General features: G+C 40.6%; 1 protein-coding gene and 1 pseudogene across 1 annotated transcript; both read right to left on the reverse strand.

The window, feature by feature from the left end:
- Positions 1–20926: 20926 nt before the first annotated feature.
- LOC137498494 (piggyBac transposable element-derived protein 3-like) lies at positions 20927–21716 on the reverse strand (annotated as a pseudogene).
- Positions 21717–32627: 10911 nt separating this feature from the next.
- Positions 32628–104930, reverse strand: LOC136863728 (peptidoglycan recognition protein). Its single transcript, XM_067140084.2, has 5 exons — positions 104644–104930; positions 95324–95463; positions 81241–81448; positions 35627–35745; positions 32628–33012 (listed from the first exon to the last, which is right to left on the reverse strand). Exons 1-5 carry the CDS (start codon positions 104928–104930, stop codon positions 32828–32830), a joined length of 939 nt encoding a protein of 312 aa, XP_066996185.2. The 3' UTR covers positions 32628–32827.
- Positions 104931–144179: the final 39249 nt, after the last annotated feature.

The following is a 144179-nucleotide window of genomic DNA, read 5'->3' on the forward strand; positions in this document are numbered from 1 at the left end:
ACAATAACGAGATCAAAACCACAGCTTCACAAGAGTGATGATGATGATGCTTGCTGTTTTAAGGGGCCTAACATCGAAGGTCATCGACCCCTTCACAAGAGTACTTTCAGCTAACAACTTATGAACAAATGCACGTATTCCTCATGAATATGATCGGAAACCTACGAACTTGGCACAGCTCATTTTATAAAAAAGTACGACTATAATCAGCCCTGTCACTGAATACCATCTTACTGAAACAGGCGTCAAAGACTTGATAGTTCATTATTCACTTAGTTTTCAAGGCAAGGAGTGGCATTGTAACTGATTTCTCACTAAAGCGGTTGTAGTTCAATACGCGCAGGGTTTTTGAAATAACGATCATGTTCTCGTTCCATGTAAAACGTGAAGTCTCGAGGCTACTATCATGAAATGAACAATGATATAAAAATACAGGTTTTGCTTTGTTTTCTTTAAAGACAAGGGCGTTAAATGTTATGTTGTAAAATAATGTTATTGAGTTTACGTCCCAGTAACTACATTTACGGTTTTCGAAGAAGCTGAGGTGCCGGAATTTCGTCCCTCAAGTGTTCTTTAACGTGCCAGTCAATCTATCGACTCGATATTGGTGTACCTGAGCACCATCTGAGTCGGAATCGAACCCGAAGACTTAGGCTCAGAAAGCTAGTCTTCTACCATCTGAGCTACTCAGCCCGGCCCAATAACATGACTCGAGTGATCCTGAAAAATCTCCAGTGGAAAAGAAAGTCAGGATAACGTCTGCAAGTGCCCGGATTTGAACCTTGGATGTCGAAGCAGTACAGCTTTACAATCTATTGTTCATACCGTCCGATTTAAGATAGAGAAAGAAGAATTAGGCAGTCATGTTGTTTTTTTGTTTTGTTTTGTTTTGAATGAGTTTTTGAAAAACCTGCTGTAGTTTTCCATGTTGTAGTGCTCTATTCGCATAACTCTTGAAAATTACAAAGAAGTGTTCTTACTATAAATATTAGATAGATTTCAAATGGTTTGTGTAGATTTGCGAAGAGGGCAGTGCTGGCTGGGATCTGCAGGTGACCTGTGCTGCCACCTCTCAACAACTATATCTACTGTTTGCTCTGGTCGATGTTCAGCAGAGCTGCCAATACACAGTTTGTCATCAGCGATGAATGAAATATTATTATCCGCAATTATATGGTGACTTTGTTAAGAGAATCAACGTTAAACTGTTCTTAAGAAGAAAACAACACATTAGGAATGAATATTGCTTAGCTAGGTACACTAGTTCGAACTTACTCGTCATTTCTCTTTCGAGTGTCATGTTTCTAAGAGTGGGTAAAAAGTGCGCTGAAAATTGAATTGCTGGTCGGTAGATGCAGAGTGGGTCTCGGTACCTACAGTTCAATGGTCTCGGCACATAAGTGGCCACGGCTAGTCAGTGGTCCAACGACTATGCACTCTGACCGGGCAACCGATCAGAGAAGGGGTGGCCACGCCTCTGCCGTGGCTCTACGCCTCTGCATTCGGGAGACGGGAAGGGCTGGACCTCACGGCTGGCCCCAGTCTCGTGCACTAAGGCGAATGCCGGGACAGTTCCTAGTATAGGCCACGGCCGCCAAACCCGTCAACTTCTCCGAGTATCTCTTTCACCGTAACAAATCTCCCGGCCTGAGAGACGGCGTCACTGTCTAAGAGGCCTACTTCCCCCTTCAGGGGAGGAATGAAAACATGTCAGTAGTAGTAGTTGATTTGCTGTATTCCACCCTCATAGAGGCTTTGAAATCCAACTCGGTTTAATTCAGGGATGGAACAAAATAAACCTGTGCAAATAAGTTTTCTTCACTGTCCTCGAGGGTGTGAATTTATGAAAAGTTGTCAGAGTTTTACCCGTTCTTATGTAATGTTTTCCGTGGAGGATCCTGTGTACTGCATTTCAGCAATTCGGTACTGTTCAATCGAGACTTCTAGAATTGAATCTAATTACCAATTAATACGTTTAATTACAGATATTCAACCCTTGGAAAAGAAAAGGCAAACATAGTACTTGAATTAGTAAGTATGCACTGTACAGTAAGTAATCTGAGTGTCCTGTTTTGTACCACTAATATAAAATCATTAAATTTCAAACGAAGAAAGTTTTAAAAAATTCTCTCATTCCTGTTTTATAAGTTTGAGATTATACACTGACTGACAGAGCAAATGCAACACCAAGAAGGAGTGGTCAGAACTTTATGCCAATTGCAGGGTAGACTGACGTCACTGAGGTATGCTCATGATGTGAAATGCGCCGCTGTGCTGCGCACGTAGCGAACGATAAATGGGACACGGCGTTGGCGAATGGCCCACTTCGTACCGTGATTTCTCAGCCGACAGTCATTGTAGAACGTGTTGTCGTGTGCCACAGGACACGTGTATAGCTAAGAATGCCAGGCCGCCGTCAACGGAGGCATTTCCAGCAGACAGACGACTTTACGAGGGGTATGGTGATCGGGCTGAGAAGGGCAGGTTGGTCGCTTCGTCAAATCGCAGCCGATACCCATAGGGATGTGTCCACGGTGCAGCGCCTGTGGCGAAGATGGTTGGCGCAGGGACATGTGGCACGTGCGAGGGGTCCAGGCGCAGCCCGAGTGACGTCAGCACGCGAGGATCGGCGCATCCGCCGCCAAGCGGTGGCAGCCCCGCACGCCACGTCAACCGCCATTCTTCAGCATGTGCAAGACACCCTGGCTGTTCCAATATCGACCAGAACAATTTCCCGTCGATTGGTTGAAGGAGGCCTGCACTCCCGGCGTCCGCTCAGAAGACTACCATTGACTCCACAGCATAGACGTGCACGCCTGGCATGGTGCCGGGCTAGAGCGACTTGGATGAGGGAATGGCGGAACGTCGTGTTCTCCGATGGGTCACGCTTCTGTTCTGTCAGTGATAGTCACCGCAGACGAGTGTGACGTCGGCGTGGAGAAAGGTCAAATCCGGCAGTAACTGTGGAGCGCCCTACCGCTAGACAACGCGGCATCATGGTTTGGGGCGCTATTGCGTATGATTCCACGTCACCTCTAGTGCGTATTCAAGGCACGTTAAATGCCCACCGCTACGTGCAGCATGTGCTGCGGCCGGTGGCACTCCCGTACCTTCAGGGGCTGCCCAATGCTCTGTTTCAGCAGGATAATGCCCGCCCACACACTGCTCGCATCTCCCAACAGGCTCTACGAGGTGTACAGATGCTTCCGTGGCCAGCGTACTCTCCGGATCTCTCACCAATCGAACACGTGTGGGATCTCATTGGACGCCGTTTGCAAACTCTGCCCCAGCCTCGTACGGACGACCAACTGTGGCAAATGGTTAACAGAGAATGGAGAACCATCCCTCAGGACACCATCCGCACTCTTATTGACTCTGTACCTCGACGTGTTTCTGCGTGCATCGCCGCTCGCGGTGGTACTACATCCTACTGAGTCGATGCCGTGCGCATTGTGTAACCTGCATATCGGTTTGAAATAAACATCAATTATTCGTCCGTGCCGTCTCTGTTTTTTCCCCAACTTTCATCCCTTTCGAACCACTCCTCCTTGGTGTTGCATTTGCTCTGTCAGTCAGTGTATATTATGTTCTCATTTTCTTTCTCTTGTCGGCAGTAGTTTAACATATCTCTAACGCTGCAGGTTTATCGAAGCTGTGTTGGGAAAGGGAAGGTAGCGACCCTGGTCTTAATTAAGGTACAGATGCGGCATTTGCCTGGTGTAAAAAAGGAGAACATTTTAGGGCTGCTGACGTCAGGGGTCGAACCCATAGTCTTCCGGATGCAAGCTTACACCCATACGACCGGGAGAGTGCTGCCAACTCACTCGGTTGTTCTGGATTTTTTCGCTTGCCGCATACGGCATCCTTCAAATTCGGTTTTATCCGTACCATTCCTGAGGAATCACTTCTCCGACTGTCTTCATCTACGACCTGTGATTCGACAAATACCTGTGTGCTGTTTTATTTCGAATTGTCTGGCTCCTGGGCGGAACGGTCAGCGTAGTGCTCTTCGGTTCAAAAGGCACTGGGTTCGATTCTCAGCCGGGTTTGTGATTTTAACCTTAAATAGTTGATTATCCTGGATCGGGGACTGCGTGTTTGTACTGTCCCAACATTCCTGAAAATCAGACACAAAAAATAGCACTAGCCTTTATCACACACACACGGCAGACGCCGCCCACCCTCGTCTGGCGGTTTGTCTCACAACGGCTGCACGAAATTATAAATTATTATGATTTCGAATTTGCGGATTACAGTTGCTTTCGGCAGTAATTTCGGCTGTATCTGGCCAAACAGCACTGCTACTTCAAACCTAGGGCAGTATACACTGCCATAACTAGCATACCGGGCCGATGATCAGATACGTCCAGCCTATAGCCTCTAGCAATGAATCAAATACAAGTTCAACAACTTTAGTTGTAACTGATTTTAAGATGCTTGGACACATTGATCCTTAGCCCCATGTTCTTAGTGTGCGAGAAGACTTCGATAACCTATGGCTTACGTAGTGTCTGTACTGATGTGTGTATTTGGAAGACCGGGCGAGTTAGCCGTGCGGTTAGGGGCGCTCAGTTTAATCTCGCATCCGGGAGATAGTGGGTTGGAATCACACTGTCGGCAGCCCTGAGGATGGTTTTCCGTAGTTTCCCATTTTCACACCAGGCAAATGCTGGGTCTGTACCTTAATTAAGGCCATGGCCGCTTCCTTCCTATTCCTAGGCCTTTCCTGTCCCATCTTCACCGTAAGAAATATCTGTGTCGGTACGACGCAAAGCAAATAGCAAAAAAAAAATGTATTTGGAACGAAGCGGTCATGGCCTATTTCTTAGGTGCTATTTCTCATTTGTCTGGTGCTGAATTGGAAAACCACATCTAGGGCAGTCAGGTGTAAGATAATAACCCATTTCTCTACTTAGTTATCTTACCTCACTGAATGAGCGGTCAGTGCCTTGGCCTTCAGCCGAGTTCTATTCCCGGCCGAGTCGAGCGATTTTAATATTAAGCGGTTAGTGTATCTATTCTCGGTAACTAATAATAATAAAAAATAATTACAATATGTATTATTATCATCATCATCATCACTTTACCTGGGGCTTAGTCTTCCCATCCCTTAAACCAGACATAGATTCGGGAATTAAGCCGTGTTCAGCTGGGTAGGAAGCTACAACCCCAACCCATACAGTATACGGCATGGTACAACACAGAGATACTCTTTTCTCCATTACGCTCACATAAGGCTTTGAGATTTGTATGACCAGCGCTGGATTCAAGATATCAGAAGCCTAAATGGAGAAAAATATTATTTAAAGTTAATGTTAAACTTATTTATATCGAGCGAGTTGGCTGTGCGGTCTACTGTGTGGCGTTTACATTGATTTCTGGGGATGGTGGGTTCAATCCCCAATATCAGCAGCCTTTACGATGGTTTTCCGTTGTGTCCCATTTTCATACCTTAATTAAGGTCATGGCCGCTCACTTCCCAGCCCTTTCTTTCCCTCCCATCCCTTTCCTTCCCATCATCGCAAGAATCCTGTTTAAGTTGGTGCGATGTTAAACCCACTAACCAAACGAATTTCTTTATACACAATATAGCCTAATTATTGGAAATATTGTGCGAGGACACAGCAGTAGGTATGCAGGATAGCGAAAGAAAATATTATAATACACGTTTATATGCTGATGGATTATTCTAATAGAAAATACTAAAAATAATGTACAAAAGCCTATCGACATATTAGGTCGGCTCCACGGCATGGGGGTATAGTGATCCTACCTCCAACCCAGAGGCCCCGGGTTCGATTTCCAGTCAGATAATTTACTTTTACCTGGATCTGAGGGTTGGTTCGAGGTCCACTCAGCCTACGTGAGAACAATTGAGGAACTATCTGACGGTGATATATTGATCACGGTCTAGAAATCCGAGAATAATTGCTGACAGGATTCGTAACCCTGATCACGCACCACCTCGTAATCTGCAGGCCTCCAGGCTAAGCAGTGGTTAGCTGAGCAGCGGTCATTTAGTAGGCCTAACCCCATGAATGCTCTAGTGCCTTTGGGAGGTGATGGTGGGAGTGGGGTCTATCCACATCTTAAATTTCATTGGACATAGATCTAAACTCTAATGTAACAGAGGTATCAGACTTTGAGTAGAACAACTACAACAACGGTGACAAATATACTCAGAGACATAAGAACTATTTTTAAATTTTGACCGTTCCAACTTAGACGTATACCCTCAGTCCGGGTTGGACAGTGTCATGGTTCCTTTTATGTCCACAATTAATATTTAATTTAACATACTGTTCAACTCAAAGATCCCTTCAGAAAATATTTCTGTACAGAGAGTTCTGAAATATGCGTGATAAAGGATAAAGAAGTTACGACCAAGCTACAGAAATGAGATTTCTGCGGTGACCCAAAGGTAAGGTAAGGGTTATTCTGCCCGAAGGCAGGTCCGAACCTCCGCAGAGGTGTTCCTGAGCCGGAGTTTACGTGCGGTAGGGTGGCCAGTTCCTTTCCGCCGCTCCATTCCCTTACCCCCCCAACACCAACAGCGCTTGGCAACCCATCCAACTCCTGACCACGCCCAATGTTGCTTAACTTCGGAGATCTCACGGGATCCGGTGTTTCAACACGGCTACGGCCGTTGGCTTGTGACCCAAAGGATATGCCAAAATGGAGAGTATCCAAAAGGAACAAATTAAGAGATAATTTAATATGATTTCATTAAATAAATGGATAGAGCCTACTCTAGCACAAACACGCGTTGAAAGGACATCATCAAACAAGTAACAGGAATTCCAGACTTGGTTTTAAATAATAAACATAAAGGGAATAGCCCCATAGGTCAATGTTTCAAAGGTTGAAATTGAGCCAGAAACAAGTGGAAAGATCTAAACCTTGAAGTGAGGAAAACAAATTAGCCTCCCTATTTTATAGATGCCTGGTGTAGATAAAAGCATCAAATACACACTCGTAAAATGTGAAAAAGACCAAAATGAATATCAAAACTGCGCATATAAAGAAAAAGCCTGACAAAAAGCGAAATATAGCACAAACACTGGGCCGAAGCCTTCATTCACGCAGTGTGGCAAGAAGTATTGGGATACTCGGTGTCCCCAACCAATATACCAGGTTCGTATTTCTCACTAGCCATCCAGGAAAGTTCAGTGGAGCGGACCAGATATCATATTACCATCATGTCTTCTCTCCGAAGGCATCAATTACCATTTCATAATATCGTCGACTAAAACTTACAACCATTACATCTCGCAGACAATCTCCTGTTGCGTACTGCAAATAGGCCTACTCAAGTAAATCATATGCTGAGGTACGCTAACAGGATTCCTTAAATTCATCTTATATGGTTACGTTACCAGCAACACTCCCATCGTTCTGAGAAACAAAATGGTAGTAGGGCCACACTTAACCAGAAACTCAAGCACATGAACATTCACCCTAATACAACTCGTCACTGTCGGCAGCCCTGAAGATGGTTTTCCGTGGTTTCCCACTTTCACACCAGGCAAATGCTGGGGCTGTACCTTAATTAAGGCCACGGCCGCTTCCTTCCCACTCCTAGCCCTTTCCTGTCCCATCGTCGCCGTAAGACCTATCTGTGTCAGCGCGACGTAAAGCAAATAGCAAATACAACTCGTAATATGCCAGGAGGGGCATGAACATAACTATGCTATACCATAAAGGTAAAGCTTATAGAATATCAAGAGAGAAGAGGAGATACAAGTAAATATAGACAAACGGGAAGTTAAAATAAATTCATTTTCTTTCTTCTAGCATCAATGGAACATTAAACAAATCAAACACAATATCCTAAGACGCCATATACAAGGTTAAGCCAGCTTGCGTACATGGAAAATGAGTAATCAGCTAATGTAAGAAATGCTGATTTACTCCCAAGAAGTATCAGATATTACCTCGAAAAAGAGGCGAGAAACTTAGTTGTACGTATACAATACACCAGGGTAAATTAGCATATTTGTTGGAAACAAAACGATCCTGTAACTTCTGGCCATTTTTCCTCCTGTTCATCATCTCATAGTATCTCCCAGAAACAAAATACATAAGTCAAAAATTTTAAAGGAAATCACATCATTAAGTTCCTGTGACCTACCAGTTAATTCACTAAATACTTCAGACCTTCTATTTACACATAACAGTGATTTTGATATCTTTTAGCTACCGATTTATCCTGCATGAGACCACGGTTTCCACCACCTGTTAAAACCAATCATTTCTCCCCTGTTGCGTAAGGTTTACCACTTTAAGTAATAAGGAATGACATTTAGCATGAAACGAAGGTTGCTTTTTCATCACTGTTACCTGATGCAAGTTTTTCGAATCACATTTCTGTTTTGTTTAATTTTTAATGCATTCATTTAAAAAGTCAATTGACTAATCAGAATGATCCGGATGTCTTGTTTCAAGAAGTTTATCAGACTTTATACATTCGATCGAGAGAACGTCGAAGCATATAACACTGAGCTTGCACAAATCCATTCTATACAATAGTCATCACAATACTTATTTCATAATATCTTATTTGCTGGAATAATTCGAGACACAGCAGAACTGGAAAATACACATCTGAACTGGTTATCAATGCACCAAGTTTATCTTCATCCGTATTATGATGATCCATCATATACAAAAAGTATGTGCTTATTGTGTTTAAATTTACAGCCTTACACTGTTTAATAACTAATGAAAGCTGTCGACATTAACCACGCGAATTTATAAGTTTTACCCAGAACAATATAGCAATTTCATGTGGATTTTCCTAGCATGATGCAGCCTTTGTAAAGTAGGGTGGGTTGCATCTCCCGTCTATGAGAAACTGCGTGTTTGTAAAGCGAAGGATAGTGTTTTGTGTCATGTGTGAGTTGCAGGAATTTTGGGAATAGCACAAACACCCAGTCTACGAATCAAGGGAATTAACAGTTTTACGATTAAAATTCTTGGACCCGGTTGGGAATTGGACCCGGGACACAAGGACTGGAGACCAAGATGCTGACCACTCAGCCATGGAGTCAGACCACTAACAACATTCGAACGAATGTATAACCAATGCGCTTCTACTGGAACTCTGCATTTTATCTTCAAGAATTCAAAGAGGGATTTCATATTTGTGCGAGACTAGTAGTGCCATGTTCATTTACTATCAATATTTTGTAAATGATCTTATGACGTCAAAAGTGTCAAACAATAATTATATTAGTTAATTTCATCCTTTATTTTCAGCGTTATTTGTTGTATAAACTATTTATTAGATATTTCAGTCTTTTTTATTTGCTCAGTTACTAGTTTACCTATCCTTAACAGAACATTTTGAGGTGTGAGTGAGTTAAGGTTTACCATCGCAAATGCATATTCGAATCTTCGGAGTCGACCCGAGATTTATTCAATTTTGTAACTATATTAAGTTTGTTTTGAATTTATATTTATATACTAGCAAGATACCCGTGATTAACTACGGTTTTAAATTGAAAGTTACTTTTCAAAATTCCACATTTTGGAGAGTCTACTGTCGGCTGAGCCTGTAAAATACACCCGAAGTTCGTACTTCAAACGGTTTTGGGGGAATGATTCTTAACGTTCTTATCTAACACACATTTGAACCCTGTACAGAAGAAATGTAATATTTTAAACCCTATCTTATTTAACATCTAGGATGTAAAAGCGATCAACCTGTGAAATTTTGATGTTGTACGTCGAACAACGATGGAGGAATGAATGATTTTTAGGCGATGAATGTTATCAAATTATTTTTTAACATCTAGAACATAAAACGACCAGCCTTCATGTAAAATGTTAAGTTCGTGCCTGAAACGGTTTCGGAAGAATGGATATTGTGTTTTTGAGAATCAACCACCATCTAAACACCTTGGGGGAGAAATAGTTACACCTAGGACATAAACGAAGATCCTTCTCGTAAAATTAAAAATTTGTACGTCAAACGGTTTTGGAGGGATGAAAAATTTCGTTTTCAGAATCAACCGCTTTTAAAACCTTAGCGGTGTCTTTGTACGTTGAACGGTTTCAGAGGAAGGAATGGATGTATTTGTTTTCGGATATTAACCCCCATTTAACTCTCCGAGGGGTTAAATTTGTTTCATTCCTGCTGTTATTTAACACCTAGGATACGATTTGAAATTTTAACTTCGTAATTTCAGAGAAGTTAATACTTTTGTCACTATTCAACGCCCGCTAGTGAAAACCCCTTAGGGATGTATTGTTTGAAGACCACTTCTTATTTAAAATCTATGACACAGAATTTAGTGCGTGTAGAGGGCAACACCGGTCTCTGATAAAAATCGAGATGAAACCTCATTTTTATTTACGCCTATTACATGTATTAAGCTTGTGGAAAGTGATTTGTAATTTGAGAGGTTTAAATATTAGACATTCAACATCCGCAGATTACGTAGTAACCAATAATGGTATACATTCTGAAAGAAATTTTCTTCCAGTTGTGTATCAAGTTCAAGATTATTTTAGTTAAACCCCAGAGTTTTTCAAATAACTTTTTTTAGCAATAAAGAAACGGAGTCGGAAATTCGGTCGAGTACCTTGGCTATTGTGGAGACTTAGTTTTACAACTTCAACAACTTCTACATGATCCCAATTTTTATACGTGAAATATGTTGAATTATATCATATTTGACACCTGCGATATCCAAAGTTCTTGTAAAAATTCACACTTCAAACGGTTTGGAGGGATGAATAATAATTTTGTCGTCACCCTCCAGCCTCAGAGAAATAAATGTATTTGTCATCGGATATTTCCCCCAGTCAAACCACCTTAGGGGTGTATTGTTTTAAGGCCACCTTTTTATTTAAAATCTGTTATAAACAATCATCATGTAGAATTTCAGCCTTGTAAGTCGAATATTTTCGAAGATACGGGTATTTTTTTCAGGCTTTTCCCTCCCGGTCAAAAGAGCTTAAGGGTGTATTATTTTAAGACCACTTTTTATTTAACATCTAAGATAACGGTTTGAGAGAAATGATATATATGTCGTCAGCTATCCCCACCCCCAGTCAAGCACCCTTAAGGGTGTACTGATTTAAGACCACTTATTATCTAAAATCCATTACATAGGTACAGGAGCAAACATCATCTGAAATTTCAATTTCATATGTCAATTGATTTCAGAGATATTAATATTTATGTTTTTAGGCCTCATCATCTCCGTCAAAACCCCTTAGGGGTGTATTTATAGACCACATTTTATTTAAAATCTACGACATATAGGAACGACCGTCATGTGAAATTTCAAACTCGTATGCCAAATGGTTTGAGAGAAATGAATAATTATGTCATCAGAAGTCAACCCCTAGTCAACCCCCCTCCCCTTATGGGGGAAATTGTTTTAAGAACACTTTCATTCCAAAACTAAGACGTGTAGGGTAACCAGCATGTGAAATTTAAAGCACATATGCCAAACGGCTGGAGAGAAATGAATGTTTATGTCGTCAGCTGCCCCCAGCCCCTCCCCCGGTCAAAACCCCATAGGCGTGTATTATTTTAAGACCACGTTTTATTCAAAATCTAAGACATACAAGGGGGAACCATCGTGTTAAATTTCAACCTCGTACGTCTAACGGTTTCAGAGAAAGGAATATTTTGGATTTTGGGTATTAACCCCCATTTATCCCTTAAAGGCTGTTTTTTTCTAAACTTGCCTAATTTAACACATAGTATATAAAGAAGCAATCATTGAGTGCAATTTAAACTTTGTCTGCCCAACGGTTTCGGAGGAATGAATATTTTGGTTTTTAGAATTTTACTCCGTTTCATCCCCTTAGGGGTGGAATTTCTTTCAAACCCTTCCTTAGTGGGTGCCTATTGCCCTTTATATATTGTACCAGTCAAAATGGTACCTTATGGGAACAAAAGGATATTGGGTTTAATTTTCATTCTTTTATTCATACATACGCACGGACGAGTTAACAGCTGATAGCCAGGCCGTCCCGTTGAGGTAAGTAAGCCGGAACTGGGTCAAGCGGTGAAGGACACATGGGCTACGTCACAGCGGTATGCTAACGCCATGCGAGAAAACTGGAGAAGGGGGTGTCTGAATTCTAGAATGATCCGTATTCTCGTAATGGGAACAAATCACAGTTAAGCGGCAATCTCGACCAATAGCAACTCTAATCGGGAGAATACGTCACTTAACTAGACGTGTCGAGAGGTGTAATGTTAAGACGAATAGAAGGAACGAACATTCTTCTTTTTCCTATGAGATCGGTTAGCAGGTTGGGAAGGAGAGCGAGATGGTTCAATGAGATGATGGCGGCCTTGAAGATGGATTCCGTTGTTGATTTTTGTTATTGGCTTTACGTCGCACCGACACAGATAGGTCTTATGGCGACGATGGGATAGGAAAGGCTTAGGAGTTGGAAGGAAGCGGCCGTGGCCTTAATTAAGGTACAGCCCCAGCATTTGCCTGGTGTGAAAATGGGAAACCACGGAAAACCATTTTCAGGGCTGCCGATAGTGGGATTCGAACCTACTATCTCCCGGATGCAAGCTCACAGCCGCGCGCCTCTACGCGCACGGCCAACTCGCCCGGTCCCGTTGTTGATGAAATGTTGGGCGATGTCCGGAGTCGGTAGATGAAGGCGAACGAGGTGGGTAGCTCCTGTAACGTTGAAAATCCGAGTTGCTTTGCGAACTGGTGTTCCTGTCTGGCGGAGGTCTTGAAGTATGGCGGTGGATCAGGGGAATAGTCCGGGAGGTGATCTAAAATATTGCTGAGGGTGTCTTCCATGCGATGGAGGCATTTGCAGATTTGTGCACCAGTGGCGAGAAGATGGTCACGTTCGGTGGATGTGTTGAAATCAAGAAGGATGTCGTTTGATGGTACGGAACCTTCATAAAGCCTTGTGGCGCAGTATACTCCAGACTTGCGGAGTTCAGATAGGATGGTGTCTTCAGTTATGGATTGTTGGACGTGCAGGACAACACAGGTGTACATGTTGGGAGGCCGACTTCCGCCGACTTCCGACTTGGTGTCTGGCCTATATGCTTTGTTGGGTCGGCTGGGTGCGATGGTAGAGTTGCGGCGTCACCCCGCCGAATCAAAAATAATGAGATAGGGGTGTACACAGTTCACTGTTGAGACAGACGGCGAAAAGCGTGTGTTGTATGTGCACAATCTTACTACTACTACTACTAAACGTTTTCATTCCTCCCCTGAAGGGGGTGGCGGACCTCTTAGACGGTGACGCCGTCTCTCAGGCCGGGAGATTTGTTACGGTGAAGGAGATGTGCGGAGAAGGTGAGGGGGTAGGCGGCCGTGGCCTATACTACGAACTGTCCCGGCATTCGCCTTAGTGCAGGAGAATGGAAAACCACGGAAAACCATTCTCAGGAGAGCCGACGGGTGGGACCAGGCGTGAAGTGCGGCACTGTGCCCCAGGCCCGTCTCCCGAATGCAGAGGCGTAGAGCCACGGTAGAGCCGTGGCCAACTTTCCTCTGCTCGGTTGGCCGGTCAGAGTACAGGGCATATGGGACAACAACCTACTCTGCATCTACCGACCGCACAATCTTGTCTTATGGACTTTGTCTGTAAATGTCTTATGAGTTTGTATTCCAACTGCGAGTTAGAATGTCATTCTCGATTTCTTGTGGATTACTTCGGTCTGAAGTAAACTTGGGGAACATTCGAGTCGTCGAGAGGAAATTGTTATTTCACAAGCGAACGTTTGAATCCGTCGAATACGAAGTGGATCAACAGAGAAGATTATCACAATGCGTAAGTCAGCTAGATACCACTCCAACCACCTTATGGCGAGAGTTATGCGAGTGAAGGATATTGAATAAAGATGTTAAATGCAACTAATACTAGCTAGGAGTCATACGTATTGGATACTATTCCAAGGAGCCAGTGAATGTACATCTTTGGGTCAAGAAATAGACAAGTTAAGTATAATAGTGCACAACTTAGTGGTGTAAATAAAAATGGATTAAATTTCTTATTTTAATCTTAATTTCAGCGTAACTACGAGAGCAAGATCATCAGTCATGGAGGGGCGAGGGAGGATCTTCGCAAGAATTTCGTGGAATTATCGCCACAATTTCGTAGGGTGTGACTTCGTGGACATTATGTACGTCTAAGCTGTAATTATGTGAGCCAGCACAATGAATTTCTACTATCCAACTTAATCGAGAAATGTCTACACGTCTACACATCCCAGCTGAATCTGTCTGCATCGAGAAATATGAGTACCAATTAAATATTATTTTCTTTTCTATAGATTTTCGTGAGATTGTATTCTAGATTAATTATGTCTTTGCTATTAGATAAATTTGATTTTTTATTTGATCTTGGCGTTGGTTAATTGGAGCATGGGTGTTACTAGTTCATTAGTCGAGTCTGTGTGTAAATTACGATCTTCTAAAGATTATCACTGGAATAATGAGGCCCTGATAATAATAATAATAATAATAATAATAATAATAATAATGAAATAAAAACTTAATACTTTCAGAAGCCAACATTAAAGCAATGACTTAAATTAGGATATTGATTGTAGTTGAGACGTATCCTAACCATTTAAATCAGATCGTAACATTTATTTCATTCCTTGGCAGCCACATGATATTTATTTCTTCGGAATAGTTTCTCATGAGATAGGGAATTATAATCAGAAAATAAATGTGGACTGAAGTAGGACGGGATAATTAAACATAAGTTGTTGAGAGTTAAATTTGGTTGTATGGTGATTGTTGAAATGCCATAGATGCCCAATTCGACTGGAATGATATGGTATGGATTCATACGGCGAATGTGGGGCATGAGTGGGCTAATTGAAAAGGTGGATTGAATTATAACCATGTGGTGACTACTAGGGTACACGTTGCTCATGTATCATAGTAGTAAATTAACTTAAATGATCTCAACAATTAAAGACTTGTATGCTGTGGATAAGTATTGGTTTCGTGCGATTGAGCGTATGTTATCTTAATTTATCCCTAATTGTACGTGATGGTGGCGGAGTGATTTATGCCTGATACGTGATTTTTCGTCTCATTATTTGTTTTCAACCATTTACTAGAAGTTGCGTGTGTCGTCATTGTAGGGCTATCTAAATAATCTGAGGGCTTATAATCGAAAAATAAAAAGACAATAATAATAATAATAATAATAATAATAATAATAGTAATAATAATAATAAACCTAGATAGCGATAAATTAATTCCGTAATGAAACCCTTATCTGATATGATGGTGTGAATGTCATGTGTTTGAAATCTTGTGACATCAGTTTGTGTTTATTCATATTTGGATTTTAGGAACTCTGTGCGAATTCACTTAGCGAGATATTCTGATCATGTTGAACCCAGGACTATGATTGTTGATGGATTATGCTCTAATATTTTCAAAAAATGGTTTAATACAGTAAAATTAATTTTGTTTGATGATAATAATTTCGTGTGGCTATTTCTAGCTGAGTGCAGCCCTTGTAAGGGAGACCCTCCGATGAGGGTGGGCGGCATCTGCCACGTGTAGGTAACTGCGTGTTATTGTGGTGGGGGATAGTGTTATGTGTTGTGTAAGAGTTGCAGGGATGTTGGGGACAGCACAAACGCCCAGCCCCCGGGCCATTGGAATTAAGCAATCTCCGACCCTGCCGGGAATCGAACCCGGGACCCTCTAAACCGACGGCCAGTACGCTGACCATTCAGCCAACGAGTCGGACTTGTTTGATGATGAACTAGATTGAAAACAATAGAGCGAGGTCTCGGAAAGAGGGAATAAACCAAAGAATCTGATAAGAATAGTAATTGATAAAAATGTAGTAAATAATGGAAAATGTATTGTTAAAAATTTGAGCTATAGGAATATAATATTCGCAGTTCCAGTTGACTTATTGATGTAACTGAGAGAATAATGTCTCGTACATAAAAACGAAAAATGATACAATTAATATTAAAGAATGAGTGTAGGGTTAAAATGCGACATAATGTGACGATAGGAGAAAACGTTGCCTATAATTAGTTGTGAAGTAAAATGATAACTTATGACATAAAAGGAACTTAACTGAGAAACTTAAAATACAGCATAAAACGAACAAATCATTGCAGACTTAACTTGAATCTTTGTGTATAAAATGTACAGTAATGTAGGCAAAACTTAGGACATAGAAATAAAAAATAATAATCTAATTTCTTAAAGGATGTAATAATAAAAATAATAATGCGGTAGATATGTTGAACTCTACATGGTTAATGTGCTACCGAGTAAGTAGGATGCACAAATTCTCAGAGAACAAAAGGTTTCAATTGAAACAAAAGGAGTTTTATGGAAATGTAACATTGTTAATTGAGAGAGGGTGAGAATTTTCACTAATGTTGAAATTTATGATTGATTTACAGTCATTATGATTCGCCTTCGTTGCCTGGAAGAAGAGTATACTGATAAAAATTCCATTATTTTGTTAATCTATATGTATAAAATAAGAGTTTTGTCTGTACATTGCTCAGAATTTGAAACGAATTGCATTTCTGTTTAAGTGTTACAACACAACAGTATAACAACCAACTCTACCTTGGTGTCTCCAAAACTTCCCAATCGGTAGTAGTTTGGCAACACTGGACCTTACAAGAAAACTACGGAAATGAATTACTTACCACCATGTCCAAAGAAGAAAAAGCATGAAAAACGGACACTCGGTGCCAGAGGCTACGTGAATCAAAATCTAAGAGAATATACTGACTATAAAGGAAAGACAGATTTAAAAAATTAAACCAACTTTAATGGATCTAGATTTCAAATCTCAAGGAACAGTAATAACTTTCGGACTTAAAATACGATTATTAAAGGAAATGAAGAAAATTATCATCACACTAAAAGAAAAGATAATATAACTTGGGTCGACCCTTGAAAATATAAGAATAAACCATTGTATCACAATCCTTGAAAACCAAAATAATCAATCAATTTAAATAGTTGAGCAGTAGTGGAAAAATTAACGGTAAGTTGGCTCTTGTTTCTCGACACTTCTAGTATAACAGAAGAGGCAAGTTTTAGGCGAAATAGAACCTAACCACCAACAAATTAAATCATAGGAAAGGAAGACGTATTTCAATTTTAGGATTAGTAAATTGGAGTACAGTACGAGCCCACACACCGGATCAAAGATACAATCGACAGCCATCAGCTGTTTGATCAACACAGGGAATCCATATTTGTTTACAACAGTTCCCATAGAAACGAACCACGTGTCACGATTAAAACATGGCTACCAAACATTATCAGATAGACATCGACCAAACAACTCCAACTTGCGGATTTTCATCTGTGATCCACCGAATAACGCTTAACTAAAAGTTACAAGAAGGTTTTGAAATGAAAATTTACAAACACATAAGAAATCTGAGTCCCGATTTTAAGAAAAATTACATCTTATTAACGCCAGAGTAAGGGCTACCGCGTGATAAAGGGAATTCCTCTTGATAACCGTAGTTTAAAACATACTCGCAATTCGAATCTTTTAACTTGTTCAGTCCAAATCAAAAAATCTTGAGCATTGTGGAGATGCCTCGGTGGGAAAGGGTATTCATGCAGATTTCATCATGCAGGGTAATTACAATTTCTCCGAAGTAAATATGAGTTGATAAACAAACCACAAATCCAACTAGAATGTGTGGCCGGTTGGCCACAGTCTTAACCGGGGTCGAAAATCCGCCACATCTCGCCCGTCTTTCTTCTTATTGATAAGGGTTCTTTTAATAACCAAGTATCTGGGACCAGCTTCCAAGACCTTTGGTTCACGATCTCAAACAACAACTGGAAAAACAAAACAACCACGCACATATTGTCGTACTCGATCGTTAATTGGCCGAGCGACGTTGTACTATTACGCGGCGCTCACAGATGGCAGTAGAATGCAGTTCAGATGGAACACTCAGTCAGATAATCACCGCGCCACGCATACGCCATATAAGTCGTGTCCGCCTTTGCTGGCAGGACCTAGTGTTTACAGTGGACTATGTCTTCTGGTATAGGCTAGAGCAATTTTGTTACTTTCATAGATCTGTCTCTGTCTTATCCTTGGCTTTGACAATATGAAAGTGACTGAGGTATGAGCGACGCTAGTAATGCCAATCCTTGTGCAGCCAGTCCCTGCTATGAATGGTGTGAAAATGTTGCTCATAGGGTCGGTTGGTGTATGCATTTCAGTGGGCTTGGCAGACTGATATGTAATAGCAACTCTGGCTCGGTGAGGAAAGCAACGGGAAACTACCTCACTCCTCATTTCCCTAGTACGCCTCTTCAGTGATGCCTAGGCCATCTATGACAGCTGATGGCAGAGCTGTTAAGGATCCCACCAGCGGCAACGCTGACGGACTGAACATACATACATAAGTCGTGTCCACAGTAACAAGGAAATGCCCTTTTTACTTTTCCCGTAATGTCTGTCTGTCTGTCTGTCTGTCTGTCTGTCTGTCTGTCTGTCTGTCTGTCTGTCTGTCTGTCTGTCTGTCTGTACACGCAACACGAGAAAACGGCTGAAGAGAATTTAATGAACGGTATGTAAAGTTGGGGGATAAGCCACTACAATCTAGGCTATACATTGTTTTGTTCAATCTGAGTGAAATGGTAGTTTAGGGGAAGGTCTAAATTTTAATTCTCAAATATTTATATGATTAGTTGTCCTATCGATAAATACTACATAACTTAAGTTATATAGAATTAAATTTTCGATCATTTATGTCTTATACATTTTTACCGTACCGGCTATGAAAACACATATTCATGAATTTGTATTTGTGTTGCTAAATCCATATCAACGCCGAGCCACGAGAAAATAGGTAAACATAATTTAATGAAAATCTGTATACAGAATCGGGGAATAAGAAACTACAGTCTAAACTGTACACAATTTTATTCACCCTGGATGAAATTGTAGTTTAGGGGAAGGCGCCTAACATTAATTTTTAAATACCTATGTTATTGGTCCTATCGAAAAAAACAAATAACAAAATTTATAGAGAATACAATATTTCGGATCATTTATGTTTTATTCAGTTTTACCGTACCGACTATGAGAAGACTGGTATTTCAGAGTCGGAAGAAAACTACACGTGAACGCCTACAATATGGAAAGCGCATAACATTGATTAACAATAACATTACATTGACCATTGTTTGTTGCGATGTTCTTTGTCTCCGATGCTGCCACTCTTCTCCGATGGATGGGATTACTGCTGCGTACCGAGTATAACAGCCTGACTGAATATTGACGGGAAATAGCTGGGGAGTTAGAAAACATTCTTCTTTAACATGCCATTCCTCTGGTTCATACATTTTCTGATACTGCTGATACGTAACACACTGGTTCATCATAGTGTTTCAGGTATTCGATCCCTACTCCCACGCGCTGTTTTAATTAGCAGTATGCACACTTAAGGTAGAGGCTCACTTAGTAGTATTAGTAGTAGCAGAATGACCTGGTCTAGAATTACAATTTTGGCCTATTTCAAATTATACCACCACAATTCACTAAATAACTCAAAATTCAACCCTGAAAAGAGCCTTTTCTTAAGAAAATCTTCTTCCTCTTCACTTTTATTAAATTCTACATTCATTTCATTCCAAATTAGCAGTGAAAACGGGGTCTCTCTTCTGGCTTGGAGGAAAAAATTTTCTTCCAAGTCAGATAGATTTTTCCCCCACCAGTGTAGTGAATTGAGATTTTACGACTCATCGGGTACTCCTAGGAAACAGATTAGTAAAAGGGCATAGCCTCTTCAGTCCCAGGAGACAAAAATTTGGATTTTGACAGTGATATTCACTAGAGTGGATAATAGGGAATCAGAGATGTTGACAAAAATTTCAGAAAAAATATTCTACTGATAGGGTGTCCAAAATTGATGGTGCACATATGTACACCTCAGGTTTTTATTACATATATTTAACAAAATTATATATATACATTATTAATGTTGAAAAGTATGGTACATTTACACCCAGATTAAATCACAAAATTACATAAATGCCTTAAACTAAAAATAGAAGGTATAAATCTGACTTGAGAACTTTATGTAATAATAAGCAAGATGTTCCTCAAAAATCATGACGTCAGTGTCCAAACCAAGCTATAACTCTAAAAATACTTGAAAAATTCAAGAATACTGTACATATTACATTGTAATTACATGCTCAATCATTACTTTACATGGTATTTCATGAATCAGTTGTTCTTGAGGACACACAAGTACATATTGCATTTTACACGCATGGTTCTTGATTTGGACTTGCATCCTGGGAACCTACACACAGATGGAAAGCTTTCATTTGATTACTTGGGAAAATGCCCGTACATATCATATCTGACCTCCGGAATAGGCTTTGATATCACTTTACGGTATTTAGAGGCTGGGTCTTGTTCTTCCTGTTCCCTTTGTGCATCATCCTCAATGCCAACAGTGTGCAGTCCTCTTGGTGAGTGTCTGACTGACTGTGAAATTGGTTCAGATCTAATAAGGGCATTAGCTGCATGGAGACGGTATTGTAGGAGGCTCATTTGTTTTCTCTTAGGGATATCTGATTTCCAGCAGGCCCTTCTGTACATTAACCAGCCGTTGACAAGGGCAAGGTCTACAAAATGGTTGAAGACTCGTACTGTCCATCTTTTTATTCGTACAGTACATCTATAGTATGCCAACAATCTGTTTGGATTATAACTCCTTGTTACTGCTGGCTGTGGTACCTCTATTTTCTTTTTTTTCTGTTTGGACCAACGCATGCATGTGGCCTGTGGCTCACTTCCAACACAAGTTGACAAAAAAGTAACACATTTGTTGTCTTTCCATTTCAGAACACAAACTTTTCCATATTCCCTAACTTTCTCATCCCACTCCCCTCTTTGCAACTGTTTGTCATCTTTCAGCTTACTAACCACAGGCCCAATTCTGTTTTTCAAGACAGTTCCTGTTTGATGAATGCCATTACGCATCAAGAATGCACACTTCATGCTGGTAAAGAAACGCTCAGTGTAAATTACATGATGTCCATCCTTTGGCTCTGTCACACTTAACAGTTTCACAATACTGCCACCCAAACCAAGCTCTTTCAAGTCATTTTCAAAAACAGTTCCTCTCCCCTGATATATACAAAAGTCTAATGTTAATCCATCTCTAGCTGCCAAGATAAAATTTTAAGTCCAAGTGGGTTAGGTTTTGAGAAGACGAACTGACGAAAACTACACCTTCCTGAAAAGGGTATCATCTGTTCATCAATCGACAGGTGTGCAGACCTTGGCAACGTCAGACCCTTATCCCTAACAATATTTATCATTGGCCTGATTTTCCACAGTTTATCAGACAGGTCATGCTCAGCTAGGTTGTCTGTGAAATGCAGGTAAATCCTGAGTTCAAAATACCTCTCTCGAGGCATACATTCAGAAATTAAAGGCACTTTCAATTCCCTGCTCCAGTATAGTTCCGCCTGTGGTAGCTTCAGATTACCCATCAAAATCTGAATCCCTGTAAACTGTAGTAATTCTACAGCTGTGGTCTGAACAGAGCGCAAGTCACGTTTCTGCACTGAGTACAGGTTTGTTTGCTCAGCCAACAATTCCCAAAAAGCAGTTGGCAGATATTCATGAAAGGCCTCTTGTACTCCTTTAGGACCATTTTCATGGACCTCCAGTTCCTCTTCAAATTCAGGCCCCTTTCTCTCCATTCTACAAAGCATTCCAAATTAGTATGAATTAACATAAATTTATGAAACGTAAATTAGGCCTACACTAATTTTGTATTTACAAGTACATGCAAATGCTTTACATAATGGGAAGAGAAGTTCCTTCATATAGAAAATATAGAATATTTTGAACATATCTTGTTGTTTTCCACTTCATCAAACGGGTGTTTACTTGCAGTGGTGTAGTAGCAGCTGTCAAATGTACATTATCTTCATTTTCTGATTCAGATCCTGTGGATTAGTTTTCTGTAAATACTGTCTCAAGTAACTCATCTGTGTCCGACAGTTCGGCATCACTGTTATTCAGTAAATCTACTAATGCATCTGTAGTAAGGATGCCTGTAAATGTAAAACACTGGTTAATGATGCAGAAAACATAGGAAAAAATCATAACCTCAAACAGGGAGAATATTGTTGTAGGGACCTGAGGTGCACAAATGTACACCTCATTTTAACCGGATAAAAACATACCGAAATATTAATTACAACACATTAAATACTATGTGTTTTCAATCATTAAATGTAACTGAACGTATTCCAATAGTTATTTCATTTATATGCCGTTAAATATAATATTTACCGGTACTTACTTACCTTGCTGTGCTCTCTAGCAGCCATCTTGGTCAAATGTAAAATTCCATGTGGTCTGGCTCACAGCTGAACAGGTATATAGTGCATCTAGTGGTTTTATTTGGAACTAATAAGGTAAACATACGTGTGGCACATGGCACAAACATAAAAATCTAACCTCAATGTGTCGAAATAAAATAAAAATTGAAGGTGTACATATGTACACTTCTGGACTCAAGAGGATAGGGTGTTCACAGATCACGACTGTCTGCTGCTTGATCATTCCAGCTCTGGAAGTTTGGACTGTTCGATCGGCAGCGTAGTACTGTTCGTTAAAAGTGATAAAATGTGTGGTTTTTCATTTGATCGATTATTTCCTATGAAAGCATTGCTTTTAATCGCGCCATACCTACTGACGTCGTCGTAATGACCTATGTTCATTTCAGTTGAGAAAACCAGTAAGACAGTCTTTCTGAGGATGTAAAAAGGCAAGTGGAGAGTGAGTGTCTGCCATTATAATGAAAACTCTCCAACCTGAGTGTGACTGATGGTAGGCAAGCGGGCCTACCATTACAATGAAAATTCCCTAACCCAGTCTTCGTATGAGAAAACAGAGCTCAATAGCTGCAGTCGCTTAAGTGCGGACCGAGCTCGATAGCTGCAATCGCTTAAGTGCGGCCAGTACCCAGTATTCGTGGGATAGGTGGTTCGAACCCCACTGTCGGCAGCCCTGAAGATGGTTTTCCGTGGTTTCCCATTTTCACACCAGACAAATACTGGGGCTGTACCTTAATTAAGGCCACGGCCGCTTCCTTCCCAGTCCTAGCTCTTTCCTGTCCCATCGTCGCCATAAGACCTATCTGTGTCGGTGCGTCGTAAAGCCAATAGAAAAAGAAGCAAATGAGAAAAGACGTTTGGTGACTTCCCCGTCGCAATTCTAGGGTAACGTTAAGAGCTATGCAATTTAATACAATCTTGCTCACAATGTGTACACTACCTAACCTAGAATTCTGTATAAAATGTAGAATTCCGTAGCGAAGCACGGGTACATCAGCTAGTGTTTGTATAAATCCTAAGGAAGTTCAATAAGTTTAAGCACTTGTAAATATTTTTCTTCTTCTTCACATTCAAGGAAAGATTTCAAAATTTAGTTCACGAAATGATGCCCAAAAATTTTCTTTGTGTTCAATAAATCTCCATTTTCTTTATTTTTGTGTAATTTCTTCTGCTAGCCAACGCCTATCCTGCCACCAATGACCTGCGAATAACATTTTTATTAAAATGTCCTGATATAGCAATTTCGGCTCTACGAACGTTCCACCCTTGGAACTCTCGTGCAGCCGGCTGAGCGAACCCGAAAAAGGGGACAAGATATATATATACACCAATTTTCACGTCTATAACATATTCAATTTTAGAGATAAAAGCGTCCTCATAAAAATAATTCATCTCATTATTCATTTGTTTTCAAATCCCCCTCTCAAGTGTATTTTCAAAAAACGCAGAAATACGTGTTTCTTACTTTTAAAGAAATTTCCAAATACCAATTTCACGTCTATAAAATCTTCAGTTTTTGAGATATAAGTATTCTCATAAAAAATAATTCAACTCCTTTTTCAGTGTTTTCACCCACCTCAACCCACCCCTAATTGGATTTTCCGAAAACAAAAAATAAGTGTTTCTTTCTTTTCAAAGGAGATTCCTAATATCAGTTTCACGTCTCTAAACTGTCAAGTTTTGAGATATAGATATACACATTTTAAAATGTCACCACCCCCCCCCCCTTTTCACCTCCTTAGCGACGGTATATCTAAAAATCCTCTCTTAGTGAGTACCTACTGTACACTATAATATAAATGTATCCCCAAAATTTAATTTCCTCATGTTCAGTAGTTTTGGCTCGGCGATGATGAATCTCTCAGTTAGTTAATCAGTCAGTCAGTCAGTCAGTCAGTCAGGACATGTTATTTTACATTTATCTTCCTGGCGCCCAACTGCTAATTTTATACTTTTTATGTCACAATTTAATTTCACTAAAAATACTAATTTAGCTTTCATCAGGTACTTCCCGGAGAGATGGTATTACCTTCACGTTCATTTACTGTCGAAATTGCATCATCCTCTTGAAGGTTACAAGGAGAACAAGAAAATTCCTATACGGAAAGTTATAACGAATACAGATACCTCACGGGGGGCCATACGCCATTATTATATTACAGTGCTAAAAAAACTGCTCGTAGTACGACTTCACATTGTATCTGTTACTGTACCTCAAACATGTTTACAGTATGCAGCTAGATAAGATTCGATAATTGTCTGATAGGAGGTATTTGATAGGAGGTATTTGTCGTGTCGATCAGTATAACAATATCACTTGTAAGGTTGGTGCTATATAGACAGCACGTATAGGACTAAGGTAAACATGGTAAGAGTATCCATTTTTGCCACTGACCGCATTCGAATTGTGACATTGCTGCAAAAAGGATTGCGGCAGGTGGATGTAGCTGCTCGTGTTGGAGTGAGTCAGGGTCTGCAAAAGAGTTAAGGGAGACACAAACGGTTGCTGATTGACAATGGACAGGATGGCCAGATTATAAATCTGAAAACCTGGGACACATTTTTTTCGGCGTGTCATTTATTTAAGTATATTTCTCTTTGCACACTCATCCCCACACGACATACCAAATTATTACAATTACACATCAACAATTACAACACCTCAAGTATATTTTTCAGAATTTTAGATATGAAGGGGTCGGGGCAAAAGAATGCCAAGCAACATTTTCTTTATTTTAAGGGAGAGCAGTTAGAAAGTTTGTTCAAATCGTGAAATCGTACCATTCACGGGAATGATGTAATAATAGCTTTGAGAGGTTCAGTAATATTCATTGTATGTGATTTTCAGGCATAATTTCTTTTGGGCTGCTATTTGTAGGGTCAAAAGTCAATACTTTTAATATCGTGTCACAGAATACTGTGGCTTGGCATTTTATTGCCCCAGTGGGAGTGACACTTATCTTAGGAATATTATTTTATGATAATGAAACAATGTCTGATATTTCAACTATTTTAATCAGAAATGAAAACTAACACCAATCTTCAGTTACAATAACATTTCCACCAATGATATTTAAATTGGTAGCAGAGAAAATCGGGGTGAACTGGCAACTGAAAAGAAATTTAAATAAATCAACATAAATCCGTCACGGAAATAGGTCTGTTTGTATCTTTTCACTACGATGTTCTTTTCAAAAATATGGAATTTAAGAAATTAGAACTGCACTTGCATAACATTAAAACTAACAGATCCGCTGTTCCTTTCCTACACTTCTTCAACTTCATTAGTGTCTGCAGAGTCGGGAATCAAGCTGAGATAAAACTGGTGATGAACATGTGAGACATAGTCCAGGAGTTTCAACACATCTTGCAGTTTGTTTTTATTTACTTTTCGCAGTTTCAAGCTGAACGTTGTGGTGTTGCCCCTTTTTTGAACGTTACAGTCTTCAAAATCCGTATTCACTCTTGTGTTTAGTTTGATAAACCATGAATTACTTGCTTCAAATTTGAAACAAATTACGTCTGAATTTAAATTCCATGCCACTTACACATGTTTTTTACTGGTGTTCAGGAGTCCAACTTTTAGTGCCGCCATGTCATAAATGTCGTCTTGTTTCACGTCTGTTACACTGAACTTCTTTCTCCCACATTCTTGAATGATACGTTTCCAGCTCGGCAGGGTCGTACACATGCGGTTGATTTCATTGGTACTTCTCAATTTTGTCAAAGCCCTATCTGATGGCAAGAATGTGTGGTCAGATGTTAAAAACCAATGTTCGATCTCATTAAATCGCTTAGTATGAATTAAATAAGACCAGAGTGCCATTATATTCCAGTTTATATTCTGGCCACCGCAGTTATCAGAAAAAAAGGCACAAACTTTTTAGCAGGATATCCTAAACAGTGCAAAACACCAAGTCTTAGTACGAGAAATACCCATGTTGTATCCTCTGTTATGAAACTAATAACGATTAACAAGAGTGCTGAAAAATTATGCACTATTTTTTTGTTAACTCGTATGAACCTCTGGTCAAAAGAGACAATTTAAACCTTTCTCGAGAAAAATGATGACTGACAGCAACAGATTTAAAATTGGAACAATATAGTGCCAAGCCACACAATGCATATTTGCGAATGTTGGTCAACAAAGGCCTTAAAATAAACCTAGTAAACTTTGATTTGAAAAAGCCACTTGCTATAGATCCAAGAGTGTGTTATAACGGTTCCTAGAACATAACCTAATGACTTAATAAGTTACATAATCCCAGCAACAATGGCGGAAACTTTTGATATGGCCAAAATAATGCCAAGCAACACTTACCTCACTTCCACTTTCAGAGGAAATTTTACATGCTATGTGAGGAAGATAGTCAGGGTCTACATCAGGTTCACTGGGATATTCTTCAGAATCACTGGATAACACAGGCTTCCTCCTACAATCCATGGTAATCTGGGTCTCCTGGTTGCTTGACACTGTTTTGCTACAAGTGTCTCTAAGAACTGTTGGGGGCAACAAGATGAAAGTCACATGCAGTGCCACCTGAATGCGTTTCTATGCAAGTTTCCAGTATTTACTGATGGCTTATCATAATCGTCAACCGATGGCACCGACAGCTCAGTTTTGCCAAAAATGTTGCTTGGCACTCTTTTGCCCCGACCCCTTCATATGCTTCAGGAGCTTCTGGTTTCTTGTGAGATAGTCGTATATTTCTGGACGTGTCCAACTGAAATGTGTTAGTAATTAGTACAGTCTTCAGGGTTTCTACATTAAGGCGGCGCTTTTTCCGGGCCATTGCATGTTCGTAAGACTCAAGATGCGCTCAGGAGGTACAGTTGTCTCAGGAACGTCCAATACTATGTAGACTAACTCTAACATTGTGGAAATATTTTCAATCTTAACATTTTCTTTTAGGCATTTTCACTTGAAGTTTAAAACAAAATAACAAATCTCACTAGTAACTGGACGAAAATTTGAAATCAGAAGTGGTAATCAGCATCCGGCGAAAACAGACAAAGGAGCAAACAAACGAAATCTCGAAGTCGACGATCGAGTATCTCTGATTAACAATTGAATCTTGAGTTGTACATGATGAAGAGTTGCTATTTAAAAATGCATAATTCTAGTTTCGTAAGATTTTTTCTGGCTAACCATTCGTAAATACCGGATCGTTTTGACTGTCGAGAAATTTCCTCGTGGCAGCGGGGCAATTTTCAAAAACCGGGCATCTGTTTACCCTGAAAATGAACAGGACGCCCACGCAAAACAACTAGCAGGGACGATCGGTATTAATTGCTTTGAGCACGTCGCAGGCCCACTGCTACTGCCACTTCATTACGTCAGGGTCTTCGGTGGTTGAGCGGAGTGAATTCTTGATGGCCGAAATTGAACCGTTACTTCAGTCACAGTTTGAAAAATAACGGTTATAAATAACCATCAATTAAATTTGTTGTAAATAATATGACGAACGCTTGTTACATGTGATAATGAACAAGACTGAATACTGTTATAAATTCATTTTAGTAAATTTATCTCTATTGAATTTCTTTGTAGTAGTAACGACTTGACTTGGATGGAATGCAACTTATAAATATCCGTATTTTATTATGATGCTTATTATTATTACCTATTATTATTAGTAGTACTATTATTGAACAATGAATACTACCTGCATATCTTAATGACCAAACAAATCTAAATCTGAAGATACCACAAATGTTTTAACAAAAAACTGGAAAATTGGGTGTTTTAGTCTGGAGTAATCAAGAGAACATAGAAATTATTTTCTTTTACAATTGATATAACAACGCAGTGGTAATGTAGTACATGGATAACCTTTCTTATTTTTGTTGGAACATTTGTGTTAGTTCCAGCTCAAATCCTATGCATATGAGTTTATATTTGAAGTTTGCTCTTTTACTATGAGATCGGTTATGAATGAGGAGTGTGTTAAACATTTTCTCATTTGGTGGTTGTAGGCAATGAATGATAAGATGGACAAAATACCTTTCATAAACCCACTGTTAGAAGTCACGACGAGGAGAGACAGTTGCATTTTTAAGAGTTTGAACTTTTCGTTACGAAAAGTAACAGTAACACGTTATTTTTAAGGCATATTCATTAAAAATTGTATCAGTTAGAATTACGTAATCGTATCAAAATAAATGCTACGTTATTTTTCAGCCGTCCCTACATTTGAATGTGTCAGATTATACTGTACGAAAGCGGCTGCACGACGGAGGACAGATTTTAAGGAGCCTTGTGCCAAATTCTCCTCCTGAACTGCACTATACGGCAACTTCCGTGAAGTAGGCAACAACCATTGCCCATGGCATAAAGATAGTGTAGGTGAACGCTCCTTTCTGGTGAGGTCATACAACAGGAACATTAGAGTCTAGAGACGATCCGGTGAGATATAGAATGAGCCCTTCATCCTGGAGTGCCATCAGCAGCAATGGAATTCTGTTCTTAGGGTGTGGAACATAATTGGTCGACGTACGCCTCTAATTGCTAACCAGAGTAACAGACTGGTCTGGTATAGAGAGGCAATATCCTCCAACCTGTGGTACAGGATTTGCTGCACTAAGGACAACGGCTTTACACTAGTGGATGATAATACTCGTGCCCATCGAGGCAGAGTGATGAATCAGTTCCTTCAGACTCATGGCATTCAGCGAACGGTGTGGCCGGCATGTTCTGTGCGCATGTACTGTCTTGAATGTGCGTAGCGTAAAATGAAGAGAGCGATAATTACCCCCTGTCCTAATCCCCCTGCTAATAATAATAATAATAATAATAATAATAATAATAATAATAATAATAATAATAATAATAATAATAATAATAATAATAATAATAATCATAATAATAATAATAATAATAATAATAATAATAATAATAATAATTGTACCGGGCGGTACACCTCCGCTCCGCTAATTCAAACTTTGCGCCAGTTGAAACTCCTCTACTGGAGGAAGCCTGAACTCTAACAACCATGTTAATTCTAAAGTTTATCAGAAGATGTCGCTATCTGTAAATTTTGAAGAGTTCTGAACTATGTCTTTTTCGATTTATTTTTGTTTTCTCTGTAGTGAGAAGTGTGAACATTCTCTTCTAGATGGCACTACTGAAGAAATACAACGGTGCACCCTAGTGCGAAGTGAAAAAACTTTTTTTTTTTTGAAGAATTTTAGTATGCATAAGTTTGTTCTTTGTTAAATTTCTTTCAGTCGTGGTTTAGGTTGGCTGTATAACCCTTCTCTTTCCGCCAGTTTTGAATTCGACCAATGAGTAATTTTTGTAATTAATTTTCCACCAATCCTAGATGTCTTCTTCAGTTTTGACTTGTAATGTTTTGGCCGTCCAATAAAATGCTTGTGGGCGGGTGTTATCATTCATGAAAGGTCTCGAATGTTCCACGAGGGTATATAAACTGCTGATTTTCGGGTCTCTGCGCCACATCAGTAACATCTATCATTGTGTAAATTATGTAGCAGGGGGCGGGAAGCGCCTCTTTCGTCGGGCAGCGGTTCATCAATAAGGTAATAGCCTTTTAATAACTTATTTTCTTGCCAGCTCAGCACTTTAACTCTCGGGGCAGGTTCGATACCTTTTATCATGTAACTTCCTCTAAAATGTAATAGACTCTTGGTATAAATTCTATCTCTTTAAACTACAAATTGGCATAGAGAGTGCCTAACCCTCGCGAGCTCCCTTTCATATTGTTTTTGAGGTGACTACGTTTTCTCGACCATTTTTCTTCGTTTCGTAATGTAATAAGTTTTCGTATCGTATCACCTCTTTAGTATGGGATTAGCCCTTGCATATGCGGCCTAGTGCCAAATAGGTTTTAAATAAAATGTATTAGGAGTGCAAGGACGCCTCCTCTCAAGTTGGTATTTTGGAGGCCATGTAATTGTCTTGTTTCTTTATTGAGTAGGCCTCAGTAGGTTGGGTATTTTTACCCCTGTTTTCATGTGCTGGGAGGTCAGCTTGAAGGTGGAGTTTGGTGTGGCCTTTGATAGGCTTGAACTTTAAGAGCGGGTTGCTCTTTCTTAACATTTTGATTTCTGTGTGCCTCGAGCAGGCTTTACTGAGTAATAGGGAGCAAGAGCTCCTGGGCATGATTGGGGTTTTCTGCCCCGTTGTCAAACCTGGTATCTGGCTAAAGTTGGGCTAATTGCTCAAGAATTATGTGTCTGGCTCTCGGAGCCCAGATCCTGTAACATTGTAATTGTACATTCTCGATTTGTTGCTAGGCTACTGAGTACCTGTTATATTTGTTATTTCTTGATCTTAAAAAGAAAATATAACCTTGTTAAATTTTAAATTAACTTTAATTTCGTATATTGAGACCTATTCATCCCAGCACCTTCTTTCACCTCTGCTAATCCACCAAACCACGGTAATAATAATAATAATAATAATAATAATAATAATAATAATAATAATAATAATAATAATAATAATAATAATAATAATAATGGCATATGGCATTCGGAGAGGCCTAGAGCAGATCTCTCTAGCTGACGTCCCATAGGCGACCTGCGCATCAGTGAGGATGGGGTCCTACCTAAAATATATTCTAATGTTGAGGACGGTGCAAATACCCAGCCCCCGATCCAGAAGAATTAACCATTGAAAGTTAAAATCATGCACTCGGCCTGAAATCTAACTCGGGACTCTTGGACAAAAGGCCAGTATGATAACCATTTAGCCATGCAGCCGGACAATCCTCCTGCTAACATTCATCAACTGACAGACGCTGTCATCCAAGAGTAGGATAATCTGGCCTAAAACAAGTTGGATTATTTGGTGCTGAGTATTCCTCGTCGTTTCCAAATACGCCTCAAGGCCCGAGGTGGTCAAACACGGTATTGATATAACACACAACGAAACACAAGTTTGTGTCCAAAATCCCACATCACCAACTTTGTGCTTTTGTTGCTTTTTAATACCTGACTGCATGAAGTTGTTTTTCCTTTCGCCACTGAACGATTACCTCATAAGGAACACCTGGGACGCGGCAGTTCGTGGCCAATGACACGACACCCTACAAGGTAACAACATCATGAGCAGCTCACATATAACTTGCCGACCTCTCCTCTGCACGTCAGTCGATAACATCCGGTAATGATTGGTAAACGTGACAACTTAAGGTTATTTGATCGCGAGCAGATAATTGGGACTCGGAGGTGTGGTGCCAGTGTCTCTACAATAGCCCTTCTTGTTGGCTGTTCCCGTACCACAATATCGAGGGTGTACCAAGAGTGGGGAAATCGAGGACAGACATCGATCAGACGATAGAACAGCGGTCGATGACGAGTGACTGTTCAGCGAGGCAAGCTTCGGAGTCACGACTGATTTCACAGCAACGACGCTCCACAGTGGAACATTCGGCTCTCCAGTACAGCAGCAAACTGGTGCGTCTGTTTCCACAATAACCGTGTGACGTTCCTTGCGTCGACTCGAGTTCGGGAGTCGTAGACTGACCCATCGTCGTCGCAAACAACGCAACACGTGGGCCAATGAATGGCATAAGTGGACCTTGAACGCATGTAAGATGATTGTCTAGAGAGAAGAATCCCGTTTCCTGCTACACCGTGCTGATGGTAGAGTCCGCATCTGACGTAAACAGTATGAGGTGGCCACCCTTGCTCTTACCGTGGGCGTCCGGGAGTGACGGTGGCATGGTCTGGGGAGCATTGTGTTAGTATGCCCTAGGGCCATAGGTCATCGAATCACATAGTTTCAGTGGAGAGGACAATAGAAACCCGTTTTCCTGGTGACACAAATGCAGATTGTCGGCTGTTTTTCCCGATAACAATGTCACTATTCCAACAGGATAGTGCACCGTGTCACTGCAGACTGGTTGGAGAAATATGACAACGAATTCTCCGTTCTTCCACGGTCCCGAAATTGCACGTACTGTAACCCCATCGAACACATCTGGGATATGCTAGAAAACTCTGTGAGGGCTGATCCTACGTCTCCACAAAGTGTGCGTCAACCACACGAGATGCTGCACCTGGCATGGCTTGGATTGGACATGGACTACGTGCGTCACCTTGTGGAAACTGTACCCCTACGTTTGCAAGGCGTGATCGCAGCGAAAGGAGACCAAACCGCTATTAGATAGCTGTTCCTAATAAAGTGATCGCTCAGTGTGTATACCCTTCGTAATACATAGTGTACGTGCGTAAACATAGCAAATTAAAAGGTACACAAAACAAAAATATGCAAAACTGGTTTGAGCACTCTACTATGAAGCAGCCCTTATTCATTTATTTAGTTTTTTCACCAGAAAATAAACTAACAATTTAAGACCAATGTTTCGCAATAATTCCTTTTCCGTATAGATCAGACCACATCCATACAGGTTAAGAAGAAGGTTCATACTCGTACTAACCATTACATATTAAAAAATAAGTGGAGAAGGTGCTCAGTAAGTAATTCATGTGATATTGTGTTATAGTTCTTCAACCCATTCTGGCCAAGTCTGAATTTCCTGGTACAAAGCTAAACCTGGACTCTTGGTTGCTATTAGTTGGCGATGCCCAAGTAGCTTGAAATCTTCAGATAGTTCGCCGAGTTCTACTCCACACTTCAATAAATTCTTCAATGCATCCAGTTGAATGCGTGATGGAATCTCATCTGAAACATGTATAGATAAATCTTGTCATACCATGATATCAAAATTATGTGCAAACATAGGCAAAATACGTGCCTGAGCGCTAGCAATTATTTTAGTCAGTGCATCCAAAACTGTGTACACCATGTATCGTAAAGTGCTACGGCACATGAACTCTCTCGCTCTCTCTCTCCCTCTCTCTTTCTCTCTCACTTGCTCACTCTCTAGCAATGTTGTCCAGGAAGTTATATGCCAAACACTTCCAGCGTACATCTACCTTTCAATCTGGCATTAGATTATTGAAGGGGTATTTCTATCATAGAATTACCACAATAATGTCAGAATTCCAGCATAACCTTGTAACTATTGAGTTCTTTGTATTAAATAATTTGCTTTCCGTCTATATGTTGAGAGTTTGAGAACTAATGTGTGTTTCGTGATTATGATAATTACAGTCAATGCAAAGACTCCAGTAGAGGAATTTATTCATTCTTGTATATTCCCGTACACAAAAAGGGATTGCCTAACAATTCTCCGTCCCCGAGTACAAGTGATACAGATAGGTAGGAGCACAATATCATAAAAATGTCTTGACTTGTTAATATACGGATATTTATCCACACTTCCCCGATATAAAGGTACATTTCCGTCCTTTGATACTAGTGTAAACGGTAATACTCACTACAAACTTCCCTAACCGCTCCTTGCCACTTTCCCAACACAATGAAACTACGCAAGCTTATGGCAAAGTGTGTATTGGATAAATGAACTGTATCTTAAAAATTAAGATAAGAAGGCTTTTTTGTGCGTGTGTGTGTTTTCAGAAGACCATAGCTCGGGACGAGGTACACTAGATTTGACGCTCATATCACAGTACGAGAATTATCTCGGTTTTGTGTCAAGTTGTGTAACTTTTACCAGTTCATGTTCAAATATTGTACAGTCAATCAAAAAAAGAATGAACTCATAGCACTGAATGTTCCTCGCATTAACTATTTTATCAGACATAATTTTAATTATTCTTTCTTTCTTTCTTTCTTTCTTTCTTAAACCATTTACCTTTCAGGGTTGGTTTTTCCCTCGGGCTTAGCGAGGTATCCAAACTCTACCGCCTCAAGTGCAGTGTCCTGGAACGCGAGCCTTTGAGTCGAGGGATACAACTGGGAAGGAGGACCAGTACCTCGCCCACGTGGGCCTCACCTGTTATGTTGAACGGGGGCCTTATGAGAGGAATGGGAAGATCAGAAGGTATATACAAGGAGAAGGGACGGATGCGGCCGTTGCCGCAAGTTAGGTACCATTCCGGCATTTGCCTGGAAGAGAAGTGGGAAAACACGGAAAACCACTTCGGGGAGGCTGAGGTGGGAATCGAAACCCCTCTACTCAGCTGAACTCCCAAGGATGAGTGGACCCCGTTCCAGCTCTCACACCACTTTTCAAATCTCGTGGCAAAGCCGGCAATCGAACCCGGGCCTCCGGGGGTGGCAGCTAATAACACCACAGAGGCGGACAATTTTAATTATTCCCAAAATATAATTCACCTGCCATGTACATACCTACAACACACATTAGATCTAGGCCCCCTGTAGGCTCATTTGTTTCTGAGAAAAGTGTACCTGCGAGGAACTTATAATGTCATGAACTCACTCCTTTTTTCTGAGACTGTACATTATTTCAGTTTTTAAAATTACTTACTATTTACTGATTAGAAGCGTTTTAACCTTAGCAGATATGCATCTCCATCGACAACCACCAATAAGAATCTGGCGAGCCGAACTTGTCCTCGGACACTCCCGGGACTAAAAGCCATACGTGATTTCATTTCATTACCAATAAGAACAAATTTGCCAAGAATTACACAGGTTGGTAAGCAACATATTTCAAACTCCTCGGATTTGATGAGATTAACACGCCACGTCCAGAAATATACCACTGATTTAGGCTTACTGCCACTCCAGAATACGAAGTCTCAGTTCTAAATATTTCAACCTCCTGTCTGGGAATCCAGCGTACGTCAGTTCCTTGAGCGCCTCGGCTAGGCATCCAACTTCACACGTGCATACATCTTAGATTTTGACACCATAGACATTACTCCAAATACTCTACAAATTTTGCAAACTGATTTTAATATGTTTTAAGAAATACTGAGGGTAAACTGCTCAAAGCAATCCAACTGTTGTTGCTAAATGGCATGTACATACTGTACATCTGGCAAGTTATTAAAAATCAGTGGCTTCCAGAGTGTACAGTTTGATATCAGTGAACTGATGCAGCAATACAAATGAGTATCATGTACTCTCTTGTCTGGTTTACGATTGCGTAGGGAGAATTGCATGAATAGCAGGGAGTAGTAACATATCGTACCCCAAATATCTGTGCAAACCTCACTGTAAAATCGTCGTGCGAATAAGGGAATACTTCATACTCGTTGGCATTATATGTCAAAACTGCACGAATTTCTGGTAGTCCTCATAATAAAGAAAATGCAATGAAATTAATGCTTAAACTTTCTAATTGTTCTGCGAAAATTTTCTCAAAATATTCGCAAGCTAATATGAAAAGCAGTAGTGTTCGGGAACATGGTTTTTCAGGTTCTTTTTTTTTCAGCATGCCTATTTCCAGATTCAAATGACTTACCTGAAAATTCTCCAATCAGTGCTATCCCCAATCCCTTTTTGTTAAAACCCTTTGTGTGGGCTCCAACTTTATGCCACCCTCGACCTTCATACACGTTACCATCACCGCCCACCACAAACCTGAAATGGGAAAAATGCCATCACTCTGTTATTTGCTGAAAAGGGCTACGTGATTATTTGAATATTTTACATAAGATCAACTCTGTAAGGAAAGACCACTTAATTATGCTTCGTTCCAAATTCTATTATTTTGAAAATTAATTCTAGGAGCAATGAAAGGTAAAAACGTTTTATTTGAGTTTGTGGTCAAGAATTTGTTAGATCATCCGAGAGTATCATACAAATCATATACAATGATTTTAGCCTCAGATATTTCTGTAACTACCGTGTTCTTGCCTATCTCAGTAGTGCAGTCATTTATTCGTTGTCCTTCCGTTCCCAAAAATAGCGGAATTGAACGCGGTTGAAGTCACCTGCCTCTGGTAGTGTAGAAAATTCCTAAGGGGTAAAATTCTGACACCCTGGCGTCTCTCAAAATCCAGGTGAGGCTAGACTAAATCCACGCTACATTTATTTAGACAGTAACTGAAATATAAACTTATTGTAGCTTTACTCCACTGTGAGGAGAAGGCTTATTACATACTCTAAACATCGTGTAACTCTAATGGTATAGATTGTAAATTGTAAAGTGGATCCCTTTACTGGTAACGTCAAGAAACTTTAGCCTTTTTACTGTGGTTTGGAGGCAGGCTTCTTTAACGTGAGTACTTCTACAATATGTATTGCTAATTTCAAGTATTTTTATTTGCAGTGTTATTGGCAATGAATTCACGGACTACAGCGAAATTAGACATAACATGTTGCGGAATTACACGGACCACTGCAGATTTGGCCGAAATATTACAATTAAGTGAATTAATTGAAAAATTAAATTATAGTATTGTCTTAAAGTACAAAAAAAGTATCTTGAGTGTCAGCTCTTCCAGTGCATAAAATATATAATCTTGATAACCAATCTCAAAATGCGCCATACTCCCAACTATGCCTGTCGAGCTTATAATATTAAAGGGACGTTAAACAAATAGCATATGGAGTAAGTTGGCTACGCGGTTTCTGTCACGTAGCTTTGAGCTTGCATTCCGGAAATGGTGGTTTCGAACCTCACTGTGGGCAGCACTGAAGATGGCTTTCCGTGGTTTCACGTTTTCACAGCAGACGAACTCTGAGACTGTACATTCATTACGGCCATGGTGGCTATCTTCACAGTCCATTCCTTTTCCTATGACATCGCCACCATAAAATCTGTCTGTGTCAGTGCGAAGTAAAAGAGATGGCAAAAAAATGCATTACTAATGTATTTTTATTCATTATTGATTCATAATGTCCGCCTCTGTGGTGTAGTGGTTAGCGTGATTAGCTGCCACCCCCGGAGGTCCAGGTTCGATTTCCAGCTCTGCCACGAAATTTGAAAAGTGGTGCGAGGGCTGGAACGGGGTCCACTCAGCCTCGGGAGGTCAACTGAGTAGAGGTGGGTTCGATTCCCACCTCAGCCATCCTGGAAGTGGTTTTCCGTGGTTTCCCACTTCTCCTCCAGGCAAATGCCGGGATGGTACCTAACTTAAGGCCACGGCCGATTCCTTCCCTCTTCCTTGTCTATCCCTTCCAATCTTCCCCATCCCCCGCAAGGCCCCTGTTCAGCATAGCAGGTGAGGCCGCCTGGGGGAGGTATTGGTCATTCTCCCCAGTTGTATCCCCCGACCAAGGGTCTGAAGCTCCAGGACACTGCCCTCGAGGCGGTAGAGTTGGGATCCCTCAATGAGTCCGAGGGAAAAACCGAACTTGGAGGGTAAACAGATGATGATGATGATGATGATGATGATGATGATGATGATGATTGATTCATAAAAAATTGTTCTTACTCTCTTCAGAAAAGATGCGTTATTAACTGATGTGAACTGCAGTTTTGTTATGTACTATATGCTGAAGTTGTTTGATTACTTGAATCTGAATTTTCTTTTCTCATTTCGTATAGTTTTGAGAAATAGTGCTCGTAAGATTCAATATCCTAAACCGCACTACTCAAAGTGGATAATACAAAACCATGAGGAGATACTATTTCATTTGCATATTAAGTAATGGTTGGTACTAGGCAAATTATTTTAGTTACTGGCCAGCAGCATTGCTTTTAAGGGGAATGTGGGGCACTGCTGAATTTTCTGTCTTTGTTAATTTTAACCTGATTTACATCAAATGTAGTGGGACAGGTTAAAATCGTCTAAATTAAGAAAAAATTAAAATGTTTAAACCTGAGCATTTACTTTCGGAATAATGGCCTTTTATTCTAAAAGTGGTCTTCTTTTCAAAATTTTCTAATTTCAGTTGTTTATTTTCTGCTTTTAAACTTAACTGCTAAGTTTAGGAAAATAAATTATCCGTAGTATTATATTTTTATTAATTAAAACTTACATTTTAACAGCATTTGTGTTAATAAGTGACACTGCATCTCAAACATAGTTGATTCTTTCCATGCGTTGATTCAAGGTATTTCTGAGAAATGTGTAACTAGTATAAGAATGGATAATATAAATTATGAATAACGTGCATGTGCACGTTTGTGCTAACTTTGGAGCTAATCATGTTGTAGATGCCTGGAGCATTTTGTTTTCTAGAACGAATTACTTTTGATAAAAAAAACAAAGCTGGAGTGGACCTGCCCAACCAAAGGGTCGCGAAGCTGTGATTAAAATTCCTGCATAGGAGCTTTACAAATGACCGAAAATATAAACGAAAGGGGTAACAACATGTGCCCCAGAGTTTGTTGTGTCAACCGGTACCAAAATCATATTTTTGATATGGTACCAGGAAAGCCTAGGTCCTGGTCCATAGTTATCAAAAGAAATATTGTTCCAGCATATAAGATCATCCGACGTACGAACATCTAAGTAAAAGAATGTTCCAGTATGTACCCGACTCCACGAGTGCGCTAGGCGGAGTCAAGTGACGTCACCTGTCGTTTAAAGCTCACCTCCACTAGAGATATTTCTCGAAAATATCTTTCTTTTCGCAAGTTTTCAACGCCTGTACCAATTTTAATGTAACAAACGCTAAATAGTAGCGGACGTCATGAAAATTAACCTCTATAAATTCCAAATTAATCCATCCTATGGTTGCTGAGTTACAATGATTTAAAATCTAACAGAAATTACGCACTCACGGTCACATGACCGAGAGAAACTACCCCTCCCAGCGCCAGCTATATATGCCACTGGGTCAAGGCTAACAAGTAGTTGTGTGTTGAGTTGAGTTCAGTTCATTGCAAGCAGTCCAGTCTAGCAGTGCAGTATGTGTATAAGGGAGAGGGGAGACTGGCCCTCACATAGTATGTTCGTGCAGTCTCGAAAACAGTACTTTTCATCGTGTTTCGCGGAGACGAAATTACGGGCTAGTAAATCGCCATCGTACTTGAGAAAAAAAAGACGTCGCACCGTAAGTAGTCTATTGTGCCGCGACTATGATATAACTTACAGACATTTCAAAGTATAACACGTACGAAATCAGTGAAGTTCGAAGTTATATATTGGACATTCACAACATGACGTGTGGACTTAATTAATTGCACACAATATTAAATTACCAACAGAAACTGTCGTGTACAGTAACTTTAACTATTCTAGAACTTATTTTCTAACATAGCACATCCTTGGAATATGTCTTTTTAATTATGTGCCATATTAGGACATGACGTGTTACAGTGATAAACTTAGTGAAAGTTAAGAACTTTTTCTAAAATAAGATAGTCCAATCAACATTAGAGAATCAGTGTTATCTATCAGGACAACGATTCAAAGACTGTGGTTAGAGACGGTCATGAGAAATATTACGTGTTTGCACTGTGTTGGACGTTCTCAGTGACAGTTTAAAATAGTGGGTTTTTTGCAACAAGGACTGTGATCACTCATTGGACGCCCTAAAATTAACATAGTATCTGTAAATACTACTTGCATGTTCCGTGTGTTAAGATCATTTCCACGAGCAGCAGAAATCTTCAGAAAATTCTACAAGATCCAACTACCTTCAACATCATTTCATCTGTGACGTCAACGTGGTTTCTTCGTGGAACTTCAAGTTCGAGTCATCATCCGCACTCGCGGAATGTTCCAGATTCTCATCAGTATTCGTAAGCCAAGTTTTTTAATAAGTGAGTAGTCACAAACTGACTTTCTTTCTTTTTCCTTTCTTACCAATCGTGAACAGTGGTTTACCCAGTGCTGCGTGTGACGATACTTCGTAGTTTTCCACCATTACTCAAAATTCATCTTTTAATGATAAATCTATTTTCAAAATCTATTTCACATAAGAAAGACTCTAGGAGTTTCAAGTGTTCTATGTTTCAAGGCTCACAAACTGAGAAACTCTCAACAGAAGTTCAAATTCTTATTTTCAATTATAAGTGTGTTCATGTCATGTCATAATACTTAGAAAGACTTTAGGTGAAAAACTGACTCTTTATGTTTTCGCAAAAGACTATTGGATCTGTGAGATTTATTTATTTTCACAAATTGCATTCAAGAAGATTTACGTTAACCCTTTTGATTTCAACAAATTATTTGCATTCTATATCGACATTGCAGGGTGGTGAATTGATTAACATTATTAATAAATTGTTTGAAAAAGGGTATAACCATCTATTATTCGCCCTGCGAGTCTATCCTGCCCTGTACCGGCTACAAAAACCAACTTCCACTACCTGAGATCCTTCTAGTAGTATAATGCAGGGAGTCGGCGGCCTCCTCCTCCTCCCGCGGGAAATTTGAATTCTGGCGGGAAATTTGAATTTTGGCGGGAGATTTGAATTTTGGCGCGAGATTTGAATTTGTAAACAAAGCCACGTGCTTTTTGACAGCTGTCATCGACAACAACGCATCGCTAACGTCACTGCTGCCATCTTGACGGGCCTAAACCTCAGTAGTGCCAACTTAACCTAACTAGCGCGAGGTAAACAAATCCACGTGTTTTTTGACAGCCACGTGCTTTTTGACAGAGAACAACGCATCGCTAACCTCAGTACTGCCATCTTGACGGGCCTAAACCTTAGTGGTACCAACTTAACCTAACTAGCCTGTGGTAAACAAAGCCACGTGCTTTTTGACAGCCACGTGCTTTTTGACAGCTGTCAACCGCCATCTTTAATCACCGTGCTGCCCTCTTTAGCTACTTACCTTTGAAATGTGGTGGCGGTAAATTCCACGTGCTTTACAAACCTATATGCTTTTCTGACAGCTGTCATCCGCCATCTTTAATCCAGAGAGAACAGTGCTGCCCTCTATGCGGAGGCGGCAAATTCCACGTGCTCTTGTTTGGAAGCAAATCAACATGCTTTTTTTGACAGCTGTCAACCGCCATCTTTAATCACCGTGCTGCCCTCTTTAGCTACTTACCTTTGAAATGTGGTGGCGGTAAATTCCACGTGCTTTACAAACCTATATGCTTTTCTGACAGCTGTCATCCACCATCTTTAATCCAGAGAGAACAGTGCTGCCCTCTATGTGTTGGCGGCAAATTCCACGTGCTCTTGTTTGGAAGCAAATCAACATGCTTTTTTGACAGCTGTCAACCGCCATCTTTAATCACCGTGCCGCCCTCTTTAACTACTTACCTTTGAAATGTGGTGGTGGTAAATTGTACGCGCTCTTGTTTGGAAACAAACCAGCAATTTCGTTAGCTGTCATCCGCCATCTTTAATGAACAGAGCACCGTGCTGCCCTCATGTGGGGCAATTTCGTTAGCTGTCATCCGCTCGCATACCCGCAGTGACGCATGTTTAGACTTGAACACACACATACTACTGTTCAAAACTTATTACAACTTGAACTGCATACTAGTGTTCGATGTTGTTGAACACTGCATTGTATAACTAGAATCGAGCACTGTTTAGAAAAAAAACAAAATATCTTCTCAACTTACTTACTAACTGCCCTTCTTCCTCTATCTAGCTACATCTCTATCGAACGTGCATTGCAAAAGCAAGAGTATTGGAAGTTTAGACTTGAACACATACTACCGTTTATAGTTCGATGTTGTTGAACACTGCATTGCAATCAAACACTGTTTAGAAAAAGAAAAAGAATTCTCTTCTCAACATGAGCTAGACAATAACATACTTACGAATCTGCTCATCACCTTCTTTCTTGCTTTTCTTCTTTGAGTAATAAACAAAAACTCTATCTTGCAAATAAGGAGCGGGTGGAAGGTAATACCTAACCTAAAATAAAAGAATATGCCAATTCTACATTATTTATTTACATCTTGTATGTACAAGTTTTATCTCGAATCGCTTTACCCTAGTGATGTTTGCGTACTTCTCGATGCAATTCTTGTATGTACAAGTTTAAACTTGCCGTACTACGCTCTCAGCGTACCTCTCCCTACAATATGTACAGTGAATTGTGATGTAAGACAGCGTAACGTAAGTACACACCTCTAGCATAATGTTTACACACACACACATCTGCTTTATGTAAAGTAGTACCTATCAATACTACTATGCCCCCAGGCTAGAGTGTTGGTAGAATTTGGAATGACAAACCGTTTACAATCATCGCTATTAAGGGCTACCTTACTAATTAAATGAGTGTACAACTGGTGCTTCTTGCTTCTAATGACAGACATTTGCTTATGCAAAGCAGGTGGATTACTTTTAATGCAATTGTTATAGTTTTCAAAACTTACCTGATTCTGAACGACATTCTTTTTAACCCCCTTCAATCTCTTTATTTGTAATTCATTTAAGAGTTTTATGCAATATGACTTGGATTTAGTACCTACAAATGAATCGATAATATTCCCAGCACATTCATCTTTCATTTTACCTAGAACCTTTTTGTTCACTAGCGGTAGATGATATTGATTATTTGCAGGATAGTTACTTGTATCAAACCTACCCAAGTCTGGCTTTATATCATTGTAATAGTCATCAGTTTTGATTTGATAAATAAACGAATCGGTATCTGTGTAGAGCAATTGCGCATTATGCGCGTACTTCTTCATCATATAATCGTAATGGAATTCATACATGAGTGTTTTAGCCAATTCAAGTAATGCAAAGCCGACGTAGGTAGGTTTGTCATACTTAACCTTAACACGATTCATCTGTATAATAACTAAATTCTCATGTATGATGGTGCAGCTGTGGAAATTTGGTTTACTTATTAAATAGTTAGCACCATACCTTTTCTTAATATTCTCTCAGTTTGTAATCAATTTTACATCAACGCGTTTGTCAATATTTTCCATAGTCTTACCAAACACACTGTTATTCATGAGCTTGTAGAAATCTTTTTCAAACTCGTTAAGCGCATTCATTCTTAAATTATTGTTCAGATCGATATATGGCTTTAGCCACGGTGACTGATTAAATTCTAGTACGCGGTGAATTTTGGATAACTTCAAACCATGCTGCAAACACTGTTTTAAATTTCGGTAATGAATGATATACTTAGATTTATCGCATAAATTAGCAATGAGCATTTTCGTCGTTGATGCGATGTACGGGGGCTTCATATTTTCAGGGCAGAACGGTAAGTCATTATGAGAAGTGTGTAACTCTTTAGGATACTGTAAGTCAACTTCGAGGAAATAGCCTTTATCAGCTTCATCGCCTAGGGCGTGCAGCTGTAAAGCATCAATTTCGCACTGCGTTAGCCAGCGGAAACCACTCACCGGTAGATGCAGACTCATCTCCCACCCATACTGATTATTAGCATCGAGATAAACGATATACTGAGATTCCTGACTAGAATCGAAACTCGGCATGTGCTTATTATTTGCCTTGGAATACCGCCCGCTGCACTGACTTAGACCACCTCGAATAGATGATTTTATAAAGTGCACCATATCAATATCAGTTAGCAGTTCCAAATTCACCTGCGTGTATTTTAACATCGCGTCCCAACTTAACCCAGGCGCAGTAAAATACTGACATGGGTCAAGGCTGTAGGTTTTCTTGCAAACAAAGCGAAAATTTTCAAAAACATCAGCTAACAAAAGTACATCTGTCTTTAAATATAAATCGGAATATTCACCCAGCGTTTGAATGTGGAACTGCTCCCAGATATGTTGTGTATGTAAATAGTCATCATCACTAATATCTGCTGAATTCAGCGAGCTGTAAAAGGATTATTTCGATGGTAAGGCACGTTCTTCGAGGCGTTCTAAGCAGTCGAGATATTCATAACAAAAAACACCCTTACGCCGAAGTAAATGAAACTGCGCTTCTTTGGGAAAAACGCTTCGAATTTCCGTAAATTGTTCAGGCTGTAAATGACTAGAAAGTTTATCGAGGCTACTCGCCATAAAGCGAAACGAGTCAAGGAATCTCAGTTTTATAGAATGCTCAGCATCTACTTTTACAGACTTTGCAAACTCAATGTACCGCTCTTTATTCTGAAGGATTATATCTACTTTTTCATCTGAAGCTCCAAATTGTGAAATGATGAAATGAGAGTCGTAACCAGATAAGTTATGAAAAATTACAGTGATAAATTTAGGAACTCTATACTTAAGATTACAGCTATAATGAGCGGCACATCTGTAGAAACCAGTTAAATGATCATGATCAATAACTTTAGGGTCATTTTCGGAAAATCCCCCATCACAAATGCTACACTTTGTAGCACGTTCATGATCATTTAACTGAATTTCGGTGAGTGGCTTCATAGGAATATTACTATTTAGAATATGACCAAGACGAACTGCATCACTTTCAAGTCTTTCTAAAAATACTTTAGCAGCATCATGTCCTCGATACAGCTCTAACTTGTTAAGCGTACTATCGTAACTACACTTGATGTAATACGCGAAGCTATACGGGACATGCATGTGCGTAGTATTAGTGAAAGAGTTGTCAGGATTAGGTGAGCATGTGTTGCATGGCGTGAGGATGGCTTCAAAGTCTGCATAAATCACGAACGGTACCCACATCTGCTTGTGAAAATTTGTAAATTTTAAAACATTATTGCCTGTAGTAGGTATCTCTGTACGTACATGATTGCAGTCATTCTTGGAATGCTTCGTTAACTGATCTTCAGCTCTAAAATACTGCAAGCATCCATCACATAGCCACTTTTTACACCTTTCTTTGGATAACTGACTACCAACAAGTCTACTCAGATTTTTAATCCAGCAAAAGTGGTTATTTTCACTGTTTTCTATATAGAGTAAGTTAACATGAGTACTCTTCTTATGACATGTATAATACAGAGGACCTACTACAGACTTTTTCTCTACACCATACACATTAATGCTAATGCTATTTAGTTCCTCAAAGCGCTTAATATCTTTTAACTGCACAGGAAATTCTATACTATCGAAATTTAGTTGCGTTGAATAGTGTGGATACGATGATGTTCTCTTAGCTACGTCGATTTCGCAGGATTTAAATCCGACATCACCGCCCATGCAAAACATGCTTCATCATTGTTTTGGATGTTTACAACAGCTTCTTTTCGCTGAATCCATGTCGGCAGCTCGATGTACGATGAACCTCGCATGGGATTGTACTTATTGATGTTAACTTCTAGATACATTATTTCAACTAAAGCCCACCCTGATTCCTTTTCCTGAAATTCCTCGCTCTTAGTTGAAATAATGTTAGAGACATCCCTAAGTACATCACCAAAATTAGTCGACTGACTTATGACAAAATTCTTCGTATTAAATGATTTAATGTCCGTTATTTCGGATTCATCCGTGCTTTTAATGTACAAGGCGAAAAGTTCAAAATTAACTTTAAATAAATTATGATTGGACAAAGATTTAGCAAGAAGCTGTTGTACATCCGGTTGAACGCAATTTAAAAAGTTTGAAGTGCTCTGAAACTTTTGACTAGTGCGAATTCTGTAACTAGCAATCCTACTTTTAAATGCTGTATTAATTTCCTCGATGTTTGCGTTACTACCACTTCTACATGCATTATTTTTATGTGCATTACTCCGTAAGTGTCCCTGAAAATGCGAAGATGGTACATCGGTGTTACAGTACTCGCAGTGAATAGTTTGAAGTTCATTTTTCCTAGGTTTTTTACTACTAGTACTTTCTACAGCTACATCAGTAGCTGCACGCTTTTTCCCTACTACTACCTGAGGGCAAGTAGATATTTGATGTACCTCTACTAAGTGAGCCTCGTATCGCTCTACGTTAGCGAAATACACACTACAAACTTTACATAAAGCAGATGTTATGCTAGGGTGTTTTGATTTCATATGGCGCATGAAGTTATCTCGCCTTGTAAACGTTACATTACATTCCTCGCAGCAGGGGAACATCTGAAAAGAGAACGACCGATAGAGATTAGGCGAAAGTTACGATGTTCGGAAGAAACCAAGTTTCAACGTATAGAGGTCGGACATGGCTGTGAGTTTGAAATTATAAGATTAACCTCTTCTATAGCATGAGGATTGAAGAGAACGACTATTTATGAATAGACTAAAGTTACGATGTTTTAGAAGAAACCAAGTTTCAGCCTGTTGAGGTCAGACATAGCTATGTGTGTGTTTGAAATTATAAAATTAACCTAGCCTATAGCATGAGGATTGAAGAGAACGACTATTTATCAATAGACTAAAGTTACGATGTTCGGAAGAAACCAAGTTTCAATGCATAGAGGTCGGACATTGCTGTGAGTTTGAAATTATAAGATTAACCTCGTCTATAGCATGAGGATTGAAGAGAACAACTATTTATGATTAGCTTAAAGTTAAGATGTTCGGAAGAAACCAAGTTTCAACGTATAGAGGTCGGACATTGCTGTGAGTTTGAAATTATAAGATTAACCTCTTCTATGACATGCAGATTAAAGAACATAACTATTTATCAATAGACTAAAGTTACGATGTTCGGAAGAAACCAAGTTTCAATGTATAGAGGTCAGACATAGCTATGTGTGTGTTTGAAATTATAAGATTAACCTCATCTATGGCATGAGGATTGAAGAGAACAACTATTTATGATTAGCTTAAAGTTACGATGTTCGGAAGAAACCAAGTTTCGGCCTGTTGAGAACAGACATAGCTATGTGTGTGTTTGAAATCATAAGATTAACCTCTTCTATGACATGCAGATTAAAGAAAATAACTATTTATCAATAGACTAAAGTTACGATGTTTTAGAATAAACCAAGTTTCAGCCTGTTGAGGACAGACATAGCTATGTGTGCGTGTTTGAAATTATAAGATTAACCTCGTCTATAGCATGAGGATTGAGGAGAACAACTATTTATGATTAGCTTAAAGTTACCATGTTTTAGAAGAAACCAAGTTTCAGCCTGTTGAGAACAGACATAGCTATGTGTGTGTTTGAAATTATAAAATTAACCTCGTCTATATTATGAGGATTGAAGAGAACGACTATTTATCAATAGTCTAAAGTTACGATGTTTTAGAAGAAACCAAGTTTCAGCCTGTTGAGGACAGACATAGCTATGTGTGCGTGTTTGAAATTATAAGATTAACCTCGTCTATAGCATGAGGATTGAAGAGAACAACTATTTATAATTAGCTTAAAGTTACGATGTTTTAGAAGAAACCAAGTTTCAGCCTGTTGAGGACAGACATAGCTATGTGCGCGTGTTTGAAATTATAAGATTAACCTCGTCTATAGCATGAGGATTCAAGAGAACAACTATTTATGATTAGCTTAAAGTTACGATGTTCGGAAGAAACCAAGTTTCGGCCTGTTGAGGACAGACATAGCTATGTGTGTGTTTGAAATTATAAAATTAACCTCGTCTATAGTATGAGGATTGAAGAGAACGACTATTTATCAATAGTCTAAAGTTACGATGTTTTAGAAGAAACCAAGTTTCAGCCTGTTGAGGACAGACATAGCTATGTGTGCGTGTTTGAAATTATAAGATTAACCTCGTCTATAGCATGAGGATTGAAGAGAACAACTATTTATAATTAGCTTAAAGTTACGATGTTTTAGAAGAAACCAAGTTTCAGCCTGTTGAGGACAGACATAGCTATGTGTGCGTGTTTGAAATTATAAGATTAACCTCGTCTATAGCATGAGGATTCAAGAGAACAACTATTTATGATTAGCTTAAAGTTACGATGTTCGGAAGAAACCAAGTTTCGGCCTGTTGAGGACAGACATAGGTATGTGTGTGTTTGAAATTATAAAATTAACCTCGTCTATAGTATGAGGATTGAAGAGAACGACTATTTATCAATAGTCTAAAGTTACGATGTTTTAGAAGAAACCAAGTTTCAGCCTGTTGAGGTCAGACATAGCTATGTGTGTGTGTGTGTGTGTGTGTGTGTTTGAAATTATAAAATTAACCTCGTCTATAGCATGAGGATTGAAGAGAACGACTATTTATCAAGAGACTAAAGTTACGATGTTTTAGAAGAAACCAAGTTTCAGCCTGTTGAGGACAGACATAGCTATGTGTGCGTGTTTGAAATTATAAGATTAACCTCGTCTATAGCATGAGGATTGAAGAGAACGACTATTTATCAATAGACTAAAGTTACGATGTTTTAGAAGAAACCAAGTTTCAGCCTGTTGAGGACAGACATAGCTATGTGTGCGTGTTTGAAATTATAAGATTAACCTCGTCTATAGCATGAGGATTGAAGAGAACAACTATTTATGATTAGCTTAAAGTTACGATGTTTTAGAAGAAACCAAGTTTCAGCCTGTTGAGGACAGACATAGCTATGTGTGCGTGTTTGAAATTATAAGATTAACCTCGTCTATAGCATGAGGATTGAAGAGAACAACTATTTATGATTAGCTTAAAGTTACGATGTTCGGAAGAAACCAAGTTTCAACGAATAGAGGTCAGACATACCTTAAAATCTTCGCACTGCAGACTGTTACTCGGATGAATAAAATGCGTACTTTCAAGCCTGTAACTCGAATGATAATATTCTGGTCGTACCTAAAAGAAAAGAACAAACATATATGAATGTAGTGTAGGGTACATCAGTTAGCCTAGCTATCTTTACAACTCAAAGTTCGAAAACATACCTTAAAAATGCACGTGCTGCAGACTGTTACTCGGATAAATAAAATGCGTACGTTCAAGCCTGAAACTCGAATGATAATATTCTGGTCGAATCTAAAAAAGAAAAGAACAAATATATATGAATGTAGTGTAGGGTACATCAGTTAACCTAGCTATCTTTACAACTCAAAGTTCGAAAACATACCTTAAAAATGCATGTGCTGCAGACTGTTACTCGGATGAATAAAATGCGTACTTTCAAGCCTGTAACTCGAACGGTACCTAAAAAAGAAAAGAACAAACATATATGAATGTCGATGTCTATTACCTAGCGTAGAAGTTGCTTTGCAAACAGTAACTAACAGTTCTAGCTTACCTTAAGATAAAGGCTGAAGAATAATATTCACAGCAGACAGTACTTAGACGGGAGATGTGTACGTAATAAACGCATACAGAGAACTGTGAGCGCTTCACGCAGACTGCAGCGAGTCAATATGCTGCTTGTTACCAAGCGGATGTGAAAATCGCTGACAACTGCAGTACAGTCGGAACGAAGTGTTTATGCAACAAGAGCTCTCCTGAGGGTCTTACACTGAGTCCCGCAGGCTGACATATTTAAACCGGAATCGAACCTGCTGTTGATGCCGAGGTGTCAGAATTTAAGAGTTCCGCAGCGGATCGAGCCTTGGAAAGTTAGCGCGCGATCCTCGACTTCTGGACTTAAACGGGAGGGTACTAAGCTACATCCGCGGTATTCCTTACCTGTAGGCACTTAAAGGTATTTAGCTATATCATGTAATTACACGTTATGACGATCGCGCAGGCCCCTCGCCTAGCATTTGCTATTTATTACGGCTTCCAACAGTAGGAGTTCGAACCCGCTATCTTCCGAAGTAGCGAGAATGATTGAAGAGTGTTGAGGGTGATTCATTTGTCGGATGGAGGCGTTAAGCTGTATGCAGGCTTCTTCGGTAGGAGTAGGCTATGTACCGGTACCGGGACATCTAGTTATAAAACCCGCTACAACAAATTTATCGCGTATACTGCGATTTAAAATCCTAGTCAGGAAGGGTAACCGGTCGTAAAACTATGCTGTATAATCTAAGAGGCGGGGTGTGCATTAAGTAAGGGCTGTTGATGGGGACGTTAAACCTTGTGCAGACTCCTTCGAAAATGATTTTGAGTACAAGACGTTGATGGTGATTCATCCGTCGGATGGAGGCAATAAGCCTTGTGCAGGCTTCTTCGGTAGGAGTAGGCTATGTGCCGGTACCGGTACATCTAGTTATAAAACCCGCTACAACAAATTTATCGCGTATACTGTGATTTAAAATCCTAGTCAGGAAGGGTAACCGGTCGTAAAACTATGGTGTATGATCTAAGAGGCGGGGTGTGCAAAAAAGCTAGCATTAAGTAAGGGCTGTTGATAGGGGGCGTTAAACCTTGTGCAGACTCCTTCGAAAATGATTTTGAGTACAAGACGTTGATGGTGATTCATCTGTCGGATGGAGACAATAAGCCTTGTGCAGGCTTCTTCGGTAGGAGTAGGCTATGTGTCGGTACCAGGATATCTAGTTATAAAACCCGCTATAACAAATTTATCGCGTATACTGCGATTTAAAATCCTAGTCAGGAAGGGTAACCGGTCGTAAAACTATGGTGTATGATCTAAGAGGCGGGGTGTGCAAAAAAGCCAGCATTAAGTAAGGGCTGTTGATAGGGGGCGTTAAACCTTGTGCAGACTCCTTCGAAAATGATTTTGAGTACAAGACGTTGATGGTGATTCATCTGTCGGATGGAGGCAATACGCCTTGTGCAGGCTTCTTCGGTAGGAGTAGGCTATGTGCCGCTACCGGGACATCTAGTTATAAAACCCGCTACAACAAATTTATCGCGCATACTGCGATTTAAAATCCTAGTCAGGAAGGGTAACCGGTCGTAAAACTATGGTGTATGATCTAAGAGGCTGGTGTGTAAAAAAGCCAGCATTAAGTAAGGGCTGTTGATAGGGGTGTTAAACCTTGTGCAGACTCCTTCGAAAATGATTTTGAGTACAAGACGTTGAGGGTGATTCATTTGTCGGATGGAGGCAATAAGCTGTGTGCAGGCTTCTTCGGTAGGAGTAGGCTATGTGCCGGTACCGGGACATCTAGTTATAAAACCCGCTACAACAAATTTATCGCGTATACTGCGATTTAAAATCCTAGTCAGGAAGGGTAACCGGTCGTAAAACTATGGTGTATGATCTAAGAGGCGGGTGTGCAAAAAAAGCTAGCGTTAAGTAAGGGCTGTTGATAGAGGGGTGTTAAAACTTGTACAGGCTCCTTCAACAGGAGTAGCCTACATGCCAGCGCCGTGCAGGCTCTTTCGATAGGAGGGGGCTATATGCTGGTACTGTGTGTTTTAACCTCTCCGTACAATCATGATAATTTATGTTAGGAGCTTACACGGGCTACGTGAGTTACCAGTCGCTCATCAGCATGCAGTGTCTTCGTTCAAGGTTACTACAGCCGGAAGCCGAGTGTACAATTTCAGCCAACACATGCATTCCATACCTCGCTCTGAATGACTGCGCCGATACAACTTCAAAGATAGTGTTCTATGCAGTAGAACAAAAAATGTAACCCATAACCCGTTCCTAAAGCTTAAAACTGTAAATGTTTGAAGCTCCTGTTTTTACAGCTAGATGTGGTTCCTAACGTAGCAGGGCCGGGATTAAAAATATGTTTTAAAGCCGAGTGCCTCCTCCTGACGCATGAGTTTATATCGCAAGAATTCGTTTTACGACCGGTTGCCCTTCCTGACGCGAGATTTTAAATCACAAGAATCCGTTTTACAACAGGATGCCCTTCTAGGATTTTAAAAAGCAGTATCTAGCCTCTTACATCATACACTATTGTTTTCGACCGGTTGCCTTTCCTGACGCGAGATTTTAAATCACAAGAATCTGTCTTACAACTGGATACCCTCCTAGGATATTAAATAGCAGTATCTAACCTCTTACATCATACAGTATTGTTTTCGACCGGTTGCCCTTTCTGACGTCAAAGAACTGGGATTAAGAATCTGTTTTACAACTAGGTGCTCTTTTTAACATGAGAATCGGGGTTTTACAGCTAGATGCTCTTCTTAGATTTTAAATCGCTGTATCACGAACTATTGTTTTACAGCCGGATGCCCTTCCTGACGCAAAACTAAGATTTTTAAATCGCAAAAATTTGTTTTAAGACTAGTTGCCCTTCCTGACGCAAAACTGGCAGTATCTAACCTCTTACATCATACACTATTGTTTTCGACCGGTTGCCCTTACTGACGTCAAAGAACTCGGATTAAGAATCTGTTTTACAACTAGATGCTCTTTTTAACACGAGAATCGGGGATTTACAGCTAGATGCTCTTCTTAGATTTTAAATCGCTGTATCACGAACTATTGTTTTACAGCCGGATGCCCTTCCTGACGCAAAACTAAGATTTTAAATCGCAAGAATTTGTTTTAAGACTAGTTACCCTTCCTGATACAAAACTAGCAGTATCTAGCCTCTTACATCATACACTATTGTTTTCGACCGGTTGCCCTTCCTGACGTCAAATAACTGGGATTAAGAATCTGTTTTACAGCTAGATGCTCTTTCAAACACGAGAATCGGGGTTTTACAGCTAGATGCTCAACGCAGTATCTAGCCTCTTACATCATACACTATTGTTTCACGGTATGGCTGGCTGCCCTTCCTGACGCTGAAAGACCGGGATTTAGCCAGTTACCCTTCCTCATACAACAAGGCTAGGATTTATTTTTTTAGACTGCACTTGGCTAGAAATAGCCACACGAAATTATTATATAGAAAGAGAATTGCTGGGCGGATGACAGCTGTCAGAAAAGCATATAGGTTTGTAAAGCACGTGGAATTTACCACCACCACATTTCAAAGGTAAGTAGCTAAAGAGGGCGGCACGGTGATTAAAGATGGCGGTTGACAGCTGTCAAAAAAGCATGTTGATTTGCTTCCAAACAAGAGCACGTGGAATTTGCGCCACCGCATAGAGGGCAGCACTGTTCTCTCTGGATTAAAGATGGTGGATGACAGCTGTCAGAAAATCACATGGGTTTGTAAAGCACGTGGAATTTACCGCCACCACATTTCAAAGGTAAGTAGCTAAAGAGGGCAGCACGGTGATTAAAGATGGCGGTTGACAGCTGTCAAAAAAAAGCATGTTGATTTGCTTCCAAACAAGAGCACGTGGAATTTGCCGCCACCACATAGAGGGCAGCACTGTTCTCTCTGGATTAAAGATGGTGGATGACAGCTGTCAGAAAATCACATGGGTTTGCAAAGCACGTGGAATTTACCGCCACCACATTTCAAAGGTAAGTAGCTAAAGAGGGCAGCACGGTGATTAAAGATGGCGGTTGACAGCTGTCAAAAAAGCATGTTGATTTGTTTCCAAACAATAGCACATGGAATTTGCCGCTACTACATAGAAGGCAGCACTGTTCTCTCTGGATTAAAGATGGCGGATGACAGCTGTCAGAAAAGCATATAGGTTTGTAAAGCACGTGGAATTTACCGCCACCACATTTCAAAGGTAAGTAGCTAAAGAGGGCAGCACGGTGATTAAAGATGGCGGTTGACAGCTGTCAAAAAGCACGTGGCTTTGTTTACCACACGCTAGTTAGGTTAAGTTGGTACCACTAAGGTTTAGGCCCGTCAAGATGGCAGTACTGAGGTTAGCGATGCGTTGGTGTATGTCAAAAAGCACGTGGCTGTCAAAAAACACGTGGATTTGTTTACCTCGCGCTAGTTAGGTTAAGTTGGTACCACTAAGGTCTAGGCCCGTCAAGATGGCAGTACTGAGGTTAGCGATGCGTTGTTGTCTGTCAAAAAGCACGTGGCTGTCAAAAAACACACGGATTTGTTTACCTCGCGCTAGTTAGGTTAAGTTGGTACCACTAAGGTTTAGGCCCGTCAAGATGGAAGTACTGAGGTTAGCGATGCGTTGTTGTCTGTCAAAAAGCACGTGGCTGTCAAAAAACACGTGGATTTGTTTACCTCGCGCTAGTTAGGTTAAGTTGGTACCACTGAGGTTTAGACCCGTCAAGATGGCAGCAGTGAGGTTAGCGATGCGTTGTTGTCGATGACAGCTGTCAAAAAGCACGTGGCTTTGTTTACAAATTCAAATCTCGCGCCAAAATTCAAATTTCCCGCCAAAAATTCAAATTTCCCGCCAGAATTCAAATTTCCCGCCAGAATTCAAATATCCCGCGGGAGGAGGAGGAGGCCGCCGAATCCCTGCATTATACTACTCCTTCTCATGCCTTACGCCCCGAACTTTTACTGGTACAGAGAGGATAGAATATATAATAGATGGCGCCGCAACTCCAGGGGCTCGATTTGGAGCCGTGCCATAATAATAGATGATACGCCAGTTATAATAGACATCATCGCAATATTCAGGGTTCGATTCAAGTCATAATAAATTGCAATTTAAGTACAGGATTCGACTGCAACTATTACGAATTCAAAGAACTTGTTCGAATATTCTGGAAACATGGATAACTTACTTGCAGCAATCGAAGCTCTCAGGCTTAGCATTAACGATCAGAATGCTAAGATCGATAAGTCTAATACGCAAATGGTCGAGTCCCATAACCAATTACAGGCGCAAATGGTATAGTCTAATAACCAATTGCAAGCACAAAATACTCAATTACAGGCTCAAATGAACGCACAAATAACCACACTACAGTCACAGATAGTTGACTCTAATTCTCAATTGAAGTCACAACTACAAGCGCAGTTAACTGAGTCAAATAGCAAAGTCGAAGATTTAACTTCTAAAATTGATAGGACCTTGAACACTAAGTTTGCAGAGGCCGATAAAGTCATTAATAAAAGACTCACTGAATCCAGTGCCCTTATCGAGCAACGATTCCGTGAAGCTGGAACTCGCCTCGAAAAGAAACTTATTGATTCTAGTACACAAGTCGAAGCCACATTGAAAGACATGCGGGATCAGTTTGTTGAAAACTTAGAGTCCATCAAGGAAGAAATAAAGACAGAGGTCGTCAAGTCTTTAGACAAAGATCTTAGAAATGTTCTTCCTTCTGTTCAAGCATTTTCAACCGAACTCAAAGACTTACGAACTGAATTTCAAGAATCCCATGGTAACATCACACAAGCTCAAGCAAAGTTAGCTCAGGTGCAGGAAAACCTGCGAGATGCATTAAAGAACGATGTGGGCAAATTACGTAGCGAGATAGGATTAGTTAAGAGCACGCAAGGAGAACTCGACAAGCGTATTACAGGACAGCTAGACAGCACGCATACCCAGATAGCTGCTTTCTGTAAAGACGTACAAGTAATTAAAACTGACTTAAGAAATGAAATAAAAAATTTAGACACCTCAATTAATTCTAAAATTGAAAATTTGTCTGAAGAAATGAATCAAATTAAACTCAAAAGACATACGACTGACGTCACAATTCCTGGTTCTTCGAAGGAAGTACATAACACAACAACCTTCATTAAAGTACTAGATGACAAACCAGTCAAATTTTCAGGACGTGACGAGTATACTGCTCGGGAATTTTTGTTAAATGTCGACGATTACCTGGAAGAGAATAGGGTACATGACGATAGAAAACTTAGAGTAGTATCCAAACTTCTAGAAGGACGAGCCTTATCATGGTTCATAGCTTTTAAGAGCAACTTTGAAAACTATGACGACTTTAAAAAGGCACTTCTCAAACGCTTTTGGGATTCAGAAAGACAACACCTCGTCAAAATGCAACTCTACTCTAGTAAATACAATACTTCAGTCAATACTTCCCGATATTCCGATTATTGCCTAATGCAATTAAAGAAGCTACAGTTTTTAGATCCACCTTTGCCAGATATCGAACTCATTCAGATCCTGACACTTCAATATCCGCCTCATGTTCAAGAGATACTAGTCGCTGCCAACATTTAAACATTGGAACATTTCGACGCTACTTTGCGTAGGGTAGATACGGCTAATACCCAATCTAGTCCGAAAACTAACAGGAGTCGAGAAATAAATACGAACTCTGCGGAAATAAAACCGCCGGAGAGAGAGGAACCAAGGACACGTGAAGAAGGCAGATAAAGCTCTACCAACCCAACCAGATTCCGGAATTTTAGACGTCAGAAGGATCAGGATAGACACCCTTACCAACCTAGGAATTTATGGAGACGGCATGAAAGCACTCCTGAAGAAAATCGTGAGTCCAGACGACGAGAACTCGAAAGTAGATGGAAGGATACACGGGAATACATCAGGGAGAGAAATCGTAATCCTGATGAGCTTGGAGCCACATCCCTGGAATACCAACGTCAATACGGGCCAAGAGAACAAAAACCACCTGATCCTGAATCAACAGGCGCTATAAAAAGAAACGCCAATCCCACAATAGGGAGATTGACTACAGAACACGATGAGGACGAGATTTCAAACTATTGTACCGCTGTTGTCAATTACTGGCACATTGACGATTCCGAATTACTATTCGAAGACGCACAAACACCAAGGCCAATTATTACACGTTCATTACCTGTCATAACAGTACGCACAGGCAACCTACAGCTGATTACGCTCATCGATTCTGGAGCGCAAGCTTCTTTAATTTCTGATAGGCTTGTAGACTCACTTAAAAATCAGAACAATGTTTTGTTACTGCCTGTAGCTCAGATCAAAGTAAGAGGAATAGTTCCTGATAAACTTGTTAAGTGTAAATCCCAGGCATTTTTAGAATTTGAAATTAACAATCAGTCATTCGAACACATATTTTTGGTAGTATCACGTCTTAACTTCAACTTAATACTTGGATCAGATTTTATGATCAAATATAAAGGAACCATTGACTATGATGCCAACCTCGTAAGATTAAAGAATAGTTCCGTAGGACTACAGCTGGCAGGACGAAGTGACCTGGAAGTTCAAGAGAATGGAGCCCGTTTCGGAGAAACCGGTGATGACATTATTGGGCCCGCTGTAAGCGAGGTTGCGCCAGCCGAAGCAGAATGTAGAAAGGGTGACCAAAGCGGGGATGATGCAGAGTCCCTATTCAATGAGAACTCCATTATAGGTCCAGATTATATAATGTCTATAGCCAGTGTGGATGAAGATCCGTAAATTAAAGTAAAATTGGAGGAGGCCAAAAATGATGTTCTACAAAAATTTGCATGTGTATTCGATGACAAGCCTGGAAAAGAAAATCCTGCGTATTTTCTTTTCGTCCAACCAAGGGGAAGATGTACCAGGAAAGCCTAGGTCCTGGTCCATAGTTATCAAAAGAAATGTTGTTCCAGCATATAAGATCCGTCCGACGTACGAACATCTAAGTAAAAGAATGTTCCAGTATGTACCCGACTCCACGAGTGCGCTAGGCGGAGTCAAGTGACGTCACCTGTCGTTTAAAGCTCACCTCCCCTAGAGATATTTCTCGAAAATATCTTTCTTTTCGCAAGTTTTCAACGCCTGTACCAATTTTAATGTAACAAACGCTAAATAGTAGCGGACGTCATGAAAATTAACCTCTATAAATTCCAAATTAATCCATCCTATGGTTGCTGAGTTACAATGATTTAAAATCTAACAGAAATTACGCACTCACGCTCACATGACCGAGAGAAACTACCCCTCCCAGCACCAGCTATATATGCCACTGGGTCAAGGCTAACAAGTAGTGTGTTGAGTTGAGTTCAGTTCATTGCAAGCAGTCCAGTCTAGCAGTGCAGTACGTGTATGAGTAAGAGAGAAGGGAGACTGGCCCTCACATAGTATGTTCGTGCAGTCTCGAAGACAGTACTCCTCGTCGTGTTTCGCGGAGACGAAATTACGGGCTAGTAAATCGCCATCGTACTTGAGAAAAAAAGACGTCGCACCGTAAGTAGTCTATTGTGGCGCGACTATGATATAACTTAAAGACATTTCAAAGTATAACACGTACGAAATCAGTGAAGTTCGAAGTTATATATTGGACATTCACAACATGACGTGTGGACTTAATTAATTGCACACAATATTAAATTACCAACAGAAACTGTCGTGTACAGTAACTTTAACTATTCTAGAACTTATTTTCTAACATAGCACATCCTTGGACTATGTCTTTTTATTTATGTGCCATATTAGGACATGACGTGTTACAGTGATAAACTTAGTGAAAGTTAAGAACTTTTTCTAAAATAAGATAGTCCTATCAACATTAGAGAATCAGTGTTATCTATCAGGACAACTATTCAAAGACTGTGGTTAGAGACGGTCATGAGAAATATTACGTGTTTGCACTGTGTTGGACGTTCTCAGTGACAGTTTAAAATAGTGGGTTTTTTTGCAACAAGGACTGTGATCACTCATTGGACGCCCTAAAATTAACATAGTATCTGTAAATACTACTTGCATGTTCCGTGTGTTAAGATCATTTCCACGAGCAGCAGAAATCTTCAGAAAATTCTACAAGATCCAACTACCTTCAACATCATTTCATCTATGACGTCAACGTGGTTTCTTCGTGGAACTTCAAGTTCGAGTCATCATCCGCACTCGCGGAATGTTCCAGATTCTCATCAGTATTCGTAAGCCAAGTTTTTTAATAAGTGAGTAGTCACAAACTGACTTTCTTTTTTTTTTCCTTTCTTACCAATCGTGAACAGTGGTTTACCCAGTGCTGCGTGTGACGATACTTCGTAGTTTTCCACCATTACTCAAAATTCATCTTTTAATGATAAATCTATTTTCAAAATCTATTTCACATAAGAAAGACTCTAGGAGTTTCAAGTGTTCTATGTTTCAAGGCTCACAAACTGAGAAACTCTCAACAGAAGTTCAAATTCTTATTTTCAATTATAAGTGTGTTCATGTCATGTCATAATACTTAGAAAGACTTTAGGTGAAAAACTGACTTTTTATGTTTTCGCAAAAGACTATTGGATCTGTGAGATTTATTTATTTTCACAAATTGCATTCAAGAAGATTTACGTTAACCCTTTTGATTTCAACAAATTATTTGCATTCTATATCGACATTGCAGGGTGGTGAATTGATTAACATTATTAATAAATTGTTTGAAAAAGGGTATAACCATCTATTATTCGCCCTGCGAGTCTATCCTGCTCTGTACCGGCTCCAAAAACCAACTTCCACTACCTGAGATCCTTCTCATGCCTTACGCCCCGAACTTTTACTGGTACAATATGTTGGCCGTTTTTTGGTCTAAGATCTGAGTAGGTTCCCCCATTAAAGAGAATTTCACGTTAAATAGCTGATAATACATGCCCGTAATTTCGCGTAATCAAGTGTTAATTGATAGCGTGTAGCCTCCCGAGAGACCTGGTGCAGGTGACACCCATAGGTGACTTGCGTATCTCTGAGGATGGAGCCCTACATACGATGAAATCTAATGCTGAAGACGGCACATACACCCAGTCCCCGAGCCAGAGAAATTAACTAATTAAGTTTAAAATTCCCGACCCTCTCGGGATTTGAACTCTGGAACGCTTGGACCACAGGCCAGAATGTTAACCATTTAGCCATGGAGCCTTACGTGCTCAGGGTTAACTAGCGTAGAGGAGGACTTATCAGACGTGCCTAGAAGACGAGGTAGAGCGTCCTGTCGATAACTGAGACAGTTTGAGAATGTTCAAATTATCGTTTAGAATCAATGAGGATTATTTTGAAGGAATGTCGCCGAATATATGGTACAAAATGTAGTAATGATCAAATGAAGGTAGACAAACCCGTTAAACTGACACATGATTGCATCATCATCATCATCATCATCATCATCTGTTTACCCTCCAGGTTCGGTTTTTCCCTCGGACTTAGCGAGGGATCCCACCTCTACCGCCTCAAGGGCAGTGTCCTGGAGCTTCAGACTCTTGGTCGGGGATACAACTGGGGAGTATGACCAGTACCTCGCCCAGGCGGCCTCACCTGCTATGCTGAACAGGGGCCTTGTGGAGGGATGGGAAGATTGGAAGGGATAGGCAAGGAAGAGGGAAGGAAGCGGCCGTGGCCTTAAGTTAGGTACCATCCTGGCATTCGCCTGGAGGAGAAGTGGGAAACCACGGAAAACCACTTCCAGGATGGCTGAGGTGGGAATCGAACCCACCTCTACTCAGTTGACCTCCCGAGGCTGAGTGGACCCCGTTCCAGCCCTCGTACCACTTTTCAAATTTCGTGGCAGAGCCGGGAATCGAACCCGGGCCTCCGGGGGTGGCAGCTAATCACGCTAACCACTACACCACAGAGGCGGCCGACACATGATTGCACGGTTTGTTAAGAGAAGAGGTGGATCAACACATCATTCGTGTGATATACTGTATAGGACCCTTGAATCAGACTAGTACAAACTATCATCTCACGTTACACAACCAGCTCTTAGTAACTGATGCGTAAATATGGCTTACGGTTCAATTTTCCTACACAATATACTTTTAGTAGGCTCTTTAGGCCAACGTCACGAAACATCGATTTGAGAGAAATAACAGCAGAACGTCGTTTCTAATGACGAATTTCGAATTTGCTAAAATGACCGTCACATTCCTGTCTGAAGATGTACCCGAGGAGCACACAGGGCCAACAATGGACATTAGGCTGTAGAGGGCACTATGACATCCAAACTACTTCTTCTTCGTCTACTGCTTTTCCCACACTTGTGGGGTCGCGGGTGCGAACTGTGTCGTACATGTGGATTTGGCCCTGTTTTACGGCAGGATGCCCTTCCTGGCGCCAATCTTATATGGAAGGATGTAATCACTAATGCGTGTTTCTGTGGTGGGTGGTGGTTGGTAGTATAGTGTGTTGTCTCAATATAAAGAGGAAAGTGTTGGAACAAACACAAAACACCCAGTCGCCATTATTTATTATTATTATTATTATTATTATTATTATTATTATTATTATTATTATTATTATTATTATTATTATTATTATTATTATTATTATTATTATTATTATTAACCCTCAGTATAGAATATAGGGCGTTTAACGGCACAAATATTCATTGAAATACTTCAGGCAAGGAAACATATCAATGCCCCATGAAATCCTCGGTTGACTGGAAGCGAAACGTGCAGTCATTGGTTAGTCGCTCGCCCTCTATACGGGATTGAGTATCGGTGCCATCGGTTGGCATTTAAGAATACTCAGATGGAGAGACTCGTGTCCATTAGGTTTACTCACACGTGAACGAACCCACTATTCAGGGCAAAATTATGATACTCCGGCGTCCTTTTAACATGTACAGCAACTGAATGGACATTGCATATTATACTATTATCGTCTGTCTGTCTGTCTGTCTGTCTGTCTGTCTGTCTGTCTGTCTGTCTGTCTGTCTGTCTGTCTGTCTGTCTGCTCGGAGGCTGGTTGGATCCTGATATAGCACCACCAAAGTTTATCCGGTTATAGAGAAACCTCAGAACCGATAGCGGTGCTATAATGAGGTATACCAGGCATTATGAGGAATGAAGTAGTTCGCCAGTGCTTTCGTGACTGCGCCAGAAAGTACTATTGCAGCATGACCAGCCCTATGATGTGGCTCCCTTCATAACATCCAGATGCACTAGTCATGCTCTAAACGTCATTATTCAGCAACACTCGTACCTCAGCAGCTTCCATACAGTCACAGCCATAAATGAGACTGGGATTTCGGTGCAAGATACAGTTTGTTCTGGCCTGCGTCAAGAGACATATACAAAGGTACTGCATCCATCGAGAAATGGCAACCGGCTGTTATTATTATTATTATTATTATTATTATTATTATTATTATTATTATTATTATTATTATTATTATTATTATTAGCGTATACGCCCATTACCTTCCCTTGTGCCCATATTTCTTTCATTTCTTTTCTGTGCGTTTCCTTTCTCTCTTCAGGCCAGGTTGTTCCTGTGTTCTTCTTTGGTCTTTTCTTTTGGTGAACTTGCCATTTGTGAATTTTGGATCCGAAGATTACCGATCGATTTTGATTTCACCAATCTAGTTTATTGTGTCTGTTTTGGATTTACTCCAGTTTTCGCAGCATTCGACTATTTGTTTTGTAAGTCTGTCTGGGTCCATTCGTTTAATATGTCCACCGAAACTTAACCTGCGTTTTCTAATGGCACTATGAATATTTGTGTATTGTTTATTTTCCTGTTGCCTCTGAGTTAGTATTGTTAGTATTTGAGCTTTGGGCCTAGACTTTTCTGATGATTTTGTGTTCCTTTTTCAAATTTCACAATATTTTCAATGTGTGCTTTCCTGTTCAAAATTAGTGTTTCTGACCCATAAAGACATTTTGGTTTAATGACTGTATTGCAAGGTCTTAGTTTTGTGTGCTTGGAGGTACATTTTTTATTGTACATATTGTGGTTTAGTCCATATGCAGTTTCCATCTTTTAGCATCTAATTTCGTTGGCTTTTGTTTCGAGTCCATTTTCCTGAATTGTTTCACCAAGATATTTAATTTGCGATACTCGCTTAATTTTGCCATATTTTATCTCCATGAGTTTTGGTGCTTGATTGTTGAAGGTCATGTATTCTGTCCTTTTAAAAGATATCCTAATGCCGAAATTTTCTGCAGTTTCTTTCGGGAGTTCAATCTGATTTTGGGGCTGTTGAAATGTGTTGAGTTAAGATTGCTAGGTCGTCTGCAAATGCTAGGCAATCTATCGCTAATTTTCCTCTGCCTGAAGTGACTCATTGGTGAATATTGAGGACTAATTTCTGTTTGCGCCATTTTTGTATAACTTTTTTAAGGACGCAGTTAAGGAGTAGAGCAGAGAGTCCATCTCCTTGTCTTACTCCCGTTTTCATTTCAAAAGGGTCTGAGATTTCCCCCATGAATTTAACCTGTGATTTTTGTCTAGCAGTGTCTGTTTTATGACTGCAAGTGTTTTCGTGTTTAGACCTCATGATTCGCGATCAACTGAATCATAGGCTTTATGAAATCAACAATTTTGCAGACTAAAGTATTGTTACAAATTCTCTGGTGTCTTAGGATTGGCTTTAGGTTTAATATTTGCTCTGGACACGATTGGCCTGGTCTAAATCCCGCATGATATTCTCAGATTGTTTGTTCTAGTTGCTTTGTGCTCCATCGAGAAGGCACTGGGATAGAATTTTGTGTGCAACTGATACCAGTGAGATTCCTCTGTAGTTGTTCACATCTGTTCTGTCTTCCTTCTTGTGTAGCGGGTGAACTAATACATTTTTCCAGTCTTCTGGAGTTTGATCTGCTTGCAAAATATCTTGCATTATTTTGGTGATATCTTTTATTGTGTTCGGGCCTGCTGATTTGAGAGGATGTAAAGAAGAGGGCATATAATTCTCTGGTAAGACCCCAACTAGAGTATGTTTCCAGTGTATGGAACCTACCCCAGGAATTTTTTTTTTCAAGAACTGGAAAAAGTCCAAAGAAAAACAGCTCGATGTGTTCTGGGTGATTTCCGACAAAAGAGTAACGTTACAAAAATGTTGCAAAGTTTGAGCTGGGAAGACTTGGGAGAAACGAGACGAGCTGCTAGACTAAGTGGTATGCTCCGAGCTGTCAGTGGAGTGATGGCGTGGTATAACTTTAGTAGACGAATAAGTGTGAGTAGTGTCTTTAAAAATAGTAAAGATCACAGTCTGAAGATAAAGTTGGAGTTCAAGTGGACAAATTGGGGACAAATATTCATTTGTAGGAAGTGGAGTTAGGGATTTGAAGAACTTACCAAGGGAGATGTTAAATACATTTCTAATTTCTTTGCAATCATTTAGGAAAATGCTAAGAAAACAACAGATAGGGAATCTGCCACCTGGGCGACTGCCCTAAATGCAGATCAGTAATGATTGATTGATTGATTGATTGATTGATTGATTGATTGATTGATTGATTGATTGATTGATTGATTGATTGATTGATTGATTGATTGATTGATTGATTGATTGATTGATTCCACTTCACCCGATGCTTAATTGTTTTAAGACTTGATTTGTTCTGCGATTTCTTCTTCGCTTGGTTAATGTTTTTAGATTCGTGTGGTGAAAATCTTTGTGTAGGTTCTGAGCAGTTAAGTAGTTCTTTAAAATATCTGGAGTTCAGCACAGTTTTCTTCGTTGTTTAGTTTCAATTGCCCATTTCCTTTCTTGAAGTAGAGACTTTGTTTTTGAAAACCTGTAAGTTTTTGTTCAGTTGCTTTTCGTCACACTAAGACAGACAAGTCTTACAGCGATGATGGGACGGGAAAGGGCCAGGAATGGGAAGGAAGCGGTCGTGACCTTAATTAAGGTAATGCCCCAGCATTTGGCTGGTGTAGAAATGGAGAAACCACGGAAAACCATCTTCAGGGCTGCCGACAGTGGGGTTTGAACGCACTATCTCCCGAATACTGGATACTGGCCACACTTAAACGACCGCAGCTGTCGAGCTCAGTACAGCCTGTAAACTTAATTTTGAAATTCTTAGAGAAATTTCGTATGTTGCTTCTTTCAAAGTCTTTCTCGATTTCAAATAGTTGATCCTTCTCGCATCACCTACTGGTTTGTCTGATTAATTGTTTTGTCCCTTTCCTCACCACCAAGAAATTTTGTAGTTATTCTCTGTCTTCTTTCTGTCCCAATTGTTGTATGCATTCTGTCGAGACTAGCTTGTTTGTTCACATTCCCCATTCCGCCAAGGGGTGCCTTTTCCTTTTCTGCAGAGGAATTAGTGTTTGAGCTGTTGTAATTAGTTTCCTTTTGAGTTGTTGCCAATTGTTTGCCTCCTTTATCTCTAATTCTCCTGTGGAAAGGTTAGATCCTAGTGATGTCAAATTTTGGGTTTGGTGGCTTCTTTTTTTTTTTTTTTTTTTTTTTTTTTTTTTTGAATCTCGGAGGTTTTAACTATTGTTTGATTCTTGTCAGGTAATAGTATGAGTCTATGTTTGCACCCGTTCTGCCTTGTACATCTCTCTGACGTTTGGATAAGGGATGCTGCATGGTCAATTTGGAATTCGCCGATGAGTGCCTTCGGTGATCTCCAAGTCAGTTGTTTTGATGGTTTCTTTTTTAAAGTGTGTTGACAAGATTTTAAGGTCGAATATCCTGCAGAATTCGACTGATCTTTGTCCAGTTTTGTAGGTCTCTTTATATATAGGGAACTTACCAGTTGTTTCCCTGTGTGCATTGAAGTTTCCTAGTAGGATTTTGAGGAGTTTTGGATACTATTTCTTCTAGTGTTTCCCTGGATGTGTCTACCTTTTTACGGTCTGTGTTATTGTCCTCATTGATTGGCATGTGTGCATTGATTAGTGTGTGTGTTTTATTTCTACACTTTACAGTCATTGTCATTCGTCTGTCGTATTATTATTATCATTATTTTGGTTTACCAATCGGGAGACGAACTATCATCAAGTTCTACTGACCTCTACTGCTGTGATAGGAAGATACTTGTCATAAGGCAGGTGTTCAGGATGACAGCCTTCTGCATTTTTGAAAGTACATAGGCGATGTCCAGATCCTGCAAGTTTTGTTGCAATTTATTGCGCACAAGTGCTTTGGCGAAGATGACTAAAAGCCTCACTGTTTCCAACTACTGCTGTAAGGTCAGTGTACTTTTCAAATGTCTGGACGTAGGCCTGATGAATATTGTGATTTTAGGGGACCGCCACATCCAGCAGATAAGTCTTCTTGAGGTGTTTGCCATAAAGGACAATATCCGGCCTGTCTGCAGAAATCAATAATTCAAGTACAACTTGAACCTTTCATTTTCATTTTCGAGCATATTAGCTGGTCTGTGCTCATACTATGGGGTCAATTTTCGCTACGTCATTATGCCAATGAGTATATCCTTTACTTGTCATGACCTTATGTGCATCCACAATATGCTCCGCTGCTTCAGCTGTTTCTATGCATCTCCTGCATCTGTCATTCACTTCTTTTAAGATAGACTTGCGGTAGAAGGGTGCTTATGACTCTATCTTGGATTGCAATCAAGAATTCTTCTGTTTCACCGTAGAGGTAGCCGTGTTTACCCAGAGAGTGTACTTCAGTCTGTCAACAAATGGTTGTCTCATATAGTCAGGATATGAACCATGGAGTTCATTCTGTTTCCAGATATGCTGTAGTTGCTCTGTGTTGGCGAATTTTGGAGAATGAATTGTCATGTTTTTATGATTGCGGGTTTTAACTTATCATCATCACAACAGACATCTGAGAATAGATTTTTATCTCGCTTTGAATGGCAGTATTTTCGTAAGTTTTCTGTCTGATCGTGGCATATATTCCTGAGGTTGAACATTCTTCTTCCTCCACGTAGATGTGGCACATTCATTCGCTTAATTGCATAATGAGGATGAGGCATTCTGTTTGTGCCAAGCATGTCCTCAGATGTCTCTACCAGTCCACTAAATTTGTCTCACATCATTTAATGACACCAAATGAGTAAATGAGAACAGGAATAGCGAATAAGTTAATTTCCTTTCATTTGTTTCCTGCATTCAGGAATAATTTTAAATTCACTGTGGCTTTCCCAAAGAAAGCAGCCTTTAACCTTTCTTTGATGACTGAGTGACTGATCACTTTAAATTGATGTAACCCCAAGTACTTGCAACATTCTCCTGGTTCGAGATCTTTCATTACTTCTTTCTCGGAGATCTGAAATTCATCAGTAGTCTCAAGTTTTCCTTGTTTCAGATGAACTACTCTACATTTCGCAATTCCGAACTCTATACATACTGTATATATCTTCGTTAAGGGCAGAAGCCGGCTCAGTTGTTCACCGCTAACGGCATACACCTTAGGATCATCCCTGTAGTAGATGCGACTTCATCTGTGGTTCGTTCAGAAGTCTATTTTGTAGCCGTAACCTGTGCTATTGTCTGCCCGGCTCAGTGGGTTAAAATCTAGACAAAGCCACAAGGGACTGAGAAAGTCACTTTGGAATATTCCTTCGCTGATGGTGATTTCCCTCATTTAGAAGGGCTGTAGAAGATGGAGTCGTGTTGCCCATTTCGACAATGCTGACTGCAGGTAACAACTGCTGGATGTACTTTGCATATTCTGAACAATTCCACGAGGTAATCATGTGGCACTGAATCGAAGGCATTTTTATAGTCAATATAGATCATATGGAGACTTTTTTCTTGCAGGTGTCTTGGGAAACTAACACACTGTCAGTTAGTAATAGGTCATTGCACCCTTTGAGGTCCTTGTAGCGGCCTTTTTGTTCTTCCGTTAGGATTCCAGCATTTAGGCAGTGGTTGTAGATATTGGTGGCCAGTGTGGATGTGTGTATCTTGAACAGATTTGGCAGGCAACAAATACATGATGCCGTTTGAAAGTCTCGTCCACTTTCTAGGTTCTCAAGAAGATGACTGCATATCACTTTTTGTGTGCTTGTGGGGACATATGCCAGTAACTATGCACTCCTGGACCTTGCGATTTCCACTTCTCTACTTTATGGAGGTACTCATTGAAGCCACCTTTGTTATTCTCACACTTAAAATGTCATTAATGTTCTGGAAACTTATTTTTCATAGTACAACCAAGAAGCATCCCTTTGATAGTTTTCAGGATTTTCCCAGATGTCTGACAAAAAAATTTCAACTTCGTGCTGGCTTGGAACTTGACCGTCTGACCCTTTATTTTTTGTCAGCAAAAATTTATAGAATGTTTTCTCATTGGTCTGGAAGATCCTATTTTCTGTCACGTTTTCATATATTATTTATATTTTCGTATCTTCTAGAGAGAAATTTCATTCGCTGGATATTAAGATCCATGATGTCTGTCAATTTCTCGGCGGGTTAGCTCCCGTACTTTGAGTGGTCGAATGATTTTCTCGTCTGCTTTCACCAGTTTCGTTGATCTGTTATTCTTCCTGTACTGAGAGAGTCGTCCTAAGTTTGCCCTAATTTTCTTTACCTTTTCTTTGATTTTTCTCATTCATGGAGGATCATTATCACGAACGCCACGGGGTTGAGTTTTCTGATACCGTGGCTTTAATCCCAAAGATCTAACTTCTGCAACACTAGAGCACTGGACGGAAAAATGGAGCTCGCAAGGGATTGGCATTCTTGGATGTGCTGAGGTATACCATGTACACATTCAGATGTTCAATGAGTTATCTGAGTCGTTTATTTACTCAGAGGTTGGGGTGAATGTCTGGCTGTCGGATCAGTACCTTTGAATTCAATCCTTGCACTCTGAAAATTTCAGTCTAGTTCTTGGAAATTTTGACGAATTGGCAGGCTGGCTCTACTATCATGAAAAACAGCTGGCACATCTTGGTTTATTATTCGAGGTTCATCGTCATCCTTTCCTTTGCATAACTCTTTGACTGAGTCGTTCTCAATAGCAGTCAGTACAGTACTTGGGAGAAAGTGGATAATTACGATTGCTCTTTTCCGATCGGCTATGTATTTCTATGTCACAATGTTGCTAAGATGAAGACGTAGTCCAGTGAGCTACAGATTAAATACTTTCCTGTAACCTCTTTTCTCTTCTTCCACATTAGTAGACTGATAGAAACAATGCACTACGTCTTCATTCGTTTCAGCAGTCCACTTAATGCGTTGCCGTACTTTACCCGCATTAGTGGTCAATTGGTCATCCGCAGTTGAAACACGTGTAGCTGGTGCAGTCTGTCGAATTACTGAGGGGCTGCTCAAACTTGCGTCGGCTGTAGATTTTCCCTATTATCAGTAGTAGTAGTATTGTTATTGACTTTATTTGCTTTGCGTCACACTGACAAAAGTTGGTCTTATGGTGACGATGGGATTAGGAAAGTGTTAGGAGTGGTAAGGAAGCGACCGTACAGCCCCAGCATTTGCCTGGCGTGAAAATGGGAAACTACGGAAAACCATCTTTAGAGCTGCCGACAGTGGGATTCAAATCCACTATCACCCGAATACAAGCCAACAGCTACGTGACCCAAACCGCGTAGCCACTTGCTTGGTATTATTATTATTATTATTATTATTATTATTATTATTATTATTATTATTATTATTATTATTATTATATCATTCGCTGGGGCCATCAAGGACCACGTTAAGTCTTGTTGCATTTGACACTGAACTTGGCCTTTTTTAGAGCCCAAATTTCCCTCATTCTTTGTGAGTGGGCCTGCTTACGCTCCTCTGTCCAAGGGGCACAGTGTCGTCTCTTCGGTTGCTCGTCTCGGTTTAGCCCGTTCGTCAATATTTTCTTGCGGAAGAGATCTCTGTTAAGGGCGTCTTTAGCTGAGATATGTAGCATTTGCAGGTCTTCTTTGGTATTTCTAAACCAGGGAATTGTGGTTTTGGGGTTTGAATCAAAAAAGTGAAAGATTTCTTTAGTTAACTTTCTTCCGTCCATTCTGTTCAGATGAACGTAAAATCGTGCCCGTCTTTTTCTGATTGTGTCGGTAATTTTCTCTATTTTGCTGTAGACTTCCTTGTTGGTTCTCTTTTGATGGATTCCATTTCTGTACTTTGATCCCAAGATTCCTCTCACAATTTTGCGTTCTCTTTTCTCCAGTTCTTCAAGGAGTCCTTTGTTGGCATTTAGAGACAGAGTTTCGGCTGCATATAGAACTACTGGCTTCAGAACTGTTTCATAGTGACGTATCTTGGTGTTTTGGGAAAGGCATTTTTTGTTGTAGATTGTGTGGGATGTTTGGTAGGCTATTTCCAGTTTGCGTACACGCTCCTGAAGTGCTTCCTTGTCCAGTCCATTTTTCATGATGATCTCACCCAGGTATTTTAATTTGTCTACTCGGGTGATGTCCCCGTATTTTGTATGCAGTTTTGGTGGAGCCTCTTTGATGTTAGTCATTACTTCTGTTTTCTCAAACGATATCTGCAAACCAGTTTGTTCGGCAATTTCCTTTAAAATTTCAGCTTGAGCTCTAGCGGTTTCTATGTCGTTTGAGAGAACAGCAATATCATCGGCAAATGCTAAGCAGTCTGTTGCGATCCCCTTGTATTTGGTTCCTATTCTCGATGGACTGTAGTTTGTTTCCTGTAATCTCACCGCCAGGTTCTGATGATCTTTTCAAGAACACAGTTGAAGAGTATCGGGGATAGCCCATCACCTTGTCGGACTCCTGTTTTGATGTCAAAGGAATGCGAGAGACATCCGTGGAACTTCACCTTGGATTTTGTATCGGTCAGGGTGGCTCTAATTGAGGCCAGCAGTTTCAAATCAACTTCAAATTCATTTAAGATGTTTAGCAGGACTTCCCGGTCAATGGAGTCGTACGCTTTCTTAAAGTCCACAAAGACAGACACATACTGCTTGGACCTTAGTGTACAATATCTGATGATTGTTTTGAGATTTTGGACCTGTTCAGCTGTTGAGCGACCTTTTATGAACCCTCCTTGGTATTCACCTATTTGATGTTCGACTTGTGCTTCCAAACGCTCCAGGATGGCAAGTGATAGAATTTTGTAAGTCACGGGTATCAAAGATATTCCTCTGTAGTTGTTGATGTTCTTCTTGCTGCCTTTTTGGTGTAATGGATGGATCAAAGCTATTTTCCAATCTTCGGGTAGGGTCTCCTTGTTCCAAATTTCTTCTATTTGCTTTTGCAAGATATCAAGTGATTCCTCTGGGGCATATTTCTATAGTTCTGCTACTACTGAGTCTTTTCCCGGCGCTTTGTTATTTTTGAGACGGGCAATGTGGCGCTTGATTTCATCTCTGTCGGGTGGTCTGGAATCTGGGTACCTGAGTAAGGGTTCCTTGGTCTCAATGGCGCTTTGCGGTTTAGAGCAATTAAGTAAATTCTTGAAGTAATCTGCCAGAATGCTGAAATTTTCTTCATTTGACGTCGCCAGTGTGCCATCCTTTCGCTCAAAGCATAGAGATGGTAGTTTATAGCCAGTGAGTTTGCGTTTGAAGGCTCTGTAGTACTCTCTGCTTTCATTCTTCCTGAAGTTTTGTTCTATCTTTTCAATGAGAGATTTTTCGTATTTACGTTTCTCAGTTTTGAATACCCTAGCTGCTTGTGCACGTTGGGTTTTGTAGGTTTCCCAATCATTTTCTGATTTCGTAGAGTAGTACTGTTTCCACGCATTGAGTCTTTCTTGGAGGACTGATTCGCAGGTACCATTCCACCAGGCATGCTTTTTGCTTCTCTTGATTTCTGCAACGTCTTTAGCGGCCTCAACAAGGAGATTTTTGGCGTTGTTAAAGTCACAGTCATTTGGTCTAGCCTTCTCGTGGAACTCCTCGACCCTTTGCCGAAGTTTATCATTGTCGAAGCGTGTGATCTGGTTGGTTGTCTTCCTTGTGTTTGCGGGAATTGGTTTGAATTTGATAAGAGACATATAATGATCTGAGGCCACATTGATGCCTTTCTTTACCTTGACATTCATAATCTCAGGGCTGTTTCTCCTGGAGACTGCAACATGATCAATTCGGAACTCTCTGAGGGCTTGGACGGGAGAAAGCCAAGTCATTTGCTTTCTGAGTAGATGGCGAAAGTGGGTCGACATGACCTGCAGGTTGTGATTTTCGCAAATGGACACCAGTCTTTTGCCGTTGGGATTGGTTCTTTTGTGAGCAGGGTAATTTCCTATAACTTTCTTGTACTTCTGTTCACGACCTAGTTGGGCATTGAAGTCACCCAAAAGAAGCTTGACATGGTGTTTGGGGATTTTGTTTAATTTTTCTTCCAGTAGGTCCCAGAAATTATCAACTTCGTCTGGATCAGACTTGTTCTTATCGTTTGTAGGAGCATGTGCGTTAACTAGGGCGTAGGTTTTGTTCGCGCATTTAATTGTGAGTATGGACAATCTGTCGTTCACAGGTTCGAAATTTGCAACCGATTTAAGGATCTTGGTTCTAACAGCAAACGCGGTTCCAAGCATCACAGCTCCATTGAGGATTCCTCTTTGCGCTTTGCTCTTAAAAAATCGGTAGCCTTCGGATTCAAAAATCTCTTCATCTGGATACCTTGTTTCCTGTAGGGCCATTATGGATATCTGATTTTCGTGAAGAGCTTTGGTGAGGGTTTTCAGCTTGCCAGTTTGTGTAAGTGAATTTATGTTGAAAGTTGCTAGAAAGGTTTTAGATTTTGGCCTGAGTTTTTGACTCTTCGGGGTACACTGAGACGCTCCGACTCGTCTCTTGCATGATGTCGAGTCTCCCCCAGAATCCGAACGAGACTCGTGCGCCGTGGCGTTCACGACGAGGGATTTATCCGAAGATTTACCCCCTGGGGTATGTTTCTTGAAATGTTGTGCCATCATGCTTTTTTGACTTGACTTTGCTTTGGACGGGTACCCATCCTTTTACAACTAGGGTTGTTAGCCCTAGAGGTTGCCTCAAGATGTTTTCTGGCTTCTGGTCATTTACCAGTCTTCGCCGTAACCCTGGCAAGGGACCAGATTTTTTTTCACGGTGGTATTTTATTTCCCTACTACCCTCTGACTCTGCTGCCGGCAGAGCCAGCGAGCTTCCCCAATTCCAATGGGACGCGCCCGTTAGAGGTAACCGGTAAATCCCCACACGGGTTGTTATTATTATTATGATTATTATTATTATTATTATTATTATTATTATTATTATTATTATTATTATTATTATTATTATTATTATTACTATTTAAAAGAAAGCTCTCGAAGATTTTTAATATAATTGTGAAACCAAAGCAAAATGACCAACACTCTACTGTACATCTCCTTCAATTTCTACTTAGGAAGGATTATAAGGAGTATAGAAACAAGTTCTAGAGGAACAGTTTCTCTTGGCCTCGTATCAGGAATCGGAACTAAGGGGTAAACAGATAGAGATACAATTTTAGACGAAGAGTTTTAATTAAGTTTTAAAAGAATGAGATAATGCTTAGTTGCTGTAGTCAGGTCCTTAAAACTCAATCATATCAATTGTATCATACGGATGCATTAAAGCGTGAGAGAAATACTTCAGAATACCGAAAGGACAGAAAAACCAATAGAGTTTGCGTAAAATGAAGCTGAGAATAAATACTGCATATAGCTTAACTGGGGAAAAAACGTCGGAAAACAAGAGGAGATAGAGGAGAATGAACATCAATTTAGTAAAGTAGATAGTAGGGGTCGTTGGTGACATACCTAAAAATCTACTGTAGGTATATAAACACTAATATGCTGTAATAAAATTACAATAAAACCTATAGAGGAACACGATAGAGATACATTGACGACTGTCAAAACTGTGGAAATACTAAGAATATTACTACTTTAACCCTTATTATTATTATTCTCCTTCCTGACATTTTTTCACAATTTATTGGTGTCAGCACTTATCGTGTACTTGGCCAGGTTTTACGGCTGGACACCCTTCCAGACGTCACCGCCATGTGGAGGGATTTATTCTCTAATGTGTGTTCCTTTGGCGGTTTTGAGAGTGGTATGTTTTGTTGCGTGTAGTTGATGATAGGGATATTAAGAGGAAGAGAAACACCCAGTCTCCGAGCTCGATCAATAAACCACACTAAGTGTCGGTGCGACGTAAAGCCATTAGCAAAAAAACACACTAAATGAAAATCCACGGCTAAGCCGGGAATCGAACACGGGGCTATCTGAACCGAAGGCTGACAGCTACGTCATTCAATAAATAATAACGGTATATTATTCAGCCGAGGAGCCAAGGAGCTTGAAAAGGAAATGTTAAGAATATGGGTGAGAAAACTGAGTAAACTATATGTACATCTATTCGAGAAATAGATGAAAAGTGGAAAAGAATAAACCAATAATTATGCGCAAATACAACTCACATTATATTACTATCATAAGAAAGCTCCGGGACTTGTTGGAGCATCTGATACGAATGTCAGAGGAAAGAAGTGCTTAAAAAATGCATTGAAGGCAAATATGATGGACGGAGAAGGGAAAGGAATAATCAAAGCGTGATTTTTTTAATAAAGCAGTAGGTGAAGTGAGAAGAACATGGTTAGCCTATAATGAAGATGTAACTGGGCTATCACGGTCCTAAAGTGTCCAGAGATCTCTTACGATACACACTCTCTCTTCCATTTCTTCGAGAAATTATAACGTTGTAACTTCACTACGGAACTTTAACCTCTCATTGGTAGAAGATAAGAAATGCATACGGTACTATATTCCCTGTCAAGAAAAACAAAAATTCAGCGTTTTATTTCGAAAGAAATCTATATCCGGTGTATAATTGTATTTGCTTTATGTGAAACAATATTTCTATCCGTATGATACAATTGATATGATTGAGTTTTAAGGACCTGACTACAGCAACTAAAGGCCACTGGACAAGCATTCTGAGAAGAAGTTTACCCGAGTCAACCAAGTGGAAATCTACAGTTCCATATTAATACCGATTACCGATATTTTAAGGGGCCCTGATAACACAAAATGAAGTCAGTGATATAAACAGTACTGTAGGGTTGGGCACTATGTCCATGTTTCGGCACAAGGTGCCGGTGCACAGGTATGTTCCGCTGTTCCAGAACACCGAGTGTCAATTGTTCCGAAACATTCTCAAGCGAGCCGGAGACACTGACTCGCTGTCCCATCAAAAGCGCCACTATGCACTGTCCTTCGCCTACTAGCTGAACTGTGCAGCGGGCGCACGGGACGCGGGACTGCAACTGCGCAATGTAGAGAGAACTTCGAGAGGCAACATTACATGCTCCGCGCCAGTGGGACCTGGGAGTGTGCCTGTACGGAACGTGCTGTGTGGTGTGTGCCTGTGTGTAGTTATGTCCATGGTCCAGCATAAAGCTGCAGGGAACGTGAACGAACAGTCGGAACACTGAAATTCGCGCCCAATAATCACGTTAAAGGCTGCTATTAGGTTAAGATTTTTCCGGTCAATATAAAATACACATAACACGGTTACAATGGCAGTGCAGGTGTTTAAAAGTAACCAATTCAAGAATATTTTCACCAGTTGAATGTATTGGCCTGTATTGTGAGTAATTAGTGAGTAATTAATATCTCGAAAATTTCCCTCAACACTTTCTCGGGGACTGACGTTAAACATTAATTTGGACTTTAAGGAAACTTTTAAGCCCAAGAAAAATATGGGTCGTCGCTTTGGAATTAAAAATATAACTGGATGAATACATTGTTGTACTTTCCTGCTGTTAGGCCGGGCGCACATTGAGAAGCAGTTGGCCGCAGAGCAGGGAAGAGCAGAGCAGAACATCGCGAAGCTTACGAAATTGCGAAGTGGACGTGAGCGCACATTGCCACGCAGGGTCTCGTCGGTTTTCAGAAATAACATGTTTTCTTTAGACTCTGTGATACTGGGGCATCCAGTATAAAGAGGCTCTTTTTTCTTTTTCTTCAAGCATTCGCGATTTTTCTCATTTTGTTAGTCATCTTCACAATTTCCCTTGTGCTGATGGCAACGCGGTTATTCAGCTTAAGACAATCGCAATAAAAACAACCACCTTCGCCAGTTTACAAGACTGAACAATATTTCTATGTTACCGATGTTCGGCGTTCACATGGACTAAGCAAAGAATTTAATTCATGATTATTTTTTATATTTTTTACGTCGCACCGACACAGATAGGTCTTATGGCAACGATGGAATAGGAAAGGGCTAGGAATGGGAAGGAAGCGACCGAGGCCTTAATTAAGGATTAAGCATTAGCCTGGTGTGAAAATGGGAAACCACGGAAAACTATCTTCACGGTTGCCGACACTGGGGTTCGAACCCCCTATCTCCCGAATGCAAGCTCATAGCAAGGCGATCCTAACCGCACGACCAACTTGCATGGTAAATTCATTAATAGGATCACAATGGGGGAGAGGGAAAAATATGTATTTACAAATGTACTGTGCTAGATTTTCATCTAGTTGTCACAAGACACAAGATACTAAAATCAATCAACATTGACAATCTGTTGTGAAAGCGTTTGCATTTATATTTGACAAGACATGATAAATGATTTTCCGTATTTATCTCTTCACATAAATGTGATGATGGATGACGGCGACGGAGTCGGCGATGATGCTCTCCATAATCAGCATTAGATCTTTGTCTTAAATTCTATATGTTGCGAGAACTTGGGTCATGGATTGTTTCATAGATATATTAGGATTACATTCTTTTGTTTGCTGTTTGTTTAACGTAGCACTAACATATCGAAGGTTTTCGGCGACGGAAGAAGGGTGGAAGATTAGGAAGGTAGCGGGCGTGGCCTTAATTAAGGTACAGCCTCAGCATTTGCCTAGTGTGAAAATAGGAAACCACGGAAAACCATCTTCAGGGCTGTCGACAGTGGGGTTCGAACCCACTATCTCCCGAATGCAAGCTCACAGATGCGCGACCCTAACCGCACGGCCACTTGCTCGGTGGATTACATTTTAGGCCTTTCTCTAAACTACATTGTTACTCAGCGTGAATAAAATGATTTATAGCCTGGACTGTAGTGCCTTATTCCCCGAATTTACATACCGATTTTCATTAAATTCTGTTCAGCCATTTTCTCACGAACATACATACATACATACATACATACATACATACATACGTACATACTGCATTGCAGTCCACATAGTACCTACAAAACATGGTGAGACTGAATGGCTGTGGTAATTTTCTCCTCCATTTCTTAATTGCGTGACACGTGCGCAGGAAACTGTGTTTCGAAGACATCGCGTGGTAGGCGGAAGTACGTGCAGAACCGGCCTGCTCTGCTCTGTCCTGCCCTGTCTGTCAACTTGCGATGGTGCAATGATTTGTGTGGATTACAAAAATCTGCTCTGCGCTGCACTGCTTTAGCTGCTTCGCCTGCGTCCCAATGTGCGCCCCGCCTTATGCTCTCTGCACTTCGAATTCCTTCCCTCTCAACTTCCATTTACTTTCTTCAATATCTCGAAAATTTCCCTCAACACTTTCTCGGGGATTGATGTTAAAAATTAACTTGGACTTTAAGGAAACTTTTAAGCCCAATAAAAATACGGGTCATCGCTTTGGAATTAAAGATATAACTGGATGAAAAAATGTTGACACTCCAACACAGGGCGGCACACAGCCGGTATCGACAGGCAGACACAGCCAAGGCCAACTAATCCACACTGACTGACAGTGACAATGCAACACCAAGGAGGAGTGGTTCGAAAGGGATGAAAGTTGGGGAAAAAACAGAGACGGCATGGATGAATAATTGATATTTATTTCAAACCGATATGCAGGTTACACAATGCGCACGGCATCGACTCAGTAGGATGTAGGACCACCGCGAGCGGCGATGCACGCAGAAACACGTCGAGGTACAGAGTCAATAAGTGTGCGGATGGTGTCCTGAGGGATGGTTCTCCATTCTCTGTCAACCATTTGCCACAGTTGGTCGTCCGTACGAGGCTGGGGCAGAGTTTGCAAACGGCGTCCAATGAGATCCCACACGCGTTCGATTGGTGAGAGATCCGGAGAGTACGCTGGCCACGGAAGCATCTGTACACCTCGTAGAGCCTGTTGGGAGATGCGAGCAGTGTGTGGGCGGGCATTATCCTGCTGAAACAGAGCATTGGGCAGCCCCTGAAGGTACGGGAGTGCCACCGGCCGCAGCACATGCTGCACGTAGCGGTGGGCATTTAACGTGCCTTGAATACGCACTAGAGGTGACGTGGAATCATACGCAATAGCGCCCCAAACCATGATGCCGCGTTGTCTAGCGGTAGGGCGCTCCACATTTACTGCCGGATTTGACCTTTCTCCACGCCGACGCCACACTCGTCTGCGGTGACTATCACTGACAGAACAGAAGCGTGACTCATCGGAGAACACGACGTTCCGCCATTCCCTCATCCAAGTCGCTCTAGCCCGGCACCATGCCAGGCGTGCACGTCTATGCTGTGGAGTCAATGGTAGTCTTCTGAGCAGACGCCGGGAGTGCAGGCCTCCTTCAACCAATCGACGGGAAATTGTTCGGGTCGATATTGGAACAGCCAGGGTGTCTTGCACATGCTGAAGAATGGCGGTTGACGTGGCGTGCGGGGCTGCCACCGCTTGGCGGCGGATGCGCCGATCCTCGCGTGCTGACGTCACTCGGGCTGCGCCTGGACCCCTCGCACGTGCCACATGTCCCTGCGCCAACCATCTTCGCCACAGGCGCTGCACCGTGGACACATCCCTATGGGTATCGGCTGCGATTTGACGAAGCGACCAACCTGCCCTTCTCAGCCCGATCACCATACCCCTCGTAAAGTCGTCTGTCTGCTGGAAATGCCTCCGTTGACGGCGGCCTGGCATTCTTAGCTATACACGTGTCCTGTGGCACACGACAACACGTTCTACAATGACTGTCGGCTGAGAAATCACGGTACGAAGTGGGCCATTCGCCAACGCCGTGTCCCATTTATCGTTCGCTACGTGCGCAGCACAGCGGCGCATTTCACATCATGAGCATACCTCAGTGACGTCAGTCTACCCTGCAATTGGCATAAAGTTCTGACCACTCCTTCTTGGTGTTGCATTTGCTCTGTCAGTCAGAGTATCTAGTGCGGCCTTGGCACAGCACGTTCGGTTCAGGCACATTCCAGCTGAAGCGGAGCATGTCCTGTTGCCTCTCGAAGTTCTCTCTAGGACGCAGTTACAGTCCTGTGTCCTGTGTCCCGTGTCTCGGCACTCCGTACCAAAACACTCCGCCTCAAGTTCCTAATGTTGCGGAACAAGTGAATGTTCCGGTCTGCCCAACCCTACAGTACTGACTGGAAAAAATGAGAATGGAAATGAAACTAAAATAGAAGGACAGGCAATCAATGTCTAATTCAATTAAAATAGTTATTAAAACCTAGCGAAAAATGCATAAGGCACAAATTAATTGACGTCAGACTAATAAATTGTTACCACAAAAAACTACAAAATCAATATATTTTCACACGCTCTAAAATATTCTATTTTAAAAGATCTTTCAAATAAACAAGGACAAAAATATTTTTTATTCGGCATTAAAAGACAAGCCACTGTACAAGAAGTTAAAATTTCAACTAAAGTCGATAAAACATCCCACTATCCTTAATGAAAGGCGAGGTGTGCCACAATTCTAACGTTAAGACCACCACTAAGAAAATAGCAATTAAGACCATATCAAAATACAGGATGAGGTGTGTACTTACCGGAGATCCTTCGCCGTCCGACTGTTTGCAACACCGAAAGCAGCCACGGAGGTTTATTACTTCTTAAAATTTGTGGACTAGCCAGGTGGGCGAACAGAAACCAGTGAGGTCTCACCTCGGGACGTGCCTATCGGTAGCACTGCACTATAGGAGGATTCGTCGGCAGCTTACCCTTGATCCGTGTCTACCAATTCTTTCTTATTTACATCGCTCCGGGGTCTGAAGGCCATCACAATCATGTACCCCTACACGCCATATTCTCCTGCTACTACCACAGCTACCACCTGCACCACCACCACCTCCATCTCCAGCTTCGCACAATTCGCCGTACACAACGCCGCCGTAGTATTCCAAAAGGCTCTCATGTTCAGCTACGCAGCTCCAAATTACGACGCACGCTTTCTGCCAGCAAATCCAGCTACGCATCCGGACAACCCGCGAACTCAGTACCAGAGTATGACGCATCAACCGGCCTCCAAGGGAGTACGTGTTCCGCATTGCCTGGCAGTGGACCCGGCACCTGCGCCGCAGACGCCTCCACCAGCCGCAACATCTCTTCCAATGGACACCACCATACAGCATATTTCCTCATCTCCTACCACCACTACCCCACCTCCTCTCGGCTTGAATATTCATCCACTTCTGGCACTAGCCGACACATCAACCATCTCCTATTTCTCCAGCAAACCCCTTGCGGCAAACATGCATTTCTCCTCCTTAACCCTTCTTCAGAATTTCAGCGACCTCAAGCCATCTTCTCCATGCTTCTTCGCTACAACATGCCCCGAGAGGACATCGCTGATATCAGGAAGACTTCAAAAGGAATCATCATTCAAATCAACGGGGAAACAACAGCAAACCAACTCGCCACTAGAATCGGAGCAAATCCGTTTGGATCAGCTATCCCTCTTTAATCCCTCTCACCACCACCCACTCCACCACCACGTTACAATGTACTAAATTGCGTCATCCGTTGTGTGGATCCTCCATTTTAGACGAGACGATTCTCGCCGAGCTCAGTGCGGAGGGAGTGCCTGCTCGGAAGGCCTTTCGCATTCGGAATGCGGAGGGTCCAACATTCCTGGTGCGAATTCTTCTGCCAACACCAGCCGACGTGGACAGACTGCTTGCCAGTGGTGTATCACAAAGTCGAACCTTCTCGTGCTCCGCCTCCACAGTCAATCAGATGTGAAAGATGCCTCCTCTATAACAATCACACAACGGCCCAGTGCAAAGCAAATCATCCAATCTGCGGTCATTGAACTCAGCTTCATGTTACCACCAAGTGCCCCAACACCCTACACCCCGCCCGCAGTAACACTTGCGGGAGCCGCCATCCAGTCTATTCTCGCCACTGTCGAAGACGTCCGACACCTCCCTCAAATCACCCAGAATTCATAGCCCCGATTCGCACTATCGACCCATCAACCACGCCCACCCGTTCACTTTTTCCCCACCCTATAATTGAAGATCTTGTCCGATTTGTTACAATCTCCTTGCTGAATATCCATCCATACAATAGACACCTGATTTTCACACACTTTCAGGGTGCAGCTAATCAGACACTCAATCTCAATTTTCTCACTACCCATTCAGGCTTAAATACTCATTTTAACTTCACACCCTTAGAAACTCTTGTTAAGCATCATATCTTAATGACTCATTGCAATGCACTATGTATGACAAGATTCAGAATCACTTCAGAACGTCATGCTATTAGAACCATCTAATTCTTGCATTGCAAACGTCCTTATTCTTAGATGTATTTATAGCACAATATTTTTATTTTATTTGGCGTAGGATGAAAGGAAAAAGAAAACAAGAAATGAAAAAAGAGAAAAACACTCTTCTTATGTTATCGTGTGATACCCATTAAAATTATCCTATAATGAAAAGTATTGTTTATGTTTATAAACTCTTCTCTGTAACTTTTGAAAATGCACATTCAATAAAGTTAGTAAAGAGGCCCAACCCCCTTCCATCTCATCTATTTTTCACATCCTCCTAACCACCTCCCTTGTCCATCAAACATCCACAACCCGCCCGCATCTCTTGGCCAGAGAGAGGAAGTAACCCTCTAGGTGGCCCACCTCACCCCTTCAGGGTGGGAAATGAAATCATTTGATGATGATGATGATGATGATGATGAGTCGGTAGATGCACAGTGGATCTCAGCCCATAAGTGGCCACGGCTGGTCCGCGGTCCATCAGCTCTGCACTCGGACCGGCCAACCGAACAGAGGAGGGGTGGCCACGGCTCTGCCGTGGCTATATACCTCTGAATTCGGGAGACGGGACAGGACTGGACCTTCCGGCTGGCCCCAATCATCGGCTGTCCTGAGAATGGTTTTCCGTGGTTTTCCATTCTCCAGCACTAAGGCGAATGCCGGGACAGTTCCTAGTATAGGCCACGCCCGTCAACCTCCTCACCTTCTCCGAGCATCTCCTTCACCGTAACAAATCCCCCGGCCTGAGAGACGGCGTCACTGTCTAAGAGGCCCGCCTCCTTCTTCAGGGTAGGAATTAAAACATTTTAGTAATAGTAGTAGTAGTAGTAGAGTACTTACGAGTAACCGATGTCACCCCAGCTGAGGTTCATGTGGTGAGTTTGTATGTTCACCATAATATCGGCGCAGGTGCTCGCACTATTGCACGGCTGTGTGACTGTGTGTGCTATGACCACATACTCTACAGGTATGACCATGTATTCAACAATCCATGGACGTTTGGCTCCCCAGCCCGCTCGAGACACAATACGGGGACAATCAGCTGCATCTGCAACAGTAAGTTAGAACGATCAAACGTAGCCCTAGGCTAATAGTAGTTGAAGGAAGAGACTTCTAATGCATAGAATTGTTATTATTTTTTATTATTAATTTTATTGTTTTACGTCCCACAATATTTTATGTTTTTCGGTTTATTATTATTATTATTATTATTATTATTATTATTATTATTATTATTACTACTACTATTATTTTGATTCGTTGTGCCTAACTGTGGAGCGCGTTTGAACTTATTTTGCACAATGTTTCTTCTTCTTTTCTTCCCAATATCTCTTCATTTTTTCACTGTGTTCCTTTCTGCGTGTTTCTGTCCATTCTGTATTTTTTCTTGTTGGTTTCTCTGCAAATTTATGTTGTTTACTAAGCATCTAAATTTCATTCTATCTTGAATGGTTTCGTCCTCAATACCCATTTCTTGTAGATCTTCATGAATTTCTGGTAACCAATTGTTGCGGATTTTCAGGGTTAGAGCTAGATTTAGAATTTTCTTTGTCAGCCTGTTGTTATCCATTCTGTGTAGGTGTCCGTAGAATTTTAGTCGTCTCTTTCTGATGGTATCTGTGATTTTTTTTTTTCTGTGAATTGAAAAATTTCGTGTGGTTTCTTTTTCATCCAAATTCCATTTTCGAACTTTGGTCCTAGGATTTTTTTGAGAATTTTCCTCTCTTGTTTCTCAATGCTTTTCATTTGTGACCTGCCGCCAATGATCAGTGTTTCAGATGCATAAAGTGCCTCTGGTTTGATGACTGTATTGTAGTGTCGTTTTTTTGCATTTTTTGATATATATCTTTTGTTGTATCTGTTCCATGTGATTTTGCAAGCCCTTTGCAGTTTAGCAGTTCTTTCTTTGTTAGCTTCCTGATTTAACCCTGCTGGCTGAATAATTTTACCTAGATACTTGAATTTGTCTACTTGGGAAATTATTCCACATTTGGTGATTAATGGTTGATTGTCGAATCTTGATTTAGTTTCTTCCATAAACTGCGTCTTTTCAAATGAAATTTGAAGTCCGGTTTTTTCGGCTATTTCATCCAATTTTTCTATGGATTGGATTGCTTCTTGTCTGTTGTTCGAAAGGATCGCAAGGTCATCTGCGAAAGCTAAGCAGTCAAGGTGAATTTTGTCTTTAAGAAGTCTGCCAATGTTTATACCTTTAGTTTCTTTTCTCCATTCACGAATCACTTTTTCCAAAACTAAATTGAATAGTAGTGGGGATAGTCCATCTCCCTGTCGGACACCAGTTCTGATTTCGAACGGTTCAGAAATTTCTCCCAAGAACTTAACTTTTGATGTTGTGTTGGTCAGAGTTTGTTTAATCAATTCCCTCGTTTTCCTGTCGACTTGAATTTCCTCTACTATGTTGAACAGGGTCTGCCGATCTATGGAATCATACGTTTGTTTGAAGTCAACAAAGGTGATTACTGTTTGTTTGGTTTTGCGAATCTGTAGTATGGTTTTTAGGTTTAGGATTTGTTCTGCGCAGGATCTCCCTTTTCGGAATCCAGCCTGATAATCTCCGATCAGGTGGTCGGTTTGTTTCTCTAATCTATTAAGTAGAGCTTTAGAGAAGATTTTATATACGAGTGAGAGGAGAGAAATTCCTCTGTAGTTATTAATATCTGATTTGTCTCCTTTCTTGTGAAGTGGGTGAATCAATGCACATTTCCAATCCTCCGGAATTTCTTCAGAAAACCAGATGTCCTGTAAGATTTTTTGAATACTCTGGGCCAGTTTGTCACCACCAATTTTCAACATTTCAGCGATTATTCCATCTTCTCCTGGTGCTTTATTGTCTTTTAAATCTCTAATTATTTGTTTGACTTCTTGTAATGTGGGGGTTTCTGAATCTGGATTAGGTGTTTGTTTTTCATAGGTGAATTGTTCTTTCGGAGATTCACAGTTTAAAAGGTCCATGAAATGGTTTGCTAGGAGTTCACAATTTCCCTTATTACTTGTTTCTAAAGTCCCATCTGTATGTTTGAAACAGAGACTAGGTGCCTGGTAATTGGATAATTCTTCTCTGAATGTTCTGTAGAAGTTCCGTGTATTGTTTTTCTTGAAATCTTCTATTTCTGCCAGTCTGTTTTGATCATATTTTCGTTTTTCAGATCTGATGATTTTTGAGGTTTGTTTCTGTGTTTTGAAGAATTCATCACGATTTTGATCAGTTTTATGGGAACTCCAGTTTAGCCAGGACCTAATTCTGACTTCTATGGCATTATTATATTAGTATTATTATTATTATTATTATTATTATTATTATTATTATTATTATTATTATTATTATTATTATTATTATTATTATTATTATTATTATTACCCGTGGAGCAGAAAGAAGTTAAAGAAGGTGCGGGTGGTGAATGGGTCTAACTACAACATCAAGAATTGAATTAAAACTTTAACAAATGTTATATTTCTTTAGAATTTCAAAATTTAACAAATAACAACATGACAGGTACAATTGGCAATCTTGAAACAAGTTTTGGACAATTCAAGATTATTGAATAATTACAGATTTGGGGCTTCAAGCCCTTAGTCTACAATTCTGAGCAACGAGCTCAATTTTACAAAATTTTCAATTCAAAATGAGAAAAATAATTCAATCCAGGGCAGAAATCCCCTAATTCAAGAGCACTTGCTCCCTAAATTACAATATCAAGCATTCCAGAGGCACCCTTCACTATTACAAAATTTTGAAAAGAGCTAACAGGCTCTCAGTTTCTTCCAGCCTATTTATGGCAACATTACATGAAAATCTGACAATCTCTGGCCTCTCAAGGCACTATTTACAAATTGAAAAATTTTACACGGGGCTATCTAGTACCCAAATTACTGGGCCTTTGCGAAAAAAGAACAGGTTAAATAAACGGCCCGAACACAAACTGAATGGAGGCGAACACTGCGCTCCAGATACTGAAATATAAAATCCTACAGGGCTCTCGGCCGATGAAACGGGGGCTATTCCCAAACTACTGAGGTGGCTCGCATGGAAATCACTTCAACACATTACAGGAAGAAAACAGTTACGAAAACGTAGTCACCTCAAACCAATATGAAGGGGAGCTCGAGAGGGTAACTCACTCTCCATCCCCGATTTACAGTTAAAACTTTATGAAATTTTTACATTAGCCGAAAGAAGATTTACATTTTAGAAAAGTTTGTTATATAATTAAAGATTCGGACCTTCCCTTCGAATTAACTGGCGGATACAGCAAGAAAGATAGAATTTATGTGGCCATTACCTTGTAGATGTTCTGCTGGCCGAAGAAAGAGGCGCCCCGCCTCCTGCCTCAACACACACAATTAGAAAGACGGCGATCAATTGACAAGGAAACGTGAAAAGCCGCAGTTTATATACCCTCAGGGAAGGTTCTAGAGGATTCTTGGCTAATCCGTATAGACCCTCTCAATTTTATTGGCAAATTCATAGTGAACAAGAAATGCATGATTGGTTAAAAATTAATTACACAAATTCGTGATTGGCTAGATTCAAAACTGGCAAAAAGAAAAAGAAGTATTGCCAACCAAAAAATAAATGAACATAGATTCAGTTATGGAAAAACTAGGAATACAAAACTTCTTTAGGTTATAAGTAGGCTACTTCCATCTTGCACCAGAGTGCATGATCATAGTTTTTGGTAATGTCATCTGTGGAAAAATGTCCAAACTTCTTGATATATAGCTAAACAAAACAAGGAGAAATTCAATCAGTTTAGAAAATTTCACAATAACATAATTCCTCAATATTTTATTAGTGATACCTTCCGATTACAGTTCCAACTTCATGTGGTACCAGTTTCACCTTTTGACCGATAGAGGAGTTCATTAAGGCGCGTTGAGGTGTACCTCCCGGTACAATTATTATTATTATTATTATGATGATGATGATTATTATTATTATTATTATTATTATTATTATTATTATTATTATTATTATTATTATTATTATTATTATTATTGCCTCAATTTTTACACATGAAATTGCTTACGAGTTTATTGCTCGCAATACGTCACGGTTCTGCTCTGTACAGTAAATCTGCCGTGATTAGGTAGCGGTACCCATTTTTACACCAATCAATTGGCTCTAACGAGTGCTTAGGTGAAAGAAATATGTCAGTAGATGTACTGGTATTTTAAAGAGAATCGTTTGAGGAAAAACTTTCGGGCATCTCGTAAGGCTAGCATACCGTTCTTCGGTTCATAGGACCCCGGATTCCATTCTCGGCCGGGTCATGAATTTTAACTCCGTATACAATTAGTTAATTCCTTCGGTTCGGAGATATTCTCTCTCTCTCTCTCCCCGCGCGCGCGCGCGCGCGTGTGTGTGTGTGTGTGTGTGTGTGTGTGTGTGTGTATGTGTGTCTTAACACGTGACTTCATCTACACACAAAACATCACAACGAACATCCACGGAAATACTCAGCAGTGCACGCATCCTTGGCGTTAGGAAAGGTATCCAGCCGTAAAACTGGACTGTATCTATACAAAGTGCTGACCCGAGGTAACTGGGAAAAGTTCGGGAAGATTATTATTATTATTATTATTATTATTATTATTATTATTATTATTATTATTATTATTATTATTATTATTATTATTATTATTATTATTATTATTATTATTATTATTATCATTATTATTGTTGTTGTTGTTACGGAGATATCCGTGGTAGTTAGAGGTGAAAGAAGGTGCGGGCTGGAATAGGTCTCAACTACAAAATTAAAGTTAATTTAAAACTTTAACAAGGTTATATTTTCTTTTCAAAATCAACAAATAACAAAGTATAACAGGTACTAAGTAGCAGATCAACAAATTAACAAATTACAGTTCGTTACAAGATTTGGGCGTCGAGCCCTAAATTTAATTTCTGAGCTCTCAGCTCACAACCACAATTGCTAAAGGGCAGAAAACCCCTAAGTACAAGGAGCACTTGCTCCCAGCTATTAACCTCAAGCCTCTCTAATGCACTTTTACCACAACACCATAAAGAGCTGACCCGCTCTCGATCTTTCAAGCCTATCAAGGCAATAACAGACTCTTATCCAAACTGCATTCAAGGCATACAAAACAGGGGTATTTAATACCCAACCTACTGGGCCTTCGCATGAAGAAAACAAAACATCAGGTTAAGTTACTGGCCCAAAGTACAGAAGGGATTGGAGGCGTAAACTTGCACTCCTAAATACACTTTTAAAACCTAAGTGGCTCTAGGCCGAAACACAGGGGCTAATCCCAAGTAAGGGAGGTGACCCGTATGAGAAAACTTTACTACATTAAAGAAGAGAAGAACGGTTATGAAAACGTAGTCACCTCCTTTTCAAAATGAAGGGGAGTTCGAGAGGGTGAAGCACTCTCTATCCCGTTTTACAGTAAAAGATATTAGTAGATTTTACATATGCAGAAAAGGAATTTACATTTTAAAAGATGGGTTACATATTAAAGGATTCGAACCTTCTCCGAGGGTTAAACTGCTGAGCTAGCAAGAAATAAAGATGTTAACAGGCCATTACCTTGTTGGAGATCTGTTGCCCGAAGAAAGAGGCGCGTCCCGCCCCCTGCTACATATCCACACACTAAGAAAGATGTTACTGAAGTGGCCCAGAGACAAGAAAATCAGCAGTTTTATACCCTCGTGGAAAGTTCGAGGCCTATCATGAATGATAACAACCCGCCCACAAACTTTTATTGGATAACAGCAAAAACGAATACACAAGACGAGGAAGAAACACCTTATTGGTGGAAAATGAGTTACATAAATTCCCGATTGGTTACATTCAAAACAGGCGGAAAGAAAGGATTTATATTGCCAACCGACAAACCACAGAACAAAATTTCGTGAAAACAAAACTGAGGAATACAATACAATTCATTCCATTGCACCAGAGTGTATTACCATAGTTTTGGGTAGAGACATCTGTTAGAGATTGTCCACACTTCTTAATCGTTGAAAAACAAAGGCAAATAAAAAACACTCAGTGACATCTTCTGAATAACCGTGGAATTAGTTCAGTAGTTAAAGTTCCAAGTTTCTCCAGTAGAGAAGTTTCAATTGGCTCAATATTTGAATTAGCGGCGTGGAGGTGTACCGCCCGGTACATCCCCCCCCCCAAAGTCCTTCCAAGGGGTGACAGAAGAAAACAAAAGAATTATTTTTTTAAAGTCCAAGTTTTTGCTGATGAGTTGAAGAATTTAGAAGAGAAAAATATAACTTTTCAGTAGTCGGAGGTCTCAGAAGTTGTTTGATATAGGTGGGTGCGACTAGATTAAGTGCAGTTTTAAACCTTTTTGTAGTAGATTTTGATGAAAGGTCTCTATGTTGTATTAGTTGAATTCAGAAGAAAAAAATTTAATTCTTGAAAAAAAAATTTTGAGTCCACCAAATCTTAATTGGAGCAAAAATGTAGTAATTGCGGATATGAAATGTCCATGTAGCTTAAGTAGTACTTAAGCTGTCGATTAATGTTGACTGTGAGAACTGTCGCCGCTGCTTGTATCCAGTGGAGACCGCTCGGACCCCTCAAGTACCCTGAGATACACCTCTCCCGCTACTATGAGAGGGGTAGTCGAGGTGAAGCACGCCGCAGACGCGACGATTGTTTACAGTCCTCGTACAATTTGCAGGTGGTGCGCCGCACATCAGCCTTGGCCGGAAGGAGGACTCCGGCTCGCCGTACACTGGTTGACCTCACTGGAGTGGAGTGGGCCCGTACCCCACCTCAGTGGCGGTACGGCGCCGCACGGCTGCGAGAGCACTGAAACATTAAGATCTCGGCGGCAGAATTTTTGTAGCAATATAATATTTTAGGGTACTATCTTGGAGTTGAGGCTGAGGGGCCAGCGGCGTGGAAACTTTCATTATTTGCCACAGGTGTGGTTTAGCAGGAGACGGGAGCGTGGTAATGGCCATATTGACGGGACAGCAGAACAACTCTGGAGAGGGTTTTACAAAATGGTACAAGGTAGACGGACAGACATAGTGCAGAAGGCCATAAAAATAAAATCCAAAAATATAACCTTTGGGGTTCATACTAGATGTTAAAGATCCAATGAGCAATTAATTTACACCGGTTTCACCTGAGACAGGTGAACTCTAAATATTCTCTCGGTTGCTGGGTTGCTCACTAACAATGTCACCGGCGTTAAAAAATCCAAGACGGTACACGGCCCATGAAATCTGGGGGCAAGCTTGCCCGCGGGAACAAAATTCTTGACCATAACTTGGTCTCCTACTTTTAAGTTGGTGGGCCTCCATCCACGATCATATCTTTCCCTAACCTTTTCATGAGAAATTTTTAGATTGGCCTTGGCCTTCTTCCAAAGGTCTCTAATATTATCTGGATCTATTGCCTCTGGTAGAATATCACTAAGAGACCAAAGGTTAGCGAGCGGCGTGTTGGGTACGAACATGAACATCAAAGAAGCTGGAGTAAACTTATGAGATTCATGAACCGCTGAATACAAAGCAAAAGCTAACCAATGCAGGGACGTGTCCCACCTAGAATGATCTTCATGATGATAGGCAATAAGAGCCGACCTCAAATTACGATTGACCCGTTCAGCTAGAGATGGTTGAGGATAGTAAGCAGAAGTAGTCACATGAGAGATGGACAGATCAAAACAGAATTTACGAAAGAGATTGGATGTGAAAGCTTTAGCATTATCTGAAACAATATATTGACACGGACCAAAAGAAGCAAAAATAGAATTTAAACAAGAAATAGTGGACTGAGCGGTAGCCAGCTTAGTCGGAAATAACCAAGAAAATCGTGTGAAGCCATCTACACACACTAGGATGAACTTGTTGGCATTCCCCTTTGACTGGGGGAAGGGTCCTACGTAGTCGATGTAAAGACGTTCCATGGGCGCGACGCTTGATGAGAAGATAAGAGCCCTTGCTTAGTGGACATGGTAGGTTTACTAAGCCAACAAGACTTACAAGCCTTTACCAATTCACGGATTTCTCCGCCCATACCCTTCCAGATGAACATTTCACGAATCTTTTCTCTAGTTTTGAAGATGCCTAAATGCCCCCCAATGGGGTCTCATGATAGTACCTGAAGATCATGGGCACGAGAACAGCAGGAACCACAACTGTCATCATCGTATCATGCCTCGACGGGCAACATAAAACACCATTCCTCAGTACATAAGGGACGACATGTTCCCTAGAAGGAAGGGTTTCCATTATCGGAACCAGCGTCGGATCTTCACGTTGATATTTTTCAATATCCCTAAAGAGCATGGGAGCATCAGTTAGAATAGCATTAACCTCAGGTAGTATGGACTCGGGAGGTGAAGAGCTATCAACCTGTTCAGGGGTCTCTACCTCATTAGAAAACATACGGCTTAGTCCGTCTGCCACAACATTTTCAGTACCTCTTATATGCCTAACATCAAATTGGAAGGCAGAAATTCGGATGGCCCACCGGGCTATACGACCAGTACGACGCGGCCTACCTAAGACCCAACTTAAGGCTTGGTTGTCTGTCTCCAAGTCGAGCTTGACATGTTCCAGATAGAGGCGGAACTTTTCTAGAGCAACCAAAACAGCTAAACCTTCAAGTTCATAGATGGAATACTTGGATTCTTGGGCCGATAATGTCCTAGAGGCATAGGCAATGGGTCGCCTCCCTAGTTCAATCTCTTGAAGAAGGACTGCAGCTACCGCCGACGACGAAGCGTCGGTTTGGACGATTAATTTCTTAGAGAAATCAGGCATGGCAAGAACAGGGGCATTACACAGAGCTAATTTGAGATCTTCAAAAGCGGCTTGTTGAGAAGGTCCCCACTCAAATTTGACGCATTTCCTACGAAGTAAGTTCAAGGACGCCGCTCTATTGGCGAAATTTGGTATAAATTTCCTGAAGAAATTCACCATACCAATCCCTTTGATGTCCTTGGGAGGTTTGAAATCACGGTTGGCCTGTGTTCTAGAATGATCTACAGCGACACCATCGGGCGACACAATATGCCCTAGAAATGACATAGAAGGCTTAGCAAAAGCGACTTTGGACAACTTAACTGTTAACCCTGCCTTACGAAGACGATTAAGGACCTCTTTCAGATGATCAAGGTGTTCTTCAAAGGTCTCAGAAAATACGACGACATCATCCAGGTGATGATACAAGTACTCAAATTTGATGTCGGAGAAGACCCTGTCTAGAAGTCTCGTAAGCACGGCTGCCCCCGTGGGGAGCCCGAAAGGCACGCGGTTGTACTCATACAAATTTCAATCTGTGGCGAAAGCAGTCAGGTGTTTAGATTCCTCTGCTAACGGTATCTGATTATAAGCCTGATTAAGATCTAAGATGGTGAAGAATTTAGCCTTTCGAAACCATGAAAAACAAGAATGAAGGTCTGGAAGGGGCACGGATTGTAACACCACCTTCCGATTGAGAGCCCTATAATCAATCACAGGCCTGAAGCCACCTTGGGGTTTCGGGACTAGAAAAATAGCCTAAGAATACGCCGACTTAGAGGGCCGAATAATACCATCCTTCAACATCTGATCTATGATTTCCTTCAAAGCTTTCATTTTAGGTGGAGACAGCCTATAAGGCGGAAACCGGACTGGAATCGAATCCGTAACCTCAATCTTGTATTCAATAAGGTCAGTAACACCAAGAGTATCAGAGAACACCTCTGGAAACGACTGACACAACTTACGAATATCAGCCTGATCCTCAGATAGATGTCTAAGATCTAACAACATCTCATCCTGGGTAGGCGAAATAGATGAACATGACACAGAACTACATTTTAGTAAAGGGATTTTGGAATTACTATCAAATTTGAAAGTGCACGACTTGCTCTGAAGGTCGAGCACTAGACCGGTGTGAGACATGAAATCAGCTCCCAATATAATGGGGCAAGACAAGTGCTTGGCCACAAACAGTTTAAATTTCCAAGTAAATTTAGATATACGAATTTTGGCATACAGAAAACCTAAAATATCTAATGAGGATGAGTTTGCCGAAACATAACGAACCGAAGTCGAACAAAAATCAGGAAGTTTACAAACAGTTTTCAATTTGGAATACCATTCAGCCGAAATAATGGAACAAACACTGCCTGAATCTAAAAGAGCAGTTACAGTCTCATTATTCAATTCAATTTTGAGAAATGGTACAGGTGCGGGGGTGTCCGCCGCAATCCTAAGACATTTTTTGGGACATTAAAATGGTAATGTAGAACAGTTCTGACTTTTTCCTGCATTTTCGTCGGATTTAATTTGTGCTGAGCCTTGAAAGGATGAATCTACCGACTCAGCCGGAGCCACTAGTCACTTTTTATTGTTGGTGGAAGTTGCACCCGAAGTTGTGCAGGAGGGAGTGCTGTTAGCATTAGGGCAGTTCTTGGCAATATGTGAAAACGCGCCGCATTTAAAACAGCCTTGGGATGACCCTGCTCCATTCCTTGTCCCATTAGATTTAATTAATGGACACTTGTTCCGAAGATGGTCAGGCGACCCACAAGCATAACATTTACGGGCAGTGAAGGTTCGGCGAGGTGGGGGCCGAAAATTACTAGAGGATGGACGGGGTTCTTTCGCGACACGCAAGATATCGGCGTATCTGACTCCTTCCGCTGAGACAGCCATAGCCTCTAACTCGGCAAAAGTTTGCGGACGCGACGCAAAGCACAAGTATGACCTGTATGATGGAGAAATGCCTTCCACAATGGCCTGAACAATCTGATCTTCAGGGAAGTGAAGAGCAAACACCCTGGTATAGAATTTAATATCTTGGATGAAGTCTGCCAAGTTTTCATCCAACCGCTGTACTCGGTAGTAGTACTTTTGAATGAGCGATGACCTAGCTCGAGCGGGGATAAAATTTTCCAACAGATGGGCATGGAAGTCTTCTATGGAGGATTGTTCAGCAATTGCCCTAACTATCATATCTGAGAGAACACCAACGGAATAGGGATAAATAATTTGCAGAATTTGACACGGCGAAAGAAAAAAAACAAGAGCATGATCCTGAAACTCAACAAAAAACCTTAAGAATGAAATAACATCACTGGTAGAGTTAACAGAAAACTTAGAAATCCATTTGAGCAACATAGCTAAAGGGTGGGGCAAACTGCTAAAATCAGGTGACGTGGTAGGAAGGGACCTAAGTGGGGGAGAAGCAGCTTCAGAAGGTGCATTATTCAACACAAATGGTGGAATGGATCTGCGACGAACGGACTCAGTTTCTAATGGAACAGAAGTTTGTCGAGCTTCTACAGATTTTGTACTTTCTTCCCCCCGCGGGAGAATGCTCCTCGCTGACAACGTTTACCAGAGTGGGTTAGTCGGTTTTGGGGGGGCTGCCCCAGTTAACAATCGGCTAACCTTACTGAACAAATCAGAAAGGTTTTCAAGAACAACACTAGCTTCCTTCCTTTGAATGTCATTCAACTTAAGAGACAGTAGATCAGTGACCCTATTGTAAAAATGAAACAATCTAGCTTGCACCCGTTTAAGTTGATTAGGTGATGGACCATTTTCTTCAAAACACCTAACTACAGATGCTAGCTCAGTAGTATTGTCAGTGATCGTGGAGAGAGCGTCGTCAATCTCTTTCTCTCCCAAAGTGGGGATGGAAATAGGCAAATCAAGGGACTCTTTAAGCTTGTTAGTATCTATTGCAACCGTGCCTCAAGATTGCACATTTCTAATTGTTAGTTCATAGATCAATTCCTCCTTGCGCAAATAGCCGAGATGGAGGACGTCGCGAGGGCCGGACATGTCGACAGAAAAATTTTAGAAAAATAAAAAAAATTCCAGCAACTGAGAAAATTATTAGAGTTCGAATCGGAAACAATGTTTAGCCATGAAAAGGGGCTAAATTGAGACCCATTCAACCACGCTCTGCTACCACTTGTTACGGAGATATCCGTGGTAGTTAGAGGTGAAAGAAGGTGCGGGCTGGAATAGGTCTCAACTACAAAATTAAAGTTAATTTAAAACTTTAACAAGGTTATATTTTCTTTTCAAAATCAACAAATAACAAAGTATAACAGGTACTAAGTAGCAGATCAACAAATTAACAAATTACAGTTCGTTACAAGATTTGGGCGTCGAGCCCTAAATTTAATTTCTGAGCTCTCAGCTCACAACCACAATTGCTAAAGGGCAGAAAACCCCTAAGTACAAGGAGCACTTGCTCCCAGCTATTAACCTCAAGCCTCTCTAATGCACTTTTACCACAACACCATAAAGAGCTGACCCGCTCTCGATCTTTCAAGCCTATCAAGGCAATAACAGACTCTTATCCAAACTGCATTCAAGGCATACAAAACAGGGGTATTTAATACCCAACCTACTGGGCCTTCGCATGAAGAAAACAAAACATCAGGTTAAGTTACTGGCCCAAAGTACAGAAGGGATTGGAGGCGTAAACTTGCACTCCTAAATACACTTTTAAAACCTAAGTGGCTCTAGGCCGAAACACAGGGGCTAATCCCAAGTTAGGGAGGTGACCCGTATGAGAAAACTTTACTACATTAAAGAAGAGAAGAACGGTTATGAAAACGTAGTCACCTCCTTTTCAAAATGAAGGGGAGTTCGAGAGGGTGAAGCACTCTCTATCCCGTTTTACAGTAAAAGATATTAGTAGATTTTACATATGCAGAAAAGGAATTTACATTTTAAAAGATGGGTTATATATTAAAGGATTCGAACCTTCTCCGAGGGTTAAACTGCTGAGCTAGCAAGAAATAAAGATGTTAACAGGCCATTACCTTGTTGGAGATCTGTTGCCCGAAGAAAGAGGCGCGTCCCGCCCCCTGCTACATATCCACACACTAAGAAAGATGTTACTGAAGTGGCCCAGGGACAAGAAAATCAGCAGTTTTATACCCTCGTGGAAAGTTCGAGGCCTATCATGAATGATAACAACCCGCCCACAAACTTTTATTGGATAACAGCAAAAACTAATACACAAGACGAGGAAGAAACACCTTATTGGTGGAAAATGAATTACATAAATTCCCGATTGGTTACATTCAAAACAGGCGGAAAGAAAGGATTTATATTGCCAACCCACAAACCACAGAACAAAATTTCGTGAAAACAAAACTGAGGAATACAATACAATTCATTCCATTGCACCAGAGTGTATTACCATAGTTTTGGGTAGAGACATCTGTTAGAGATTGTCCACACTTCTTAATCGTTGAAAAACAAAGGCAAATAAAAAACACTCAGTGACATCTTCTGAATAACCGTGGAATTAGTTCAGTAGTTAAAGTTCCAAGTTTCTCCAGTAGAGAAGTTTCAATTGGCTCAATATTTGAATTAGCGGCGTGGAGGTGTACCACCCGGTACAATTATTATTATTATTATGATGATTATTATTATTATTATTATTATTATTATTATTATTATTATTATTATTATTATTATTATTATTATTATTATTACTGAAATTCCTATACAGTAGCAGGAAAGGCTATGAATAGATCGGCTCCCTTGATTTTTTTCTTCAGGAGCAGAGTTGAAGAAAATGACAAATTATCACCCACTTAAATACATTTTGTGCCTTAAACAGTTGCGTAGTGTTTAAGACACATCGGTTGCTTCAATCTATTTTGATTTTACTATTTAACTGGGAAGTCATCATTATACAGGGTGTTTCTAAATTTCCAGACTTTGAGGGCTTGCAGTGGGGACCAAGACGGTTGAGTTTATGATAGGAACTTGTGTCCGCAAACGTACCGTCTTCCCGCTACCCGCAAAAACTACCACAGCACACTTTCACAGCTCCCGCATTTTCGGCGCTCTGTCCGACTTATGCTGCTTGTCGTATGGGTCTAATTACAGGCGGGGCTCGATGTGACGACCACCAACGTCATCACAGACACGCGCGGTACCTACGTATCATGTTCTCGTACACACGATCATCAATACCTGGTCCTCCAACATGCGCTGCAGCCATATCCCGCGCCAGTAGATCTTCCTCAGATTCCACAGGGGTTTCGTAAATCAAGTTTTCATACGACCCCACAGGTAGTAGTCTAGCGGTATCAAGTCAGGTGAATCTGCAGGCCAAGCAATCGGGCCACCACGACCTATCGTCTATTGCCCAAATTTTTGGCGCAGATGAATTATTGTACGTACAACTTAATGCTGCGTATGTAGAAAATTATTTCTGTACTGCAGTATGAACGAAAATCACAAGTACAACACGTCCCACCAAATAGGGTTAGCGTCGAAAGGGTCATCCGCCAGTAAAACTGGGTCAGATCAATATGTAATACTCAGCCCAAATAATTGAGAAACAGTCATGAAGAAGAGGTGCCTTTTTATATCAAGCAAATGAGAGGAAGAATGACGTAATTTTAAGGAACTAAGTTAACACCCATTTCCTACATCTAGATTTACAGTACGGTTCAGTAAAGTACTCTATGGCAACTGTAACTGTAGGTGTGCATAGCTTGAATATATAAAATTTACTAAATTAAAATATTAAAATGATTGCAGAAAACGAGATGGATTTCCAACATTATAGCATACGCAATCGAAGTTCCCATATGTAAATACATCTTATACTCAGATACCCAGAGGAATTTTTAACGTACCGGACACATGCAAGGGTGTAATCAAGCCCACTCACAAAGTCATAAATATTATGAACCTCAAGAAAATTACCAATAAATTATTCCCAATTGAATTAACTTAATTCCATATGCAAACTGAGCCAAACCCCCACCCCAAACACACGCCAAAGTCCCACGTATAGGCCTTGAACAGGAGACCGGCCCCTTAAATCAAACCTACCAAGGACTGATGCTACTTGAGAATTAAAGCTGAGAAGTATTCGAATACACAATTTATTCAAACAAACATCAAGGAAAGAAAAGAAGGAAGGGAAAATGTATAACATGAAATTAACCAGGTCAAGGAAAAATACTAAAGGTTTTATACATACGTGCAATTTCAAATGGACCCAACTGTCGCCGACAATCAAGGCAAATGGGCGACTACATTCAGTAATTGATTATGCCAGGAGGTTTACACAGGTCACGCTTCCCACCTGATTCTTATTCAAATTCATAGCACGAAACTTATTATTTGGTCAGTGCATGTAAGCATCATATATCAAATAAAAACGCCCACGCAATACACGCCTACACAAAATTAGACGTATCAGAACGGCAACAATCCACTCCCCAAGAAAAATCAAGGAACAAAAGGGGAAAAGTACCTAAGCTCCCATAGGGTGAACAGGGGGCTGAGGACCAAAGCATACCCACGATATGACGTAATGAAACAACAGATAGTGACCAAAATAAAAGTCAACCATACAAGAAAAGGCTATACCGTATGATCGACACAGGTACGGACTCAAAGAAAAGAAGACGAGTCCCAAAGGGATCGAATGAAATGAAAAGTAAACATTCAATGAAATACAAACATAAATACGTCTGTTATCCTCCAATCATCCAATCACAACATTCGCACGATAAGATGTACATGGCAGCAATATCGCCAGTAGGTTAAGGGCCGGACACAACCAAAATAGTGACCACCCCTCCAGAGTCACAGGATAACGGGCACAGACACATCAAATGTCAGCACTTCACAGGCCACGAGTAAGGCAATAAGCACATCCTTCGGGCCATATAATAAACCATACATACGTTGCCAGTATATCGCTATTCGTAAAGATCCGGCCATCGTGGGCTCCGACACGGATCGCGAGTTATTTCGCACGGTTAATTCTACGCAGACAAAAGGTAAAAGAGCAAAGGTGCAGGCCCATATCATTAATAGGAATAATGTCTTCGAGGCATCACATACATCCATCCCGTTCAAACGACGGTGAAAACAGTACGTAACAAAAGTATAAGACAAGACACGTACCTGGCGATATATAAACAAATGGTTAGAAAGATCAAAGGGTCATAGCATTCATTTGAACCTTTTATAAACATTCTGATACGCCACAAAGGCTGATCCATTACGCATGGGATCCATGTTGATATTTTACGTCATAAAAACCAAAACTCAGGCAAAGAATAGCAAAATGCTATTCTTCCGGTAGGAAGCTTGACCTTCAGTGACAAAGGGCAGAGAGCTGTCACCTGACGAGTACATCGGGAAACACTTAACTCACGCAGTGCGAGCTAGTTAAAAACGTGCCAGGTAAAAGGTTTCGGAAACGAAACAGAACGACACACTATCGGTACAGGGCTATCACCAGATGGCACAAAACTAAACGTTCACGAAGTACGTCTTGTGGTATTCCCCGATGAGCCATTACATTATGTCCACCTACCTAATACAATGTAAGACCACATTTTTCCGTCAGAACCACGGCCACTCAGCAAGGAATTGATTCAACGAGGTGGCGGGAGGTATTCTGGGACATCTGGTACCACAAGCGCAACAGCAGCTTTTCCAGTTGTCAAACACTACTGGGTTGTGGTGATGTGGCACAAACGTCGAATCCCGATTGTTCAGTGGGGTTCATATCGGGATTCTTTGGGGACCACGGCATTAATGCAAATTCACTCTCACGTTCCTCTTACCAGTCATTCACCACACGGGATATGGCAAGGCGCATTGTTTTGTTGGAAATGGCCGTCGCCAGCAGGGAGCACCGTTGACATGAACGGATAGACTTGGTTCCCCATAACGTTCAGTTACTGGATAGCTGTTTGGGATTGGTATACCGAAATAATGAGCACCGGTGTGTCGCATGAAAACGTCACAAAGATCATCACACATCCTCCACCAACCTGTCTCCATATAATGTGCAACCATGTGCCATAGTCTCCTACGGAAATCGGCGTAAACGCGCTCAGCCGTCGACGTGACGAACTAGGAATCTTGACTCATCAAACCATATGACCTTCCTCGAATTACCCACAGGCGCAGCAGTGATCAATAAACGGTGTACAGGGAAACATTGGCCTGATTATCACCGATGTACTTGTTAGCGATTTCTCGAGCTGTGGCTCCGTGGTCATTCCGAAAAATGTGCGACAGCCTCCGCTGGTCTCTGGCATCAATGAGTGGCTGTCGACACACGGCTGGACGACGCGTTGCTGTTTGCCCATTATTGCACCACTTTCGACACGTGTTCACAACAGCAGCATGAGAGCAGCCCATAAACGGCATCGTTTCAGAGATGCTAGTACCAAGGTGACGTCCCATCACAATATATCCTCTACCAAACGCAGAGAGATCGGCCGCTCTTCCCATTCTGATGCCGGAGACATTACTAACAGCAAGCCTGTACAGCTTTCCTATACATATCATACTATCAGCGTTTCACGTGTTACTCTCTCCGCTGCATGCGAGCTGAAACTGTTCCCGTGCAGGGTGGTCATGATATAATGGCCCATCGGTGTATATTCAGTTATAGCTCGTCAGTGTTACAAACTGCACACAGCATGCGCTCGAGGATTTCATATTCAGCTAATGTAACTGACATAGACACCATTTGATAAATGTAAATTATATCATAAGGGATATAATTACACATCTTGATTAAGGTGTCCGTGCTGCTAGCTTCTGATGGCACTTGGAAGTGCAATAGTTGAAAATGGACAAAATTAATTTTCGAACAAAAAAATCATTATTCCCTCTTGACACACTGCAACCATTCTAGGGGCGTGGGGGGGGAATTCAACAAATAATGTACTGCACCTGTCCCGGGCTCATCAGGGCATCATTTAAGAACCTTAGTTTCAAAATTACCGGGCGACTTGGCCGTGCGGTTTGGGGCGCGCGGCTGTGAGCTTGCATTCGGGATATAATGGGTTCGAATCCCACTGTCAGCAGCCCTGAATATGGCTTTCCGTGGTTTCTCATTTTCACACCAGGTAAATGCTAGGGCTGTACCTTAATTAAGGCCATGGCCGCTTCCTTCCAACTCCTAGGCCTTTCCTATCCCATCGTCGCCATAAGACATATCTGTGTCGGTGCGACGTAAAGCCACTCGCAAAAAAGTTTCACATATAAATCTTTGAATGGAAATATGTTAGATGAAGACTTTGAAAGTCAATACCGGGCATCGAAGTCCCATCCTCCCTACTTTCACTGTCACAACGGCTAAGCTCAAGAGCATACGGGCAATGGACTGTTCGATAAAAAGTGGGCACTAAATTTTAATATATTGAAAGTAGGGTGTAATTTAACATGAAAGGAATACACTATACTACTGAAGTAAGAAGGATGTTTGTTCCCAATAGATACCATAAATTTTAATTAACTGATAGAGTCACAAGAATATCAAATTACACGGGACAATGCTACATTATTACATACATAAAAATCAATTTTTGCCGAATGCCTTAATGTCGGCGTCAGTTCATTTTAACTCTGACTATCATATGGCAAGCCCCAAATCGCCTTATTAACACGCACTTATGACTTCACAATTCATACTAATCACAGGGTTACCCCTTTACCTACGATCGATACCCGCCGGTATCTGTTATTTGACTGCATCAACAAATCACCACTCTATACACACGCCGATGACACTATTATTTCTAGTCATTATGGTTCTGAGGTATTGTATAAACAAATTTGCGTACAATTCCTTACCCATGAAAAACACATCGCCGCATATCAATATAAGATCTATTTGACCACATTAATCACATACTATATTAATCGCATATACGTGTTTTATCAGGAGTAACCTTATCCTACTATATACAAAGCGGACCCAAGCAACGCTGGTTTCCTGTAAATCACCACAACATCCTCGAATCATACAAACACATGGAATATAAACACGAAGAAAGAACAATCACCTGAAATTACATCGACAAATAATACACTTCACACACAAAAATGCATATAGAAACTGTGAACCTTTTAGGTCTCTTGGTGTTGGTCCAAGAATCGTCGCTATGGCGCGATACCGAACCCGCGTTCATTGGGCTTCGAGGTGCAAGGCTGAAAACCCTATTCGATCTCATTGAATATGTAAAAATGGGGCGGATTCTTTAATCTGTCGAGTCATAAGTTCTACGACGCTGGTGGTAATATATTATTGGCCTGTGAGTATTTAATGCAGTGTTAAAATGTAGAGGACTCCCTGTGTGAATGTTCCGAACGTTTGACAGACGAACGAGCCCACTCTGCAAGGGGCTTGACATACCTTCCCGTCTAGAGGGTCATAGATCTGTCTCCCAGCGATGGCCTATTTTCCGTCAGCTGAACGAAATTACATTCACTTCGTACGGACCTCAATTCTCAATTATCACTTGCCTTCTTCCTGGTACACAATTATTCAGTGGATACCAAATCTCATTTCTCATTGTTCCGGCCATTCTCAGCCTAATTCATTATGTCGCTATAATTATAATTATTCTTATTCTCCTATCAATATTTTCAGTCTGTCATCTCGAACATTGTCACACGTACCGCCTCCCCCACTTTATCCACTTGCATCTCAAACCCACATAATTTATTCATTTAGAAGACTGTATTTCAACAGGTAATTTAACTAACATCACATCACTCGCGCACTTATATAAATCTCGGATTGCACCTCGAGTCGTATCTTCACCTTCATCTGGTTAGCAGCCTTAAGATTTAAGGGCAATAATGCATGCATCATTTGTGAAGCATTGAAACAAACTATACTTAAAATATCATGAAGACTCATAACGACTAATGGAACATGTTATGACTTAGGACGTCTGTTGAAGTATTAATCCCATCCTTAAAATGTTTCACATACAACCCAACACTAGGGGCCTTACAACTAATTCATACAATAAAAATTCACGGAATAAAATTGTGATTATCCCAATCACTGAAGAAGAAAACCCAAATAAACAAGTTAATTAAAATCTTCACCCCCTTTGAAACAAGCATATGACGTTCACCTATATTTTGTACATTTACATGCTAGAAAAAGTTATATATACAAATTTTAGCAATTTACGGACGATCTGACTCTCATGCTTAGTAAAAATGGAATGTACTCAACGTTTCTGCGTGTAGTTGGCTGTCATTGGAGGGTACATCTGGGGTTGTAAGCTGCCATCACTGAAGCCTCGTTAGCTGAGAGTCCTTTGTTCATCCTCTTCTGGGTCCCATGCATTTCATTTTCCAAGTTTCATTTCATTTATTAAAAAAATACATTTCGTCCAGATCTACAGTATTTCCTACCTCAGTAATCCTTAATGGAGAGAAATAACATTGCCCAACCTAGTCGAACACCTTCAAATATACTCTAGATAAAAATAATAATAGAATAATAATGGAATAGAGGGCCCTCCTCACAGTGATCACTGCGCAGAGGGTCGTGGTATTCACCCGCTATTCGACGATTATCAGAAATTCACGACGCTACTCGCGAATATGGTAGGGGATTGGTATAGAGAGGTAATTGCTCCCCGTGCAGTGCAAACTGCTTATTGGAGCCTGAAGAATTGCCAGAGATTCGCGAGGCTACTCACGAAGGTGTTAGAGAATTGGTATTGACAAAAGGATAGTTGTAGAATGGTTCGTAGGACCTCCCCGCCGTGATCACTGTGCGGTGGAGACTGGTGAATATCATATAATTGGCGGTTGCCATGGAATCGCAAGGGTACTCGTGTAAAAGAAATGGCAACTCAGCATAAGAAGGTTTAGCGACCTCCTCCTCTCTTCTGGCTGAATCATGCGACCCTGCACATTCCGTAGATACTACCTCACACACTCGCTCACCTACTATCAGTTCGCTGAATCAGCCAAGGCATTACATAAACCTGCTGCAATAGTATGCCGTTATACATGCAATAAATAACAATATTTAATTTACTTTTGCCAGTTGTAACCGCTATAACTATCCATCATCAGCCGAAATAACTTCACCCCATCACTACTTTTCTAAACAATCAAACATTTCTCATATTTGTAGACCCAAACAAACTCCACCTTTAATCACATACCCATCAATTATTACCGTACCATCTCTATAAAACAACCACTCTTTTCTCCACCATACTACCAATCCTACCTCTTACCAATAACCTTCCTTAAACCATTCAAATACAATTACCTCTTACCTTATCAAACAAACACCTTTGGCCTATATATACAGTGCACAGGACAATTCAAATACAATTACCTAATAAAATCACTCTCTTCTGCACCATACCACCAAGTCTACCTAATACCCACACTCTTTCTTTTCACCGTCATCACTACCACACTGATCATTCAAGCATCGTCCCTCTAAACCATCTCTCCTCTCAATCACCACTCCACTGCCTTTCTTATCAGTCAGACATACAGACCCAGACAACTCCACATATCAAATTATCATCCAACTCCTCCACTAGTTTCTCTTCCACTCCCATAACTCATAATCACATTCCAAACTTAAATTCCAATCACATATCCATCCATTTATTACCATACCATACCTATAAACCAATCACTCTTTTCTCCTCCATACCACCATATCTGCCTCTTACAGGTAACAGAGCCTCCACTACAACATTTACAAAACACTAGTCGCAATCACTCTCCCATATCACCAAATCAACCCCTTATGGATAACAATCCAATTACACCAATCCAAACTCCACATTAAATTATCATACCAGCTATATCACAAAATCTCTCCACCTTCAACTCTTTACTAACCATACTCCACTCACCTTCCAACTATATTCTTCTCGCTTTTCCTTGAATATCGTCCTTCTTTACACTCCACCAACACCAACTCTTAATCATCCTCCAGATTAAATTATGCCACCACTTCTTACTCCTTCAAAGATTACCATACCATATTTATAAATTAATAACACTTATCTCATCTACAAAACAATATCTACCTATTACAAATAACAATATATTTCCACCATTAATTTACTTCCTCTTATACAACTAACATACACACTCCACCACTTACCATAATCACTCACACATATCACCAACTCAACCCCTTATGAATAACGATCCAATTACACCAAACCAAACTCCACATTAAATTGCAATTAAATGACTTTCTCACTCTTATCTCACATACAATTCATACACACACTCTACCACCTCCTCATATCATCTTTCCTTGCCCCATAGTTCCTTTAAACTCGTGCTGCTCCCTTAACCAACTTTCACCCTACATCATTTACCATCTTTACTTAGCTTTTTACTACTAGTTACCATACCTTCATCATTTCTATCTCTCTTCCCCCATAAATCTTTTAAGCTCACACTTCTCCCTTAGTGTAGAGCCTTGCTTTTGTTACCTTTCTCACTCTGCACTAGACATTCACTCATACTGGGGCTTGAATCGCCCTCCACTCCGTTCACCCCTCTTAATTCACTATTCACCACTCTCCGCTCTTCCCTCTCACATTCCATACGTATTTCTCTGCCAAAAATCCCTGGCCCAACTTTTCCTTTTCTCACTGTCAGCCCAAAACTCTTCGAAGCTTTGTTGTCTTCTCTTTCTTTCCCCCGCACTCATTGTCACATTAATATCACTCAACTCAGTGCTTCTCTTCCTTCTGCCCATTTCATCATGCCCGTCATATCCGTCGCTACATCTCGCACTCGGTGATCCACTCCTTCTACCAAGCATGCCCTCACCGGCCCTACTCGTTTCGTTCTTATCGTGCCCGTCATATCCGCCGCTACCCTTCGCACTCGGTGCTCCACTCCTTATACCAAGCATGCCCTCGCCGTCCCTACTCGCTTCGTTCTTATTTAAATCCTCCTCTATAGACAAAAGTTTCGACACTCCCCACCTTCGAGTCCATTTTCCATTGGACACCACTAGTACTTGGCCCCTGATATGAGCTCTCAACCCTTGTAGTCTTGCCCTGATCATATCTTTCTTCAAAGTTTTGAAGTTTCTGTTCCCAATTCTACCCCAGTCTCTCTTAATCCACATTTTTTTTTTCTTTCTGCAGGTTTCCGGCGTTTCTGATTACTATATCTGCCATCAGTGATGATAGCAACGTGAACTTTATAGATCTGCACCCCCTCAGCCTTCCTATCCCCTTCACGTGATCTATATCGACGTCACTGAAGTTGATTTTCATTTTTCCTTGTACTACATCTACCACCTTGTATATTATGTCTACTTGAGTCTCTACCTTCTCTTCTTTTATTTCATAAATAAAAATGGCTTTCTTCCTGCTTTCAAGTCTGCGGGCTTCGACTTCTTTCTTCAAATTTTGCACCTCCTCTTCCATATTTTGTTTAACTTTCTCCCTTAGAAAAACTACCTCTCTCTCTCACTGCTTTCCATTTTGCCTTTGACTTCATTAGTGTTTTCCTCGATCCACCGTCTCGTCCTTGCATGCTCCTTAACATGCTCTTGTATCATCCGTTTTAACTGCTCAAACGGACAGAGTTCCTCTACTACCTCCTTAACCACTTTCCTTATTACTTCAACATCCTCCCAATTCATGTTACCACTGTTCTGCGGGCCTGGATTTACTTCCACACCCCCAATAACCAGCAAAACCGTGACCACCGCTGCCACCATCAGCATCTCGCCTTTCAGTCTCATCCCTAGTCCAACTTTCTTACTTTTGGCTGTTCCATTCTTCTTACTTCCCTGCCATCTACCTATAATGGCCCTATATTGTTCAACGCTGATCATCTTCCTTTTAACACTCGGTTCTACCTGACCACAGCTCCTCACTCCTACTCCGTTCACCCGGCACACTTCGCACAACACGTCTGTTCCCTTCGCTCATCTTAGCTAGACTGGGTCCCGTACTTGATGGCTTGATCTGTAAACTGCCGTCGGACGTTCTGGAAGGTGCCTGATGAGATGAAAGCAGGCACAAGGCGCGTCTCTTATAGATTCCTCTCTGCAACTGCTGGCACAAGGCGCGGCTCCGGTCGGTTCCTATCCTGCGTTCGACGATCACTCACGTACATACAAGCAAATGGGAAATTGGTTAATGAAGTGCTATTTATGCGTCTTCAAATAACATATTATGGCTAGAGCCATTCAAGGACTCGAATGGCCTACCCGAGTAACTATCAAGTCCCTGTAACTCGCTACCCATTTCCCTTTGTGTAACACGTCATAGTGAATGATTTCCCTTGGCTTAAAATGAGCGTCATACGTTCAGTCAGACACCACTCCCTGGCTACTTTAGCACGTCCTATTAGTTCGATTACGGTATCCCGATATTGCGCTTGCCTTAATCACGGCAAATAATCATTCGTAGAACATAGTCAGCATCTCACTACGTTTGAGCGATAATCAGAAGTAACCCGCTCTTTAAAGATATACACATGAGCCGCTACGAATTCTAATACTCTGAATTCCCTGAATATGTGATTACGAAAATTACAGGCACCTATATTCGCGCACCACACTCACTGTTTTACACCATAAGATCTGATTAATATATATTTGTATCGGTCGAGCACGGAATAAACTTCTATCTAACACTCTTAGTTAAAAATGAATAACACATTATATTCTTCAGTATAACTGAGCAACACTTGGTTCACTATGAATAACGAAGTTTCAACCACGAAGGCGAAAAGACTGCTTCAGAATGGAATAATGCGACTGTTTCGGCGGTTTCTTTATAGGGAAGTGGCCTGTCGGCTGGAGAGGTGGTAGGCTCCGTCCCCTTTTGAAAAATCGCTCCATAAGCAATGATTTCTCAGAGTCGAGTGAGTAGTCAATTTATATCCCTTAAATTCTACTTTCCACTGATCAAGTTTCCTGCATATCGCATTGCTGAATCTCTCGTAATCTTATAAGCTTTCTTTTGTAAATTCGCGCGCTGGCTATTATATACTGGGAAACCCCTCACTTCTCTCGAGCAGCGGGTCCCTAACATCTGTTTTTCATTAACCGCACCTGTCTATAGTGCGTCATTACCGCTACATTCATGAAGTAGTGCATCTTCTGACATCATTAAATAGCATAAATTACGCTGATTCAAATGAGTCCTTACTTGTAAATTTTACAAGCTTGTATCAAAAATTTTGTTACCGGTAACTATTATTAAGAAGTGAACACTATGAGTTGGCACCAGTAAATATACAGGGAAATCGCTAAGAGTTTCCAACTCTTGTGTTAAAACACTGTAAATAAGTCCGCCTTCTGACCTAAGTGTTCCCCGTGCTTGGCGTGGCTGTTCTCTTCTCTCTCTGCGAAAAGAGAGCGCGATTTCAAGGTCTCGCTTTACATAGCTCTGTATCTCTCTGTGCGCGTAAATAGAACCTCGCCCTTCGAGCTGGCGCAGCGCCATTCGTATCCCGGTCTGGGTGAAAAATGGTCATTACGACCAAATATGTCGTAAAATGACGCGGAAAATGGCATATATTATTTGCTGGGCCTCATGACATGCTTTTGAGCATGGTAGTGAACGGTTACAGTACCAGGACTTCTTATTGTGTAAACATACGCAACTTTTTCATACACGTGTAAAACATAGTACCGAATGTACGTGGGATGCGTTTATTTTACACAGTGTCCCAATATTTATCTAAGTCCTTGTTTTTTTACGATAAAACAATGGAATTTTATGGGCATGGAATGATCTAGATGAACTGTCTGACGTCAGGATATAACGACTCGCTGAACAATGCTGTCGGATCCCAGCCTTCCAGCTAGATGCTTATACAATGGTCCGAAAGGAGGAAAACCAGTCGATGCCATACCTGAACAGGTTGGTCCATTACCTCCTAGTGACAGTACCATAGCAACTCCAACTCATATGTACGGTTGACAACGTACGGCCTAGCGTTGTCCTGCACGAAGACGATGTCTATTCACAACAGTACAGGTCATTTTCTGCGGCGTTTTGAGGTGCCGATGTGTCCTATAGAAGAAATAATAGGATTACACTTAACATCTCAACGTTTGATCACATTTCCGTCAGCTTCACTGTCTGTCAACGGATGTTTGGACGATATAACTGATATCATGTGCGGGATTATGGTCGGAACAGGAAGTGGTGAGATGCATGCTCCATATTAGTACGAAGGTGAAATGTAAGAGAAAACAAGTCACATGCGAGAGTACATATTACCTTACATACTGAACCATGTACATACGTAGGGAAACCCATTTACGTGCGTGTAATCAATACAGCGTTCTATATAACGAGAAAGCAATCTATTATACCACATCACTTAGACGAAAGCTTCTGCTAAACTCCAATTGATGGAGCTCAGCTATTTACGAGCCACTTTTGTCAAGATTGAAGAAAACTCTTTTAGTTGTACTTTAATTTCTTCAGTATTTATACATAAAAACACAATATATATGTAACTCCACAAAGAGCAAGTATTTTTATTACTAAAAACAAATACAAAGACATTTATCTGTGCAGTATTTTTGCATACTATCAACAGTTTTCACTGAGAGACTGTCCGGCTCCATGGCTAAATGGCTAGGGTGCTGGCCTTTGGTCCAAAGGGTCCCGGGTTCGATTCCCGGTCGGCTCGGGGATTTTAACCTTCATTGGTTAATTCCAGTGGCTCGGGGGTTGGGTGTTTGTGCTGTCCCCAACATCCCTGCGACTCACACACCACACATAACACTATCCTCCACCACAATAACACGCAGTTACCTACACATGGCAGATGCCGCCCACCCTTATCGGAGGGTCGGCCTTAAAGGGCTGCAGTCGGCTAGAAATAGCCACACGAAATGTATTAATTACTGAGAGAGTGTTCAGCGGAAGTAGACTTGATACTAAAAGAGCGAGAATACTTTTTTAACAAAACTTATAAATTCAGATCAATTAAAATGTAATAATGCCAAATTATATTGTTGTGTGCCTTGTGGAAAGTTAGTAGTAACTCTACAGCTCAATACATTTTTAATTTAACCTATAGATATGAAAGTTCCAAGTAAATTAATAGTTGAAATTCATCAGGGCAAATCTTTTACCGTTTTTACTCGAAATAATTTATAATTATCAAAATCATTATAAAGGAGTAAACTGTCCCATAAATATATTTCTCCCTGATTAAGGAAATATGGATCAATTTGTTTGATACGGTAAATTAATAATCCCAAAATAACAAGTTAAACTAATTGTACATTATTTCATATACGAGGGTATCGAGTATGAGACTAAAACATGTATCAGTACCGATTATGCAGAAACGTCGGTATCGATCCAAATCTATTATCAACATGTGCCTTAAAAGTAATATGGTGAATGTCCTGAGAGGAATATATCTGGACATTAAAAGTAAACTATCGTAAATGCAAGAACGACGATTTTGAGGTTTTATCGTGTGTGACTTATTTTGGTTGTGCCTTCTTATGAATACACTATTGTGTGTGTGTGTGTGTGTGTGTGTGTGTGTGTGTGTGTGTGTGTGTGTTTCGCAGGAATTAAGATAAGCTATATGATACTGTCGTATATGCAAGGAGAGCCTAGGGATAAACAATGGCCAGTAATCATACAACAGCCTTACAGTATGCCGTCCGCCGCATTCCTTATCGTATTGGCTCTTACGATAATTTACCATGGTCAGAACTGTTGATTCGACTTGCCTTAAAGGTAGCAAAATTTTCACCTCAGTAGCTTCTTTCTGCTCTCCTGCAAAGATAGTGAAATTTATGGGCTGTATATAGCTATCTTTCTCTCTCCCATTGTATAAGCATCTAGCTGCATGGTCATTACGACCTAATATGTCTTAAAATGACACGGAAAATGGCATATATTATTTGCTGGGCCTCATGACATGCCTTTGAGCATGGTAGTGAACGGTTACAGTACCATTGTGTAAACACACGCAACTTTTTCATACACGTGTAAAACAGTACCGTATGTACGTGGGATGCATTCATCTTACACGGTGTCCCAATATTTATCTAAGTCCTTGTTTTTTACGATAAAACAATGGAATTTTATGGGCATTGAATTATCTAGATGAACTGTCTGACGTCAGGATATGACGACTCGCTGATGCCGGATGTATAGAACGTCTATGAACACGATATCAAATGTTACGTCGGACTGGTGAAGGATGGTGAAAGTTTTATGTATACAGAGAGCAGTGTAGTCGAGAAGTCGTTGCTTTAGATTTCACTATTATTTTTTTATTATTTGACTGGTCAGGACTAACTAGTCCCCCAAATATCCCAGAACCCGTTAGCTCATTTTCTATCACATCACAGGTACTGTAAAGTAATCGCATTTGGCTTCTGCACTCTTTCGTGCACTGTATCTTGTTATGTCAATCATCTTACATAATGACAGTAATTGCGGGAATTCATAAACCGCATTCTTAATACCTGAACTGTTCAAGGCCGCCGGGTTGAAATGAACTCTCTGTACATTCAGTCTGTATACTTGTTTTAGCTTCGCGTAAGGAACCTGAGGCACAGTTTTCAGTAAACCGTGTACTGTGCGTGAATTCTCTTTGGTAACTTGTGTAGTTGTCTATTTGAATTCTTGCTTTTAACACCGAAAATAACTGCTTAAATTTTGTGTTCCCAAAAACAAAGTGAGAAAGATCTTGTTGAATAGTAATGTGCGTATTTTAAATATCTGATATCCAAATATGTAGAATTAGAACTTCTCCATAATAAATACTAAAGAAATCAGATTACCTTAGACAACGTAATCTACAGACTAGACAGAGTAAATATGAACACAATTGACCAAAATATAGAGTGACTCTTACAACGTCATATGTTTAAATGTGCAATTGTAAGCAGGCGATTTCGTTTAAACGAGATGGGACTTGCAGGAGTTTTGCCTTGTAATTTGAATTTGTAAAGTGACAAGGTGGTGACAAAACTAAAGAAACCGTACTTAAATTCATTTTTCACATATTGTAGCCTGCAACCGGTGTAGCAAAGTTGATAGGATTTTCGCGAAATGGGCTATGTATAACGTCACGTGGCAACAGACTATTATTATTATTATTATTATTATTATTATTATTATTATTATTATTATTATTATTATTATTATTATTATTATTATTATTATTGTGACTACCCTCCAGGGTTGGTTTCCCCCTTGGACACAACGAGGGATCCGATCCCACCTCTACCGCCTCAAGGGCAGTGTCCTGGAGCGTGAGACTTTGTGTCGGGGATATACCTGGGGTGGAGGACCAGTACCTCGCCCAGGCGGCTTCAGCTGCTATGCTGAACAGGGGCCTTGTGAGGGGTATGGGATGATTGGAATGGATAGACAAGGAAGAGGGAAGAAAGCGGCCGTGGCCTTAAGTTAGATTCCATCCCGGCATTTGCCTGCAGGAGAAATGGGAGACAACGGAAAACCACTTCCAGGATGGCTGAGGTGGGAATCGAACCCACCTCTACTCATTTGACCTCCGGAGGCCGAGTGGACCCCGTTCCAGCCCTCGTAACACTCTTCAAATTTCGTGGCAGAGTCAGGAATCGAACCCGGGTCTCCGGAGGTGGCAGCTAATCACGCTAACCATTACACCACAGAGGTGGACAATTATTATTATTACACTGACTGACAGTGACAATGCAACACCAAGGAGGAGTGGTTCGAAAGGGATGAAAGTCGGGGAAAAAACAGAGACGGCACGGATGAATAATTGATATTTATTTCAAACCGATATGCAGGTTACACAATGCGCACGGCATCGACTCAGTAGGATGTAGGACCACCGCGAGCGGCGATGCACGCAGAAACACGTCGAGGTACAGAGTCAATAAGAGTGCGGATGGTGTCCTGAGGGATGGTTCTCCATTCTCTGTCAACCATTTGCCACAGTTGGTCGTCCGTACGAGGCTGGGGCAGAGTTTGCAAACGGCGTCCAATGAGATCCCACACGTGTTCGATTGGTGAGAGATCCGGAGAGTACGCTGGCCACGGAAGCATCTGTACACCTCGTAGAGCCTGTTGGGAGATGCGAGCAGTATGTGGGCGGGCATTATCCTGCTGAAACAGAGCATTGGGCAGCCCCTGAAGGTACGGGAGTGCCACCGGCCGCAGCACATGCTGCACGTAGCGGTGGGCATTTAACGTGCCTTGAATACGCACTAGAGGTGACGTGGAATCATACGCAATAGCGCCCCAAACCATGATGCCGCGTTGTCTAGCGGTAGGGCGCTCCACATTTACTGCCGGATTTGACCTTTCTCCACGCCGACGCCACACTCGTCTGCGGTGACTATCACTGACAGAACAGAAGCGTGACTCATCGGAGAACACGACCTTCCGCCATTCCCTCATCCAAGTCGCTCTAGCCCGGCACCATGCCAGGCGTGCACGTCTATGCTGTGGAGTCAATGGTAGTCTTCTGAGCGGACGCCGGGAGTGCAGGCCTTCTTCAACCAATCGACGGGAAATTGTTCTGGTCGATATTGGAACAGCCAGGGTGTCTTGCACATGCTGAAGAATGGCGGTTGACGTGGCGTGTGGGGCTGCCACCGCTTGGCGGTGGATGCGCCGATCCTCGCGTGCTGACGTCACTCGGGCTGCGCCTGGACCCCTCGCACGTGCCACATGTCCCTGCGCCAACCATCTTCGCCACAGGCGCTGCACCGTGGACACATCCCTATGGGTATCGGCTGCGATTTGACGAAGCGACCAACCTGCCCTTCTCAGCCCGATCACCATACCCCTCGTAAAGTCGTCTGTCTGCTGGAAATGCCTCCGTTGACGGCGGCCTGGCATTCTTAGCTATACACGTGTCCTGTGGCACACGACAACACGTTCTACAATGACTGTCGGCTGAGAAATCACGGTACGAAGTGGGCCATTCGCCAACGCCGTGTCCCATTTATCGTTCGCTACGTGCGCAGCACAGCGGCGCATTTCACATCATGAGCATACCTCAGTGACGTCAGTCTACCCTGCAATTGGCATAAAGTTCTGACCACTCCTTCTTGGTGTTGCATTTGCTCTGTCAGTCAGTGTATTATTATTATTATTATTATTATTATTATTATTATTATTATTATTATTGTTGTTATTATTATTATTATTATTATTATTATTATTATTATTATATTGCTACTTGTTTTACGTCGCACCGACAAAGATAGGTCTTATGGCGACGATGGGAGAGGAAAGGCCTAGGAATGGGAAGGAAGCTGCGGTGGCCTTATTAAGGTACAGCCCCAGCATTTGCCTGGAGTGAAAATGGGAAACCACGGAAAACCACATCAGGGCTCCTAACCGCACGGCCAACTCGCCCCGTATTACGTTTTATTATTATTATTATTATTATTATTATTATTATTATTATTATTATTATTATTATTATTATTATTATTATTATTATTATTTGACAGGACTTAAAAATGTTGAGGTATTCATTGACCATGAGTAGGGAGGGGTGGGGTTATTCTGGTGAAAGGAACATATTGCTCACGTGAATGGTTTACCGATGAAAGGTACGAAATATTAGGGATAAAGTTAGTTTGTGTAAGTGGGAATTATAGGAACATATACTGTAGGCCTGGAAGAGTGGAAAGAGACATGGCAATATTTGAGAAACTAATAGATTATACTCATAGAAACAATAATAATGATATATATACTGTATACATAAACTTTTTTGCCATTTGCTTTACGTCGCACCGACACAGATAGGTCTTATGGCGACGATGGGATAGGAAAGGCCTAGGAGTGGGAAGGAAGCGGCCATGGCCTTAATTAAGGTACAGCCCCAGCATTTGCCCGGTATGAAAATGGGAAACCTCACAAAACCATCTTCAGGGCTACCGACAGTGGGATTCGAACCCACTATCTCCCGGATGCAAGCTCACAGCTGTGCGACTCTAACCGCACGGCCAACTTGCCCGGTACAATGGCATTCGGGTAAGGAGAGATAACTACGAAGAGATAGGAGATTATAAAGTGTTCTTTCTTTCTTAATCCATTTACCCGTCAGGCTTGGTTTTTCCCCCGGACTCAGCGAGGGATCCCAACTCTACCGCCTCAACGGCAGTGTCCTGGAGCGTCGGACTTTGAGTTCGGTATACAGCTGGGAAGGAGGAACAGTGGCCCCTCTTCTTACAGGGAGGTTTAAATAATAGATGGTTTTATTTGCAGTGTTAAAAAGGTAGTCAAAACATAATTCTGAAGTAGCTAGTAAGTAGGTAGGCTATTAGGTTATACTATTTATTAGTTTAATGAATCTTAGTATTATAACTTAGTTGACATTTGACAATTAAACTCTACTCTAGGCTGCCCTATGACTATGAGTCATGCTCATGACCACTCAAAAATACCTATTTTATATTGGGAAGAACGGCTCAGTATTCTCTCAGTTCATATGTCACATCGTTGCACAAGACTTCAATCATATGTGGACAGACGCAATAACTTAACCAACAGTATGTCGAATCAGAAAACCAGCGGGCTACTGTACATCTCGGGTACCCTATACAAAATATGTCGATTTAAAAAATCCTCAGCTGATAGAAAAATACATATTTTCAAAAAACTGAGCGAGTTGTCGTGCGGTTAGTATCGCGTAGCTATGCGCTTGCGTTCGGGGGATGGTGGGTTCGAATCCCACCGTCGGCAGCCGTTGAGATGGTTTTTTGTTTTCGGAAAATCCCAATAGGAGGGGTGAAAAGGGGGTTGAATGCCTTTAATGAGGATACTTAAATCTCAGAAACTGAAGATATTATAGACCTGAAAATTTCTTATTTGGAATCTCCTTTAAAAATAAAGAAAATTCTTTTTTGCTTTTGGAAAAACCAAATAGTGGGGGGGTGAAAAGGGGGTGGATTTTAAAAATGATTGTATCTATATCTGAAAACTTTAAAAGTTTGCACATGTAAAAATTGATATTTAGAATCACCTTAAAAATAAAGAAACACGCACTATTTTTGCTTTTGGAAAATCCAATTAATGGCGGTTAAACAGGAGTGATAAATTGGGGTGAATTTTTTGAAAGACTATATCTCCAGAATATCTGAGAAACGTAGAATGTTACAGACGTAAAAAGTGGTATTAGGAATCTCCTGTAAATGTAAACAAACATAGGTGATTTGTTTTTGGAAACTCCTCTTAAGGCGAACTAAAAAGGGGGTGAAATTTTAAAATGTGAATTTATACAGAATATCTCAAAACACTTAACATGTTACAGAAGTGAAAAATGGTATTTTTTTATCTCTATTAAAACTAAAGAAAGGTGTATTTTTAGTTTTTGGAAATACCACTTGGGTGGAGGGGGGTAAAAGTGACTGAAAATGGTGTTGAATTCTTTTAATTAGGCTACTGTTATCTCAAAAATGAAGATGTTACAGACGTGAAATTTGATATTTGGAATCTGCTCTAAAAGTAAAGAAACACATATTCTCGGAAAATCCAATGAAGCGGGGGGGGGGGGAGGTGAAAGAACTGAAAAATTAATTGACTTAATTTTATGATAATACTTACATCTAATAAAAACTAAAGTTGTTATGGTCTACAGACGTGAAAATTGGTATTTGGATCTCCTTTAGAAACAAAGAAAAACCCTTTCATGAGGATACATAAATCAAAAACTGAAGAAGTTAGAGTCGTGATAATTGGTATTTAGAAGATCCTTTACTATTAAAGAAACAAGTACTTTTTGCCGGAAAATTCACTTAGGGGGAGAGGGGTGTGAAAGTGAAAAAAGTGAATAAATTTTATCTCAAAACTGAAGGTAATAGACGTGAATGTTGGTGTTTGGAATCTCCTTTAAACGTAAATAAACTTAACGGCGGTGGGGTGTAAAAGGACGTGAGACAAATTGATTTTACTGTTCATAATGTATTTATAAGGAGCCTCCGTTGCTCAGGCGGCAGCGCGCCGGCCTCTCACAGCTGGGTTCCGTGGTTCAAATCCCGGTCTCTCCATGTGACATTCGTGCTGGACAGAACGGAGGCGGGACAGGTTTTTCTCCGGATACTCCGGGTTTCCCTGTCATCATTCATTCTAGCACACTGTCCAATATAATTTCATTTCATTTGTCATTCATTAATCATTGCCCCAGAGGAGTGCGACAGGTTTCGGCAGCCGGCACAATTCCTATTGTCGCCGCTAGATGGGGGCTTTATTCATTCCATTCCTGACCCTGTCGAATGACTGGAAACAGGCTGTAGATTTTCGATGTACTTATTCTGATCATAAACCGATCATTTTTAATCTTTCCTCGGTTCGTTTTCAAGAGCCATCTTTTCCTTCGGAGAACGTTCTTAGATTACAGTAGATCTCTTGGCATATAAATAAAAATTTAAACACATTTGAAATAAACGATAGGAATGAGATTGACCGTCCAATTGTTCACCTCTATAATAGGGTCAGTAATGCACGGAAGTATGTCATTCGTATCGCCAGAAATCCCGCACACTTGCCTACGCGCGACAATGGTACTGGTCACATTGTCAACAATGACAATGGCAGCAGATGTAATTTACCGCCAAGTAGCGGTCTCGCATCATGCTGTGGGGTCCATAACATCTATAATAATAATAATAATAATAATAATAATAATAATAATAATAATAATAATAATAATAATAATAATAATAATAATAATAATATTGTTCTGGACCCGTCGTCAAATGTGCGGACCGCAGTGGAAACGGGTCTTGGACGGGCAATGACTAAGAATGCAGTCTGGCCGCGGATTCAGTATCGCCAAGGCACCCAAGATGACACCACGCTGGATCTCCTGAAGGATTTGATCCATATTAAAAATGCTTATAGGAAAAGATGGCAAAGATTTAGGGAGCCAACTGACCGGGTGGACTACCTGGACCTAGCCCGGGAAGTACGAAATCGATTGCTGGAAATAAAGATTTGAAAATGGGAGGAAACTTGTAATCTATTAGAAAACGAATCAGATCGCGAAATTTGGCGGATTCTCTCAGAAAACGAGTCAGATCGCGAATTTCGGCGGATTATACATAGAACAATAAGCATTCAATTCTAAATTTCAGAATAATACCGTAGCGAAGCACGGGTATCTTGCTAGTATATGAATACTATTAAACTTAATAATTTCCAATTTCACCTTCAAGCGCACTTCCTTGTCGGTTTTGGAGGTCTACATATCGGTAAACAAAATATGAATTTGGATTCAAATCCGGAGTCTAATCATTATTACATGAATGATAATAATAATAATAATAATAATAATAACAATAAAATCTATTGCCTATCTACCTGGCGTAAACCTCTGAACTTGTACTATTCAAGCGATAATCCTTGATAATTGTCCTTTAAATGAATATATCATTGATTTAGCTCCAGTTCTGAAATTAGCGTTCTGTGCACTCTGGATGTTATGACACAATGTTTTTAGGATGACAGATACTGCTACGCTGTCCGGCTCCATGGCTAAATGGTTATCGTGCTGGCCTTTGGTCACAAAGGTCCCGGGTTCGATTCCCGGCAGGGTCTGGAATTTTAACCATAATAGGTTAATTTCGCTGGCACGGGGACTGGGTGTATGTGTCATCTTAATCATCATTTCATCCTCATCACGACGCGCAGGTCACCTACGGGCATCAAATCAAAAGACCTGCATCTGGCGAGCCGAACTTGTCCTCGGACACTCCCGGCATTAAAAGCCATACGGCATTTCATTATATTCACTGCTGCCCTTCTATCAGACTGGCTGGCACTACGTTTCCAGTAGTTACATTCCTCAGCCTAGCAACTACGTGAGTCAAAATGAAACTCATACACTAGAGGAAAGCTTGTTTATTTGGATTCAGCAAAAATATAACATTATTTTAGTCTTGATTCTGATTTAACAAATACACATTTTCTCTACTAAGGTACAAAGTGACCGTTTACGATACTGTAAATACTATGTCGTGACACCCTGTGAAAGTAATATGTCGTTTTCCGCGTTATTTTATGATGATTAGTCCCATAACTAGCATATTCTAGCACTATACGGGGCACGAACGACTCGCCGCTGTTTCAAGGGACGAGAGCCTCATTGCGCGTAATGACCAAAGCAAGGCATGTGCTAGCCAGCAATTAGAAATGTTTTTTTTTTTTTTTTTTTTTTTTTTTTGCTATGGGCTTTACGTCGCACCGACACAGATAGGTCTTATGGCGACGATGGGATAGGAGAGGCATAGGAGTTGGAAGGAAGCGGCCGTGGCCTTAATTAAGGTACAGCCCCAGCATTTGCCTGGTGTGAAAATGGGAAACCACGGAAAACCATTTTCAGGGCTGCCGATAGTGGGATTCGAACCTACTATCTCCCGGATGCAAGCTCACAGCCGCGCGCCTCTACACGCACGGCCAACTCGCCCGGTATTAGAAATGTTCTCTCTCCTGTGGGAGTGAGTAAGAAGAGGCAAATACCACGTGACTGCCAGTGGGCAGTACTTAGTTAAGTCGGGTTAACCTAGGGAAGCATAATTCCCTAAGTATTTGTTAGTGTATTCAGTGATGCCAGCCCAAAAACCTTCACGTGTTAAGAAAATCACAACGATAAGAATAATAATATTAATGACGTGAATCCTGACATACGCAACGAATTTTTACAAGTAAGAGCTCGTCTTAATCAGATAATGTTCTATTTAACTATGACGATAAAATGTATTCCACTTACTTAACATATCATCAATTACGCGATGCTTATGGGTGCGGTGAATTACGAAAAGACGTCATGAGTCTGGCCGTGCTAGCCTAAGCTGAATTTTTCCAAGGCGTAGTATCAACTACCAGAAAAATACTAGGTGACGCTTTGAAGATTCTGATGAAACCTATGATCCGACAAGGATAAGATTCGATCAGTGGGATATAGAAGGACAGACCTACGGTTTGATACGTTAATCAATTTTGAGAAATGGTTATTAGCGGGACGATGTTTGTGAAGTAGGCGTGTTTATCTCCCACCCTCGATTCTAACCCTCTTCAGCATAAAATAGATTGAACTGAGGACTATACATCCATTATCTACAATATTCTCGGACCGTTTAGACGTGCAGTTAGTCGTGCGGTCAGTGCGGTTGTGCAACATATTCAGTGTATGGTGCAGTGCAACGCTTGTACCATATGAGTGGTGAAATACAGTGTAAATTGTCGGCTTGAGTATATTAATCACTCATACGCCATGAATCGTGAATAGTTTATTTACTGTGATATTCCGTATTGTGTTGTAATCACCGAAGTGAGTGGAGCAGGAATAATCTGCTTACAGTGAGCCGTGTGGCATTTCGGCAACATTTATGTACTGTATGTGTAAATAAATGTGTACATGACGCAATTAAAGTACAATTGATCAAATAAAGTGACGTGCCGTAAGAACGCAGTCAACATTACGACCATAGAGTCGAAAGGAAAATTTTATAAGAAAAATAGTGGTTTACCTATAATAATAATAATAATAATAATAATCATAATAATAGTAATAATAATAATAATAATAATAATAATAATAAACGCCCAACGTTTGCCGAATATGTAAACCCAGTGAGTAATTTGCCTTACATGTAGAGGCTTCGTAAACTAGGCAAAAATTGAAATCATTAACACCAAGTTACAGTGCTATACTTCAATAACATTTAGAGTGTTAATAACTGTATATGCAAATGAGAGGATCAGGGTAACGAAGCTACGGAACATTATCGTTACCAGGTTGGCATACTCAAGTTCACGAGTAATTCTAACCGCATCCGATTGTAGTTCGTGTCACATAATTAACGTAGCTATAATCAAATTGATTCCTCATTGCATATGTGAACGGGTGATCGTCGATCCTGGAGGAAGAGCCTACGAGCTGTCTGTCTGTCCTTCGTCCTAGTGCATCGGGTATTTTCAAGACCATCCAACCCTTGGCCAAAATCTACGACATGAAGGTCTTCATCATAGAGACGAACCCAAGACCCCACGTCATCGAAGACGTCGTGATGGCAGTTTAAGTTCTTATGAATGTGCCTACCCGAGGAAGAATGATCACATCTCAAAAATTCTTACGTTTGAAAGTCATTATTTCCCACCTGTAAGCAAATAAATTTTGCATGTTAATTAGGTAGAATGTAAATGATTATCGCAAGCTGTTTCAAGGGGATTATAGTTTCTTAGTTTAATATTGTAGGGATTTCTTTACTGGCACGGAAACCAGCATTTTATTTACCCCCTGGGAAAGATTAATGCATGATAATTATAAGGTCTTAGTACTGACTTTTTTGTGAAGTACAGTATTATAATGAATGGGAGTAGTATTCATTTAAATAATCTCAATTATTATCATGTTATGAGTCGTTATGTATCATCAGAAGGTTCTTAGACTTCCTTATACTTCACACGTAAAGCAGAATATTTTAGAAGTTAAAGACACAACAATGGGTGCAAATCTGACTTTTAGATCGCGAATATAATATGTAAATTTTTAAAATGTCCCGTAGAATAGATTCTTCTGCAGATATGTTTGTGTTTGGAATGTCTAAGTGAGAACGATGGTCAGATAACATGTCACCATTTGATAGTTTGAAGCGGAATGAAAATGTGAATATTCGGAGACAATTTATGTAAAGTGTGAGGGATTATGCCACACTAATGATAATTAAATGAGGTTGAATAAACCATATGGAAATGAAGTATATTAATGTTGTACTATCAGAGGCTGCATAAAGCCGAATTTAATGTTGAGGCTGCTGGAAGAGAAGAGATATCCTTCCTTAAGAGAGTAGAAAGGGGCAGTTTGGATTTCCGTTTGAATATGCCTCGAAGATTTACGGTCGTGTGTCTGAGGGGAAGGATCGCACCACAAGGCTTCACAATACTTGGGACATTGACTGACTGTTTATTTCTGGCAGAATACGAGATAACACTCACGCACAAAATAATAAATTATCACCGTTGTAATAGAGTCAATATGTTAGGAGATGAAAGAGTTCCTCCCAACTTTTCTTTTATTTATTTAATTCGAATTAGGGATTTAAGCATGCAGCCAATCATAAGAAGACTATGACTATGGATTCGACCCATCCGATGGCAACGAACACCGTCATCGTCATTTTGGTGATGAAGGACCACACCTTACATATGTCTGTGTATATATTAGAAGTGTTATTATATGTGTTTATTTTGCAGATAAGTGTTTATTGTATGTGATATCATGGTATTGTTGTCAATGTGTTGTCGATAGGCACAAGGTGGCTTTTTTGTCTTATTTTGTGGTTTTATTCATATCCCGGCGAAATATGCTCGTGTGATTATTTACATCATTGTAAATAATATTCAAATAAGGTTAATCAGTAGAAATTGTAATATGACTTTCAAATATTATGGGACGTGATTATCATAATTAAATCATTGCCTCAATCACGTGATCGCATAATCACGTGATCATATAATTACAAGATCATATAATTACAAGATCACAGAAGATCATGATACAATGAATTTCGAATTATGAATACGAAGTCATGATAATAACACAACGTGTAATTACGAATGTGCCTTTTATTATGTATAATTAATTAATCAATTAATTAATGAGTGCTTTTAACAATGTGTGTTAACATTTGAAATTATAATGATGGGGAACGCCTCTCAAGTAGTATGGGATTATTTGGTGCAGAATGCAGATTCAGAAAGGGCAGATGAACATTAATACCATTAATTTAAATCCTTCATATATTTGTTTAATGTTAGATTTCATGGCACAGTCTATATCAGTATTTTATGCGTGCTCTTTTCTCAGTTCAATAAAATTTATATTTGTTAACACTTATGTTACTATTCTTCTAATTTAGTAGTGGCGTTGTATTCCTCTTATATGTATAACCCCCTACTTATAAATGTTTCATAAAATGCCCATTGATAAGGACGTTCCATCGGCCCGTTTGCTCTAAAGTCTAGTCGCGGTTAATATGAAGTAGGGGTGATGGGACTTCGACTCTAGGGTTATTATTATTATTATCATTATGCACTTAAGCCCTGGACAGGTGCAGTACAAAGTAAATCAACTCCTCTTTCTTATACTTACAAAGAAAATTAATACACTATTCTTAAACATGCATGAAACAGGTCAATGTAAAACTATACAGCTTCAAGTCGTTCCTGAGCGATCTCTAATAACACAATGTGTTTAAGTCAATACTTTGTAGGATAACCTTTAGCACTTTCCACGGCTCTTAAACGGTTAGGCATAGATTGTACCAACTTTTCGCAATAAGATGGAGCTATTTTCTTCCATTCTTCAAATAAAGCCATTTTCAGATCATCTTTGTTCGAAATCTGGTGTTTTCTTATCGCTACTTCCAAGTAATGCCATACATTTTCTACCACATTTAAGACTGGTAACTGTGGCAGTGTCTGGAGTACTCTTGGGCAATTATACAGCAGCCACATCCGTACTTTATGAGCTTTGTGCTTCGGGGCGTTATCTTGGTAATACTTAAATCGATCAAGTATTCCAAGCTTTTGAGCACTAGATCGTAAATGTTCTTTCAGTATATTTAGATACGTACGTTGATCCATCGTCCATCAATAAAAGTCAACTCTCCTGGTCCACTAGCTGACATGCACTCCCAGACAGTTACATTACCTCCACCATGTTTGACACTTGGACATAGATTGCTACGTTTCAGATCCTCATTTGGTTACCTCCAGACATTCAACTTTCCATCTGATCCGAAGAGATTGTATTTGCTTTCATCTGCAAAAATAACGATCATGCATAAATCAAAATCCTTTTCTGTATAACTCCTTGACGAAGCTCAACCTTTTCTTCCTATTAATCTTGGTAATAAGTGTTTTTCCTACCTATTCGTCTACACCTGTTACTTTTCCTTAGTATAAGTCGAATAGTTTCTGGATATGGTCTTTGTTGGTATGTTCCTCAACCATCAGAGCCATTTTCTGAGCACTAATTGCTGGCTGTTTATTCACTTGTCTTACTGTCCAACGTTCCTCCCTGAGGTTGAAAAATTTTCTCCCACTCACCTTGTCTTTATTTTCAACGCTTCGTGTACTTTTATATCTATTTATAACGCATTGTACTGTAGCATGACTCCTGCTTACAAGTTTACCAATTCCTAGGATTGATTTTCCTCTCTTATGGTGAAAAATCATCAGTTCTCTCTCTTCTTTCGAAGATTGCCCTCTTTGACGCCCCATGATAGCACCAGAACTTGTCTGTACTTCACAACTCTCCACAACAAACTGAATGTGGTTCGAAACTAAAATACAGCATTTGTACTCCCTCTTACCTGCCCATGTAGGACTGTATGAGTTTCATTTTGAAGTGCCCCAGCAACATATAGACAAAGAATCCGTTATATCTTGCTAAGTTAAGGGATGCGCTAACTAGCCTGTGGTGACTTAATAATACAAAACATACCTTTATTGTCCTCCCCTGTGAACCATGTGACTTTGCCTCTGTGGGGAGGCTTGCGTGTCCCAATTAATCAGGTAGCTGAGCCGTAGGTGCAACCATATCGGATGGGTATCTTTCGAGAGAGCAGACTAACGAATGGTCCATTGAAAGGGGAGTAGCAGCCTTTCGGAAGTTGCAAGGGCAGCAGTCTAGATGATTGACTGATATGGTCTTGTAATATTTCTTAACATTGCTTAGCCATGTTGACACTGCTACACGGCTGAAAGCAACGGGAAACTAGAGCCGTAACTAACTACCGAGGACATGGAGCTCTCTCTATATGCATGATGTGCTGATGATGGCTTCCTCCAGGGTAAAATATTCCGGAGGTAAAATAGTACCCCATTCGGATCTCCGGTTGGGTCTACACGAGAGGGGGCAATCATCAGGAAGATGGATACTGACATTCTGTGAGTCGGAGCGTGGAATGTTAGAAGTTTGAATCGTTGTGGTAGGTTAAATAATCTGAAAAGGGAGATGGATAGACTAAAGTTAGATGTAGTTGGTATAACTGAAGTACGTTAGCAGGAAGAGCAGGATTTTTGGTCAGGTGTACCTTAATTAAGGCCACGCCCGCTTCCTTCCCACTCTTAGGCCTTTCCTGCCCCATTGTCGCCATATAACCTATCTGTGTCGGTGCGACGTAAAACAAAGTAGCAAAAGTCTTCGTACTAAACATCATCGTGAGATTTGTAGAATGTGATTTGTTATCATGAGGGGAAATATGTCGTTCTTATTCTGATGTTTATAACAAACTAGCAATTACTCGTGGCTTCGCTCGCGTGGATTTCGTAATTTGATCAAATTAATCATTCCTCGGCATTGTACTAAGACATTATCTGAAAATTCGTAAAGTATAAAAACTCACCGAAAAATTTAGTTTCATTTACCCCAGAAATTCTTTGTAACCCAATGTTTTTGGTATTACCTTTTAGGGCTAAGACGACCATGCGACATAGAACTGTACATGTAAGAAACAGTCTTCTCTCAAGTCGAAAAAAATACACGTTTATTTATTTTTAAAGGAGATTCCAAATACTTATTCCCACATCTGTAACATCTTCAGTTTTTGAGATATAAATAAGTATCCCCAAACAAGAATTCAACCCCTTGATCAGCCCTTACCCCACCCTCACCCCCATCTAACTGTATTTTCCGAAAACAAAAATACATGTTTCTTTATTTTTAAAGGAGATTCAAAATACCAATTTTCATGCCTGTGCGTCCGTAACACCTTCCTTTTTTGAGATAAATGCATACTCATGAGAATAATTCAACTTCAACTTATTCTTCTTATTATTATTATTATTCACTTCTTTCCACCCCTCTCCCGCCTTAAGTAGACTTTCCGAAAACAAAAAATAAGTTACGTGTTTCTTTATTTTGAAAAGAAATTCAAACTACCAACATTCATGTCTGCAACAGCTTCAGTTTTTAAGAAAAAGTATCCTCATAAACATATTTCAACTCCTTATTTACTTATTTTCAACCCCACACCCGTTAAGTAGATTTTCCGAAAAAAACAAATGCGTGTTTCTTCATTTTGAAAGGAGATTCCAAATACTATTTTTCACATCTGTAACATCTTCAGTTTTTGAGATATAAGTATCCTCATAAACGTAATTTAACTCCTTTTTCAGCCACACCCCATCCCATTCCTAACCGTTAAGTTGATTCCCACCTCCGCAAAAGTGCGTGTTTCTTTATTTTTAAAGGAGATTCCAAATTCCAATTTTCACGTTTTTAGCATCTTTAGCTTTGGAGATGTACGTATCCTCATAAAAATAATTCAACTAATTTTTCAACTCATTTACCCACCTTAAGTAGATTTTCCGAAGACCAAAGGGTACGTATTTCTTTCCTTTGAAAGAAGATTCCAAATACAAATGTTTATGCCTCTAACATCTTCAGTTTTGAGATATCAGTACCCTCATAAAAAGAATTCCACTCCTTTTTCACCCCATCCTGTTAAGTTGATTCCCCCCCCCCCCTCAAAAATGCGTGTTTCTTTATTTTAAAAGGAGATTACAAATACAAATTTTCACGTGTGTAACATTAAGTTTTTGGGACTTAAGTTTCTCCATAAAAAGAATTAATTTTTTCACTTCCGTTCACCCTCCCCGCTCATGTGAATTTTTCAAAAACCAAAAATACTTGTTTCTTTATTTGAAAAGGAGCTTCCAAATGCCAATTATCACGATTGTAACATCTTCAGTTTTGAGGTATATGTATCCTCATAAAAAGGAATGAAACTCCTTTTCCACCGCCCCCGCCCCCAAGTTTATTTCAATCACCCCCCCCCCCCCCATTGCGTGTTTATTTATTATTAAAGGAGATTCCAAATACTAATTTTCACGTCTGTAACATATTTAGTTTTTGAGATATAAGTAGGCTATCCTCATACAAAGTATTCAACTAATTTTTCAATTAAACCATCTCCCTTAAGTGGATTTTGCAAAGACAAAAGATTACGTGTTTCTTTACTTTGAAAGAAAATTCCAAATACACATTTTCATGTCTGTAACATCTTCAGATTTTGAGATATACAGTAAGTGTCCTCATGAAAAGAATCAACTCCTTTTTCACTCCACCCCCGCCCGTTATGTTGTTTGCCCCCACCCAAAAAATGCATGTTTCTTTATTTTTAAATAAAATTCCAAATATCAATTTCCACATTTGTAACCTTCAGTTTTGAGATATAAGATTTTGCAGAAAAAGAATTCAATTTTTTTTACTTCCTTGCACACTCCACACTCCAAAAACCAACAGTACCCGTTTCTTTAAAAGAGCTTCCAAATACACATATCACGACTGTAACATCTTCAGTTTTTGAGATATATGTATCCTCGTAAAAGGAATTCATCTCCGTTTTCACCCTCCCCCCCCCCACCCCTTCCAAGTTTATACCCCCACCAAATGCGTGTTTCTCTATTTTTAAAGGAGATACCAAATACCAGTTTTAACGTTTGTAACATCTTTACATTTCTTCATATATATATATAGATATATACATTCTCATACAAATAGTCCGGCTCCATGGCTAAATGGTTAGCGTGCTGGCCTTTGGTCACAGGGGTCCCGGGTTCGATTTCCGGCAGGGTCGGGAATTTTAACCTTAATTGGTTAAATTCGCTGGCACGGGGGCTGGGTGTATGTGTCGACTTCATCATCATTTCATCCTCATCACGACGCGCAGGTCGCCTACGGGGGACAAATAAAAAGACCTGCATCTGGCGAGCCGAACTTGTTCTCGGACACTCCCGGCACTAAAATCCATACGCCATTTCATTTTTTATACAAATGAGTCAAATAATTTTCCAATTCCTTCATCCCCTCCCCTTCAAGGATCTTTCCCGAAAGCCTAAGAATAAGACTTTCCTTATTTTTAAAGGAGATTCCAAATACCAATTTTCACGTCTGCAACATGTTAAGTTTTTGAGATATACTGTAGATACGGTAATTTTTAAAATTCACCCTTTTTCAGTTCTCCTTAAGTGGATTTTCCTTTAAAAAATATTTATGTTTCTTTACTTTTACAGGAAATTCCAAATACCAGTTTTCAAATCTGTAATATGTTACGTGTCTGAGATAATTTGCAGATATGGTATTTTTTTAAATTCACCACGTTTGTCACTCCTGTTCACCCCCTATTCATCGGATTATCCAAAAACACAAAAATACGGGTTTCTTTATTTTCAAAGGAGATTCCAAATTTGAATGTTCATGTCTGTAACATCTTCAGTTTTGGAGATATAAGTCTCCTCATAAAAGGTGTTCAACCCCTTTTCACCCTATTTTCACCCCAGTTAATGGGATTTTCCGCAAACAAAAATACTTTTTTCTTTATTTTTAAAGAAGAATCCAGATACCAAATTTTCGTCTGTAAACTTTCAAGTTTATGAGATATAGATATCCTCATTTTAAAAATTCACCCCCATTTTCACCCCCTTAGCGCCGGGATATCCAAAAATCCTCCCTTAGCAAGCACCTACATGTTAATATGAATGTATCCCCAAAATTTCATTTCGTTATGTCCAGTAGTTTTGGTTGGGCGATGATGAATAAATCTGTCAGTCAGTCAGTCAGTAAGGACACGTTATTATTATTATTATATATATATATATATATATTATTTATTTATGAATATATGTCTGCCAGTGACTATTTCTAGTTAGAGGCTATGTTCTTCCATCTGTCTCCTGGCACAGGCCAGAGTAAAATGTAGCTTCCACTGAAGTCTAAGCCTCATTTATGGCTGTGAAATTGCGGAAGTCGCTGGGGTATAAGTGCTGCTGAGCAATGGTATAACAGACCACGATAATGCGTCTGGGTGCTTTGAAAGTTGGTAATCATAGGGTCAGTCATGCTGCAGTAGCATTTTCTGACACAGGAGGAAAGCAATGCCACCTCACTACGCCTCATTACAGTGTCGCAATAGGTTTGGGGGATTTCCTTAAAACTGTATAATCTTCGGTGATGCTATCTGAGGATTCAAAACGTTTCGGGATACTGACTTAACAGACAGATAAAGTATGTAAAATTTGTAAATCATCAACTGGCTTTTAAAATTATAAGTTAAACTACAATATACGAAAAATGATGCATCATACTGTATGTTCTTCTAGTAATTTAATTCTAACCAGCATCCACACTGTACTTCTCTTTTCAGCTCTCAAAACGTTCAGTCGTATTGTCTTTCTTCTTTCACGTCTTTCAACCGAAGAATTCTCAAGAAACCATACAGAATTGAAAAATAGTATCTATATTCCTAGAAACATGGACAATAACAGTTCTTTCTAACGTTTATCCATCGGTAACTAACCTGCTTCCAGAACGTAGCCCAGTAGAGCCAGGCATATCAACAATTCTTCAACACACCTCATAGCGGTTCCGCAACTCAGCTCAGACTGAACACTTCGCAATGACCGCCTGCAGCAGACACGTGACAACCAAGGCAAATTCGCCTAATAGGTACACAACTTCTCCTTTTCGTTTGGTTCCAGGAGTAGTACTTTTACTGTTACTGTAGTGCTAAGACACCTGGTCGGAGTAAATCCCCTTAATACAGCACGATTGTTCCAGGTACGCGTGACTGGAAAACTGAAAATGGGGATTCCATCCCACTTGGATAAGAGGGGCTTTAGAGCGGTACCTGGATATACAGTATTCTCTCCAAACAATAACAAATGAATGCAAGTATACTTCTAGATTTACGTAACTGAGTGGTATTGCCATTGGCTTCTCACCAAGGCAGCCGTAATTATACTCCCGGCCAAGGCATGTGGTATTTCTGAAATGAAGTCTCACCCCTGTGGCTCGGATTCCACGTAAACCCGAAGGTCCCGTGGTTAAGATCACATCAACAGACACGCAAAACTGCAAGTTTGCTTGCCTACTTTCCTAGATGTACAGAAAATGATTCCATCGAAGTGTTAGCTAGGTAGATGGCAAACTATCTAGAGTCAGGTAAAATTATGTTTTAACTGAAGAAGCCAGTTGCACGCCTCCAATTGATAATTTTGACACATTACTTAAAATTATTTAAAAGGCCTGAAGATTTTCGAGCAAATATATGTCAGTTCTGCTGGTCTGGCATCGACAGGCATTAGAAACCAGGAGGAAGTGGGGAAAAAAGGATGAAAGATGAGCAACAGCTCTACAGGTGTCATTTTTGAAGGCCAATCTGTCAAGGTGGCCAGTTTGTTCCAATCAATACTGACAAGCAAACATTATTGCATCAAATTTAAATATTGTTATTATTGTATATAATGTGGTAACGAAGTTTGTTAGTCCAAGTTTGACTGAAGAACTGGAAGTAGGTAAACAAAAATACTTTAACATTCCATACCGTAAGATTACTTCCAGATAATGATCAGTTACACAAGAGCATTCAATATAATCGCAACAGAAGTTGTGTTGGTTCAAAGCCAAACTCAGTGATGAGAGGATAGACAACTCCGAGAACCCAGATACATTTGTATTCAAAAACTTCACCTTAGAACAGCGGCGTATATATTTTCCAACATGCCAACAAGTCCTCCTTCCATCTTTCAGCACAAGGAGTATCCTGCGGGTAGAGTCATCATATTTCAGAGGTAGAAAAGAGAACAACTACGCCACAGGCCCATTCAGTTTGCATTAATCAACTTCCCATGAGCAAAATTTACGATTTATAAATTCGATAGTGTTGTCCAGGCTGTTCGGTCATATCATTTAACAGACATAATACAATGGATTACAGAAAGTAAAATATTCCACTTTCTTCAGTTTCAAATTAAGCTATGAAGAATTGTTACAGTTTTATACGTCAGTACTGACACAGCTTTCAGTATGACACTTTTCACTATTGAAATATCAAGCTTCCTTTCAATACCAAGAATACTTAATCGAAGAATTCGCCTAGCAACTTTTTGTTACCTGTACACAACGAAATTCCGAAGAATTCGAATGTTTGAAATTATATTGGACACTTGCTATTGATTGACTTCTTTCTAAATTGTTTCTCTTTTTTTCCGTTGGACATTAACAAAAACTGAAAACTATAATGTCTATAATCGTGATTGATGCTCCTTGCTGTGGCTTGTGACTTTTAGATATATTGACGGCGGGAGGCAAAGTTCGCGATTTAAATTAAAATTTTCCTCCCAGTACCAAAAGAGAGGACATTTGCCGAAGTTTCAAAACATCCACTCGGATGTGTGGTTGCTCTAGCTTGAGCTCAGGAACGTTACAAATGCTCACGTTGCTTCTCTGACCGCGAGCGTTGGCAGATGGACGAGGGAAGTGATATGTCGTTGAGGTGGTAGCAACCTGAAATGAGTGCATCGTCCACAACTATCGTAGTTACCTGTGACTGAATAACGTCACGTTGTATGCACAAGAGGCACTGGTATCACCGACTTCGAAACGCTGAGGAAGCGAACCGGTACTAAGAAATAAACTGTTTAGGTTGGATCATAGATATTTCAATGAAACGTGGGTGAATAATCACTTAACATTCCCGCAATTTAATAGTAGCCTAATAATCATTTGCCGAAAAATTAACGGTAGCGTTATAATATATTGATAAAATTAGCTGGCTGTTTCGGAGCTGTTAGCTGATGTGTACTGGAGTGGCCTTACCTATGGACTGTAAGAAATATGCCGATAGTCGATTTTCAAAATTTCCGACTCGTTGACAGAATGATCAAAATTGAAGCCTTCAGTTCAGAGGGTCCCGGGTTCGATTCCCGGCCGGGTCGGGGATTTTAATCGCCTTTGATTAATTCTCCTGGCTCGGGGACTGGGTATTTGTGTTAATCCCAACATTCTCATATTCAGAAAACACACCCCACTTTCAACCACCTCTGACACATGTAACAGAGATTGCATCCCTCCAAATAGGGTTGCGCCAGGAAGGGTATCCGGCCGGAAAACAGGGCTAAATCCTCCTGTGCGAAAAAGTTCGCACCCGCGACCTCACAGGCAGCAGCAGATGAAGAAGTCTATTTTTAAAATATATAAAACATTCTACCAAGAAATGGACAACACGAACAGAACTTCACGCGCTACTGAGCTATTATGCTCTGTTTTACTATTTCCAGTATATTGCACCCCTTGTAAGACGAACCCTCCGACGAGGGTCGGCGTCATCTGCCGTGTACTGGAATCTGCGTGTTATTGAGGTGAAGGGTAGTGCTGTGTGTGGTGTGCACAAACATCCAGTCCTCGTACAAAGGGAATTAACTCTTTAAGAGTAAAATCCCCGCCCTGCCCGGGAATCCAACCCGGGGCCCTTCGAACCACCGGTCAGTACACTGACCATTCAGCCAAGGAGCTGGACTCCTATTTTACTAATACGCATAGTACATGAACATATCAAATTATTAGGATTGTAATCCTTATTGCACCTGTCCCGGGCTCGACAGAGTACTGAATATAAAATGTTACTTCACAAATATCTCGTTGGATGGAAATCTTCTGGATGAGGAACTTTGGAAGATCAAACCCGGGCGTCGAAGCCCCATCCCCCTACTTTCAACTGGCACAACGGCTACGCTCAAGAGCATACGGATCAGTGGTTCCGTTCGTTAAATAAAGTGGGCACTTAATCTAAATATATTGCAAGTAGGATGCTATAGTCAGGGGAATATGCGAATCTACTAAATGATAAGAATGGATCGTTCCCAATTCAAAAACACAATTTTAATTACTGAGAGAGTCACATGGAAATATTTACACACACGAGAAATGCCATATTATTGCCTGCGTGGCAATTTTAAACCCTGATATTTATCATATGGGCAATGCCGTTAAAAGTTCTTTATCAGTCTTAGTCACTTCTGAATCTCATTCTGGCATTCCCAAATCAACTCGTTAACACTGCATGTATACACTTTATTATTAAACACTAGGGATCTGTCCCCCTACCTTAATATTGATACCCGTGGGTATCCACTATATTATTACACAACAAAACAAAATTTTATGAAGTGGGTGGTATTCTCGTGAGGAAACAATACATTTTTACATATCGTTGTGTTTTGACGTTTATGAAAGTACAGTCCCGCATATTTATCCAATCATGAAAATCATGTCGTTGCTTGTCGCTAATAAAGTCTACATTATCACATTAATTACTCATCACACTATCGAATATACGCATTTCTCCCGGGAAATAACTTATTCTAATTTTTACAAAGCGGACACACGAAGTTGGTTATCCTGTAACTCCCCAGAAATCAACATACATTGATACAATACATAAAATATAAGCACATATTACAACGAAGCATAAATCTGTAAATACATAAATACAATATATAATCCACACACATTAATGCTTTCTTAGAATATGTGACCCCTTTCAGATCTCCTTGTGTCGATCCAAGGACGTCTAAACCAGTCAGGTATCGAACCACGCTAGCATGACTTCGAGGTGATATCTGAAAAACCCTACTGCGGCCTTATTTAAATATATAAATTGGAGGAGTGTACATCACCTATCGGATCATGAAAACGTACAGCATTGATGACAACAAATTATTGACACGTTAACATTCAGTTCAGTGTAAAATGCGGAAACGTTTTAGGCAGTTGGTGCAGGCGGTCGAAAGACAGTTAGCAGGACAGGTAGCCGAGAGTCGGGTACTCACTCCTCTTGCCATTCCTTCAGCGCTCATAAATCTATCACTTCGAAGGCAGCCTGGGCTACAAACCCAGATGATCGGACACAAACAGTCTCACCCGGGCATAAACAACGTAATTCTTAATTCAATTGCCTCGTGTCCGCCGGGCATATCACCATTTATGGATATCCTTCAGATATTATTCCATCTCAGTATCTCAAACTTATTGAGTATTGGTTCACCTCATTATTATTATTATTATTGTTACGGAGATATCCGTGGTAGGTAGAGGTGAAAGAAGGTGCGGGTGTGAATGGGTTTCAAGCTACGAATTTAACGTGCAATGTAAAATTAATTTAAAATTTAACTAGGTTATATTTTCTTTTCAAAAACAAGAGATAACAATCATAACAGGTACAGAGTAGCAAAAATGTAGGTACAATATTACTGGATTCGGGCTCAGTGCCCTTACTTCATAACTCTTGGGCCATCAGCCCCGCCTTACTCCAAAAAAATTTTAGCCAAGGGGCAGAAAGCCCCATTCATGCCCAGGAGCACTGGCTCCAAACATTACTCATAAAGCCTGCACGAGGCATACAGAAACAAATTTCAAAGAGCGATCCGCTCTCAAAATTGTAAGCCTATCACAAGGCCACACCAAACTCTACCTTCAAGCTGTCCTCTAAGGACGTATTCACAGGGGTAAAATACCCAGCCTACTGAGGTCTATTACATGAAAAGAAGGTTGATTACATGACCTCTAAAATAACAATTTGAGAGGAGGCGAACTTGCACTCCTAATACACTTTGTTTTTAAAACCTAATCTGGCTCTGGGCCACTAACGCAAGGGCTAATCCCATACTACAGAGGTGACTTAGAGAAGAACACTTTACATTACATAAACGAAGAATAGTTTGAGAAAATAAGTTCACCTCAAAACAAATGTGAGTGGGAGCTCGAGAGGGTAGCACTCTCTATCCCAATATGTAGCTTTACAAGAAAAAGATGAAAAGAGTAATTACATTTTAGGAAAAGGTTACATGATGGAAATGCTTCGAACCCGCCGCGAGTGTTAAACTGCCAACCTAGCAAGAAAAGAAGTTATTAATAGGCCATTACCTGGTGTTGAACGGCTGAAGAAGAAAGAGGCGCTTCCCGCCTCCTGCTATGTACTTAATACACTGAAAGATGGAACAGAAGTGGCCCGGAGACCCTAAAATCAGCAGTTTATATACTCTCGCGGAAGTTTCTAGGCGTTAGGGGAATGAAGACACCCGCCCACAATGTTTTTATTGGATAGGACCCCGCAACAGATACAAGTTGGGGGAAGATACACCAGATTGGTCAGAAATTACTAAAAGAAATTCGGGATTGGATAAATCTAAAACAAGGGGAAAAAGAGGGGTATACAGCCAACTTAAACAATAACAGAAAGAAATTTAACAAGAAACAAACTTTTGAAATAAAGATTTCTCCAACAAAATAGTTCTTTGACTCCGCACTAGGGTGCGCTATTGTTGATCTTCAGTAGTGTCCTCTAGAAGAGAAAGTTCACACTTCTTACTTCAAGCGAAACAAAAACACATCAAAAGTGACACAGTTCAAAAACTCAAAATTATCCACGTGGTGACATCTTCTGAGAAAGTAGAGAATTAATAGAATAGATAAAGTTCAACCTTCCTCCAGAAGAGGAGTTTCAACTGGCGCAACTTTTAAATAAACGGTGTAGAGGTGTACCGCCCGGTACAGACCTCCCCCCCCAAAAGTTCCTCCAGGGGTGACACATGAAATCAGTTTGAAACAAAGTCCAAGTAATGATGTTGATACGAAGATAGATAGCAGAAGCATTTACAAGATTTCTTAATTCAGTTTCAAAATATTGTTGTTGCAGGTGAATGAAAGTCTTTATGTTTGTAGAATTTGAATTTCTGAAGATAAACTTTTAATACTTAAAGGTGAAGAAAAATGTTGCAATGTCCACCAAATATTGTTGTTGAATTCCCAAGTGTAGTTATTGCTTATGGTGACTGTCCATGTAGTTGATGTAGATTGAGTCGGATGGCCAGACCGGCCGTTGCAGCTTGCGTCCAACGGAGGCCGCTCGGACCCCTCAAGTACCCTGAGATACCGCTCGCCCGCACTATGAGGGGAGCAGAGGTGTTGAAGTACGCCGCGCCCGCGGTGAACAGATACAGGCTGCGGGCATTTAGCAGGTCGTGCGCCGCACATCAGCCTTGGCCGGGAGGAGAGCTCCGGCTCGCCGTTCACATGTCGTCCTCGCTGGAGAGGAGGGGGCCCATCCCCCTCCCCAGTCGCTGCACGGCGCTGCGCGGCTGCGGGGGCGCTGAAACATTAAAGCTAGGCGGCAGAATTGTGTTGGACTATCATCTTCTTTGAGGGTACAGGCTTGTGGAGAGGTTGAGGGGCCAGCGGCGTGTAGATATCCATGGCATTTACTATTATGAAGCCACAGTGTAAGGTGGAGCAGGAGACGGGAGCGTGGTAATGGCCGTGGCAAGAACAGGATGGCACTTTAACGGGTCGGGGCAGGTTTTACACAAGGCTTACAATAAAACCAAAATATTACAGAAGGGGCAGAATGCCTTAAAAGTGAAACTCAAAAAAATATAACCTTCATATCCTTTCAAAATAATATGAAGCAAGTTAACACAGAAATTACACCGGTTTCACCTGGGACAGGTGAACTCTAAATATCCTCTCGGTGGCTGGATTACTTAGCAATAAGGTAACCGGCGTAAGAAAATCGAGAATGATACAAGGCCCATGAAATCTGGGGGCAAGCTTGCCCGCGGGAACAAAATTTTTGACCATAACCTGGTCACCTACCTTCAAAGTGGTGGGTCTCCGTCCACGATCATACCTTTCCCTAACCTTTTCATGAGACACTTTAAGATTGGCTTTAGCCTTCTTCCAAAGATCTTTAATGTTATCCGGATCTATTGTCTCGGGGAGAATGTCATTCAAAGACCAGAGGTTAGAGAGCGGCGAGATGGGAACAAACTTGAACATCAAAGAAGCTGGAGTAAATTTGTGTGATTCATGGACCGCCGAATTCAAAGCAAAAGCTAACCAATGCAGGGACGTGTCCCACCTAGAATGATCTTCATGATGATAGGCAATAAGTGCGGACCTGAGATTACGGTTAACCCGTTCAGCCAGAGATGGTTGAGGGTAATAAGCGGAAGTAGTTACATGAGAGATGGACAAGTCAAAACAGAATTTACGAAATAAATTAGATGTAAAAGCCTTAGCATTATCAGATACAATGTATTGGCACGGACCAAAAGAAGCGAAAATAGAATTTAAGCAAGTAATGGTTGACTGAGCGGTAGCCAGCTTAGTCGGAAATAACCAGGAAAATCTTGTAAAACCATCTACACACACAAAGATGAACTTGTTGGCATTACCCTTTGACTGGGGGAAGGGTCCCACATAATCAATATACAGGCGTTCCATGGGGCGCGACGCTTGATGAGAAGACAAAAGGCCTACTTTAGTGGACATGGTGGGTTTACTGATCAAACAAGATTTACAAGCTTTTACAAGTTCCCGAATTTCACCGTCCATACCTTTCCATATGAACATTTCACGAATCTTTTCACGAGTTTTAAAGATTCCAAGATGCCCCCCCAATGGGGTCTCATGATAGTATTTGAAGATCATAGGTACAAGAACCGCTGGAACAACAACTTTCATCAACTTATCATGCCTCGAAGGGCAACATAAAACACCATTCCTCAGAACATAAGGGACGACATGTTCCCCAGAAGAAAGGGTTTCCATTATCGGAGCCAGCGTAGGATCTTCACGTTGGTATTTCTCAATATCCCTAAAAAGCATGGGAGCATCTGTTAAGATGGCATTAACACCAGATAGTATGGACTCAGAAGGTGATGAACTGTCGACCGGTTCGTGGGTCTCTACGTCGTTATGAAACATACGGCTGAGTCCATCAGCAACAACATTTTCGGTACCTCTGATATGTCTAACATCAAACTGGAAGGCGGAAATACGAATAGCCCAGCGGGCTATACGACCAGTACGACGCGGCCTACCTAAGACCCAGCTTAAGGCTTGATTATCTGTCTCCAGGTCGAATTTAACGTGTTCCAGATAGAGACGGAACTTTTCTAAGGCAAATAAGACTGCCAAACCTTCGAGCTCATAGATGGAATACTTGGCTTCTTGAGCCGACAATGTCCTAGACGCATAGGCGATGGGTCGCCTCCCTAGTTCAGTCTCTTGAAGAAGGACTGCAGCTACAGCTGACGACGACGCATCCGTTTGGACGATGAATTTCTTCGAGAAATCAGGCATAGCAAGTACAGGGGCATTACAGAGAGCTAATTTAAGATCTTCGAAAGCGGCTTGTTGAGAAGGTCCCCACTCGAATTTGATGCCTTTCCTACGAAGAAGGTTTAAGGGCGCCGCTCTATTAGCGAAGTTAGGAATAAACTTCCTGAAGAAATTCACCATACCGATGAATCTAGCGATACCTTTGATGTCCTTAGGAGGTTTAAAATCACGGATGGCCTGTGTTCTAGAATGATCGACAGCTACCCCATCGGGTGACACAATATGCCCTAGGAATGACATAGAGGGCTTAGCAAAGGCAACCTTGGACAACTTGACAGTTAACCCAGCCTTACGAAGGCGATTCAGAACTTCTCGCAGATGATCTAGATGTTCTTCAAAAGTCTCGGAAAATACGACGACATCATCCAAGTAGTGATATAAGTACTCAAATTTGATGTCGGAAAAGACCCTATCTAGTAGCCTAGTGAGCACAGCTGCCCCCGTGGGGAGCCCGAAAGGCACGCGGTTGTATTCATATAAATTCCAGTCCGTGGCAAACGCTGTAAGATGTTTAGACACTTCGGCAAGGGGAATTTGGTTGTAGGCCTGATTCAAATCCAAGATCGTGAAGAACTTGGCCTTACGAAACCATGAAAAACAAGAATGAAGGTCGGGAAGGGGCACAGATTGCAACACCACCTTCCGATTGAGAGCCCTGTAATCAATGACAGGCCTGAAGCCTCCTTGGGGTTTCGGGACTAGAAAAATAGGCGAAGAATACGCTGACTTAGAGGGCCTAATAATACCATCCTTCAACATCTGATCGATGATTTCTTTCAGAGCCTTCATTTTAGGTGGAGATAGCCTATACGGTGGAAAACGGACAGGAATCGAATCCGTGACCTCAATTTTGTATTCAATAAGGTCAGTAACACCAAGAGTATCAGAGAACACCTCGGGAAACGACTGACACAGTTTCCGAATACTATCAGCCTGCTCCTCAGGTAGATGTCTAAGGTCTAACAACATCTCATCCTGGGTAGGCGAAATAGATGAACATGATACAGAATTACACTTTAACAAGGGAATTCTACAATTGGACGCAAATTTGAATGTGCACGACCTACTCTGGAGATCGAGCACCAGACCAGTGTGAGAAATGAAGTCCGCTTCCAATATGATGGGGCAAGACAAGTGCTTAGCCACAAACAGTTTGATTTTCCATGTAAATTTAAAAATACGAATTTTGACCAGTACGGAACCTAGAATTTCTAATGGCGATGAATTAGCCGAAACATATTGAATAAGAGCTGAGACATGGTCAGGTAGTTTACAAACAGATTTCAATTTAGAATACCATTCAGCCGAAATAATCGAACAAACACTGCCTGAATCTAAAAGAGCTGTTATAGGCTCGTTATTTAACTCAATCTTAAGAAAAGGAACAGGTGCGGGGGTATCCGCCGCAATCCTAAGACATTCTTTAGGGCATTCAAAAGATGAATTTGAAGGCTGATTGTTCTCTGCATTTACAACCTGTTTACTAGGGGCTGAGTCTCGGGAAGATGGATTAGTCGACTCAACCGATGCCACTAGTCACTTTTTATTATTGGCATAGGTGGAATTGGCACCAGAAGTTGAGCAGGAGGGGGTGCTATTTGAGTTTGGGCAATTTTTGGCGATATGTGAGAAGGCCCCACACTTAAAACAGCCTTGTGATGAACCAGCTCCATTATTTGCCCTACTAGACTTGATCAGAGGACACTTATTGCGCAGATGGTCAGGCGACCCGCAAGCATAACATTTACGAGGGGTGACTGATCGGCGAGGTGGAAGCCGAGTATTACTAAAAGAAGGCGGGGGTTCTTTTGCCACACGCAAGGAATCGGCGTATCTAACTCCTTCCGCTGGGACGGCCAATGCTTCAAGTTCAGAGAAGGTTTGCGGACACGCCGCGAAACACAAATATGACCTGTAGGATGGCGAAATACCTTCTACAATAGCCTGCACAATCTGATCTTCAGGAAAGTGCAGAGCAAACACCCTAGTGTAGAATTTGATATCTTGAATGAAATCAGCCAAGTTTTCATCCAAGCGCTGTACACGGTAATAGTACTTCTGAATCAGGGAGGACCTGGCCCTAGCCGGGATGAAGTTAGCTAGCAAATGGGCATGGAAATCCTCAATAGATGATTGCTCGGCAATGGCTCTTACGATTTTATCAGAGAGAATACCAATAGCATACGGATAGATAATTTGCAAAATTTGACATGGCGAAAGAGAAAAAACAAGAGCATGATCCTGAAATTCCACTAGAAATCTTAAAAATGAAATTACGTCACTGGTGGTATTAACGGAAAACTTGGATATACCTCTGAGCAACATTGCCAATGGATGAGGCAAGCTGCTAAACCCGGGCGACATAGTAGGTAAAGGTTTCAATGGCAAGGAAGTTAATTCAGCACGTACATTGTTCAACGATGTGCGGCGTTCAGACTCGTTGTCCAATGGGGCAGAGATAGTTTGAGCAGCAACGGTTATCCTATTGCCTTCTCCCTTAGCAGGTTCTTCCTCACTACTTACATTCACTATGGTGGGCTGATCAGATTTGGGAGGAACTTCCCCAGTTAACAATTGAGTGACTTTACTAGACAATTCAGAGATAGTTTCAAGGAGCATATTAGCTTGCTTCCTCTGAACGTCATTCACCTTCAGAGACAACAGATCATTAACTCTATTTGAAAAGTGATATAATCTGCCTTGCACACGCTTAATTTGGTTAGGAGACGGATCATTTTCATCAAAAAAACTAACTACGGAAGCTAGCCCAGTAATATTCTCCGTGATCGTGGAAAGAGAGTCGTCAATTTCTTTCTCTCCCAAATTGGGGATGGAAATGGGCAAATCAAGGGACTCTCTAAGCTTGTTAGTGTCTATTGCAACCGTGCCTCCAGATTGAACGTTTCTGATAGTTAACTCGTATATCAACTCCTCTTTGCGCAAGTAGTTAAGGAGGAGAACATCGCGAGGGCCGGGCATGATGACAGAACAATTTTGAAAAACTAAAAAAATTCCAGCAACTGAGAAAATTGTTAGAGTTCGAATCAAAGCAATGTTTAGCCGTCAAAAGGGGCTAAATTGAGACCCATTCAACCACGCTCTGCTACCACTTGTTACGGAGATATCCGTGGTAGGTAGAGGTGAAAGAAGGTGCGGGTGTGAATGGGTTTCAAGCTACGAATTTAACGTGCAATGTAAAATTAATTTAAAATTTAACTAGGTTATATTTTCTTTTCAAAAACAAGAGATAACAATCATAACAGGTACAGAGTAGCAAAAATGTAGGTACAATATTACTGGATTCGGGCTCAGTGCCCTTACTTCATAACTCTTGGGCCATCAGCCCCGCCTTACTCCAAAAAAATTTTAGCCAAGGGGCAGAAAGCCCCATTCATGCCCAGGAGCACTGGCTCCAAACATTACTCATAAAGCCTGCACGAGGCATACAGAAACAAATTTCAAAGAGCGATCCGCTCTCAAAATTGTAAGCCTATCACAAGGCCACACCAAACTCTACCTTCAAGCTGTCCTCTAAGGACGTATTCACAGGGGTAAAATACCCAGCCTACTGAGGTCTATTACATGAAAAGAAGGTTGATTACATGACCTCTAAAATAACAATTTGAGAGGAGGCGAACTTGCACTCCTAATACACTTTGTTTTTAAAACCTAATCTGGCTCTGGGCCACTAACGCAAGGGCTAATCCCATACTACAGAGGTGGCTTAGAGAAGAACACTTTACATTACATAAACGAAGAATAGTTTGAGAAAATAAGTTCACCTCAAAACAAATGTGAGTGGGAGCTCGAGAGGGTAGCACTCTCTATCCCAATATGTAGCTTTACAAGAAAAAGATGAAAAGAGTAATTACATTTTAGGAAAAGGTTACATGATGGAAATGCTTCGAACCCGCCGCGAGTGTTAAACTGCCAACCTAGCAAGAAAAGAAGTTATTAATAGGCCATTACCTGGTGTTGAACGGCTGAAGAAGAAAGAGGCGCTTCCCGCCTCCTGCTATGTACTTAATACACTGAAAGATGGAACAGAAGTGGCCCGGAGACCCTAAAATCAGCAGTTTATATACTCTCGCGGAAGTTTCTAGGCGTTAGGGGAATGAAGACACCCGCCCACAATGTTTTTATTGGATAGGACCCCGCAACAGATACAAGTTGGGGGAAGATACACCAGATTGGTCAGAAATTACTAAAAGAAATTCGGGATTGGATAAATCTAAAACAAGGGGAAAAAGAGGGGTATACAGCCAACTTAAACAATAACAGAAAGAAATTTAACAAGAAACAAACTTTTGAAATAAAGATTTCTCCAACAAAATAGTTCTTTGACTCCGCACTAGGGTGCGCTATTGTTGATCTTCAGTAGTGTCCTCTAGAAGAGAAAGTTCACACTTCTTACTTCAAGCGAAACAAAAACACATCAAAAGTGACACAGTTCAAAAACTCAAAATTATCCACGTGGTGACATCTTCTGAGAAAGTAGAGAATTAATAGAATAGATAAAGTTCAACCTTCCTCCAGAAGAGGAGTTTCAACTGGCGCAACTTTTAAATAAACGGTGTAGAGGTGTACCGCCCGGTACAATTATTATTATTATTATTATTATTATTATTATTATTATTATTATTATTATTATTATTATTATTATTATTATTATTCTCAAATCTGTCGCCTCGCACATTTTCACTTATACGATTTCACCCTTCATTTCCACACACGTGTACCTAGTCTCCACGTTATTCACACATTAAGATGATCCTAGTCGACAGGGATTTAATTTAACACATCACTCACTCGCGTAGCTATCTATGGTGATGGTTCGCACCTCGAATCAACTTTACTTTCTCCAGTCGTCAACATCCTTAAGACTAAAAGGGAAAGGGAATTAAAGTTGTGAAGCATCTGAATAATCTATATTTGACAAATTGAGAAGATCCATCTCAGCTGATGGAAAATGGAATGGATTATGAAGTCCGCTGAATCATCTAAATCCACCCTTACGAATGCTTCACTCAAACATAACAAAGTATATGACCTTATATACTACTTCATGCAAATCCACGGAATAACTTTTTGATTAACCAATAATCACAGAAGACAAAAAATAAAATCAAAAAAGAAACTTTACCCCACTGATACACGCATGTTGCGCCACCTACACGTTTTGATAAACATCAAAATGCATGCTGATAGATTCTATTTACAAAGTTAGGTTTTGCATATTAATGCGACACGGCTGATTTTCATGCTTAGAAACTGGACGAGTTGGCCGTGCGGTGAGAGGCGCGCGGCTGTGACCTTGCATCCGGGAGATAGTGGGTTCGAATCCCACTGTCGGCAGTCCTGAAGATGGTTTTCTGTGGTTTCCCATTTTCACACCAGGCAAATGCTGGGGCTGTACCTTAATTAAGGCCACGGACGCTTCCTTCCAACTCCTAGGCTTTCCCTATCCCATCGTCGCCATAAGACCTTTCTGTGTCGGTGCGACGTAAAGCCACTAGCAACAACAACAATCATGCTAAGAATATCATGGAATGGGCTTATAATTTGCTGTGTGTAACCTGCTGTCATCTGAGGATACCCATATGGACTTAGTTATCCATAATTTGCGTCTCGTTAGCAGGAGGTCCGGGGTTCATCTCCTTCGGGGTTGAATCCATGGTGCTTTGACCTGCTCTCTCCTACTGTTGGAAGTACTTCGTTGTCTTCAAACAGGAATTTCGCAGGCACACAGGCGCGTTCTTGTAGTGGTGAATCCTGCGTTCGACGAGCACTCACATACATGCGAACAAATTAGGAATCGGTTATTTGAAGCACTCTTCATATGTCTTCGAATAAGATGACATTGATAGATCCACTCATAGACTCAAATGGACTTCCCAAGTAGCGGTTACTGTCCCTGAAGATCGTTGCTCGATTCCCGTTAGTTATAGAAAGAAATATTTATTGCTTCAATTTTATCCTATGTGAGCGTCACTGTTCATTTAAGGAGCACTTCTTTGGTAATCTGACGTTTACCTGTTAGGCTCATTGTCTCTACAACTGCACATATCTCAATCACAGTCAATAACTACTGGTTCTCTATAGTCAGTATCTCACTACGTGGTGACGATTTTTGTAATGTTACCCATTCTTTCTAAACATATTCATTTTAGCCTGCAATAATACTGCTTGTCTGCATTCCTTTCATATATACTAGGATTCGTATTTCACATATCCACACACCACAACTATCACTTCACACAAGGAAAATGCAACTGCACTATGAGTGCGTATCGGACTGACGTAGAGTAGACCTTTGTCTAACACAATATCGAAAACACTGAGTAACTGAGGGCTGTCCTGGCTGTCCTTATAGATATTCATTTTGTATATCTTGACGTCCTCTATTTACTGATCTACTTTCGTTTTAATGGCATCACAGGTTTTCTGGTAATCTCTCAAGCGTCATCTTGAATTTTTGAGCGCGAAGATGTGGGAGATGGGGGCCCCCTATCTGTGTCAAGGTAAGTACTAGGGACAGATAGTTTCCATCACCGCATATCTGCTTATGTGCATCATTAATAATGCGCTCGTTAAGTAATTCATCTTCTTACATTATCAAACATTATAAATTACGCTGAGTTCATTGAGTCCTTACTTGTAAACGTCTTAGGCTTGTGACGATTTATTATTATTATTATTATTATTATTATTATTATTATTATTATTATTATTATTATTATTATTATTATTATTTGTCGTGCAGAATTTGTGGGTTAGTATCCAAGAATATGCATGGAAATTGGTGATAATATCCAGTTCTCAGGTTAGAACCCTGTAAAGTTAACTCCGCCTCCTGACGTAGGCAGTAGTTGAGCGTGGTGTCCTACTTCGCACACGCTTACACGAGAGAAAGCGCAGTTTCAAGGTCTCGCTTTACTGAGAGCTCTGCCTCTCGGTGAGCGCAATTAGAGCTTGAACCTTCGAGCTCGCGCAGCGTCGCTCGTATTCCAGACCGGGCATAAAATGCTTGTTACAACCGAATATTTCGTAGAATAATGTGGAAAACGGCACATATGTCTTGCTGAGCATCATGACTTGTCTATTAGCATGGTATTGCATGGTTACATTATGTATCGTTTATAACAGGAGGTAAAATATTATGTAGCAGGGAATTTTGGTCATCTTTACGTGCACGCTATTAATATAAACTACTATTATCATTAACGAGGAAATTACCGGATTCCTGTTCAAAATAAGTCATTTGGCCATGTTGTGGACAGCCTAGGTAACAGCGATGTTCTGATGTTTCAAAGTTTGGGCTGGAAAGACCTGGGAGAAAGGAGAAGAGCTGCTTGACTAAGCGGTATGTTCCGAGCTGTCAGTGAAGAGATGGCGAGGAACGACAATAGTATACGAATAAGTTTGAGTGGTGTCTTTAAAAGTAGAAAAGATCATATTATGAAGATAAAGTTGGAATTTAAGAGGACAAATTGGGGCAAATGTTTGTTTATAAGAAGGGGAGTTACGGATTGTAATAACTTACCGAGGGAGATCTTCAATAAATTTCCACTTTCTTTGAAATCGTTTAAGAAAAGCTAGGAAAACAGCAGATAGGGAATCTGCCACCTAGGTGACTGCCCTAAATACAGATCAGTATTGATTGATTGATTGATTGATTGATTGATTGATTGATTGATTGATTGATTGATTGATTGATTGATTGATTGATTGATTGATTGATTGATCATCCTACCAAGCTCTAGTGCAATCGATGCCTTCAATACACCACGTTCTATATACTCTAGAAATTATACTGCTTTTAAATGCGCATATTTGATTGTACGGTAGAATGACTATTGCCATTAAATTTATGGTGCCTTAGTTTATCATTCTACCACGTTCCATTGTAGTCGGTCTGGTTCAACTCAAATGGTTCATTTGTGAGTAACAGAGCAGCCAGCGTGACTAATTGTAATGGGCGTTTAGCGAGAAAAAATAACATAGAATTTCA

Source organism: Anabrus simplex, chromosome 2 (genome assembly GCF_040414725.1).
Source record: "Anabrus simplex isolate iqAnaSimp1 chromosome 2, ASM4041472v1, whole genome shotgun sequence".
Taxonomy (NCBI): domain Eukaryota; kingdom Metazoa; phylum Arthropoda; class Insecta; order Orthoptera; family Tettigoniidae; genus Anabrus; species Anabrus simplex.

Excerpts from the sequence above, each read along its gene's own strand:
- LOC136863728 (XM_067140084.2), bottom strand. The coding sequence starts at position 104,930 with ATGAGACTGAAAGGCGAGATGCTGATGGTGGCAGCGGTGGTCACGGTT. Across the intron at positions 95,464-104,643 it reads GAAAGCAGTGAGAGAGAGAG|ACTACTACCTGTGGGGTCGT; the intron begins GTAGTTTTTCTA and ends TGATACCGCTAG. Across the intron at positions 33,013-35,626 it reads ACTGATTGGAGAATTTTCAG|ATGAGATTCCATCACGCATT; the intron begins GTAAGTCATTTG and ends TACATGTTTCAG.